This window comes from Nuphar pumila, chromosome 11 (genome assembly GCF_984573655.1).
Source record: "Nuphar pumila chromosome 11, dmNupPumi1.hap1.1, whole genome shotgun sequence".
Classification (NCBI taxonomy): domain Eukaryota; kingdom Viridiplantae; phylum Streptophyta; class Magnoliopsida; order Nymphaeales; family Nymphaeaceae; genus Nuphar; species Nuphar pumila.
Genome location: NC_143259.1, coordinates 74,235,490 through 74,379,668, shown reverse-complemented (window position 1 = coordinate 74,379,668; position 144,179 = coordinate 74,235,490).

Genomic DNA, 144,179 nt, shown 5'->3' with positions numbered 1-144,179 from the left:
TCCATAATTCTAACTTAGCATTAACCCCAGCTCTAGACTCATCAATCAAAACAATATCATCAGCAAACAACATACACCACGGTACATTTTCTTGAATTGATCTCGTAAGCTCATCCATCACTATCGCAAATAGGAAAGGGCTTAAAGCAGATCCTTGATGTAACCCAACCGTTATCGGAAAATTGGTTGTCACCCTTCCACAAGTGCGGACATTGGTTACTACTCCTTCATACATATCTTTAATTATACTAATGTACTTGAGAGAAACACCTTTCTTCATCATTGTCCACCAGAGAACGTCCCTAGGTACTCTATCGTATGCCTTCTCTAAATCAATAAAAACCATATGCAAATCTTTGTTCCTCTCTCTATATCTTTCAATAAGTTGTCTAAGAAGATGTATAGCTTCCATAGTTGATCTTCCAGGCATAAAACCAAATTGATTCTCCGATATCATGACAACCTTCCTCAACCTAGACTCAATCACCCTCTCCCAAAGTTTCATAGTATGACTCATGAGTTTTATACCACGATAGTTTGTGCAATCTTGTATATCACCCTTATTCTTATATAAAGGCACCAAAGTACTCTTCCTCCACTCATTAGGCATCTTATTTGTTCGCCAAATCAAGTTAAAAAGATTTGTCAACCATTCTAAACCTTTCTCTCCCAAGCATTTCCAAGCCTCGATAGGTATACCATCTGGGCCAACTGCCCTTCTTGATTTCATTTTCTTCAAAGCCTCTGCAATTTCTTTCTTTTGAATCTTGCGCATGAAGTCACGATTTATCTCATGAAAAGGAATGGAGAAGTCTCCAAGATCTTGAGCATGACTATCATTAAATAGCTTATCAAAATAATCTTTCCATCTCTCCTTAATCTCCTCATCTTTGACTAAAACCCTTTGCGTTTCATCTTTGATACATCTAACCATACCCAAATCCTTCGATTTCCTATCTCTCATCTTTGCAAGCCTATAAATATCCTTCTCGCCTTCTTTGGTATCCAACTTGTCATAAACCTCCTTATATACCTTAGCCCTTGCGTTTCGAGCAACTTTTTTAGCTTCCTTCTTTGCTATCATATACTTCTCCAAATTCTCATTATCACGACTCTTACTTAGATTTCTATAACACTCTCTTTTAACCTTAATAGCTAATTTGACATCCTCGTTCCACCATGATGTATCCTTACCTAGTGGTGCACCGCCTTTAGACTCACCCAATACCTCCTTAGCTACTTTTCTCATACCACCCGCTATCTTATTCCACATTGATTCTGAATCCTCCTCGAGACACCAATCAACTTCCTTAACTACCTGCTCTACAAACATTCCTTGTTTAGCTCCTTTCAGTGCCCACCACTTAATTCTAGGATCTATCCTATGTCTATCCCTTTTGCGGCATTGTCTAATTCTAAGATCTAAAATTAAGACTCTATGTTGTGTAGCTACACTTTCTCCTGGTATAACCTTACAATCGATGCAACAACCCCTATCTCTCTTTCTAAGTAGGAAAAAATCTATCTGACTCGTATTAACCCCACTTTTAAATGTTACTAGGTGAGACTCCCTCTTCCTAAACCAAGTGTTTGCTAAGATCATATCATAGGACAAACAAAAATCTAAAATCCTTTCTCCACTTTCATTTCTTTCTCCTATACCATAGCCTCCATGGATATTCTCAAATCCATCCCTACTAATGCCTACATGTCCATTAAGGTCACCGCCGATGAAAAGCTTTTCTCCATAAGATGTCTCTTGTACTACTCCATCTAAATCTTCCCAAAATTGATGCTTAATGGAATCATCTAAACCTACTTGAGGTGCATAAACACTAATAATATTAATAATATCCGTACCTAATACTAATTTAATAAGTAAAATTCTATCACCCTTCCTACGGACCTCAACTACATTATCTATAAACTGACGACTCATAACAATCCCTACTCCATTCCTATTCCTATTTATTCCTGTATACCAAATCTTATATCCCCAAGGTTCTATCACTTTAGCTTTCTCACCTACTCATTTGGTCTCTTGAAGACATAAAATATCAATCTTTCTCCTACACATAACATCTACTAACTCTACCAACTTACCAGTTAAAGACCCTATGTTCCAAGTGGCTAACCTAATTTTATGGTCTTGGACTAACTTCTTTACCCCCACCCGTCCAACAAAGTGAGGGAACCCTTGCCTATTTGACACAACACCCGGGCGCCGGTGTGACGCGTCGCTTCTGGGCGACGACCTAGCAACCCTTGCACGACTCATAACAATCCCTACTCCATTCCTATTCCTATTTATTCCTGTATACCAAATCTTATATCCCCAAGGTTCTATCACTTTAGCTTTCTCACCTACCCATTTGGTCTCTTGAAGACATAAAATATCAATCTTTCTCCTACACATAACATCTACTAACTCTACCAACTTACCAGTTAAAGACCCTATGTTCCAAGTGGCTAACCTAATTTTATGGTCTTGGACTAACTTCTTTACCCCCACCCGTCCAACAAAGTGAGGGAACCCTTGCCTATTTGACACCACACCCGGGCGCCGGTGTGACGCGTCGCTTGATAAAATATTAGATGATGGAATTGATCCTAGTCTGATTTTGGGGTCTGTCTCAGTTCAAAAATTGTTGGAAACAGTGTCCTAGATAATTTTATTTTTTTGGGTCTTCGCCCTGTAAGGGCAAAAACACAGTACTAGATTGGTCTAAACTAATTTGAACTGGATTGGATTGAAATGAACTGAATCCAAAGCCAGTTATACTCAAATGAATTAAATTTAGAGCTAAAATACTAGCTCAACCAACTAGGGTTAGCTCAATTTGGACCGAATTGGGCTAAAATGAGCTAAAATGAGATAAAACAAAGGTCTGAGTGTGTAAAAAGTGACTTTAAACTGAAGCTTGACCGTTCAAACTCTTGATGCATTCATGTTAGACTCCTGGGGATAGGATCTACTAAATTTGGTTGACTCGAGGATAGTCTGGCGGAAATTATAGCTAAAAATGAGCTTATTTTGCGATAAATGAACTAATTTTAGCTGAAATGGACTGACACTCCACACCGTGAGCTCAGTGGAGCTAGAAATGACTGACATTCTAACTTTTCTAAACTTAGAATGAGCTTGGTTAAGTTGGACAGATGAAAAGGGTAACATTGACTCAGGGGTAAAATGGTAATTTTATTATCAAAATGGGGGCAAACTGACGTCTATACTGGGGTAAACCTAGGGGTAAAACTCTACACTGCCCTGCAGGGGTTTGGCATATGTGAAAAGAAATGTCCGGAAAGGACTTTAAAAATTTTGGGGTGTTTATAGGTATGTCGATATCTTGATTGGATTCAGATGATCTAGACCTTAGAATTAGGATCTGGATCCTACAACTATTTCAAATTTGTGCCTTTATAGTCAGCTTTTAGGAAGTGTTATTTGCACATTCGTGTTATTACAGCTTTATGATTCTGCATTTCTTATATTTTTCTGTAATTTTAGAACAATTTTTCTCAAAACCCTGGATATTTTCTTTCAAAAATTTCCTCCCTATTTTCAAAATCCAGATGTATATTTTCTTCCTTCTTCAGTTCTTCAAATCAATTTTTCTAAAAACCCTAGAAATCCTTTTCTAAATTCTCTTCTATTTTCTGAAACTCCAGGTGATTTTCTTTCTTTTCTTCCTTTCTTCTGGATCTTGAATTTCCAACCTTATTTTGATCATGTCTGCTATTTTCCTCAAAAAATTATGTATTTTCCTTTTTTTTTTTCTCTTGAATTTTGATCCCTACATTTTCAATCCTACTATCTATTATCAAATCTCTTCACCTTTCTTTCCTCATGTTTTCTAGTAAATCCTCTGATCATTACAGCAGAAAATTGTCAACCTGATTCACGAATATCTCCTTCATCATCATTTTCATCCTCTCTCTTTCTTTCAGAAAATTCTCCCAATCTAAACCATTCCTTTATCCTGCAGAGAAAGCATTGGTATTGCGGCATTGTTCAGACAAGGTCTGGAAAGAAGACAGTTCTACCACAATACAGCAGTGCAGAAGAGATGGATTCCCCCAGATCATCTAGGGGACATGGTCAAAAAGTGGAAGACGATGTTTGTAATATCTGAAAAAATTTCTAAGTCCTTTTCTATAATACTATGAAATTTCTTGAATTTTGTGCAAATATAAAATCCTATTTTTTTTTTAAATGAATGTTTGAGTATATTCGTAAGGTTTAAGGGGTTTAATTATGTTAAAATGTAGTAAATATAAACCCTACACATTTTGGATATTAGAGAAAATCCAGAGTGATGGCCAATTGAAAATGTTTATCTTAAAAAGAAAAAAATTTGATTTTTCTTTAAGAAAATGTATTTGAATGAACAGAATTAACAAAAGTAGATTGTAAAAAAAAAATATACATATTAATATGCTTAATAAGTTGGAATTGGCTTATACTTAATGCCTTTACATTTTCACATGAAATGTGGTTATATAGAAAAAAAATGATCTTAATTGGAATTTAACAACTATTTAATTATAATTTAATATAATAGATTTTTCATAAATTAACCACATTTTATAGTTCAGTAGGAGCCCATAGGTGGGTCATCCCATCCTATCTGGCATCCTACTTCAAGTACTAAATTGAAAATAAAAGTAGAGAGAAATTCAAGCTTATTTAAAACTTGACTAGTCAAAGTGGAGATCAAGGGCTCCAATGACTTCTCTTGTTTTGATCAAGGGCTGGAATTAATTCTAGCCCATGACCTAACTCAAGAGGGGCTATAAAGCCCTCTCCTAGTTCACCCCCCTCCCCCCATTTGGCTGGATCCTTCTCTCTCCCCCCAAAACCCTCTTCTCTTTCCCTTCTCTTTCCCTCTTTCTTTAGTGTTTATTTTTCTTTCTTGAGTGCAAGATCCAGACCTCAAGTGTGTGTTGAGGTTATCTAAGGCCTTCATCTTGCTGGAGGAAGGAGCTGATAGGTCGGATCATGCAAAAAGATCCATTAATTCATCAAAAAATGTGTTCTTTCAACAAAAGGTAGGGTATCTATGCTTTTCTTGCAAGAACGGAGTTCTTGGCATGAATTTTTATGTTTTTTCATGAGTTTAGATCATGATAAGACCCTCCTAACCATGAGTTTGACTCAGATCTAAGAATCTAGGGCAAAAACACATTTTTCCCCAAAGAAAACCAATTTTGAAATCGGGTTTTTCATAAAAACCGGTTTCTCAGAAAATAAATTTGTGAAATTAGTCAATATTTGATCTATGACATGATTTTCTTGCAAATATCAGTTTTGGTTGGTAGAATATATTATTGTAGGCATACTGTTAAAATTTTAGGGTTTTCCATGGTCAAAATTTTGGGATATTATGATTTTAGCAAAATTAGGTTTCTTAGAAAAGAAAACAGTAAATTTATCAAGAAAGTAAATTTCGTGGGTTGATTCATGCAAGATTTAATAATTTCTGATAGATTATGATTTGTTCAACCTTATGTGAATATTATAGATTTTTTTGAATTTTATTTCATGTATATTGCCTATTTTTTTATTATTATTTTGGGATTCAGGTGGCTTGGTTTGGCTCACCCGAATGCAAAATCTTGGAATTCTAGGTTTTCGGCTTCACCTCTGACCAGTAAAATTGTTGTTTCTCCCTTGTCCGGAAGAAGAGTTTTGATGAACGGATTATTGCGTTGGAAAGCTAACAAAATTTTGCATCTAATGTAAAATTTTGAGCTCGGTTCATAGAATAAGCACGTTCCTGTGATAGTCAAAACTAAAGATAATAGGTCTATAGTAAAATGTTCGTAACTTCCTCATGCAGAGAAGTTTTTACAAACGGTTTGCAGCTACGGAAAGCTAACAAAATTTTCTATATACTGTAGAAATTTTAGCTCTGTTCAACAAACCAAAATTTTTTGGTGAGCTCTGTATCAGTCGAGCAGAGTTAAGAATTCGGTAAATTCAGGACCGATCTTTAGATTGCAGTTCAAAAGATGCATAGTTTGCATGTTTTTATGAAAATTTCTTTGTTGAGAATAGCATGTAATATGTGAATAATTATGTAGGTCTGATTTTATGGAAAAGTTATGTTTTAATTCTGAAAATGTATTGGATACAAGTATGCTCATGTTATCGTGATGATATGACTATTTCATTTACGTGGATGTTCATATACATGTTCTTTCTTTATTGCATTGGTCCTGTACATGTGCTATAAGGTATATAAAATGAATAAGATATTCATACTACGCATGTGCTCAAGTTTCTGTTATAAGTTTGATTAAGTAAATTTTTTTTCAATGCTTTATAAGAATGCATCCATGACCATAAAGTGGTTCAAGCTTGATGTTGTATAGAAAGTAAGATTGTAATCAAGTAATCATGGGACTTTAAAACTCAAGATACTTGCTGAGAGAGTAGCAGGTGATACAAAACTTTGTGGGGCAAGTCTGTTAAGGGCACAAAAATTTTCTTCTCCCCTCCCATGGTTTTATGGGGAAACCTCTGCATTAGACTGCAGCGTAGAGGTTTTGGTACTCATGAGAAAAAATTGGTGCATCGGGTTGAAAGGTGTTGGGAACCTCTCTCATATTAACATCCCTTACCCCGTCTTGGTGAATGAACCTGACCAGGCTAAAGTCACCCCTGTATGTAAAACACATCCTTAGTCATGGTCCTGAACTGAGAATGTCTGCCTATGTCGTATCAGCAAGGCTAAAAGGTGATAACTTAAATTATGTGTGCACTAATTAGGCATCGCATGCATCATCTAAGTAAGAAAATATAATTAAAAAAAAGAAAATATGCATGCATTGAAGGGCTTCTGCATATGGTAAGTCATGCATATTAACTGCTCATGCATTTTATATTTCGAATGTATGAATTAATGTCCTTTGTTAAATATGTAAATTCTGAACATGCATGATTAGTTGTATGATTGTTTCAGTTAATTTCAGTGCTAAACCATGAAATCTCTATTGAAATTCTTGCTTTATAATTCTGTCTTACAAGCTTAGCATATTTCACTCTATTGAGGCATGTGTGTTTGACCCTATATGGTTTAATGATTTTTAGGTGAAGAGTAGGTACTTATGTGCGAAGGCGGAAGGTTGCAACGAGGACTGAGCCTACCTTTTCTCTGCTTCATGGATTTTGAACTTTGATTTTATTTTAAGTCAATTAAAGGACAAATGTGATTAATTTTAGATATTGTGGAGCTTTGATTTTATTTCATGCATAGTTAATTAGTTGTTAGATTTTAAATTCCATAATTATATGTTTGCAAGCGTTTATGTGAAGTAGCACACCAAGTTTTATGCCCAATGTGTTTTTCTGTTGTTAATTGCTAAAAGATTTAAATGTATTTAAAAAAAAATCCACCATTTTTTGGGTTATAAAAATTGGGGTTTACAAACATGGTATCAGAGCGTAAGGAAAGTATGGCTCAAAGCTCGTCCAACCGACCACCATCGCTGTAAGTATATTTCAATTTTTATTAGTTTTGATAATTTGTTGTGAAAATTGTATGTCTGTAATTATTTCTTTTGATAAATGTTGCAAGAATTAGAACGTAGATCTTATAGGGTCACATGAATAATAAATTTTGATTTATGCTAAACTTATAAGTAATCTGAATACATGTGTGTGGTTGAAGATGGTCGGACTACAACCCCTAGGTTGGACTGTCTAGAGGTGAAAGTGCAGTAGGATCGAGGCAACGAGCACTAGAGGGGGGGGGTGAATAGTGCTTTTAAATATTGTCTTCAGAATTTTGACGGATTTTGCAATTCGCAAAGTAATCACACAAAGAACACAAGAATTTATCCTGGCTCGGTCTTTTCCGACCTACATCCAGTTCCCAAGCAAAACCAGCTTGAGATTTCTACTATCAACCTTGTGTAACTACAAGATCATACAGACCAAATTTGGTCCCACTTTCAATAACACACCTACTGAAAGCAAACAACTCATTTAAACCAAGGAGTCCTTCCTTTTACAGAAAAATAAAATAAGTAACAACTTACAAAACAACCTATGAGCCCTTTGTATGAATGTAAATGAGATGCAATTGGCTTTTGAGGTTGTTGAAATACTCAACTCATGAATTCACTGTCTCTCAAAGAAATTTGAGTGAAAAACTGAAGTGAAAAATATCAAGTGAGTGAGAGAATGAATATGAGTGAAAAACAAAGAGTAATTCAATGTAATTGTATTCAATTTGATGTTTTTGAATGTAGAATGCACTCATATTTATAGTTGAAAGATTTCATACGTTGAGGGTATGAAAGGGTGCCAAAATAGTCCATTTTGAATGATCAAAATGTTTGAAAAATGAAAAGACACGCCTTTTAAAAGTTTCAGAAAAAATGACAAACTTAGTCGACTGGAACAATAGTTAGTCGATTGATAATTAACTATTAGTAGACTGACAGTTATCGTCGGTCGACTAATGTGTTTATCAAGCCGTTTGAAAATCTGAAGTTTTGAAACTTAGTCGACTAGAGAAAAAATTTGTGGACTGATAATATCATCAGTAGACTGAAAAACCTTTCAGTCGACTGCTGCTAAATTTTTCTGAAAATACATGTTATGTCCGGTCGACTGATAAAATCATTAGTCGACTGCTGCTAAATTTCCAGAAAACAGACATTCTGTCCGGTCGACTGATAAAACCTTCGGTCGACTAATTTGACAAAAATGATATTTTTTTTAGAAAATTTGGCGCGAAAGGATTAGTCGACTGGTGAGTCTATTGGTTGACTAATAAACACGAAAAATTAAATAAAAAGTTTTCTAAAAAGATTTTCATGAAGGGTTCTTTTAGAAAAGTTTTTCTAAAGACTTTTTAGGTGAAATGCAACCGAAATATGCACTCTAAGTAAGGCTCTTACAAGAATCTAAGACTTTTAATGAATTTTACATTTTCACACTAGTCTTCAAAGATTCTTCATCGAATTCTTCAATGCTTGTCATCTTTCTTTATTGCTTTAGCTGAAATGCAATTGATTCACTTGTTCATCATCAAAACCTTGTACTTGAAGTATCATGTACAACTTCATTGTCATAACAATCTCCCCCTTTTTGATGATGAAAAACTAATCAAAGATGGAGCAAGTAGATGCATTAGATGGAGATTTTACTCCCCCTATCAATATGTTGCAAAACATTAAAAGTTAGTACATTCAAAGCACATATATCACATATTGATTGATTTGCATTTCCATCATTACTTCATGCATTCTTAAAACTTTTTCAAGAATGCAATTTTCAATGCTTTCACATGATGCAATTTCCACGTCATGATGTGATATGCAATTTCCATGTTTGTCCTTTGTCTCATGCAAGTTCTATCTTTTTCTCCCCCTTTTGTCATAAGCAAAAAGAGTAAGGGCACACAAAGCATAAGCAAAATGCAAATTCAAGTTCAAAATATTACAACCCATAAATGATCAAAGTTCAGTAAGGACAATAAACAAAGATCAAGAGAAGTTTTGCTTGATCATTTCCTTGAGTTCATCAATATCTTTCTGAATTGAAGAAAGTTGTTGAGTCACATCTTCACGAAAAGTGTGTTGATGCAGCTCCAAAGCTTTTATTCGCTGCAAAACTTCATTGTCTTGACTAGTAGAGAATTTCTTTCGTTTTGCTTGAGATGAAGGTGTCACAGAAGATGGTGAGGGTTCAGAGAGTGATGGTTCAGTTTGATCAAAGTTTAAAGGAGGCAGATATTTGATTTTCATACATTTAAAAATAGTTTGATCAAATAACTCCTTTTGTTCAATATATTTGTCATTGGTTAAGGGTACTTTGAAATATCTGAAAATACGAGTAAGAAGACATCCATATGGAAGAAAAGGTTTTTGTTTCCATAAATTAGTAAAATACATGTTGGCCAAATTTACAGAAATATTTCCAAATAAGACATAAAGAGTTGTAGAGAGATCTGTGGAATAGTAATCAAAAGATCCAGTTTTAGGTAGAACATTGTGGGCAAGAATTCGTCCAGCAATGCGTGCACGAGTTTGAAGATTGGTGTTTTTGAAAAGAGGACAATGAGGTGCACCTGGAAAGAAGAATTTGTTCAAAAATTCTTTCATCATTAAGTTCAATAGTATTGAAAAGAGTGTCTGAAGGTGGTATATCTAGGATTTGTCCAAGCAGTTTAGAATCAAACTCAATTTCAACATCGCGAACAAGAGAGGAAAAAAATCCAGTTTCATGATCAATTTGTAAATTTGTGTAAAACAAGTGGATCAGTAAAGGATAATGAAGGGGGTCTGCACCGGCATCAAAAAGGTGGAAAATGCTTGGGAATAATTCTCTGATTTTGTAACAAGAAAATACGTGAAACAGGACATTTCGACGTGGTAAAATAAGAAGTGCAGAAATCGATCCAAAAGTATCATATAAAAGAGGATTTTTGAGTAGTCTGAGAGAAAATCCATGACGTGCTTGTGGTTTAGTTGGAGGAGAACCTTGTGCGGATGCAGTCTTCTGACGAGGCATGGTTGATAAGGAATGAAACAGATTCACCTGTCAAAGAAGAATCACAGTTGATGTCGACTTCCAATTGATTTAAAAATGACGTCCGGCAGGAGGAAGATATTGTTCGGCGTCATGGCGGAGAACCAATGCAACAGAAACACTTTGTGCGATGCAGACACTATGCCTTCTACGATCAAGGTCGTAGTAGTAGCCAAAACAATCGACAGTAACAACCCACCGAAAGGGATGTCGAGTTTCCACGGATTTTAGGCAAGAGTGAAGAGGTGAGGAGGAGTTCGTCTGCTACAGAAACAGAAGAGGACGCGGTGGATGACGGCAGGTGAGAGGAGGCTTCCACAAGCGGCGTTGGTTGAAGAGGCACCCTGTCACGGCAAGAGGATTCCGGCGAAGAGCGGTTTGTCCGGCACTCCGAGGGATTTTCGGAAGAGAGAGAGAGAGAGAGAGAGAGAGAGAGAGAGAGGTTTCTTTTATGAAAAGGGGAAAACATATACGGGCATGAAAAAAAATAAAACGGTGCATTAAAAAGAAATGGGTGTTAAAAACGAAAAAAAATCCAAGGGGTATCGGGTCCCTTCAATTGAATTTTAAAAAAAATATCAGTCGACTAGAATTTTATCGGTCGAATAATAAGGTGTGATTCCTTCAGTAAAAAAATTTATAAACATCAGTCGACTAGAAGTTTATCGGTCGACTAGAAGTTTATCGGTCGACTAATATGGTGCGATTTTGAGTTTTTGTTCAAAAAATTAGCATTTTATAAATCTAAAAATGAGCAAATGCCTAGTTCTCTCCTAATTCTCATAAAATCTTCATTTTTAAGTGGTTTAGTGAAGATATCAGCATGTTGTTCATTAGTGGATATAAAATTTAACGAAATATCTCCTTTTAACACATGATCTCTTAAGAAATGATGTCTAACTTCAATATGCTTAGTCCTTGAGTGCTGAACACGATTTTTCGAAAGATTTATAGCACTAGTGTTATCACAATAAATAGTTGTTGTGGAGTAATTCAAACCAAAATCTTTTAAGGTCTGTTTCATCCATAGTACTTGTGAACATGCTAAACTAGCGGCTATATATTTTGCTTCAGTTGTTGAGAGTGACATTGAATTTTGCTTTTTACTAAACCAAGAGACTAAGGAATTTCCTAAGAAATGACAAGTTCCGCTAGTACTCTTGCGATCAGATTTACTTCCTGCAAAATCTGCATCACTATATGAAACTAAATCAAAGGAAGATGATTTTGGGTAAAACAAACCAAAATCTGAAGTATCTTTCAAGTAACGAAGAATTTGTTTTACTGCAGTTAAATGAGATTCCTTTGGATTTGCTTGAAATCTAACACACATACAAACACTAAACATTATATCAGGTCGACTAGCAGTTAAGTATAATAGAGATCCGATCATACCTCTGTAGAGCTTAGTATCTACATTTTTACCATTTTCATCTTTATCAAGAGAAGTAGTTATACTCATAGGGTTTCTTCTTGATTTCGATGAGTCCACCCCAAACTTCTTGAGAAGTTCTTTTGTATACTTAGCCTGGTTGATGAAGATTCCTTCTTCAGTTTGCTTTATTTGAAGTCCAATGAAGTAGTTTAATTCGCCATCAAGCTCATTTCAAACTCTTCCTACATAGCTTTAGCAAATTCTTTACAAAGAGAATCATTAGTAGAACCAAATATTATGTCATCAACATAAATTTTCACAACAAGAATATCTGAATTAAGATTTTTAATAAATAAAGTGGAGTCTACCCGACCAATGGAAAAACCAAATTTTTCTAAAAAATTTTGTAGTCTATCATACCACGCTCTTGGTGCTTGTTTAAGTCCGTACAAAGATCTTTTTAATTTGTAGACTTTTTCTGGATATTTCTCATTTTCAAAGTCTGGAGGTTGCTCTACATAAACTTCTTCATTGATGTGCCCATTTAAGAATGCACTCTTAACATCAATTTGATATAACTTAAAATTCATGTAGCTAGCAAAAGCAAGCATCATTCGAATTGACTCCAATCGAGCCACTGGTGCATAGGTTTCATCAAAATCTATGCCTTCTTGATTATAGCGTTGTGCTACTAGTCTTGATTTGTTTTGAATGACTTCGCCATTTTCGTCCAGCTTATTTCGAAAGACCCATCTTGTTCCAATTACTGGATGATCCTTTGGTCTATCAACTAGATCTCATACATCATTCCTAGTAAATTGGTTAAGTTCTTCAGACATGGCTAAAAACCAAAATTCATCATCACAAGCCTCATTGATATTCTTTGGTTTTATTTTAGATATGAAAGCAATATTTGCAATATATTGCAATTGCCTTCTAGTTTCGACACCACTCTTTATTTCTCCAATAACTTGTTCATGTGGATGATTGAGAACTTCTTTTCAAATCGGTTGAAGAGGAACATTTTCTTGAGAAGTACTCTCTATCAAAGGTTCTTCTTGAAGTATTACTTCTTCTCTTTCGCTTGGAGGAATAACCTGCTCACAATTATCATCAAATGCAACATGTAAAGATTCTTCAATGCAAGATGTTCTTTTATTAAAAACACGATAGGCTTTACTTCTAGAAGAATATCCAAGAAATATTGATTCATCTGATTTTGAATCAAAGTTATCAAGATTATCTTTGGTATTTAACAAGAAGCATTTACTACAAAAAATTTTGAAATATGAGATCTTTGGTATACGATTATAATACAATTCAAAACATGTTTTATGTAAAATTGGTCGAATAAGAACACAGTTTAAAACATAACATGCTGTATTTATTGCTTCAGCCCAAAAGTATTTTGGTAAATTTTTATCTTGAAGCATGGTTCTAGCACTTTTTTGCAAAGTTCTATTCTTTCTTTCAACAACTCCATTTTGTGGAGCTGCTCTAGGAAAAGCAAAGTTGTAAGATATACCATGTAAATCACAATACTTTAGAAAAGATTAATTTTCAAATTCACCACCATAATCACTACGAATTTTAATAATAGATGTAGCTTTTTCATTTATAATTCTTCTACAAAGTTTGGAAAATTCAGAAAAAGCATCATTTTTGCTTTTTAGAAAAATTACTCATGTAAATCGAGAATAATCATCTACTATAACAAAAGCATACTTGCTACCATTCAAACTTTAAATTCTAGATGGTCCAAATAGATCTAAATGTAAAAGTTTAAGAGGACGTTTTGTTGAAACTATATCTTTTGCTTTAAAAGAACTCTTGATTTGTTTACCCATTTGGCAAGCATCATATAAGTGATCCTTCTTATATGGTATTCTAGGTAGACCTCTAACAAGATCATTCTTGGATAACTTAGAAATAATTTTAAAGTTAACATGTCTAAGTCTCTTGTGCCATAACCATTGAATTTCATTTGAAACAATAAGACATTTTTCATTAAAAGTGAGTAACTCATCTAGATAAAGTTCATACACATTGTTCCTTCTTTTACCTTTAAAAATGATATTTTTAGATTGAAAATAAGAAATTAAGCATAAATCATGTTCAAAAGAAACAAGAAAACCTTTATCACATAATTGACTAATGGATAATAAATTATGCATTAAACCATCTACTAAAAGAACATTTTCTATCAAGGGAAATTTTGGATTACCAATGTTACCAATACCGATTACTTTTCCTTTGTTATTGTCACCAAAAGTGACGGTTCCTCCATCCTTACTTTAAAGGGTGGAAAATAACTCCGGCCTTCCAGTCATATGTTTGGAACAACCGTTGTCCAATATTCATTTGCTCCTTATTTTGTGTACCTACAACAAAATTAGAAGACAAAGCATTTGAACCTTTTCTATTTTTGGGTCCATGAGAGTTAGTCTTAGGAACCCATATCCATTTGGATTTTGGTTTCCATTGATAAAAGGATTTAGCATTTTTAGAGTAATCATGTCTAGGCTTATAAGCATTATAAGTTCCATGATTAGATGCATTTCTATTATAACTAGAAAATTTAGTTCTTTGAACAAATGGTTGAGAATATTGTCTTTGATTCTTCACCACATAGTTTGGTCTATTTTGAGTATCAAAGAAGCTATATCCCAATCCGGTTTTATTAACTGAGCATCTTTAAGAACCAAGAAGTCTTTCTCTTGTTCATTTGTGAATTTGGTCACTATAGAAAGAAGATCATTTGATTTTTCTTTTAGACTAGTTATTTCTTTCTGTAAGAGATTGGTTCTAATTCTAATTTCTTTTATCTCAAATGCTTGACAAAAGTTTTCCTTCTTGAGATCTTCTATCTCTTGAAGTAACACTTTATTTTGAGAGTCAAGAGTTGAATTTTCTGTTTTTAACTCTTTGTTTTTAGAACTTAGACTCTTAAATTTAGCATATAAATCATTAAATGCTTCTAATAAATCATCATACTCAAATTGACTTACCGAGTCTTCTTGTGCTACAAAGCACATGTTGGCGACTTCTTCATTTGATTCTTCATCAGAAGAGGAGTCACTATCATCCCAACATGCTTGAAATGCCTTTTTCTTCTTAAATTGGTCCTTGGGCTTGATTTTGAGAAGAAGACAATCTTTCTTGATGTGTCCTACCTTTTTGCAGTTAAAGCACTTGACTTCATTAGGATTGCAAGAATCCACTTTCTTTACCTTTCTTTGAAATCTTTTCTTTTTGATGAATCTTTTGAATTGCCTTGTGATGAGAGCAATATCTTCATCTTCATCTTCTTCTGAATTTTCAAAGTCAGAAGTAGCCTTAAAAGCAAGAGATTTCTTCTTAGGTTCTTCTTCTTGTCTGTCTTGAAGTTGAACTTCATATGCCATTAAGTTACCAACCAAATCTGAGTGTTTAAATCATTTCCTTCCAAATAGCTATGGTTTTTCTCTCTTATTCAGGAGTTAAACACCTTAGGATTTTTCTGACTAAATCCACTTGTGAATATTCTTTCCCAAGGGATTTTAGAGTGTTAGTGATATTGGTCATTCTTGTTACTATGTCCGATATAGATTCATTTTGCTTCATTTTAAATAATTCAAATTTATGAACTAAAGAAGCGATTTTAGATTCCTTTACCTTTGACGTACCTTTGTGAGTCACAAGAAGAGTATGTCAGATTTCATTTGCTGTAGAGCATTGAGAGATACGATTGAACTCTACCTTGTCAATGGCACAATACAATGCATTCATAGCTTTGGCATTAAGTGAAGCAGTCTTCTTTTCTTCATCGGTCCATTGACTGAAATCAGTTGATGACATTTGATACTTTTCAAAAACAACTCTCTAAATTTTAAGATCCATGGATTGTAAGAATATTGTCATTCTCACTTTCCAGTATCCATAGTTTGTTCCATCGAAGAGAGGAGGACAAACAGAGGAGCATCCTTCTTTGTGCTGAGATGATGTTGTTGCCATGCTAGATGATGGTCAAATCAAAATAATAGCAAACCTGCTCTGATACCAAATGAAAGTGCAGTAGAATCGAGGCAACGAGCACTAGGGGGGGGTGAATAGTGCTTTTAAATATTGTCTTCAGAATTTTGACGGATTTTGCAATTCGCAAAGCAATCACACAAGGAACACAAGAATTTATCCTGGTCTGGTCTTTCCCGACCTACATCTAATCCCCAAGCAAAACCAGCTTGAGATTTCCACTATCAACCTTATGTAACTACAAGATCATACAGACCAAATCTGATCCCACTTTCAGTAACACACCTACTGAAAGCAAACAACTCCTTTAAACCAAGGAGTCCTTCCTTTTACAGAAAAATAAAATAAGTAACAACTTATAAAACAACCTATGAGCCCTTCTTATGAATGCAAATGAGATGCAATTAGCTTTTGAGGTTGTTGAAATACTCAACTCACGAATTCACTGTCTCTCAAAGAAATTTGAGTGAAAAACTGAAGTGAAAAATATCAAGTGAGTGAGAGAATGAATATGAGTGAAAAGCAAAGAGTAATTCAATGTAATTGTATTCAATTTGATGTTTTTGAATATAGAATGCACTCATATTTATAGTTGAAAGATTGCATACGTTGAGGGTATGAAAGGGTGTCAAAACAGTCCATTTTGAACGATCAAAATGTTTGAAAAATGAAAAGACACTCCTTTTAAAAGTTTCAGGAAAAACGACAAAATTAGTCGACTGGAACAATAGTTAGTCGACTGATAATTAACTATTAGTAGACTGACAGTTATCGTCGGTCGACTAATGTGTTTATCAAGCCGTTTGAAAATCTGAAGTTTTGAAACTTAGTCGACTAGAGAAAAAATTAGTCGACTGATAATATCATCAGTAGACTGAAAAACCTTTCAGTCGACTCCTGCTAAATTTTTCTGAAAATACATGTTTTATCCGGTCGACTGATAAAATCATTAGTCGACTACTGCTAAATTTCCAGAAAACAAACATTTTGTCCGGTCGACTGATAAAACCTTCGGTCGACTAATTGACAAAAATGATATTTTGTTTAGAAAATTTGGCGCGAACGGATTAGTCGACTGGTGAGTCTATTGGTCGACAAATAAACACGAAAAATTAAATAGAGTTTTCTAAAAAGATTTTCATGAAGGGTTCTTTTAGAAAAGTTTTTCTAAAGACTTTTTAGGTGAAATGCAACCGAAATATGCACTCTAAGTAAGGCTCTTACAAGAATCTAAAACTTTTAATGAATTTTACATTTGCACACTAGTCTTCAAAGATTCTTCATCGAATTCTTCAATGCTTGTCATATTTCTTCCTTGCCTTAGCTGAAATGCAGTTGATTCACTTGTTCATCATCAAAACCTTATACTTGAAGTATCATGTATGGCTTCATTGTTGTAACAAGAGGAACTTCATTTTTGAAGCCCTTGCAAATCTGACAGCCTATTGTCAGAACCATGCCTGCAACAAGGGTAATGGCAATGGTGCAGGCCATCAGCATGATGGGCACGTAGCGACACTGGCTGTCGTGACCCATGGAACGTCATACAAGCGCTTCATGAAATTGAACCCTCCTGCTTTCACTAGTAAGGAGGATCTGGATGCGACGGAGGAATAGGTCTGCTCCATAGGCAAGATTTTTGAGATTCTCGAGGTTCTCACTAAGAGGCAAGTTTCTTTTGCCACCTATTGGCTCTAAGGTGATGCCAAGAGCTGGTGGGAGATGACACGTGAGGTACACTACACACCTAATGAGCGACGCATCCTCACATGGGAGGAGTTTACAGCGGTATTCATGGACACCTATTTTTTCCAGTATGCACGCAATCGCAAGATGCAGGAGTTCTGGATCTTCGACATGGGTCTATGAAGGTGGCGGAGTACACTACACGCTTCCAACATTTAGAGAAGTATTGCCCGCATACTTATACCACTGACGAGGCTCAGGCTAAGAAGTACGTGTATGGATTACGTGATGGTCTGAGGATGAGAGTGCTGACCAGCCATTCTCAAAACCTCAACTAGGCCATCGAGATGGCCACAATACTTCAGGATGACTGGGAGTTTTTTAGAAGACTCAACCTAGCCGTTTCGACAAGTCGAAGGGCAGTGGAAATAAGGCCCCTCGACCAGCTGTGGAGAGTAATAAGGCACCACCTGCAAAGAAGGCCAAGGGACAACAGGGTGGCACACAAGCGCCACAGTCTTATGTAGTATGTAAGCACTGCAACAAGAAGCATCCTGGAGTCTGCTACAGAGTCTCTGGTGTGGGAAACAGGGTCACCTCATCAAAGACATGCATATATGTGTACTAAGATTTGCAAAAAAAAGTCATAGTGATTCAATCTTGCATATATGTGTTCTAACATTGTCAAGAAAAACTCATAGTGATTCAATCATGCATATATGTATTCTAAGGTTGTAAAAAAAAAATCATAGTGATTCAATCATGCATATATGTGTTATAAGGTTGTTTAAAAATTTTCAATCATGCATATATATTTTTTAAGGTTGTCAAAAAAAAAATCATAGTGATTCAATCATGCATATATGTGTTGTAAGGCTGTAAAAAAAAATTCAATCATGCATATGTGTGTGCTAAAGCTATAAAAAAAAATTTAGTGATTCAATCTTACATTTATGTCTTCTAAGGCTGTCAAAATTTTTTTATAGTGATTCAATCATGCATATAAGTGTTCTAAGGCTGTCAAAAAAATCTCCTAGTGATTCAATCATGCAGATATGTGTTCTGAGGTTGTCAACATTTTTTTATAGTGATTCAATCATGCATATATGTGTTCAATTGCCGAATTTTTTTTTATAGTCATTCAACCATGCATATATGTGTTCTAACGTTGTCAAAAAAATTTCATAGTGATTCCATCATGCATATATTGTTTTTTTGGCTGTCATACAAATTTTAATCTTTAGTATATGTGTTTTATCGTTGTCAACAAAATTTCATAGTGATTCAATCATGCTTATATGCGTTCTAAAGATGTCATAAAAAATTCAATCATGTATATATGTTTTTTATGGCTATCAAAAAAATTTCAATCATGCATATATGTGTTCTAAGTCTGTCAAAAAAAATTATAGTAACTCAATCCTGTATATATATGTTCTAACGTTGTCAAAAAACTTTTATAGTGATTCAATCATGCTTATATGTATTCTAAGGATAATAAAAAATGTCAAAGTGATTCAATAATGCATACATGTGTTTAAAGGCTGTCAAAAAATTTTTAATCATCCATATACGTGTTCTAATGCTGCGAAAAAAAATTTCATGGTGAATCAATCTTGCATATCTGTGTTCTAAATATATCAAAAAAAATTCACAGTGATTCAATCTTAAATATATGTGTTCTAAGGCTGTCAAAAATTTTTATAGCGATTCAATCTTGCATATTTGGGTTCTAAGGTTGCCAAAAAAAATTCATAGTGATTCAATCATGATAATATGTGTTCGAAGGCTATCAAAAAAATTTCATAGTGATTCAATTACGCATATATGTGTTCTAAGGCTGTCAAAACAAATTCATAGTGATTTAATCATGTAGATATGTGTTTTAATGCTGACAACAAAATTTATAGTGATTTAATCATGCATATATATGTTCTAAGGCCGTCAAAAAAATTTCATAGTGATTCAATCATGAAAATATGTGTTCAAACGTTGTCAAAAAAATCATAGTGATTCAATCATGCATATATGTCTTCTAAGGCGGTCAAAAAAATTTTATAGTGATTCAATCATGCATATATGTGTTCTAAGGCTGTCAACAAAATTTCAATCATGCATATATGTCTTCTAAGGCTATCAAAAAAATTTCATAGTGACTCAATCTTGCATATACGTGTTCCAACGTTGTAAAAAAAAATTGATAGTGATTCAATCATGCATATATGTGTTTTAAGGTTGTCAAAAAAATATTATAGTGATTCAATCATGCATATATGTGTTCTAAGTCTCTTAAAAAAAATTCACAGTGATTCAATCTTGCAGATATGTGTTCTAAGGCTGTCAAAAAAAACTCATAGTGATTCAATCATGCATATATGTATTCTAAGGTTGTAAAAAAAAATTGATAGTGATTCAATCATGCATATATGTGTTTTAAGGTTGTCAAAAAAATATTATAGTGATTCAATCATGCATATATGTGTTCTAAGTCTGTTAAAAAAATTTCACAGTGATTCAATCTTGCAGATATGTGTTCTAAGGCTGTCAAAAAAAAATTCATAGTGATTGAATCATGGATATATGTGTTGTAAGGGAGTCAAAAAAATTTCATAGTGATTCAATCATGCAGATATATGTTCTAAGGTCAAAAAAAAATTATAGAGTTAAAATCATGCATATATGTGTTCTAAGGCTATCAAAAAGTTTTCATAGTGATTCAATCATGCATATATGTGTTCTAAGGCTGTCATAAAAATTTCATAATGACTCAATCATGCATATATGTGATACAACATTGTCAAAAAAAATTTATTGTGATTCAATCATGCATATTAATGTTCTAAGGTTGTCAAAAATTTTTATAGTGATTCAATCATGCATATATGTGATCTAAGGCTCTCAAAAAAATTTGAATCATGCGTATATGCCTTCTAAGGTTATAAAAAAAAATTCATAGTGACTCAATCATGCATACATGTGTTCCAACATTGTCAAAATAATTTCATAGTGATTCAATAATGCATATATGTGTTCGAAGGTTGTCAAATTTTTTTTATAGTGATTCAATCATTGATATATGTGTTCTAAGGCTGTCAAAAAAAATTCATAGTGATTCAATCTTGCATATATGTGTTTTAAGGCTATCGAATGAAAATCATAGTGATTCACTCATGCATATATCTATTCCAGAACTGTCAAAAAAGCTTTATAGTGACTCAATCCTGCATATATGTGTTCTAATGTTGTCAAAAAAAATTCATAGTGATTCAATCATCCATATGTGTGTTCTAAGGCTGTCACAAAAATTTTAATCATGCATATATGTGTTCTAAGGCTGTCAAAAAAAAATCATAGTGACTCAATCATCCATATATGTGTTGTAAGGCTGTCAAAAAAATTTGAATCATGCATATATGTCTTCTAAGGGTGTCAAAAAAAAATTATAGTGACCCAATCATGCATATGTGTTGTAAGGTTGTTAAAAAAATTTCATAGTGATTCAATCATACATATATGTGTTCTAAGGCTGTAAAAAAAAATTCAATCAAGCATATATGTCTTCTAAGGCTGTCAAAAAAAAACTCATAGTGACTCAATCATGCATATATATGTGCCAACGTTGTCAACAAAATTTAATAGTGATTCAATCATGCATATTCGTGTTCTAAAGTTGTCAAAAAAAATTTATAGTGATTCAATCATGCATATATGTGTTCTAAGGATGTCAAAAAAGTTTCATAGTGATTCGATCTTGCATATATGTGTTATAAGGCTGTCAAAAAAAAATTATACTGATTCAATCATGCATATATGTGTTCTACGACGATAAAAAAAATTTATAGTGATTTAATCATGCAGATATGTTTTCTAAGGTTGTAAAAAAAAATCATAGTGATTTAATCTTGCATATATGTGTTTTGAGGCTGGGAAAAAAAATCATAATGATTCAATCATGCATATATGTGTTCCAAGGCTATAAAAAATATTTAATAGTGATTCAATCATGCATATATATGTTCTAAGGTTGTCAAAAAATTTTTATAGTGATTCAATCATGCATATATGTGTTCCAAGGCTGTCAAAAAAATTTGAATCATGCATATATGTCTTCTAAGGCTGTCAAAAGAAATTTATAGTGACTCAATCATGTATATATGTGTTCCAACGTTGTAAACAAAAAATTAATAGTGATTCAATCATGCATATATGTGTTCTAAGGTTGTTAAAAAAATTTCATATTGATTCAATCATGCGTATATATGTTCTAAGGCTGTAAAAAAAAATTCATAGTGATTCAATCTTGCGTATATGTGTTCTAAGGCTGTCAAAAAAAATTCATAGTGATTCAATCATCCATATATCTGTTCTAAGGCTGTCAAAAAAAATTTATAGTGACTCAATCCTGCATATAGGTGTTCTAACGTTGTCAAAAAAATTTGTAGTGATTCAATCATGCATATATGTGTTCTAAGGCTGTAACAAAAATTTCAATGATGAATATATGTGTTCTATGGCTGTCAAAAAAAATTTCATAGTGATTTAATCATGCATATATGTATTGTAAGGCTATAAAAAAAAATTCATAGTAATTCCATCATGTATATATGTATTCTAACGCTGTTAAAAAAATTTTATAGTACTTCAATCATGCATATATGTGTTCTAAGGCTGTGAAAAAAATTTCATAGCAATTCAATATTGCATATATGTGTTCTAAGGCTGTCAAAAAAAATTCATAGTGATTCAATCATGCATATGTGTTCTGAGATTTTAAAAAAAAATCATAGTGATTCAATCATGCATATATGTGTTCTAAGGCGGTCAAAAAAATTTCGGAGTGATTCAATCCTGTAGATATGTGTTCTAAGGTTGTCAAAAAAATTTCATAGTGATTCAACCGTACAAATATGTGTTTTAAGGTTGTCAAAAAGAATTCATAGTGATTCAATCGTGCAAATATGTCATCTAAGTTTGTTCAAAAAATGTTATAGTGATTCAATCATGCATATATGTTTAACATCGGTGATTTTTTCATGTTTTTTTCTGGAATTTTCGGATTTTTTTTACATTTTGTGATAAATTTTAAATTTCAAAATTTTTATCTAGAAATGTACCAAAGATGTTTTTGAGGTTATTTGACAAGTTTTAAAAATGGAATAAAATTTTATTTAGACGTGCTTAACCCTACATGCCTAAAGCGTTGGAAATTTGGATTATAATTCTATAAAATTTGGATGTTCACCTTAGTAGAATTAATAAAAATAAATAAATTAAATATTTAAATCTTTGAAAATAAACTAATGAAATTTATTTTGGTGTGAATTTACTTAAATAACATTCATTGGAATTTATGTGATTTTTGAATTAATTTACAAGGTATTTTAATTTAATTTAGAAAGAATTTAACTTGAATTTCATGGAATGGATTTCAAAATTTAATTAGAGTTTATAAAATGGTAGGAGTCCATAGGTGGGCCCCCATCCTATGTGTCATCCTATTTAAAGTTTTAAAAAGTAAAAAAACAACTTGAAATTCAATGTAAAAACAAAGTTACCAAAACAAGGCTAAAAGGGAAAAAAAGTCAAAGTTACTAAAAAACTTAAAAAGAGCCCCATAGGGGGTGCATGGATTCTTGGAAGACCCTAGAAGGTCCATCAAGGGCTGGACATCCTTTAAGAGATTAGGAAAGTGAGAAAAAAACAAAGAAAGAAAAAAAAATTAAAACAAGCCAAGTCAAGTTGCTTGCTTGGCAAGCAAGTTGAACATTATGGAAAGGGGCCCAACCCATGGGGGTCGACCACCCTTTCTTATATTTCTTAGGTATTAATATAACATATATACTTTGTAATATATGTAAGGTATATCATATAGTACTTAGGCTATGTTGCAAAAAAATAAATAAAGAAATATATCAAAGAAAAAAAAGAAACACATTGGAAAAGGGCAAGTAACATCATATAGATTTGGAAATTTGTGTTGATCTAGATCAATGGCTAGAAATCAATACAGCCCTTGACCCAAAGCCTAGAAACAAATCCTATAAATGTAGAGGAGAGGCTCATGCCCCCCCCACCTTCTATTTTGCCCTTTTGAGTTTTTTTCTCACAAGATCTCTCTCTCTCTCCTCTCAAAACACTCTTTTTCTCTTTTCTCAAACACCATTGGTGTTTCTCCCTTGTTCCAACAAGGGGAAATGATGCACGTGTTTGAGGAAGGACTAAGGAGGTTCTACATCAGGCCGTGGTGCACTTGGAAGTGACGGATCGTGCAAAATGACCCGCTGGTGCACGAAAGAATGAAAAAAATCTGACAAAAGGTAGGAGATCTATACTTTTCTTGTGAAACAAAATTTGTGGCATGAATTCCTTGAGTTTTTCATATCCATAGATCATAAACAAACCCTGACACACGTGGGTTTGGCCTAGGGCTATCAAACCATGGAAAAGGAAGGGTTTTCTAAAGGAAAACCCTCTTTGAAAACACGACTTACTAAAAAATGGGTCTCTTATAAAAGAAATCTAGAATTTTTGAAAATTTATAGAATATGCTATGATTTTTGTGCAAGTATCAATTTAGATTGGTAGTATATGATGTTTAAGACATTTTGTGAAAATTTTACAAATTTCCATTGTTAGAATCATGAGATATCTTAATGTTAGTCAAATTAGGTTTTTCAAAAAAGATTTTGGTAAATTAGATAATATCATGAATTTTGTGTATGAACCCATGTGATTTTATTTTTGTAGTTGGTAGATTATATGCATAAGAGTATTTTGTGATTTTTATAGATTTTTTTGAATTTTATTTGCACATACATTATATAATTTACTTCATTAATTGTGTATTTTCTGAATTTATTTATGAATAATTAATGCATGTAAGAGACGAATCGATTTTTCTGGACAACCGGCTGAAGAAAAATCTGATTTGTCTCAATAAGAATAAATCAGACTTTTATGTGTTGTTCTACTGCTATTTTGAATAAAAATATTGTCAAATATTTATGGATGTATGGATTCGGGTGACCCGGTTTGGGCCCACTCGAATGCCAAAATCCGAAATTTACGGTTTCCAACAAGACGTCTGATTGGTAAAATGCTCATAACTCCCTCATCCAGAAGATTTTTGATGAATGGTTTATTGTGTTGGAAAGCTAACAAAATTTCTTGTCTACTGTAAAATTTAGAGTTTGTCCATATGATGTCTTTTTGAAATCTATTATAGTTTTGAAAAGATTTTTAAATAAAGAACATGTGAAAACCAGACATCAAATAACAAATATCGGTTCTCACTAGTGAATGAGACCGGGTCGAACTCAGGGAACGAGAATACTTCGTATTCAAACAAATAACTAAACTATTCTTTATTGCCGAAATGGAAAAAGTATGCAAAAAAAAAATCTTATTAACTACTTATTACAACAAATGAATACCCTACGCAGAGGGCGTAAAAGACATTATTTATAAACCTAGAATTAAATTCCTAATTCTAAAATAAAAGCAAAAATCTTCTACTCTTGTGCTTCTGTGTCACTCGATCACTTCCGCTCCACTCCTGTGCGATCCTGCACAAGTCAAACGAACATGAGCAACACAAGAGAGAAAAAGTGAAACTATACTAAACAAAATATAGTAATTAAATGCTTAAACAATGAAAGATCATATGAAAAAAATCTAAATGACAAGTTTGAATGAAAATGGTTACTAAGCGCTAAATGACAAATCACTAAGTAAACCTAAACACTAAATGTAATATTAAAACAACTAATCATTCATTTGCAACTAAGTGAATGTAATGACATAGCATTGAGTAAATCTAATTACTTAACTAGGTAAATGAAGTCACGATTATACTAACAATTACTCACTTAACTAATAACTAAGCTAACTATTACACATTACTTAACTACAACTAACAAAATTATTCTACTAATCAGCTAACAAATCACTTAACTAACATCCATTCACCAACAATTAGATGATGCTCAGAAATCTGATAGTAAAGCAATCAATCAAACCGATACAACAAATGGCGATCAGAGAATAGTCCCCTTGCCGGAAATCAATGAAAATACAATGCTCAGAGCTCATTGCTTTTAACAGAAAATTGTAGATCACTGATTCAAAAATCAGTGGCTCTTAACATTCACATCGGATTCAGACATCCGATTGATTTTTTTTTTCAAAAATAATCGCTGAAATTTCAAATAGCAGAAGACATCCACCGAAATTTCAAACAGCAGTCGGAGCTCAAGTACTTGGTGCTAAAAAATCTAAACACTCAGACAAAAATTGCTTATCAAAAACTTCAACCATTCGATCGATATTTGATAGAATCAGATCATCCCTTTAAGAAATTTCAACAACCAGCCATTGGAAAACAGTAATAGCATCGACAGATATCTTAACGATTCTGATCATTGATCGAAAACAGTAAATCGTGAAATGAATTTCATGGTGGATCAAGAATGAAACCACCGGATTCTTCCCAATAAATGTGAAGGGGATTCCGACAGGCTATCTATGGCAGATACAAAGGATTCATGCACGCCAGCCGGATTTGTCTCCAGACCTTCCCTTGCTTCCAGAAATCAATTAATAGGCTTTCAATCTGAGAATCGCTGGAAACAAATGAGAATCTATCCAGATTTTTGATGCTTGATCTAATGAATTTCGAACAGAGCAAAGCATGAATTTAATTGATCAGATTTTTGTTTTCTGATGAGTTAATGAATTGATGCTAATACAGTAAAAAACAACATTCCTAATACAGTAAACATAGTAGGAATAGTAAAAAAATCATCGTAATACAGTAAAAAAGAATTCAAATACAGTAAAAACACTTAAACGATTCAAAGAGTTTGAGAATTTTACAAACTGGAAATTTCTAAATCTATATGTAGTAAATCAACGCTTTTTTTTATTTTTTATAATGGAATATGAATTCTAAAACATGAAAATAAAAATTCAAAGAAGAAGAGAATTAGAAGAAGAGAAAGAAGAGGTTAAAAAGAAGAGTAAGAAGGATCTTACACTTTGCTTGGGTTGAGAAGAGAGATTGGAATCCTCTCTCTTGCTTCAGCCATTGTCGGAATTCTCCACTTGAAAGAGGATGAGAAAAAGAGGGGAAAAGAGGGAGAATGAGAAGAAATGGCAAGAAGAGGAAGGGGAAGAAGAGAAGGCTTGGGCAAGAAAGAGAAGACAAACTTCTCTTCTCCCTACGTAGCCTATTTATAATTTTGAACTTTTGTCCATAAGTCCATCTTCTTTTTAAAATTGCATTTCAAAACCTCTCTTAAAAAGTTATTTACAAAACAACTCAAAATGACTATGTTTTAGAAAATGCAAAACTAAGTCTATTTTAACTCTATTTTTTTTTTCAAAAACTAAACTAATATAATTCTGTCAAAAACTAAAATATGCATTAAAATGTAAAACAAAGCTATTTTTCATGTATTTTCTATTTTTAAATCATTTTAGCTCATTTACTCAGAACTAGCATAAAATTAGGTTTTTAAATCATTTTCTCATGAAATCATGCATATTTTTATATGAAATATCCATAAAATAGATGCATGATCACCATGATCTGAATCTGGTTCGAAAATAGTTGGAATACAATCTGACATACCTTTTTATAAAATGTTTGTAACTTTCTCATACAGAAGAATTTTTATAAACGGTTTATGCCTATGGAAAGCTGACAAAAATTTCTACACTCTATGAAAATCTCAGCTCTATTCATTGACTGAGAAATTTTTTGTGAACTCTGTAACAGTCGGACATAGTTGAGAGTTTTGCAATTTAGAGTTGGTCTAAGGGTCCAACCCCAATATATCCACAGTTATCTATGTTTTATGCAATTTTGCGTATGAATTGAATGTATAATATGTTTGTATATTCATGTCTGATTTATATAGTGAATGGTGTATCATTCTTATGGCATGAAAGTGAAGGCTCATAATTAATCTTGTTACTCAAAGGGAGTCAAGTGTTAATTGATGGACCGAAGGGTCCAATATGCAAAGTGCAGTGTTATGTTTGAAGTATTAATTGTAACTGCAAATTTGAGCATGTTATGATGATATTAATGTTTTAAAAATATGGATGCTCAAGTTTATGTTCTTTATTTCATTAGCCATGTACATTCATATGTATTAATCAAAGCATAAAAATGAATGAAATTTTCATATTCACATATGCTTAAGTTTATGCTAAAAGAATGATTTAAATGAAAGTTTCAGTGCTTTATAAGAATACATCCATTGCCCGTAAAGTGGCAAAGAATTTAGATGTTGCATAAAAAATATAAGTTAAATCAAGTAAATATGTGACATTTAAATTTCAAGATACTCGCTAAGAGAGTGGCAAGTGATACAAAACTTCATGGGAAAAGTAAGTCTCGAGCACGAAAGGTTGCTTCTCTCCTCTCACGATTTTATGGGGAAACCTCTGGAGTAGACTGCAGCGTAGAGGGCAAGATAGTCATGAGGAAAAACTGATGCATCAGGTTGAAAAGTGTTGGAAAATCTCTCTCGTACTAGCGTCCCTCACCCCATCTTGGTGAAAGGGCTTAGCCAGGCTAAAACCACCCCTGTATATAAAACATCACCTGATCAACCATGGTCCTCATCTGGGAGTCATGCACGTGTCGTATCAGCAGGGTTAAGAAGTGCTAACTTAAAGATGTATGTGCATTAGTTAGGCATTGCATGCATCATTTAAGAAAGAAAATATAATTTAAGATAAGAATTTATACATGCATTTAGTTGTTTCTGCATATGGTAAGTTATGCATATTAACTGCTCATGCATTTGAATTTCTCTGAATGAATGAATAGATGCTCAGTTAGTTAATTTAGTAACTGAATTTGCATATCAGTTGTGTAAGTAGTTCATTCAATTTTAAATGTTAAATTATGAAAATCTGGTGAAATTCTTGCTTCGTATTCTATTTTACATGTTTAGAATATTTCACTCTACTGAGACATGTGTGTCTGACCCTATTTGATTTAATGTTTTTTAGGTGATGAGTAGTTGCTTACATGCGAAGGCGAAAGGTTGCGACGGGGATGGAGTCTACATTTTCTTTGTCTTCACAGGATTTTTGGACTCTAATTTCATATTTTAATTAAATTCAATTCAAGGATAATGTAATAAATTTTGGACATGTGTAGACATTTGATTTATTTTATGTATAAACAATTATTTGTTAAAAATTCTATAATGGTATGATTACAAGAGTTCATGTGAAGTAGCACGCCAAGTTTTAGACCTATTGAGTTTTTTCACTGTTATTTGCTAAAGTATTTCAAAAAAAAAAAATCCACCATTTTTTGGGTTATAAAAATTGGGGTGTTACAACCTAGTATCAGAGCATAAGAAAAGAATGGCTTGAAGCTCGTCCAGCCAACCACCATCATTGTGTGTTTCAATTTTTATTAGTTTTGATGATTTGTTATGGAAATTATATGCCCATAATTGTTTCTTCTGATAAATACTACAAGAATCATAACTTAGATCTAATAGGGTCACATGATTAAGAGTCTTCGATTTATGCTAAACTTAGAAGTAATCTAAACCCATATATGTGTTTGTAGATGGATGGCCGACAACCCCCAGGTTGGACTGCCTAGAGGGACTTCATTTTTAAAGCCCTCACGAATCTGACAACGTATTGCCAGAACCATGCCGGCAATGGGGGTAATGGCAATGGTGCAGGCCATCCGCATGATGGGCACGTAGCGACACTTGCTGCCATGATCCATGGAGCATCTTACAATCACTTTATGGAGTTGATCCCTCCTGCTTTTAATGGAAAGGAGGACCCTAATGTTGTGGAGGAGTGGGTCCGCACCATCAGTGAAATCTTTGAGATCCTCAAAGTACCCACTGAGAGGCAGGTCTCATTTCCTGCTTACCGACTCCAGAGCGATGCCAAAAGTTGGTGGGAGACGACTCGCGAGGTGAGATACACCCCTGATAAGCAATGCGCTCTCACCTAGGAGGACTTTTTTACGGTGTTCTTGGACACCTACTTTCTACAACATGCTCATGATCGCAAGAAGCAGGAGTTCCTAGATCTTTGCCAAGGCTCAATGAAGGTGGCATAATACACTACTCAATTCCAACATATAGAGAAGTAGTATTCGTATACGTACACCACTAACGAGGCATGAGCCAAGAAATACATGCACGGACTACATGATGGATTGAGGACACATGTGTTGATCAACCGTCCTCAAAATCTCAATCAGGCCATTGAGATAGCCATGGTACTTCAGGTGAGAACAACTAAAATTTTATCCTTTAGTTCCCAAAGATAAGTCCTATGGGTAGTAATGATGTTTTCTTGACGCAGGATGACTGAGAGTCTTCCAAGAAAACTCTGTCGAGATGCTTTGACAAGTCAAAGGGCAGCGGGAATAAGGCCCCTTGACCTACCGTTGAGACCAGTTGTGCCCCACTTATAAAGAAGGCCAAAGTGCAATAGGGTAGTGCACAACCACCTCATCAGCATGCCAACACTGCAAGAAAAGACACCCTGGAGTTTGCTACAGAGTCTCTGGTGCCTGCATCAGATGTGGAGAGATGGGGCATTTCATCAAGGACTGCCCTAAGAAGCCAACTAAGGAAGGAGCCACTTCTGCACCTCGAGGGCCGTAGCGACCACAATAGTCCCAACAGCAGCCCCAGGCTCAAGGACAGAAGAGAGCCACATGACGTGTCTACGCGACTTCGGCAGAAAAGTTGCAAGAGGACGCCAATGTCATAGAAGTTACAATTCTTATTACAAAGTTCGATGCTAAAGTTCTTTTTGATAATGACGCTACACATTCTTTAGTGTCTGCATGATTTGCAACTCTGCTTGATGTTACACCAATTTCATTGGGTTATGTTCTTGAGGTAATCACACCATCGAGTGGTAGTTCTATCACTCGTACCTACCTACCTAAGGTAGAGGTCATATATTCTGGGCAGAACCTCCCTGCCAACCTTATCCTGTTGGATATGGTGGGTTACGATGTTATACTCGGCATAGATTAGATGTACAAGCACTATGCTTGTATGATTTGTCATGAATGACGCGTCCAATTTATCTGCCCCGATCAACATGTACTGGAGTATAAGGCCTACAAAAAGGAGAGCAAGGGATGACTTTTTTTGGCCACGAAGGTGCACTGATGTGTGGAAAAGGGATGTGAGGCCTTTTTGTCAAGTGTGTCCCTAATTGACCCTAGCACTACCCCAATGGAGGACTTGGATGTAGTTTGGGAATACACAGATGTCTTGCCAGGCATACCGCCTGGCAGAGAGGTGGACTTCGCAATCAAGCTAGTGCTTGGAATGACCCCAATATCCAGAGCACCCTACTGTATGGCCCCAGCAGAGTTGTAAAAATTGAATAAACAACTGCAAGAGTTGATCGACATGGGATTTATATGGCCTAGTGTTTCACCTTGGGGAGCTCCAGTCTTGTTCATCAAGAAGAAAGACAGGTCAATGTGTTTATGCACCAACTACCGTATGCTGAATCAAGTAACGGTCAAGAATAAGTATCCCCTCCCCCGGATCAATGACTTGCTCGATCATCTTCACGAGGCCAAGGTCTTCTCCAAAATAGATCTTCGATCAGGATATCATCAGTTGATGATCAAGGAGTCAGATGTGCAGAAGACAACATTAAGGACAAGGTACTACCATTATGAGTTTTTGGTGATGCCCTTTGGGCTAACCAATGCTCCTACAACATCTATGGATCTAATGAATCAGATCTTTCGACCCTACCTGGACCTCTTTGTGATTATGTTCATAGATGACATTATAATTTACTCTAAGAGTGAGGAAGATCATAAGGAGCATTTTAGGATTGTCCTTGAAGCACTTCAACAACATCAATTGTATGCTGAGTTCTCGAAGTGTGAGTTTTGGCTGAAGCAAGTCATGTTCTTGGGTCACGTGATCTCCGAAGATAGGGTGTCAGTGGACCCTGCTAAGGTGGAAGCGGTCTTAGACTGGAAACAGCCTAAGAGTGTATCAGACATACGTAGTTTTCTCAGTCTGACAGAATACTACCGAAGGTTTATTCAAGATTTCTCAAAGATCGCTTCACCCATGACAAAGCTACTTTGCAAAGGAATCAAGTTTGCCTGGACTCAACAATACGAAGAGAGCTTCCAAGAGCTTAAGAAGAGGCTCACTATATCCCCCGTACTTATATCGCCTTTAGGACAAGGAGGCTTTATGGTTTATAGTGATGCATCCTGTACTGGTTTAGGATGTATGTTGATGCAACATGGAAAAGTGATAGCCTATGCATCATGACAACTGAAAGTGCATGAGCAGAATTACCCCACTCACGATTTGGATCTGACTGTCGTTGTTTTTGCACTTAAAGTGTGGAGGCATTATCTATATGGGGAGAAATTTGAGGTTTTCTTAGATCATAAAAGCCTCAAATACATCTTCTCACAGAAGGATCTGAATATGAGGCAAATGCGGTGGTTAGAACTTCTGAAAGATTATGACTTCTCCATTTCAAACAACCCAGGCAAAGCCAATGTAGTGGTTGACGCTTTGAGTAGAAAGGCTAGAAGCCTTGTGAGTTTTATCGGCAGCGTGTGGAGATTGCTTGATGACCTGATAGCTTGGAGACCATTTGACACAGAATCAGGTCGCATTTAGATCGCTAGCACATCAGTGAGAACAGAGCTCATGGACGAGATCATTGCCCAACAGAAAGATGATCTTGAATTCACGAAGATGATTGCAATGTGCAAGCAAGACCAGTTTGCTTTGCACTTAGAGGAAGATGGAAGCATCTGGTATAGCTAGAGGCTTTGAGTGCCAGCATATCCTCAATTAAGAAAAGAGCTCTTAGATGAAGCGCATCACTGTGATCATTGCAAAAAAAAATCTTTTTAGGGAAAGAGAAAACTCTCGCAAGGTCTCACTTGACCTTTGGGAAAAGATTTTGAAATAACTCGCCTCCATTTTTAGAAAAATTGCGGGAAAATGAGAAGATGAGATTTGCTTGTCGGTGTGAGGTTCAACCATTCCTGGCGCCTTTACAGGGGGTAATCAATCCAAGGATCGAATTTATGCCTTTGTATTGCCTAAATTTATCTAAGAAATTATTATAAATCCTAAATGCACATTAAATTAGGCTTGTGTTATGATTTTGAGTTTGAGAATGTGTATGCTTTTGATAATATTTCAGAAATCTGAATTTTCCAAGTGATTTTGAAACGGATTTGAAAATATCCTTTCAAAAATCACTTGAAAATTTGAAAATAATTTGGAAAAATGATGTAATTCTACCTTAAATGATGAATATGCTATACTTTTTTTAGAAAATTATTTGAATTTTAAGGAAAATTACATATTTTATAGAATTAAAAACAAGATTAATTTCTATATATTCATGTCTAGGACCACAAATATACTTTTGATTAATCTTTGTTTAAAATTCTAATAGAGGAAAAAGAAAAGATTTTGTGCCTTTATAGAATTAAAACAAAATTAATTTTAATATATTCATGACTAGGGCCATAAATACACTTTTGGAATTAATTTTTATTTTAATTCGAGTAAAGGAAGAAAAGTAGAATTATGAAAGAAATGATGATTTTCGAAAATGATCTAAAGTGTAGATCGAATTTTTATTTAATAAAGAATAATAACTCTAAGTATTATTTATATTCCGACTAGGGCCGAAAATACAAACTTCACTTAGCTTTAATTATCCTTTATTAAATGGTGCATGTGTCTTTCATGTTTCCATAGTATTTTTAAAAAAATAACAAAAATAAAATGCAAGAAATTAATTATGGAATTAATCTATATGCTCATTCATTCTAAACTAAGCATAAAAATAAAATTCTCATTAATACAATTATTACAACCTTGAATGAATTACATTAATTAAAAAGAAAGAAAAAAAGAAAATCCTACAAAACTAAGAAAACATGTTAGAAATAAATGTAGGCATTTATGAATTTTCTTCAATTATTGAAAAATTGAAAAAATCTATCACTTAGCCTTTTATGTCCCGAAAAAAAAGGAAAATCCATAAACATATTACAAATTTATGAAATTTTATATGGATGAACTAGACTTAAAATGAAAGAAAACTCTTTTTACGAAATTTGAAAATGAGTTTTCATTAGAGAGAACATTTCTAAACAAGTTGAAATAAAATTTAAGAAATACTTAATGAAGCAAAATGACAGTGTTTTGATTTTTTATTAGAATTAAATAATAAAACTTTATAGAAATGATTGAAAATTTATAGAGACAAACTGGACATGTAAAGTAGAAATTTTAAATTTACATATCTAGAAAATGATCTCCCATTGGGGAGATCCAATTTGATCAAGTTGGCTAAAAAACTGTAAAAGTCTGTGAAAGAAAAATCAACAGGGTTTTGGTTTTTGGTCCAAATGACAGATGAAAAGTTGATGAAAGTTTATGAAAATTTACATGCATAAACTAGACATTCTAAGAAAAAAACTCATATTTATATATTTGGAAAATGATCTCTCATTAGGGAGATATGAATACAACAAGTTGATTTCAAGTCTGAGTAATGCCTGAAATTATAAACTGACAATATCGTGACTTAAAATTCAAACAAAATAGACATTCTTCATAGAAATGGATGAAATTTTATTGAGATGAACTAGACATTCATACAAAGAGGATACATTTTACAGATATTGAAAATGATCTTCCATTAGGGAGATATGACTTTGACAATAAGGGTTAAAAGCCAAACCCTAAAAGTGATATAGTATAATAGGGTTGCGGTTTTTAATTAAAATTGGTTATAAAAATACCATATAAATTGATTAAATTTGGTGTGAACATTTAGACTTAATGCTAAATGTAACGCCCCAACTTTTTATAGTAAAAATTTTGGAGTAAATTTTTTTTTTTTTTTTAAATAGCAGAAGTGCGAAAAACACAAGTCGGGCGTATTACAGGGTAAAACAGAGAAGTACTAAACATACCATTCATTAATTGAAACATTAATGTCATTAATTACATCCCATAACATAAATGTAAATCTACTAATCAGAGTTCAAACAGAAAACACTGAAAAACTGAGATCTCTTGACTACTTCCAAATGCGACGCCACGATGCTCCATTTATGCGTTGCCTGAAAAACATTTAAAGCAGAAGGGTCAGACTCCCCTGTCTGCGTAAGAAGCAATGTATTTATATGTGGTGCTCAGTGTCCTGTGTACAAATATGTGCAACAACTGCAGATATAACTAGCATGGAAGTTTATATCATTCTAAGAAGATAATTATGATTTCTAATTCATGATACAGTGCAAAAGATGACTGAACTAAAGGTATATTTATCTACATTAGTACAAGTTGTAGATTCCACAAATTTCACTAAAGCCAAATCAACAGTATATAATTCGTCAGAGATAAGTTTCCAGTCAACTTAAATTATTTAATGCTTATCTTACTCTTACCCTGTGGGTACGCACAGGCATAGACCTCGTAGCGGACCAAGACCATACGGTGAGACGCCTAGCTCTCACGAAAACACGAACGTCCATGAAGTTCGTACCACCTACCCTCTCCAAGGAAAACCATGGGTCCATTAACATACACCATCTTTCAAGTGTACCCAGAGCCCGAAGAATCTGGTAACATATACCGTCTTTCAGGTATACCCAGAGTCTCGAAGGTTTTATATTTCATTTTACATTTTCTTTATAACCAAGTGCGAGCTATCGCACTACAAGGGGTCCGGTAACATACATCGTCTTTCAGATGTACCCAGAACCCTGGGAAACCAGTAACATATACCGTTTTTAGGTATACCCAGTATCCTGAGAAACCAGTAACATATACCGTCTTTCAGGTATACCCAGAATCCCATAATTATTATATATGTGCATAATTTTCATTCTTGTTTTGTTTGGATCCAGTAACATACATCGTCTTTCAGATGTACCCAGAACCTTGGGAAAACCAGTAACATATATCATCTTTCAGGTATACCCAGAATCCCATATTTAATGTGTATTTATTCTTATATGCAAGTATTTGCACCACAGGGGACTTTCAAAACCCCAATTCATACTCAGGTTGGTCTTAGTATATGCACATTACCCATCGAATGCCTCAAAGGCACCAACCCCAATTTCTCATAATTCTGGTTCAACTTTGTGTTGAGTACTTAAACATTCGGCATTTTCAGTTTTGTTTATGAGCTCGAGTGTACGTTCCGTACCCCCACTGGATATGCCACAACATGGCATTTTCCAACTTTATCATGTGTGTTCTATGTATTGGACATAATCCTAAAGTCCATATGTGAATCACATATTTAGTTTACCATCGAAACTATTTTTTTTTCATAGATATTTCAGTTGCATTTCACCTAAAAAGTCTTTAGAAAACTTTTCTAAAAGAACCCTTCATGAAAATCATTTTAGAAAACTCTTTACTCAAATTTTCATGTTTATTAGTCGACCAATAGGCTCACCGGTCGACCAACCCTTTTGGCTTCAAATCTTCTAAGCAAAACGTTATTATTTTTTTTTTGTAAAATTAGTCGACCGAAGAATTTGTCAGTCGACCGGACAGAATGTCTGTTTTCTGGAAAAGTTTAGCAGCAGTCGACTGAAGGGTTTATCAGTCGACTGATCATAAAATTAGTCGACCGAAAGTTTTATCAGTCGACCGGACAGAATGTCCGTTTTTTTTAAAATTTAGCAGCAGTCGACTAAGGGGTTTATCAGTCGACTAAACAGAATATCAATTTTCTGAAAATTTTAGCATTAGTCGACTGAAGGTTTTATCAGTCGACTGATCAGAATATCTGTTTTCTGGAAAAATTTTAGCATCAGTCGACTGAAGGTTTTATGAATCGACTAATCAGAATGTCTATTTTCTGGAAAAATTTTAGCATCAGTCGACTGAACAGAATGTCTGTTTTCTGGAAATTTCTGCAGCAGTCGACTGAAGGTTTTTATCAGTCGACTGAACATATTATCAGTCGACTAACTATTGTCTCAGTCGACTAATTTTGCCGTTTTTCTGTAACTTTTTAAAAGGGCATATCTTTTTATTTTTCAAACATTTTGATCATTCTAAATAGACTGCTTTGCCACCCCTTTCATCCTTAATGTATGGAATCTTTCAACTATAAATATGAGTGCATTCCACACTCAAAAACATCGAATCCAATCAAATTACCCAATAGGAATGATATATCTTTATTTTACCATGATGTGAAATAGCAATCACGTATACATAACTTCAGACTTGATTAAAACCATTCAATCTACAAAGTAGGAAAGGTGTATTGAACAAGAAAATACAACCAAACAATAATTTCATGAATAATAATCCAAGATACTTAAGGTTCCACGCTATTTGCCTACTTTATTTTTGTTTTGATCTTGAATCCGTCATGGCTAACACCCACACCAAAATATATGCATTTTCCTACACAGATTCGAACTGTAGGTTTTGATGAGTACTACATATTACCAGGCACACACATAGGAATAAAATGCCCTTACAAAGAACACCACAGTGCCCCAACGTTGGCCAAGGGTGAAAACCATTGGCTGAACCACTACATATTAACCTATTGGCCAGTAGGTGTTTCAACTCATGCCACCTGGGTCTCAAGGCCCTAAACATACCTACATATATGTGGTGCATGTCACGTAACCTCTATGTTATTGCAACATAGATGTGCAACAAGGCATCAAGCACTTACATACAAATAACAATGCTCCTTACCTCTTTGGAGTCTCACGACGGCAAGGCTGCAACCCCTTCTCTTCGTTAGAGCGGCACCCCTCATCGATAATGAATATTCACGCGTTCAGCAAGGGAGGTACACACCGTCCACCAATGGAGGTCGACCACCACCGTGAGAGAGAGATAGAAAATCATGTTTCACGATTTCTAAAAGAAAAACTTCTTGATTTGTCTCCTCTTTCTTAGGTGGAGTTTCAAAACTCAACCCTAAAAAAAATCTCCTCCAAATCCCACGATTTTTGTTGGGATAGCATCTCTTCCGATTTTGCCCTTTACTCCATGTGTCATTTTTTTCAACTTTCACTCTCTTTTTTCCTTATTGTGGTACCCCTCATCCCCTGATGCATGGGATTCCCCTCTATTTTTGGTAAGGTGAGAGGAGTTGCTCACGTTTTTGGTGGAGAAAGACCAAAAAGGTAGGGTTTAATTTGAGCCCACGTTTTTACCCTTTTCACCAAGGTAGAAATCATCACTTTCTTGAAAAAAATAATTTATGCACAGGGGGTTTTGAACTTGGGTGGTGGCCCTACAACCCTATGTGTCCTACCATAACTCCACTTCACCACTTATTGTTTACTTTTGCAAAAATATTCTTTTTATGTCATATCGGGACATTTTTCCTTGTTGATGGATTTCTTCCATTTCAAGTGGATTTTTCACCCGTTGGTTTTAAACTTGCAGTTGCTTACTTTAAATGTGCTTCGGATCTCGCGCTATTATCCCGAAACCATCGGGTTTCCTTACTTGGACTCGTAAACCGGGTCGGATCATCGGATCTCGCCAAGATCCATATCCAAAACCACTTGTGAGAGTTTGTTCTCGGTTTCGTTCTAGAAACCACAAGTCATAAAATTTGTACTGTCTAACTTAAAATCTTACTATTTCACATAACTGATCCCTTTTATTCATTTAGAATTTCATAAATTTCATGGGTTTTACACTAAAGACATCTCATTTTACAGATTTAAAAAATCATCTTTGGTTAGGGAGAAATCACTCAAACACGTTGGTCTAATTTTGACTCAAATTCGGGCGAGACCAAATGATAGGGTCTGAATCCCAAATTTTTTGATGGATCAAATCAACTCAGATTGATCATATTTTTGGTGAAGATCTAAATACACATATGCATGAATATGCAGTAAAAAAATCAGATCAAAATAACATCTAATTATATGCAAATGGATGAGATAAAAAATTGATCAGAATTGAAAATATCATCTCAACATAATTGAATGGAATAGAATCTCATAGGTAAATTGATCCAATGATCAAAACGTGAGGTCTATCATTCTAAATCATAGATGATGATGAAAATGATTTAAAAAAAAAATTAAAAGCATCTAAAATGAAATTAAAAGTATTGAGGCATAAATTAAAATTTATTTTGCCCACAGAATGTGGAATTTGATCTATTCAAGATCAAATCCCAATTCTAAATGGCTAGAATGAAAATGCAAAAAGTAATTAGCAAATTAAATTGATCAAAACATAGAAATGAAAATTAACATGGAATTAATCTAAATCTACATAGTTATTATATGATATTGAAAAGAAATTGCAAGAAAGAAGAGAAGAAAGGGGAGCGATTTTGAGAAGAATTAAAAAAAATAAAAAATAAAAAAATAAAAAAAAAATTAGAAAAGAGGAGTGAAAGGGCCTACCTTGGGCTAGAGAGCTTCTTTCTTCTCCAAATATGGTGCCAAATTTAAGGAGAAAGGGAGGAGAATAAAAGAGAAAGAGAAATTTCTTTGATTCTCTCAATTTCTCAAACTTCAACTTATGGAAAAAAGAGACCCCCAAGGGGTCTATTTATAGTTGAGATTGGGGCTAGCTTAAGCAAAAATGAGTGATGTGGGACTAAAAAATCTCCAAAAAGCTGGTACCAAGCCCATGTGGGCATTTTCTTTTTTTTCAAATAGGCAAAATTCTCATTTCATAAAATCTTTGACATATGGCACCCCTCTTGCACATGGGTGCCCATGTGGGTCTTTTCAAAAGTTCTCAAATGGGTAGAAAAGGCATTTTATTGAAATTTTGACACATGGCATCACTTGGCAAGTGATTCCCATGTGTGATTTTTTAAAGTAGAGGGGTTATTAAAGGCACCTTGAAAAATGATTTTGATTTAAAATGCCAAGTGGCACCCCTCTTTTGAAAATGCTTTTTGATTTTTGGTTTCTAAATTTAAGACAAAAGGGAAATGAAATATGAACAATGAAACGAGGATTTTGGAAATAATTGGATTTCAAAAATCCAATCTTGATTTATAAAATCCAAATTGGGCAAAAACTGGATCCAGATTGAATTTTGAGAATTTTTGCAAAAATATTGATTTTGGATTTTGAAATTGGGGATAAAAATTGGATTTTGATTTTGAATTTGAAATCCCGAAATTGATTTTAAATAAAAATTTGATTTTGATACTGGATCTCAATCCATTTTGATATTCCAAAATCCAAATTGAATTTTTAACTAGATCAGTGTATATTTTTAAAAGATTTTTACAAATTGATGGATTTTGATTTTAAAATTCAAGAATTAATTTTGAAATTAGAATAAAAATTGAATTTTGAAAAGGATTTGAATATGAGGTTTTGAAAAAGATTGGATCTGGATCTCGATCAAAATGAGAATCAAACCTTTAATATGGATTTCTAAAGAATTGAAAATGGAAAAAACCTTAAATTCATAATAAAATTGGGATTTTGGATTTGGATGCAGTTCAGATAATGAAATTTGATCTTGATTTGAATTAGAAACCAAGAAGTGAGATTGAATCTCAGATGTTAGTTTAATCAAAGTTCAGAATTTGATTTGATTAAACTTCTGAACGGGTCAGAAAGTGGATCCAGACTAAAATGGATCCGAGATGGTTTAATTGTATCCTAGATATCTGATGAGATATTACAGGTTCAAAGAATGAATTGGACTCTGGATATAGATTTCTGAATGAATCAGATGAAAAATCCAGGTCTGAGAAGAAATTAGACACCAGATCCAGCATTAGATCTAATATCCGAATTGAAATATATCAGATTTCATATATTGATAAGATATTAGATGAAGGAATTAATCCAAGTCCGAATTTGGGGTCTGTCCCCATTCAAAAATTGTTGGACATAGTGTCCTAGATAATTTTTAATTTTTTGGTCTTCACCCTGCAAGGGCAAAAACATGGTACTAGACTAATTTGAACTAGATTGGATTATAATGAACTGAATCTGAAGCCAGTTATACTCAAGTGAACTAAATTTGGAACTAAAACACTAGCTCAACCAGCTGGGGCTAGCTCAATCTGGAGTGAATTGAGCTAAAATGAAGATCTGAGTGTGTAAAAAGTGATTTTCAACTAAAACCGGACCATTCAAACTCTAGACGCACTCATGTTAGACTCTTGATGATAGGATCTACTGGATTTGACTGACTCGGGGATAGTTTGGCTAAAATTCGAGCTAAAAAAAGCTTATTTTGCGAGAAATGAACTAATTTTAGCTAAAATGGACTGACACTGCTCATCGTGAGCTCAGTGGAGCTAGAAATGATTGACATTCTAACTTTTCTGAACTTAGAATGAGCTTGGCTAAGTCTGACAGACGAAAGGCTAAGGGTGACTTAGGGGTAAAATGGCAATTTTATTGACCAAATGAGGTAAAATTGACATCTAAACTGGGCTAAACCTAGGGGTGAGACTCGATACTACCTTGTAGGGGGATGACATCTGTGAAATGAGGGTGTCTGAAATGAGCTTGTAAAATTTGGGGTGTTTACAAATGCCCCTGTTTGCTGCTAAGCCGGTTGAAAGTCGGGCTTAATAGCAAAGAAAAACACACCAAATTTCAAAAAAATGCCCTAGTTTAGGAAGATCTGACTAGATAGGAAAGAATTGATTTTGAATGACCCTTATAAAATGAGGTTTAGGCTTAATACCTTATCTTGAATGACTTTTGAAAAGGTCAAAATTCTCAAGGATGAAGTGATTTTGATAAAAAAGAATGAGGAAATCGTGATGAGACTTTTGGTTGAAGATCCCAAGATTGTGAAAAAGAGAGTTTTGATCATAGAAGTGAGATCTCATGGTTGAAAACAAGATAAGCTTTTTGAAAAAAAAAATCAAGTTTAGCCCTTGACCTGGATGGGATGAAGGATACCTCGTAGAACGAGGTTCAGGTTTGACCCTTACCTGAATGGGGACAAAAAAAAAACCCTCATGAAACGATGCTCATGTATAATCCTTAACCTGAATGGATATGAAAAATACCTCATGAGACGAGGCTCAGGGACAATCCTTAACCTGAATGGATATGAAAAACACCTCATGAGATGAGGCTCAGGGACAATCCTTAAACTGAATGAATATGAAAAATACCTTGTGAGACGAGGCTCAGGGACAATCCTTAACCTGAACGGATGTGAAAAATACCTCATGAGGTGAGGCTCAGAGACAATCCTTAACCTGAATGGATATGAAAAATACGAAATCCTCAATTGCAGAGACCATGATGGGACTTTTAAATCTGAAAAATAACTGCCCATGGCAGATAGTGGGAAAAAATACGACATATCAAACCAGACATTAATTTCTTGCCTTGTGTCGAGATAGTCAAAAAAATATTGCCAATAAGTGGGAAAAAATAGGACATATCGAACCAGACATCAATTTCTTGCCTTGTGTCGAGATAGTCAAAAAAATATTGCCAATAAGATTGTAGTTGATTCAAAATGATTGAAATGTGCATATCTGTGCGAAAGGTATTCCCTCTTTTGACCTAGAGTATTACTTCTAATTGGGATAACTCCGTAGAATCAAGAATCAATATTCAAATTTGTTGTTGTTGAGTTTCTTCAAGGAAGATATATATTTTCTTGATATGAAAAGAGAAGAAATATTCTTTGTTTCATGAAAGCACTTGGATGGAAAGATATTGATAAAAGAATTTTACATAAGAAAAGATGATTTTTGACAATTTGGCAGTATGATATTTGGAATTTCCCATGATGATCTTTTTGCACCTTTTTGAGACATAAAAATTGAGCTCTTTCGAGGTTTGGCGAGAAGTTCATCGCATTATCCTTCATCTCGGAGATGTTTTGATTTTCCCTAGAAGAACTCGTCACATTCTCCTTCAACTCGGATATGATCAAAGTCTTCCTTGTTCCTAGAAATTAGATTGGTGATATTGTCTCTCTGATTGGAATTTTTTTTTATGGTAACATGAATCAAATATCTTTTAGGGTTTGTTGGGAGATTCATCTCATCAACCTTCAACTGACTGGTGATCTAAACTTTCTCTGGAAGGATACGTCACATGCCCCTTCAACTTGGAGATGATCTGAATCTTCTTTGTCCCCAGGGGTCTAACTCATCTATCGATCTTCAACTTGATGGTAGTAGAGAGATCCCTTTTGCAGATAATCAATTATGCTTGCATGACTTGAAGAAATTGAGTGGATTCTTTTAACGCGTGGGATATTTCCATTGCCTTATTACGAGAGGAATCGTCTTTAAGAATGATTAATGGATATGATCAATATCAATTCATTTCTGGCTTTTCAATATCATTGAATTTTCCTTTACTAGCCATATTGAGGATCTTTCTTCATCCTTTTGGTTGAACAATAGAAAAAACTTAAATTTTGTTCTTTCTTTGCATAAGTTTTGCCCTTTAGAGAGAATATTGTAGGTAGTTCGAGGTAATTCTTTTTGTGTAATGAATTTTTTGGAATCAACAGATACTTTTGCTAGCAAACTGGCAATATGTCTTGGAATCCTTTGTAAGTGAGTTACTTGATGTCAGATTGATAAATCTGTGACTAAAGATTGAACCTTGAGAGTTCGACCAGTGTGAAGACTGGATTTTGATTGATCGACTAGCGCGAAAGCAGGATTTTGTTTTGACTGACCACCTCAAAAGCAAGATTTTGTTCTGACTGACCAGCTCAAAAGCAAGATTTTGTTTTGACCGACCAGCTTGAAAGCAGGATTTTGTTTAATCGACCAGCTCAAAAGTAGGATTTTGTTTGATCGACTAGCTCAAAAGCAGGATTTTGATTGACCGACCAACTCAAAAGGAGGATTTGATTGACTGGCTAGCTCAAAAGCAGGATTTGATTGACTGACCAGCTTGAAAGTAGGATTTGATTGATCGACCAGCTCAAAAGCGGGATTTTGATTGACCGACCAGCTCGAAAGCAGGATTTTGATTGATCGACCAGATCAAAAGCAAGATTTTGATTGATTGACCAACTCGAAAGCAAAATTTTGATTGACTAACCAGCTCGAAAGCAGGATTTGATTAACTGACCAGTTCGAAAACAAAATTTTGATTGCTCGACCAGCTCGAAAGCAGGATTTTGATTGACCAACCAACCAACTCAAAAGCAGGATTTTGATTGATCAACCAGCTCGAAAGCAGGATTTGATTGACCGACCAGCTCGAAAGCAGGATTTAATTGACCGACCAGCTCGAAAGCAGGATTTTGATTGCCTGACCAGCTCGAAAGTAGGATTTTGATTGACCTACCAGTCAAAAGCAGGATTTTGATTAACAGACCAACTCGAAAGCAGGATTTTATTATAAAGGTTTTATCCCAAGGTTTGAAAATGATTGAGGCTTGATAAAATTGCAACCTGAAGGTTGGAAAATGATTGAAAATTTATAACCCAAAGGTTGAAAAATGATTGACGTTGATGAAATTATAACTCAGAGGTTTGGAAAATGATTGACATTGAGAAATTATAACCCAAAGGTTGGAAAACGATCGATATTGAGAAATTCTAACCCGAAGGTTGGTAAAATGATCGACATTGAGAAATTATAACCTGAAGGTTGAAAATGATTGAAAATTTGTAACCCAAAGGTTTGGAAAATGATTGAAATTGATAAAATTGGTTGATCTGAAGGTCTGATTGTAAAAACACGACATTATGCATGAAGTTGAATTTGGGAGTTTGGCCTAAAAGCTAGATTTTGAAGAAAGCCTAACTTAAAAGTTTGGATTTTTAAAAGAAAGTCTGAGTCGAAACTCGTTTTTGAGGGAAAGTTTGAGTCAAAATTCGAGAAAGTTCAAGTCAGAACTCATTTTTGAAACAATGTTCGAGTAAGAACTCATTTTTGAAACAATCTTCGAGTCGAAACTCATTTTTTGAAACAATGTCTGAGTCAGAACTCATTTTTGAAACAATGTCCGAGTCAGAACTCATTTTTGAAAGAATTAGACCAACTTGAAAGTTGAATAGCATTTAATCTGAAAATCAAATTTTTGAAAATTCCCAGTGTGAGGATTGGATTTTTAAAAGGGTTTGATTTAAGATCGAAGATTTTGAAAATGACCAGTGTTGGGACTGAGTTTAGAAAATGAATCGATCTATGATAAAAATTTTGAAAATGGCCAGTTTGAGGATTGGGTTTTGACTTGTAAGCTTAATTTGGTGAAATATTGGTTCTTTGAGATTTTTTCGATGATTGTAATGATAATTTTGCAAAAATTCTGGGCTTAGGAAGATTCATAATTTGAATGAATTATTATAGAGAAAAGCGTTATTTCTATGAATGGTCTCAGTATTATCCCTTATCCTGATTGAGAGAAAAGAGATTGATGGAAATTGTTGGAAATTGATGAAGAATTGTTGATGAAAGATTTTAGTTGGATCCTGCCTGCATATGGAATCTTTGAAGTAGAATGAAAATGTTCAGTTTAAAAACCAGTAAAAATTCATTTTGAGAAAAGGATCAACCCAAAGATTGATTTTGAAAGGGACCGGTAAAATATAATTTTTTTGACAGAAAAGATCAACCCAGGGGTTGATTTCGAGAGGATGATCAACACGAGGGTCGATTTTGAAAATTGATCAATACGAGAGTTTGAAAAAAATGATCAACACGAGAGTTGATTTTGAAAAATGATAAACAAAGGGTTGATTTTGATCAACATGAGGGTTGATTTTAAAAAATGATCAACACAAGGGTTAATTTTAGAGAATGATCAACATAAGGGTTGATTTTAAATGACCGGTTCGAAACCAGATTTTGTAAAAGAAGATTAACATGAGGGTTGATTCGAAATGACCGGTTTGAAACCAGTTTTTATAAAAGAAGCTCAATGCGAGGGTTGATTTGAAATGACCGGTTCGAAACCAGTTTATATAAAAGAAGAACATCACGAAGGGTGATTTGACATGATTGGTTTGAAACCAGTTTTTGTAAAAGAAGATCAACATGAGGGTTGATTTTGAATAATGATCAACACGAGGGTTGATTTTGGAGAATGATCAACACAAGGGTTGATTTGAAATGATCGGTTCTAAACCAGTTTTTGTAAAAGAAGATCAACATGAGGGTTTATTTGAAATGATCAATTCAAAACCAGTTTTTGTAAAAGAAGATCAACACGAGGGTTGATCTGAAATGACCGGTTCAAAACCAGTTTTTATAAAAGAAGATCAATACGATGGTTGATTTGAAATGATCGATTTGAAACCAGTTTTGGAAAAAGAAGATCAACACGAGGGTTGATTTGAAATGATCGGTTTGAAACTAGTTTTGGAAAAAAAGAAAATCAACACGAGGGTTGATTTGAAATGACTGGTTCGAAACTAGTTTTGTAAAAGAAGATCAAGACGAGGGTTGATTCGAAATAACCGATTTGAAACCAGTTTTGGAAAAAGAATATCAACATGAGGGTTTATTCGAAATAACCAGTTCGAAACCAGTTTTGGAAAAAGAAGATCAACACGAGGGTTGATTCAAAATGATTTGGTTCAAAACCAGTTTTTGGGAAAAGAGATTCAAACCAGGATTGAAAAAGGATTGGTAAAAAAATGATTTTTGATGAAAAGACTCCACTTGAAGGTTGAATTTTGGAAAGAGAGCAGCAAGAACTTGATCTTGATGAAAAGTCTCAACCCAAACTTTTGAAAAAGATCGTTGCTTTGAAAAGATCTCAGCGATCATTATCGGGATTCCATGAAAATTTTCAAAAATTCATGATTTTGGACAAACCCCTATAGGTAATCCTATCGCTCTCATAAATGATGTCAGGATTGTCCCTTATCCTGAAGGGGAAATGAAAAGGAGATCGATAGAAATTGATGACAAAAGATTTTGATCTTGTCTGCACATAGGTTGCTTAAAGTGAAAATAGAGTTTCATGATAAAAGATACCCCAATATAGCAAAGGAAAGAGATATGAAGAAAATTGATATTTCATTGATGATTAAAATATTTATAAGCGGATGAACAACTAAGTAGAAGAATCTAGGACTACGACGTCCTTACAAGGAAAGAAGACAAAAGAAGAAAGTGAGAAAACATTGGCATTGTTGCTCTTAAGGTGTTGATGAGCGGCCTGGTTTGTCCTCTTCTTCTACGAGGAGGTTTTTGTCAATGTAGTCTTGAACAATATTTTTGAAGACAAAGTAGTGTTCGGTGTCATGACCCATTGTCCGATGAAACTTACAAAATTGATCTTTGAATCTTTCCATGATCACATGAGGATCAACCATCTTCGGAAGCTTAACCATCCCTTTAGCCATCATATATTCAAGAACTTGTTCGAGCGACTATTCTAAGGGAATAAATTTGCGGTCGTACCCCCAACCATCATGCTTTGGTCATCCTTGTGGTTTTAATTCTAGTTGGATATTTGAGAGAGGATTGTCATTTTGTATGTCAATTTTGTCCTTTTGACATGTGTGGTCATCTCTGTCGAGTTTTGGGTTTCTTGAGCTGCCAGTGTGCTTTTTTCTGCCACCCCTTTTGACGTTGCCATTGTTGTTTCCGGTCGTATTTGCAGAGAAGGTGAAGTGTGACTTCTTCTTGGTGTCTGGGTTGCTCTTTAAGAGCGTGAGGCTCTTATACACCCCATTTTTTATCTCCATTTTGAGCCATTCAGCCCGTTCTATCAACTCAACAAAGGATTGCACCCGGGAAGTAGAAATCAGGCCCCTCAGAGGTTGAGAGATTATTCAGTATCACTGACAATGCATGCCCTTCCGATATCGAATCCCTCATTCGATTGCAAGTGGATCTCCACCTGTGAATAAAATCTCTGGCCTTTTCTTTCTCCTTCTGCCTGATGTTGCAGAGATGATTTAGTGTGGGTAGAGGTTCAGTGTTAAAGTGAAATTGCTCGATGAACAAGTTAACAACTTTGTCAAACTCTCACAGCTCTACAGGATTGATATGCTCCGCATACCATTTTGCCACCGTGCCTTTCAGACTGCGCAAAAAGCATATGAATAAGGCCCTATTATTCCTTTTGAACCGACTGCACTCTGTAAAGAACATGGACAAATGGGCTTTTGGATTACCAATTTCATCAAACTTAATGAATTTGCAAGAAGGTCTTCCAGACTGTCATCCCCTTCGAGGCCATCATAGAAATCCTCGCTGTTGTAGATTCTCTTGCCTTTGTCCTGAGCTTGTAAATCTTTGACCATGTGGGTCATTTCCTTGGGCTGTACTTGAATCACATCTTCCATTGGAATATGGAACTTGAGTTTGTTCACTGATTCGGGCTCTTCGATAACTTTCTTAGACTGATGCAGAGGATTTTGGAAAAATGCTGGTTGCGCTTCCTCTGAGTCTTCTTGTGCTGAATTTGTTTTTCTGGAAGCGTTGTCTTCCTAAATTTTCTTTTTGCTAATTCTGACATGCTTCTTTATGGGTTTTCCCCTGGTTCTGCTCTTGGAAGACACCTTCCTTGGACCTGCCTCAGCCTGTTCTGATATCATCTTTGTCATCATCTTCTAAAATAATTTGTACATGGTCGGATCGACATTGTCTTCCACTTTTTGACCATGTCCCCTAGATGATCTGGGAGAATCCATCTCTTCTGCACTGCTGTATTGTGGTGAAACTATCTTCTTTCCAAACCTTGTCTGAACAATGCCGCAATACCAATGCTTTCTCTGCAGGATAAAGGAATGGTTTAGATTGAAAGAATTTTTTGAAAGAAAGAGAGATGATGAAAAGAATGATGAAGGAGATATTCGAGAATCAGGTTGATAATTTCCCGCTGCAATGATCAGGGGATTTACTGGAAAACATGAGAAAAGTAAGGTGAAGAGGTTTGAAAAATGGATAGTATGATTGAAAATGTAGGGATCAAAATTCAGGAGAAAATGAAAAAGAAAAATACATGATTTTTTGAGGAAAATAGCAAGCATGATCAAAACAAGGTTAGAAATTTGAGATCCAGAAGAAAAGAAAGAAAATGACCTGGAGTTTTGAAAAACATAAGAGAATTCAGAAAAAGATTTCCAAGGTTTTTAGAAAAATTGATTTGAAGAACTGAAGAAGGAAGAAAATATACACCTGGATTTTGAAAATAGGGAGGAAATTTTTGAAAGAAAATATCCAGGGTTATGAGAAAAATTGTTATGAAATTGTAGGAAAATACAAGAAATGCAGAATCATAAAGTTGTAATAACACTGATGCACAAAGAACACTTCCTAAAAGATAACTCTAAATGCAGAAATTTGAAATAGTTGTAGGATCCCGATCCTAATTCTAAGGTCTAGATCATCTGAATCCAATCAAGATATGCCGACATACCTATAAACACCCCAAATTTTTCAAAGTTTGTTCTGAACATTTCTTTTCACAGATGTCAAACCCCTGCAGGGCAGTATAGAGTATCACCTCTAGGTTTACCCCAGTCTAGAGGTCAGTTTGCCCTGTTTTGATAATAAAAGTACCATTTTACCCCTAAGTCACCATTACCTTTTTCGTTTGTCCAACTTAACCAAGCTTATTCTAAGTTTAGAAAAGTTAGAATGTCAGTCATTTCTAGCTCTACTAAGCTCACAATGAGCAATGTCGGTCCATTTCAGCTAAAATTAGTTTATTTCTAGCAAAATAAGTTCATTTTCAGCTCGAATTTCAGCAAGACTATCCTCAAGTCAACCAAATTCAGTAGATCTTATCCCTAGGAGTCTAACATGAGTGCATCAAGAGTTTAAACTATCCAGTTCCAATTCAAAGTCACTTTTTACACACTCAGACCTTCGTTTTAACTCATTTCAGCTCATTTTAACTCCATTCAGTCCAAATTGAGCTAACCTTAGTTGGTTGAGCTACTATTTTAGCTCTGAATTTAGTTCACCTGAGTATAATTGTCTTTGGATTCAGTTCATTCCAATCCAATCCAGTTCAAATTAGTTCAGACTAGTCTAGTACTGTGTTTTTGCCCCTGCAGGGCGAAGACTCAAAAAAATAAAATTATCTGGGACACTGTTTCCAACAATTTTTGAACTAGGACAGACCCTAAATTGGGACTCAGATCAATTTCTTCATCCAATATTTTATCAATATCCAAGATCTGCTCCATTTCAATTCGGATATTGGATCCAATGCTGAATCTGGTGTCTAATTTCTTCTCGGACCTAGATTTTTCATCTGATTCATTCAGAAATCTATATCCAAATTCTAATTCATTCTTTGAACCTGGAATATCTCATCAGATATCCAGAATCCAATTAAACCATTTCAGTCTGGATCCATATTCTGATCAATTCAGAAGTTCAGTTCAATCAAATTCTGAACTCAGATTAATCTAACATTTGAGATTTAATTTCACTTTTGGGATTCTTATTCAAATCTAGATCCTGATCCAAAAATACTAATTTTATTATGAATTCGAGGCTTTTTCCATTTTTAAATTCTTTAGAAATCCGTATTTAAGGTTTGATTCCCATTTGGAACCAAATTTTCTTCGGATCGAGATCCATATCCAATCTTTTTCAAAACTTTGGATCCAGATACTTTTCAAAACTCAATTTTTATTCTAATTTCAAAATCAATCTTTGGATTTTCAATTTCAAATCCACCATTTTGCAAAAATCTTTTGAAAAATACCCTGGATCCAGTTTAAAATTCAATTTGGATTTCAAAATGTCAAAATGGATCTAGATCCAATATCAAAATTCAATTTGTATTTAAAATCAATTTGGGGATTTTAAATTCAAAATCAAAATCTAATTTCTATCCCCAAATCCAAAAACAAACATTTGAATTTCAAAATTCCTTTGAAAATACCCTTGATCCAGTTCAAAATTCAGTTTGAACTTCGAAATGTTAAAATGGATCCAGATCCAATTTCAAAATCCAATTTTTATTCAAAAGCAATTTGGGGATTTCAAATTCAAAATCAAAATCCAATTTTTATCCTCCATTTCAAAATAAACTTTGAAATTTCATAAATCAAAAATCAATGTTTTGCAAAAATTCTGAAAATTTCAATCTGGATCCAGTTTTGCCCAATTCAGATTTTATAAATCAAAAATTGAATTTTGAAGTTCAATTATTCCCCAAAATTCCCCTTTTCACTTTCATATTTCATTCCCCTTTTTCTTAATTTTCAAAATCAAAATATAAAAAAATGTTGTTTTTAAAGAGGCGCACCACTTGGCATTTTTGAAATTCAAAATAAAAATCATTTTTTTACAAAACTTAAAACCTTCTTGCCTTTAAAAACCCACATGAGAATCACCCACAAGGTGATGCCATGTGTCAAATTTTTCAAGAAAATTCCATTTTGCCCATCTATAAAATGAAAAAAAGACACACATGGGCACCCCCATGCAGGAGGGTGTCATGTGTCAAAAGATTTCATAAAGGGCTATTTTGCCCATTTACAAAATTGAGAAAAGACCCACATGGGGTTGGCACCAACCCCATGTGAGCCCCCTTTGCCACATGGGCACCCATGTGCAAAGCAAGGGTGCCATGTGTCAAAATGTTTCTAAAAAGGCATTTATGCCCATTTACAAAAAAGAAAAATGCCCACATGGGCTTGGCTTCTCCTTCTTGAGATTATTAGTCCCATATCTAAAGTTTTGCAAAAGCCAACCCCATTCTCAAACTATAAATAGACCCTTGGGGGTCTCTCTTCTCAACAAGTTGGAGTTTGAGAAATTGAGAGAACAAAAAAAAAAGTTCTCTTTCTCTTCCCTTCTCCTCTCTCACCTCCTTTTCTCACTTAGGAGTGGACGAGTTTTCCTAAGAAGAAAACTCTCCTCCTTTGCATTGGTGGCTCAAGCTTGGAGTGGTGGCTGGAGCAAGGAAAAAGAAGCCCAAGGTGGGCCATCTCCTTCCCTTTGTTTTTGAGTTTTTTTTTCTTTCTATTTTCTTTAATTTCTCAAAAATTGCCCCCATTTTCTTCTCTTCTTTCTTGCATTTTCTTTCAATTTTGTGTAATAGCAATGTAGATCTAGTTTAATTCCATGTAAATTTTCATTTCCTATGTTTTTATCCATTCAAATTGCTATTTACATTATGTATTTTTATTTTAGCCATTTAGAATTAGGATTTGATCTTCAATAGATCAAATTCTACATTCTATGGGACAAATATATTTCAATTTATGCCGCAATGTTTTGATTTCATTTTATATAATTTTATTTATGTTTTTATATCATTTTCATTATCATCAATGATTTAGAATAATAGATCTCACGTTTTGATCATTGGATTAATTCAATTTTAAGATTTTATTCCATTCAATTGTGTTGAGATGATATTTTTAATTCATATTCGTTTTTGCCTTCATCATTTCGCATATAATTAAGTCTTATTTTGATCTGATATTTTTACCACATCTTTATTAGTATATTTTTGGGATCCACACCAACAATCAGATCATTCTGAGATGGTTTGCTTTCTCAAAAAAATCGGGATTCGGACCCTACTGTTTGGCCTCATCTAGATTTTCCCTAAAATTAGATCAACTTGTTGGAGTGATTTCTCTCTAACCAGAGATGATCTAGAAGTGCAAAGATATTACCATGGATTTTGTGGTAGGTCTACCAAAGATGCGCCAACAGTACAACACCATATGGGTGATTGTGGATCACCTTACGAAGTTGACACACTTCTTACGGACCAGGGCGAATGAAATATTGGAGAATTTGGCTCATCTGTACATCAACGAGATCATCAGGTTACATGAGGTACCTGTTTCAATCATCTCAGATAGATATCCTAGATTCACATCGAAGTTTTGGGGGTAACTTCAGAAAGCTTTGAGAACAAAGCTTAAGTTTAGTACAACATTCCACCCACAGACTGACGGTCAGTCGAAGTGGACTATCTAGACACCGGAGGATATGCTACAATCTTGTGCGCTAGAGTGGAAAGGTGATTGGAGTAAGCACCTAAAGTTAGCCGAGTTTGCCTATAACAACAATTATCATTCAAGTATCGGCATGGCTCCGTACGAGGCATTGTACGGGCGACCCTGTAGGTCTTTTATTTGTTGAAGTGAGGTTGGTGATTGAGCTATCGAATCACTCGTAGTATTGCAACACTATATGGATTAGGTGCAACTAATTTGCAAGAGACTTCTGACTGCACAGAGCCGTCAGAAGAGCTATGCAGATCTGAAGAGATGAGAGGTTTCATTCAAAGTTGGCAACCATGTATTCGTTAGAGTATCGTCGACAAAGAGCGTATTTCGGTTGGGCAATAAATGGAAATTGAGTCCAAGATATGTAGGACATTTTCTCATCCTCGAGAGGATAGGTGAAGTTGCTTATAGGTTGGCACTTCCGCTTCAGTTCTCGAACATCCATGATGTCTTTTGGTTGATATTTTGAGATGCTCTTTTTTTTTTTTTTTTTAAACACTTATTTGCAATAAAACTTTGGAAAATCGTCAACCAAAAATTTTAAAAACCGACTTTCCACCAAGTGGTAAGTACGGGTCGAATCCACAGGGAACAGGAATTAAACACAATATTTCTATAAAGTTCAATTTATTAATGACAAATGTCAACCTACAATTACAAAGTAATACAACTACAATTAAACACTAAAGAAAAGTAAACAAGCAATCAGTCTTCTGCTCCACGCCTAGGGTTTTTTCGTCTTTTTGCCACTTAGAGAATCTTCTCACTTGGACAATACCCCTGGACACTAAATATGTTTTTCAACCTAAAAATGCAGAAAAATACAAAGTTAGTTTTCTATTCTACTAATGAAAACAATAACTAAAACTATTTCTAATTTTTCGAAAATTGTAAAACAAATACTATTTATCAAGCAAAAATTAAATAAAATACTAAATTAATGCTAACATTAACCAATTTAACTCTACTAATGCTGTATGATGATGATGCAACTCCTAAAATGCAGAAACTACTGAAAACAAATCTAAAATGCCGAAACTAAGAAAATTACGAAACTGCCCCTAACTAGTGTAAAATAGCATTCTGACAGGTTATCGGAAAACCACTGTTTGACAGGGCAAACGAGGTCCGATTTTCCCGAAATTTGTTCTGTTCCGCAACTGACAGATTGAAAAAAACAACAGTTTTTACAGAATTGAAAAACAGTATCTGGAACTCCATATATAAGCGTTTCAAATCTGGGAAAAATCAGGATATCGCCAGTCCTGTAATTTAAAATCCAGAAAAAGCGGTTTTCGCAAAACGCTTAAAAATCAGACCAAATCAACTCCGAATGAGCTGAAATTTGGTCTGCAGTTAAATAACACGTCAATAAAGTGAATAGAAGAAAAAAATTTGGAAAACACAGAATTTTTGCACAGAAAATAATTCTGTTGCAACAGGGCAAAAATCTGGTTTTTATTTGAGTGCACTATTCACTTTATGAACCTATGTAAACACTATCAAATGCAATCTACACCTAATGCAATCTAAATGACACTGTATAACAGTGTATATGCAGATGATAATTATGAATACACTAAATGCACGACGAACAAAACACGACAAGCAATTTATGACTAGAACTACATTAACTAACAATGGAAATGCAACTATGCTAAATAATAAAATACAATCTAACTACTAAGTTAACTAATATCTAACTATCATTCAAACCACAACAAAACACATTTCACACATACTAAACAAATACGCTATACGTATACACACTTCTACACTAAAACTAAATTAGATAAATAAACTAATTAATATAGAAATCAAAAGAAATAATACTAAATGAACTTACTTCACTAAAGAACGAAGGTTAAGGTTAGGGTTCACTCGATTGACTCGACTATGATCGGTTTTGGCTTGAGTAGGTTCGGATTGGGTTTGGATGCACTCGGGTGGGATTAGGTAGGCTCGATTTTGACTAGGTCGAAAGAGATAGGCTCGAGCTAAGGTTGACTCACTAATTGGGTTCAGTTTTGAGTTGCCTTAGTCAACTAGGTTCGGTTGACTTAGGTGGACTCGGTTTGACCTTAGCTAAGGTTGGGTTGGGTTTGGTTAAGGTTGACTCGACCTCGGGTTGGTCTTAACTTTGACTTAGACTAGATTAGGGTTTGACTTAGTCTTGACTAGGGCTAGGTCTAGGTCTTGGACTTAGGCTTATTAAGACTAGGTTGAACTCGGTTTAAGTTTGACTTAGTCAACTAGGTTCGAGTTGACTTAGGCTCAACTAAGTTGGACCCAACTTAGGGTTTGACTAGACTCGAAGGGGCTAGGGGTTGACTCGACTAGGTTTAGGTTTGGGCTCGGCTAGGTTTGGTTTCGGGTTTGACTTGATCAACTAGGTTCGAATAGGATAAGGTAAACTCGGTTGACTAAAACTAAGGTTGACTTGACTAGGCTCAAGTGGGTTGAACTAGGTTCGACTCGATCTAGGGGTTGACTCCACTAAGCTTGACTAAAGTCGACATAGGTGTGGTTTAGGCTTTGACTTAGGCTAGACTAGGTTTTGACTAGACTAAAGTAGTAACCTATTAATTCCTACAATTAATTCAAGGTTAACGATTTTAATGGAGAGGGTTGGAAAAGGAATATAATAATTACCAAATTCCAAACCTTAAAATGATTTGGATTCTCAAAAATCGCCCCATTTAAAGAGGGGGTTACACTCCTTAATTGCTTTTAAAGCTCCTTTTGGAAAATGGAAAGGTCTAATATAGAAATCCACGATTTTTGCTTTTCACGATGGAATTGAATGCCTTTAATTCTTTATGAAAATCGTGGAGCCTAAATTAGAATTTTTATGTAAATTCGAAACACTTTCCAAAATGAAGAGTAACTCCTTCTTTAATGCATATGCTAAATTCAAATCTCCATTAAATGCCTCACACGATTTTTGATGAACCTCCTATTTCCAAAAGATTTCCAAGTTTCAATTACTTTAATTATCTCCCTTCTCAAAAATCGCCAACTTCTAAAAATCCTACTTTCTAAATAAAAGAGTTAAATTTACCTAAGGAATAAAAGGAACTAAATGAAAAAACGATTTCCTAGGAGTTAATGCTACCTAATTCCCAAAACTTAACTTAAATAACCCCTAAAAACGGCTAAGACACTAAGCCCTAATACATTGAACCTAGACAACCTAATTACACCTACCTAACTCCATTAAAACTTACTAAAAAATTCGACCAAGAGCTCAAGGAGAGCTCTAATGTCTGCCGCCCCACCTTGGGGAAGAAGAAGAACCACACGAAAATAAAAAAATCAAATTTGTAAACTAGCAAAAAAAACAATAAACGAAATAACCACTATTTTGATAAAACTAACTTAGAAAATAATTCAAATGACTCCTAATTACACAAAAGCTAACAAGAACAGCACTATGCTGGAATTAAAAACATGAGAGAAAACAAAAACTTGATTTTTGTAATTTTCTACTATAGACTCAAAACACAAAAACGAAAAATGATTAATACAATTAATTAAACCAATCCTAAAACAATGGAATGACAAACACCAATTTGTACTACTGTTAACATACAAAAACACAGCAAACTCCACGGTGTATCCACATCAACACAAACATTTAACCAAGATACAAAGATCGGCTAGAATATCTCTAGCCGATTTTTTTCTTTTTCAAAAAAAAAATAAAATCAAAACGAAACACCAACACAACCCACGACTTAGAATAAACTAAAATGACATTTCCTAATGAGATTTTCAGCAACACAATACAAGACACATGCTGGACAAAACAAAAATATCAAAACAGAAAAATATTTTTGGTAAAAAATCAAGAATCGGCTAGAATAAGTCTAGCCGATTTTTGAATTTTTATTTTCAATTAAAATCAAATGCAACCCACACACAAAACCGACTAAGATGAATCAAAATAAACACTTTCTTTATTGGATTTTCTGTAAAACAACACCAAGAACAATTATGACAAACTTGAAGAATCGGCTAGATGAAGATCTAGCCGATTTTTATAAAAAGGATGAAAAAGCAATAAAAACTCGATTCCAACGAATCAACCAAACACATAAACCTAATCTAACGTGCTGGTCTATGCACGAATGCTACTCTAAGGTTGAAACAAAAAGAAAACTAAGAAACATACAGAAAATAACAAAACACAATCCACACACACAAATCGGTTTTATCTAGAAGAGAAGAAAGAAGAAGACCTACCTTTTGAAAGATCCGACGACCGGGGGGATGAAGAAGAGCGAACCGTGGCTGGAGATGGACTTCCTCTACAGTTCAAGGATGCTGTACTTCACCAAAAATGGCACCTATTGCAGCTGCTACACGTTGGAGATCCACCGATGATGGAATGTGAGCCGATTCGCGATCGGAGGGTGTAGAAAGCCGGATGGAGGTAGGGCCGGCTCACCTTGGTGGTGTGTTGCGCACTCCCGCCCAAGGTTAATGGTTTCCACCTCTGTTACACCTGCAAAAGTACAGAAAAATGGTGAAAAGACAGCAAGGAACAAGAAAGAAATGAAAAGAGACAAAAGAAAGCTCGAAAATATGCTTGAAAATCAAGCATAGGTCGATCTTCAATGGCCAACACGTGGGGGAGATGGAGAGGAAGGAGCTGCTGCTGTAGAGTCACTGTAGGGGGCGTCCAAACACAGCCAAAGATGCCTAGGGCTTCTCTAAAAAGTATATTTATACTTTTTGGAATTTGCAAAAACAATGTTATAAAAAAAATATTTTCTAGGCGCCTCGTTTTGGGGGGTTTTCAGAAAAACTTTTTGAAATGGATCTGGATAGGCGTGTGGGTTGGGTTTTGGACTTTTAAAGAGTTGATCTAAGGTCCAATTAACCTAATTGGGTCGGATATGGATCCGATCCACCTCGAAATCCGTGCCCAAACACTGAAATAGCCATAACTCTCTCATTTTAACTCCGATTTTTCTGAAATTCGAACCATAGCCCCTTACTATCAAAACACATCTAAACATGGGTTTAAAACCTTAAACTTGATACAAAATGCATGAAAAACTTGTTTACATGATGTGCATTTCATGCATCATCATCTTTCACATGTCGATGTTGAGAAAGTATGTGCCAGACCCTGCACGTCATTCAGTACGATGAGATCGAGGTTCAGAGGAATCTCACGTTTGAGGAATGTCTGATAGAGATAATGGATCAACAAGAGCAAGTGCTACGACACAAGACGATCCCGCTTGTGAAAGTACAATAGCAACACCATGGGCTCCAGGAGTGTACTTGGGAGCTTGAGGTGAAAATGAGAGCTAGATATCCACTTTTGTTTGGTAAGTAACCCTAACCAAATTTTGAGGACGATTTTTTTTTAGGCGGGTTGGATGTAACATTGGTGATTTTTCAAGGCTTTTCTAGAATTTTTGGATTTTTTTACATTTTGTGATAAATTTTAAATTTCAAATTTTTTATCTAGAAATATACCAAATATGTTTGTGAGGTTATTTGACAAGTTTTAAAAATGGAATAAAAATTTATTTAGACATGTTTAACCCTACACGCCTAAAGCTTTGGAAATTTGGGTTATAATTCGATAAAATTTGGATATTCACCTTAGTAGAATTAATGCAAATAAATAAATTAAATATTTAAATCTTTAAAAATAAACTAATAAAATCTATTTAGGCATGAATTTACTTAAATAACATTCATTGGAATTTATGTGAATTTCGAATAAATTTACAAGGCATTTTAATTTAATTTAGAAAGAATTTAAGTTGAATTTCATGGAATGGATTTCAAAATTTAATTAGAGTTTATAAAATGGTAGGAGTCCATAGGTGGGCCCCCATCCTATGTGTCATCTTATTTAAAGTTTTAAAAAGTTAAAAAAAAAAACTTGAAATTCAATGTAAAAAGAAAGTTACCAAAACAAGGCTAAAAGGAAAAAAAAGTCAAAGTTACTAAAAAACTTAAAAAGAGCCCCACAGGGGGCATGGATTCATGGAAGACCCTAGAAGGTCCAGCAAGGGTTGGACCTCCTTTAAGAGATTAGGAAAGTGAGAAAAAAGAAAGGAAGAAAAAAAAAATTAAAACAAGACAAGTCAACTTGCTTGCTTGGCTAGCAAGTTGAACATTATGGAAAGGGGGGCAACCCATGGGGTTCGATCACCCTTTCTTATATTTCTTAGGTATTAATATAACATATATACTATGTAATATATGTAATGTATATCATATAGTACTTAGGATATGTTGTAAAAAAATAAATAAAGAAATATATCAAGAAAAAAAAGAAATACATTGGAACAGGTCAAGTAACATCATATAGATTTAGAAATTTGTGTTGATCTAGATCAAGGGCTTGAAATCAATCCAGCCCTTGACCCAAAGCCTAGAAACAAATTCTATAAATGTAGAGGAGGGGCTCACGCTCCCCCCCCCCCCATTTCGCCCTTTTGAGTTTTTTTCTCACAAGCTCTCTCTCTCCTCTCAAAACCCTCTCTTTTCCTCTCTTTTCTCAAACACCATTGGTGTTTCTCCCTTGTTCCAACAAGGGGAAATGATTCATGGGTTTGAGGAAGATCTAAGGAGGTCCTACACCAAGCCGTGTTGCACTTGTAAGTGATGGATCGTGGGAAACGACCCATCGCTGCACAAAAGAACAAAAAAAATCCGTCAAAAGGTAGGTGATCTATACTTTTCTTGTGAAAAGGAATTTGTGGCACAAATTCTATGGGGCTTTTCATATCCATAGACGCTAAACAAATCTTGACACACATGGGTTTGGCCTAGAGCTATCAAACCATGGAAAAAGAAGGGTTTTCTAAAGGAAAACCCTCTTTGAAAACACGACTTACTCAAAAACAGGTCTCTCAGGAAAGAAATCTGTAATTTTTAAAATTTCATAGAATATGCTATGATTTTTGTGCAACTATCAATTTGGATTGGAAGTATATGATGTTTTAGACATTTTGTGTAGATTTTACAAATTTTCATGTTCGAAATCTTGAGATATCTTAATTTTAGTCAAATCGGGTTTTTCAGAAAAGATTTTTTTAAATTGGAGAATATCATGAATTTCATGTATGAACTCATGTGATTTTATTTTTGTAGTTGGTAGAATATATGCATAGGAGTATTTTTTGATTTTTTTAGATTTTTATGAATTTTATTTGCACATAAATTACATGATTTACTTCATTAATTATGTATTTTCTGAATAATTAATGCATGTGAGAGACAAATCGATTTTTCCAGCCAACTGGCTGAAGAAAAATATGATTTGTCTCAATAAGAATACATCATACTTTGATATGTTGTTCTACTACTATTTTGAATCAAAATATTGTCAAATATTTATGGATGTACGGATTTGGGTGACCCGGTTTGGGCCCACCCGAATGCCTAAATCTGGAATTTACGGTTTTCGGCCAGATGTCTGACCGGTAAAATGCTCGTAACTCCCTCGTCCAGAAAAGTTTTGACAAGCGGTTTGTTGCGTTGGAAAGCTAACAAAATTTCCTGTCTACTGTGAAATTTTGAGCTCTATCCATGATATGAATCTGGTTCAGAAATAATTGGAATACAATCTGACATACCTTTCATAAAATGTTTGTAACTTCCTCATACAAAAGAATTTTTATGAGTAGTTTACGCCAATGGAAAGCTAACAAAAATTCCTACATTCTATAAAAATCTCAGTTATGTTCGCTAACTGAATTTTTCTTTGTAAACTCTGTAACAGTCAGACAAAGTTGAGAGTTTTGCAATTTGGAGTTGGTCTAAGGGTCCAACCCCGATATATGCACAGTTATCTATGTTTTATGTAATTTTGTGTATGAATTGAATGTATGATGTATTTGTATATTCATGTCTAATTTATATAGTGAATGATGTATCATTCTTATGACATGAAAGTGAAGGCTCAAAATTAATCTTGTTACTTAAAGGGAGTCAAGTGTTAATTGACAGACCGAAGGGTCCAATATGCAAAGTGCACTGTTATGTTTCAAGTATTAATTATAACTGCAAATTTGAACATGTTATGATGATATTAATGTTTTAATAATATGGATGCTAAAGTTTATGTTCTTTATTTCATTAGCCATGTATATGAATGTGTTAATCAAAGCATAAAAATGAATAAAAAATTTATATTCGCATATGCCCAAGTTTATGTTAAAAGCATGATTTAAATGAAAGTTTCAATGCTTTATAAGAATGCATCCATTGCCCGTAAAGTGGCAAAAAATTTAGATGTTGCATAAAAAAAATATAAGTTAAATCAAGTAAATATGTGACATTTAAATTTCAAGATACTTGTTTGGACAGTGGCAAGTGATACAAAACTTCATGGGACAAGTAAGTCTCGAGCATGGAAGGTTGCTCCTCCCCTCCCATGATTTTATGGGGAACTCTCTGCATTAGACTGCAGCGCAGAGAGCAAGATACTCATGATGAAAAACTGATGCATCAGGTTAAAAGGTGTTGAAAAATCTCTCTCATACTAGCGTCCATTACCCCGTCTTGGTGAAAGGGCTCGGCCAGGCTAAAGCCACCCTGTATTTAAACATCGCCTGAGCCATGGTCCTAATCTTGGAGTCATGCTTGTGTCATATCAACAGGGTTAAGAAGTGATAACTTAAAGATGTATGTGCATTAATTAGGCATTGCATGCATCATTTAAGAAATAAAATATAATTTAAGATAAGAATTTACACATGCATTCCATTGTTTCTGCATATGGTAAATCATGCATATTAACTGCTCATGCATTTGAATTTCTCTGAATGAATTATTAGATGCTCAGTTAGTTAATTTAGTAATTGAATTTGCATGCGAGTTATGTAAGTAGTTCATTCAATTTTAAATGTTAAATTATGAAAATCTGATGAAATTCCTGCTTCGTATTCTATTTTACAAGTTTAGTATATTTCACTCTATTGAGACATGTGTGTCTAACCCTATTTGATTTAATGTTTTTCAAGTGAAGAGTAGTTGCTTACATGCGAAGGCGAAAGGTTGCGACAGGGACCGAGCTAACCTTTTCTTTGTCTTCGCAGGATTTTTGGACTCTAATTTCATATTTTAGTTAAATTTAATTCAAGGATAATGTAATAAAGTTTGGACATGTGTAGACATTTGATTTATTTTATGCATGAACAATTATTTGGTAAAAATTCTACAATGGTATGATTGCAAGAGTTCATGTGAAGTAGCATGCCAAGTTATAGACCCATTGATTTTTTCTGTTGTTATTTGCTAAAGTATTTCAAAAAAAAAAAATCCACCATTTTTCGGGTTATAAAAATTGGGGTGTTACAATATGTGTTCTAATGCTGACAATTTTTTTTTATAGTGAATCAATCATGCATATATGTGTTCTAAGGCTGTCAAAAAAAATTCATAGTGATTCAATCAATCATATATGTGTTCTAAGGCAATCAAAAAAATTTCAATCATGCATATATGTGATCCAAGGCTGTCAAAAAAAAGTTGATAGTGATTCAATAATGCATATATGTGTTCTAAGGCTGTCAAAAAAATTTCAATCATGGATATATGTCTTCTAAGGATGTCAAAAAAATTCATAGTGACTCAATCATGCATATATGTGTTCCAACATTGTCAAAAAAATTTCATAGTGATTCAATCATGCGTATATATGTTCTAAGGTTGTCAAAAAAATATATAGTGATTCAATCATGCATATATGTGTTCTAAGGCTGTCTAAAAAATTTCATAGTGATTCAATCATGCATATATGTGTTCTAAGGCTGTCAAAAAAATATCATAGTATCTGAATCATGCCTATATGTGTTCTAAGGTTGTCAAAAAAATTTCATTGTGATTCAATCATGCATATATGTTCTAAGGTTGTAAAAACAAATTCAATCTTGCATATATATGTTTAAAAACTGTCAAAAAAATTCAAAGTGACTGAATCATGCATATATGTATTCCAACGTTGTAAAACAAAATCATAGTGATTCAATCTTGCATATATGTGTTCTAAGGTTGTCAAAAAAAAATTATAGTGATTCAATCATGCATATGTGTTCTATGGCTATCAAAACAATATTAATAGCGATTCAATCTTGCATATATGTGTTCTAAGGCAGTAAAAAAAAATTTGTGGTGATTCAATCATGCAAATATGTGTTCTAAGGCTGTCAAAACATTTTTATAGTATTTCAATCATGCATATATGTGTCATAATGCTGTCTTAAAAAATTTCATAGTGATTTAATCATGCATATATGTGTTCTAAGGCTGTCAAAAAAAATTCATAGTGATTCAATCATGCATATATGTCTTTTAAGGCTGTCCAAATTTTTTTATAGCAATTCAATCATGCATATTTGTGTTCTAATGCTGACAAATTTTTTTTATAGTGATTCAATCATGCATATAAGTGTTCTATGGCTGCCAAAAAAAATTCATAGTGTTTCAATCATGTATGTATGTGGTCTAAATGTGTCAACAAAATTTCATAGTGACTCGATTCTACATATATGTGTTCTAACGTTGTCAAAAAAATTTCATTGTGATTCAATCATAAATATATGTGTTCAAATGCTGTCAAAAAATTTTCAAAGTGATTCAATCAATCATATATGTGTTCTAAGGGTATCAAAAAATTTCAATCATGCATAAATGTGTTCTAAGGCTATGAAAAAAAATTCAGAGTGATTCAGTCATGCATATATGTGTTCTGAGGCTGTAAAAAAAAAATCAATTACGCATATATGTCTTCTAAGGTTGTCAAAAAAATTTCATAGTGATTCAATCATGAAAATATGTGTTCTAAGGTTGCAAAATTTTTTTATAATGATTCAATCATGCATATATGTGTTCAAATGCTGACAAATTTTTCGGAAAATAAAGAAAATAGAAAGAAAAGAAAAAAAATCAAAAAAAAGGGAGAGAGATTGCCTACCTTGGGCTTCTTTTTCCTTGCTTCAGCCACCTTTTCAAGCTTGAGCTACAAATGCAAAGGAGGAAAGTTTTCTTCTTTGCAAAACTCATCCACTCCTAAGTGAGAAAACTTGAAGAGATAGAAGAAGGGAAGAGAAAGAGAGAACTTTTTTTTTGTTCTCTCAATTTCTCAAACTCCAACTTGTTTAAAAGAGAGACCCCCAAGGGGTCTATTTATAGTTTAAGAATGGGGTTGGCTTTTGCAAAACTTTAGATATGAGATTAAAAATCTCAAGAAGGAGAAGCCAAGCCTATTTGAGCATTTTTGTTTTTGTAAATAGGCATAAATGTCTTTTTAGAAAAATTTTGACACATGGCACCCTTGCTTGCACATGGGGTTGGTGCCAACCCTATCTGGATCTTTTCCCAATTTTGTAAATGGGCAAAATAGCCCTTTATGAAATCTTTTGACACATGACACCCTCTTGCAAGGGTGTGCCCATGTGTGTCTTTTTTTCATTTTATAGATGGGCAAAATGGGATTTTCTTGAAAAATTTGACACATGGCATCACCTTGTGGGTGATGCTCATGTGGGTTTTTAAAGGCAAGAAGGTTTTTAAAGTTTTGCAAAAAAACAATTTTTATTTTGAATTTCAAAAATGCCAAGTGGTGCTCCTCTTAAAAAACAACATTTTTTTATTTTTTATTTTGAAAATTAAGAAAAAGGGGAATGAAATATGAAAGTGAAAAGGGGAATTTTGCGAAATAATTGAACTTCAAAATTCAATTTTTTATTTATAAAATCCGAATAGGGCAAAATCGGATCCAGATTCAAATTTTGAGAATTTTTGTAAAACATTGATTTTTGATTTCTAAAATTTCAAAGTTTATTTTGAAATGGGGGATAAAAATTGGATTTTGATTTTGAATTTGAAACCCCCAAATCGATTTTGAATAAGAATTGGATTTTGAAATAGGATCTGGATCCATTTAACATTTCCAAGTCCAAACTGAATTTTGAACTGGATCCAGAGTATTTTCAAAGGAATTTTGAAATTCAAAGGTTTGTTTTTGGATTTGGGGATAAAAATTGGATTTTAATTTTGAAATCTCCAAATTGATTTTGAATAAAAATTGAATTTTGAAATTGGATCTGGATCCATTTTGATATTTCGAAATCCAAATTGAATTTTAAACTAGATCTAGGGTATTTTTCAAAAGATTTTTGCAAAAATGGTTGATTTGAATTTGAAAATCCCAAGATTGATTTTGAAATTAGAATAAAAATCAAGTTTTGAAAAGGATCTGGATTTGAAGTTTTGAAAAAGATTGGATATGGATCTTGATCTAAAAAAAAATTAGCTCGAAATGGGAATCAAACCTTGAATATGGATTTCTAAAGAATTTGAAAATGGAAAAAGCCCCAAATTCATAATAAAATTGGGATTTTTCGATCTAGATCCAGTTCAAGGAATGAAATTGGATCTAGATTTGAATATGAATCCCAGAAGTGAAATTGAATCTCAAATGTTAGATTAATCTAAATTGACCAGAATATGGATCCACACTGAAATGGATCTGAAATGGTTTAATTGGATTCTAGATATCTGATGAGATATTCCAGGTTCAAAGAATGAATTACACTCTGGATATGGATTTTTGAATGAATCAGATGAAAAATCCTGGTCCAAAAAGAAATTAGACACCAGATCCAGCATTGGATCCAATATCCGAATTGAAATAGAGCGGATCTCGGATATTGAAAAAATATTAGATGAAAGAATTGATTTGAGTCTAAATTTGGGGTCTGTCTCAGTTCAAAAATTGTTGGAAATAGTGTCCTAGATAATTTTATTTTTTTGGGTCTTCGCCCTGCAAGGGCAAAAACACGGTACTAGATTGGTCTAAACTAATTTGAACTGGATTGAATTGGAATGAACTGAATCCAAAGCCAGTTATACTCAGATGAACTAAATTCAGATCTAATATACTAGCTCAACCAACTAGGGTTAGCTCAATTTGGACCGAATTAAGCTAAAATGAGTTAAAACAAAGGTCTGAGTGTGTAAAAAGTGACTTTGAACTGAAGCTTGACCGTTCAAACTCTTGATGCACTCATGTTAGACTCCTGGGGATAGGATCTACTGAATTTGGTTGACTCGAGGATAGTTTGGCTGAAATTTGAGCTAAAAATGAGCTTATTTTGCGAGAAATGAACTAATTTTAGCTGAAATAGACTGACACTATTCATCGTGAGCTCAGTGGAACTAGAAATGACTGACATTCTAACTTTTCTAAACTTAGAATGAGCTTGGTTAAGTTGGATAGATGAAAAGGGTAACAGTGACTCAGGGGTAAAATGGTAATTTTATTATCAAAATGGGGGCAAACTGACCTCTATACTGGGGTAAACCTAGGGGTAAAACTCTACACTGCCCTGCAGGGGTTTGGCATATGTGAAAAGAAATGTCCGGAAAGGACTTTAAAAAATTTGGGGTGTTTATAGGTATGTCGACATATCATGATTGGATTCAGATGATCTAGACCTTAGAATTAGGATCTGGATCCTACAACTATTTCAAATTTGTGCCTTTATAGTCAGCTTTTAGGAAGTGTTATTTACGCATTCGTGTTATTACAACTTTATGATTCTGCATTTCTTTTATTTTTCTATAATTTTAGAACAATTTTTCTCAAAACCCTGGATATTTTCTTTCAAAAATTTCCTCCCTATTTGCAAAATCCAGATGTATATTTTCTTCCTTCTTCAATTCTTTAAATCAATTTTTCTAAAAACTCTAGAAATCCTTTTCTAAATTCTTTTCCATTTTCCGAAACTCCAGGTAATTTTCTTTCTTTTCTTCTTTTCTTCTGGATCTTGAATTTCCAACCTTATTTTGATCATGCCTGCTATTTTCTTCAAAAATTATGTATTTTCCTTTTTCTCTTGAATTTTGATCCCTACATTTTCAATCCTACTATCTATTTTCAAATCTCTTCACCTTATTTTCCTCATGTTTTCTAGTAAATCTCCTGATCATTGCAGCGGAAAATTGTCAACCTGATTCATGAATATCTCCTTCATCATCATTTTCATCATCTCTCTTTCTTTCATAAAATTCTTCCAATCTAAACCATTCCTTTATCCTGCAGAGAAAGCATTGGTATTGCAGCATTGTTCAGACAAGGTCTAGAAAGAAGACAGTTCTACCATAATACAGCAGTGCAAGAGAGATGGATTCCCTAGATCATCTAGGGGACATGGTCAAAAAGTGGAAGACAATATCTGTAATATCCGAAAAAATTTCTAAGTCCTTTTCTATAATACTGTGAAATTTCTTTAATTTTGTGCCAATATAAAATCCTGATTTTTTTTTAAAGTGAATGTTTGAGTATATTCGTAAGGTTTAAATGGTTTAATTATGTTAAAATGTAGTAAATATAAACCCTACACGTTTTGGATATTAGAGAAAATCCAAAGTGATGGCCAATTGAAAATGTTTATCTTAAAAAGAAAAAAAATTGATTTTTCTTTAAGAAAATGTATTTGAATGAACTGAATTAACAAAAGTAGATTGTAAAAAAAAATATACATATTAACATGCTTAATAAGTTGGAATTGCCTTATACTTAATGCCTTTACATTTTCACATGAATTGTGGTTATATAAAAAAAAATGATCTTAATTGGAATTTAACAACTATTTAATTATAATTTAATATAATAGATTTTTCATAAATTAACCACATTTTATAGTTCAGTAGGAGCCCATAGGTGGGTCGTCCCATCCTATGTGGCATCCTACTTCAAGTACTAAATTGAAAATAAAAGTAGAGAGAAATTCAAGCTTATTTAAAACTTGACTAGTCAAAGTGGAGATCAAGGGCTCCAATGACTTCTCTTGTTTTGATCAAGGGCTGAAATTAATTCTAGCCCATGACCTAACTCAAGAGGGGCTATAAAGTCCTCACCTAGTTCACCCCCCCCCCCATTTGGCTGGATCCTTCTCTCTCCCCCCAAAACCCTCTTCTCTTTCTCTCTTTCTTTAGGGTTTCTTTTTCTTTCTTGAGTGCAAGATCCAAACCTCAAGTGTGTGTTGAGGTTATCTAAGGCCATCATCTTGCTGGAGGAAGGAGTTGATCGGTCGGATCGTGCAAAAAGATCCATTAATCCATCAAAAAATGTCTTCTTTCAACAAGAGGTAGGGTATCTATGCTTTTCTTGCAAGAACGGAGTTCTTGGCATGAATTTTTATGTTTTTTCATGAGTTTAGATCATGATCAGACCGTCCTAACCGTGGGTTTGACTCAGATCTAAAGATCCATGGCAAAAACACATTTTTCCCCAAAGAAAACCCTTTTTGAAATCGGGTTTTTCATAAAAACCGGTTTCTCAGAAAATAAATTTGTGAAATTAGTCAATATTTGATCTATGCCATGATTTTCTTGCAAATATCAATTTGGGTTGGTAGAATATGTTATTGTAGGCATACTGTAAAAATTTTAGGGTTTTCCATGGTCAAAATTTTGGGATATTGTGATTTTAGCAAAATTAGGTTTCTTAGAAAAGAAAACGGTAAATTTATCAAGAAAGTAAATTTCGTGGGTTGATTCTTGCAAGATTTAATAATTTCTGATAGATTATGATTTGTTCAACCTTATGAGAATATTATAGATTTTTTTGAATTTTATTTCATGTATATTGCCTATTTTTTTTTTTTTTTTTTGGGATTCAGGTGACTGGGTTTGGCTCACCCGAATGCAAAATCTCGGAATTCTAGGTTTTTGGCTTCACCTTTGACCAGTAAAATTATTGTTTCTCCCTCGTCCGGAAGAGTTTTGATGAACGGATTATTGCGTTGGAAAGCTAACAAAATTTTGCATCTAATGTAAAATTTTGAGCTCGGTTCATGGATTAAGCACGTTCCTATGATAGTCAGAACAAAACATAATAGGTCTTTAGTAAAATGTTTGTAACTTCCTCATACAGAGAAGTTTTTACAAACGGTTTGCGGCTACAGAAAGCTAACAAATTTTTTTATATACTGTAGAAATTTTAGCTCTATTCAACAAATCAAAAATTTTTGGTGAGCTCTGTACCAGTCGGGCAGAGTTAAGAATTCGGTAAATTCAAGATCGATCTTTAGACTGCGGTTCAAAAGATGCATAGTTTGCATGTTTTTATGAAAATTTCTTCAATGAGAATAGCATGCAATATGTGAATAATTATGCTGGTCTGATCTTATGCAAAAGTTATGTTTTAATTCTGAAAATGTATTGGATACAAGTATACTCATGTTATCGTGATGATATGACTATTTCATTTACGTGGATGCTCATATACATGTTCTTTCTTTATTGCATTGGTCCTGTACATGTGCTATAGGGTATGTGAAATGAATAAGATATTCATACTATGCATGTGCTCAAGTTTATGTTATAAGTTTGATTAAGTAAATTTTTTTCCAATGCTTTATAAGAATGCATCCATAACCATAAAGTGGTTCAAGCTTGATGTTGCATAAAAAGTAAGACTGTAATCAAGTAATCATGGGACTTTAAAACTCAAGATACTTGCTGAGAGAGTAGCAGGTGATACAAAACTTTGTGGGGCAAGTCTGTTAAGGGCACAAAAAGTTGATCCTCCCCTCCCATGATTTTATGGGGAAACCTCTGCATTAGAATGAAGCGTAGAGGTTCTGGTACTCATGAGGAAAAACTGGTGCATCGGGTTGAAAGGTGTTGGGAACCTCTCTTGTATTAACGTCCCTTACCACGTCTTGGTGAATGGACCTGACCAGGCTAAAGTCACCCCTGTATGTGAAACATGTCTTGAGCCATGGTCCTGAACTGAGAATGTCTGCCTGTGTTGTATCAGCAAGGCTAAAAAGTAATAACTTAAATTATGTGTGCACTAATTAGGCATCACATGCATCATCTAAGTAAGAAAATATAATTAAAGAAAAGAAAATATGCATGCATTGAAGGGCTTCTGCATATGGGTAAGTCATGCATATTAATTGCTCATGCATTTTATATTTTGAATGTATGAATTAATGTCCTTTGTTAAATATGTAAATTCTGAACATGCATGATTAGTTGTATGATTGTTTCAGTTAATTTCAGTGCTAAACCATGAAATCTCTATTGAAATTCTTGCTTTGTAATTATGTCTTACAAGCTTAGCATATTTCACTCTACTAAGAGATGTGCGTTTGACCCTATATGGTTGAATGATTTTCAGGTGAAGAGTAGGTACTTACGTGCGAAGGCACAAGGTTGCAACGAGGACTGAGCCTACCTTTTCTCTGCTTCATGGATTTTGAACTCTGATTTTATTTTAATTCAATTCAAGGACAAATGTGATTAATTTTGGATATTGTGGAGCTTTGATTTTATTTCATGCATGGTTAATTAGTTGTTAGATTTTAAATTCCATAATTATATGTTTACAAGCGTTCATGTGAAGTAGCACTCCAAGTTTTATGCCCAATGTGTTTTTCTGCTGTTAATTGCTAAAAGATTTAAATGTATTTCAAAAACAAAATCCACTATTTTTCGGGTTATAAAAACCGGGGTGTTACAAACATGGTATCAGAGCGTAAGAAAAGTATAGCTCAAAGCTCGTCCAACCGACCACCATCACTGTAAGTATATTTCAATTTTTATTAGTTTTGATAATTTGTTGTGAAAATTGTATGTCTGTAATTATTTCTTTCGATAAATGTGGCAAGAATTAAAACGTAGATCTGATAGGGTCACATGAATAAGATATTTTGATTTATGCTAAACTTATAAGTAATCTGAATCCATGTGTGTGGTTGTAGATGGCTGGACTACAACCCCTTGCTTGGACTGTCCAGAGGGACTTCATTTTTGAAGCCCTTGCAAATCTGATGGCCTATTGTCAGAATCATGCCAGCAACGAGGGTAATGGCAATGGTGCAGGCCATCAGCATGATGGGCACGTAGCGACACTGGCTGTCGTGACCCATGGAACGTTATACAAGCGCTTTATAGAATTGTGCCCTTCTGCTTTCACTAGTAAGGAGGATCCGGATGCAATGGAGGAATGGGTCTGCGCCATAGGCAAGATTTTTGAGATTCTCGAGGTTCTCGCTGAGAGGCAGGTTTCTTTTGCCACCTACCGGCTCCAGGGTGACGCCAAGAACTGGTGGGAGATGACATGCGAGGTACGCTACACGCCTGATGAGCGACGCATCCTCACATGGGAGGAGTTTACAGCAGTATTCATGGACACCTATTTTTTCCAGTATGCACGCAATTGCAAGATGCAGGAGTTCTGGATCTTCGAAAGGGGTCTATGAAGGTGGCAGAGTGCACTATATGCTTCCAACATTTAGAGAAGTATTGCTCGCATACTTATACCACTGACGAGGCACAGGCTAAGAAGTATGTGCATGGATTACGCGATGGTCTGAGGACGAGAGTGCTGACCAGCCATCCTCAAAACCTCAACCAGGCCAGCGAGATGGCCATGGTACTTCAGGATGACTTGGAGTCTTCTAAGAAGACTCAGCCTAGCCGTTTCGACAAGTCGAAGGGCAGTGGGAATAAGGCCCCTCGACCAGCTGTGGAGAGTAATAAGGCACCACCTGCAAAGAAGGCCAAGGGACAACAGGGTGACACACAAGCGCCACAGTCTTATGTAGTATGTAAGTACTGCAACAAGAAGCATCCTGGAGTCTGCTACAGAGTCTTAGATGCATGTCTCAGATGTGGGAAATAGGGTCACTTCATCAAAGACATGCATATATGTGTGCTAAGATTTGCAAAAAAAAGCCATAGTGATTCAATCTTGAATATATGTGTTCTAACATTGTCAAGAAAAACTCATAGTGATTCAATCATGCATATATGTGTTCTAAGGTTGTCGAAAAAAAATTCATAGTGATTCAATCATGCATATATGTGTTCTAAGGCTGTTTAAAAAATTCAATCATGCATATATGTTTTCTAAGGTTGTCAAAAAAAATTCATAGTGATTATATATGTGTTTTAAGGCTGTAAAAAAGAATTAAATCATGCATATGTGTGTGCTAAAGCTATCAAAAAAAATTTAGTGATTCAATCTTGCATTTATGTCTTCTAAGGTGTCAAAATTTTTTTATAGTGATTCAATCATGCATATATGTGTTCTAAGGCTGTCAAAACAAATTTCTAGTGATTCAATCATGCAGATATGTGTTCTGAGGTTGTCAAAAATTTTTTATAGTGATTCAATCATGCATACATGTGTTCAATTGCCGAAAAAAAAAAATTATAGTCATTCAACCATGCATAAATGTGTTCTAACATTGTCAAAAAAAATTCATAGTGATTTCATTATGCATATATTTGTTCTTTGGCTGTCATAAAAATTTTAATCTTGAGTATATGTGTTCTATCGTTGTCAACAAAATTTCATAGTGATTCAATCATGCTTATATGCGTTCTAAAGATGTCATAAAAATTTCAATCATGTATATATGTTTTTTATGGCTATAAAAAAAAATTCAATAATGCATATATGTGTTCTAAGGCTGCCAAAAAAATTTATCGTAACTCAATCCTGTATATATATGTTCTAATGTTGTAAAAAAACTTTTATAGTGATTCAATCATGCTTATATGTATTCTAAGGATATAAAAAATTTTCATAGTGATTCAATAATGCATATATGTGTTCAAAGGCTGTCAAAAAAAATTTAATCATCCATATATGTGTTCTAATGCTGCCAAAAAAAAATCATGGTGATTCAATCTTGCATATCTGTGTTCTAAAGATATCAAAAAAAATTCATAGTGATTCAATCTTAAATATATGTGTTCTAAGGCTGTCAAAATTTTTTTATAGTGATTCAATCTTGCATATTTGGGTTCTAAGGCTGTCAAATTTTTTTTATAGTGATTCAATCATAAATATATGTGTTCTAAGGCTGTCAAAAAAAATTCATAGTGATTCAATTACGCATATATGTATTCTAAGGCTGTCAAAAAAATTTCATAGTGATTTAATCATATAGATATGTGTTCTAATGCTGACATCAAAATTTATAGTGATTCAATAATGCATATATTTGTTCTAAGGCTGTCGAAAAAATTTCATAGTGATTCAATCATGAAAATATGTGTTTAAAGGTTGTCAAAAAATTTATAGTGATTCAATCATGCATATATGTCTTCTAAGGCGGTCAAAAAAATTTCATAGTGATTCAATCGTGCATATATGTGTTCTAAGGCTGTCAAAAAAATTTCAATCATGCATATATGTCTTCTAAGGCTATAAAAAAAAATTCATAGTGACTCAATCTTGCATATACATGTTCCAACATAGTAAAAAAAATTGATAGTGATTCAATCATGCATATATGTGTTTTAAGGTTGTCAAAAAAATATTATAGTGATTCAATCATGCATATATGTGTTCTAAGTCTGTTAAAAAAATTTCATAGTGATTCAATCTTGCAGATATGTGTTCTAAGGCTGTAAAAAAAAATCATAGTGATTGAATCATTGATATATGTGTTGTAAGGCAGTCAAAAAAATTTCATAGTGATTCAATCATGCAGATATATGTTCTAAGGTTGTGAAAAAAAAATTATAGTGTTTAAATCATGCATATATGTGTTCTAAGGCTATCAAAAAAATTTCATAGTGATTCAATCATGCATATATGTGTTCTAAGGCTATCAAAAAAATTTCATAATGACTCAATCATGCATATATGTGATACAACGTTGTCAAAAAAATTCATTGTGTTTCAATCATGCATATTAATGTTCTAAGGTTGTAAAAAAAATTTATAGTGATTCAATCATACATATATGTGATCTAAGGCTCTAAAAAAATTGAATCATGCATATATGCCTTCTAAGGTTATCAAAAAAAATTTCATAGTGACTCAATCATGCATACATGTGTTCCAACATTGTGAAAATAATTTTATAGTGATTCAATCATGCATATATGTGTTCTAAGGTTGTCAAAAAAATTTATAGTGATTCAATCATTGCTATATGTGTTCTAAGGCTGTCAAAAAAAATTCATAGTGATTCAATCTTGCATATGTGTTCTTAGGCTGTCGAAAAAAAATCATAGTCATTCTCTCATGCATATGTCTATTATAGAACTGTCAAAAAAGCTTTATAGTGACTCAATCGTGCATATATGTGTTCTAACATTGTCAAAAAAATTTCATAGTGATTCAATCATGCATATGCGTGTTCTAAGGCTGTCATAAAATTTTTAATCATGCATATATGTGTTCTAAGGCTGTCAAAAAAAATTCATAGTGATTCAATCATCTATATATGTGTTCTAAGGCTGTCAAAAAAATTTGAATCATGCATATATGTCTTCTAAGGGTGTCAAAAAAAATTCATAGTGACCCAATCATGCATATGTGTTGTAAGGTTGTTAAAAAAATTTCATAATGATTCAATCATACATATATGTGTTCTAAGGCTGTCAAAAAAAACTCAATCAAGCATATATGTCTTTTAAGGCTGTTAAAAAAACTCATAGTGACTCAATCATGCATATATGTTTGCCAACGTTGTCAAAAAAATTTCATGGTGATTCAATCTTGCATATATGTGTTCTAAGGTTTAAAAAAAAATTTATAGTGATTCAATCATGCATGTTCTAAGGATATCAAAAAAATTTCATAGTGATTCGATCTTGCATATATGTGTTATAAGGCTGTCAAAAAAATTTTATAGTGATTCAATCATGCATATATGTGTTCTACGACAATCAAAAAAATTTCATAGTGATTCAATCATGTAGATATGTTTTCTAAGGTTGTCAAAAAAAAATTATAGTGATTAAATCTTGCATATATGTGTTCTGATGCTGTAAAAAAAAACATAATGATTCAATCTTGCATATATGTGTTCCAAGGCTGTCAAAAATATTTAATAGTGATTCAATCATGCATATACATGTTCTAAGGTTGTCAAAAAAATTTCATAGTGATTCAATCATGCATTTATGTGTTCCAAGGCTGTCAAAAAAATTTGAATCATGCATATATGTATTCTAAGGCTATCAAAAAAATTTTATAGTGACTAAATCATGTATATACATGTTCCAACGTTGTCAGCAAAAATTTCATAGTGATTCAATCATGCATATATGTGTTCTAAGGTTGTTAAAAAAAATTCATATTGATTCAATCATACATATATATGTTCTAAGGCTGGTAAAAAAAATTCATAGTGATTCAATCTTGCATATATGTGTTCTAAGGCTGTCAAAAAAATTTCATAGTGATTCAATCATCCATATATTTGTTCTAAGGCTGTCAAAAAAAATTTATAGTGACTCAATCCTGCATATAGGTGTTCTAACGTTGTCAAAAAAAAATTATAGTGATTCAATCATGCATATATGTGTTCTAAGGATGAAACAAAAATTTCAATCATGCATATATTTGTTCTATGGTTGTCAAAAAAAAATTCATAGTGATTCAATCATGCATATATGTATTGTAAGGCTATCAAAAAAATTTCATAGTAATTCAATCATGTATATATGTATTCTAAGGCTGTTAAAAAAGTTTTGTAGCAATTCAATCATGCATATATGTGTTCTAAAGCTGTCAAAAAAATTTCATAGCGATTCAATATTGCATATATGTGTTCTAAGGCTGTCAAAAAAAATTTATAGTGATTCAATCATGCATATGTGTTCTAAGATTTAAAAAAAAAAATCATAGTGATTCAATAATGCATATATGTGTTCTAAGGTGGTAAAAAAAAATTCTGAGTGATCAATCCTGTAGATATGTGTTCTAAGGTTGTCAAAAAAATTTCATAGTGATTCAATCATGCAAATATATGTTTTAAGGCTGTCAAAAAGAATTCATAGTGATTCAATCGTGCAAATATGTCTTCTAAGTTTGTCCAAAAAATGTTATAGTGATTGAATCATGCATATATGTTTAACATCGGTGATTTTTCATGTTTTTTTCTGAAATTTTTGGATTTTTTTTACATTTTGTATTAAATTTTAAATTTCAAAATTTTTAGCTAGAAATGTACCAAAGATGTTTTTGAGGTTATTTGACAAGTTTTAAAAATGGAATAAAATTTTATTTAGACGTGTTTAACCCTACACGCCTAAAGCTTTGCAAATTTGGGTTATAATTCGATAAAATTTGGATGTTCACCTTAGTAAAATTAATAAAAATAAATAAATTAAATGTTTAAATCTTTAAAAATAAACTAATGAAATTTATTTTGGTGTTAATTTACTTAAATAACATTCATTGGAATTTATGTGAATTTTGAATTAATTTACAAGGCATTTTAATTTAATTTAGAAAGAATTTAACTTGAATTTCATGGAATGGATTTCAAAATTTAATTAGAGTTTATAAAATGGTAGGAGTCCATAGCTGGGCCCCCATCCTATGTGTCATTCTATTTAAAATTTTAAAAGGTTAAAAAAAAAACTTGAAATTCAATGTAAAAACAAAGTTACCAAAACAAGGCTAAAAGGAAAAAAAGTCAAAGTTACTAAAAGACTTAAAAAGAGCCCCATAAGGGGGAGGGGATTCTTGGAAGACCCTAGAAGGTCCAGCAAGGGCTGGACCTCCATTAAGAGATTAGGAAAGTGAGAAAAAAACTAAGAAAGAAAATAAATAAATAAAAGAAGCCAAGTCAAGTTGCTTAAAATTTTATTTAGACATGTTTAACCCTACACGCCTAAAGCTTTGGAAATTTGGGTTATAATTCGATAAAATTTGGATGTTCACCTTAGTAGAATTAATAAAAATAAATAAATTAAATGTTTAAATCTTTGAAAATAAACTAATGAAATTTATTTTGGTGTGAATTTACGTAAATAACATTCATTGGAATTTATGTGAATTTTGAATTAATTTACAAGGAATTTTAATTTAATTTAGAAAGTATTTAACTTGAATTTCATGGAATGGATTTCAAAATTTAATTAGAGTTTATAAAATGGTAGGAGTCCATAGGTGGGCCCCCATCCTATGTGTCATCCTATTTAAAGTTTTAAAAAGTTAAAAAAAAAACTTGAAATTCAATGTAAAAACAAAGTTACCAAAACAAGGCTAAAAGGAAAAAAAAGTCAAAGTTACTAAAAAACTTAAAAAGAGCCCCATAGAGGGGGGCATGGATTCTTGGAAGACCCTAGAAGGTCCGGCAAGGGCTGGACCTCCATTAAGAGATTAGGAAAGTGAGAAAAAAACTAAGAAAGAAAAAAGTTTTAAAACAAGCCAAGTCAAGTTGCTTGCTTGGCAAGCAAGTTGAACATTATGGAAAGGGGGCCAACCCATGGGGGTCGACCACCCTTTCTTATATTTCTTAGGTATTAATATAACATATATACTATGTAATATATGTAAGGTATATCATATAGTACTTATACTATTTTGCCCTTTTGAGTTTTTTTCTCACAAGATCTCTCTCTCTCTCTCGCTCTCCTCTCAAAACACTCTTTTTCTCTTTTCTCAAACACTTGGTGTTTCTCCCTTGTTCCAACAAAGGGAAAGGATGCACGTGTTTGAGGAAGGACTAAAGAGGTCCTACACCAGGCCGTGGTGCACTTGGAAGTGACGGATCGTGCGAAATGACCCGCTGGTGCACGAAAGAATGAAAAAAATCTGACAAAAGGTAGGCGATCTATACTTTTCTTGTTAAACGAAATTTGTAGCATGAATTCCATGGGTTTTTAATATCCATAGATCCTAAACAAACCCTGACACACGTGGGTTTGGCCTAGGGCTATCAAACCATGGAAAAAAAGGGTTTTCTAAAGGAAAACCCTCTTTGAAAACACGACTTACTCAAAAATGGGTCTCTCATAAAAGAAATCTATAATTTTAAAAATTTTATAGAATATGCTATGATTTTTGTAAAAGTATCAATTTGGATTGGTAGTATATGATGTTTTAGACATTTTGTGAAAATTTTACAAATTTCCATTGTCAGAATCATGAGATATTATAATGTTAGTCAAATTAGGTTTTTTAAAAAAGATTTTGGTAAATTAGAGAATATCATGAATTTCATGTATGAACCCATGTGATTTTATATGCATATGAGTATTTTGTGATTTTTATGGATTTTCTTGAATTTTATTTGCACATAAAATATTTGATTTACTTCATTAATTGTGTATTTTCTGAATTTATTTATGAATAATTAATGCATGTAAGAGACGAATCGATTTTTCTGGCCAACCGGCTGAAGAAAAATTTGATTTGTCTCAATAAGAATAAATCATACTTTGATGTGTTGTTCTACTACTATTTTGAATAAAAATATTGTTAAATATTTATGGATGTATGGATTCGGGTGACCCGGTTTGGGCCCACTCGAATGCCAAAATCCAAAATTTACGGTTTCTAGCAAGACGTCTGATCGGTAAAATGCTCGTAACTCCCTCATCCAGAAGATTTTTGATGAACGGTTTATTGTGTTGGAAAGCTAACAAAATTTTCTGTCTATTGTAAAATTTAGAGTCTGTCTATGTGATGTCTTTTTGAAATCTATTGTAGTTTTGACAAGATTTTTAAATAAAGAATATGTGAAAACCAGACATCAAATAATAAAAACCAGTTCTCACTAGTGGATGAGACCGGGTCGAACTTAGGGAACGAGAATACTTCGTATTCAAAAAAACAACTAAACTATTCTTTATTGCCGAAATGAAAAAAGTATGCAAAGAAAAGAAATCTAATTAACTACTTATTACAACAAATGAATACCCTACGCAGAGGGCATAAAAGACATTATTTACAAACCCAGAATTAAATTCCTAATTCTAAAATAAAAGCAAAAATCTTCTACTCTTGTGCTTCTGTGTCACTCGATCACTTCCGCTCCACTCCTATGCGATCCTGCACAAGTCAAACGAACACGAGCAGCACAAGAGAGAAAAAGCGAAACTATACTAAACAGAATATACTAATTAAATGCTAAAATAATGAAAGATCATATGAAAGAAATCTAAATGACAAGTGTGAATGAAAATGGTTACTAAGTGCTAAATGACAAATCACTAAGTAAACCTAAACACTAAATGTAATAATAAAACAACTAATCATTCATTTGCAACTAAGTGAATCTAATGACATAGCATTGAGTAAATCTAATTACTTAACTAGGTAAATGAAGTCACGATGATACTAACATTTACTCACTTAACTAATAACTGAGCTAACTATTACACATTACTTAACTACAACTAACAAAATTATTCTACTAATCAGCTAACAAATCACTTAACTAACATCCATTCACCAGCAGTTAGATGATGCTCAGAAATCCGATAGTAAAGCAATCAATCAAACCGATACAACACTCAACAACTAAGCATTTAAACTGGATCCAGCAATCAACAGAGTTTAGAAATAGTAAAAAAAACTCAGAAATTCTATTATTCAGATAGGCTATGTTCAACTTCAAATATTCAAGTTCAGTCGATCAACACACTCACATAGTTGATTGGCCTTCAAATGGCGATCAAAGATGTAAGACCCGCAATTTTTCAGTATCTTTCTGAAGAAATTCACGAGGCATTTTCAAGTAAAAATAACATCTGAACCCGAAATACAAATCAGATCGATTTGTACGAACCAGTTATACTTGAGATATTCGTCGCTTTGCGAATATATGCTCAAACACTCTGGAAGCCATAACCTCTTAAACTAAACAAAAACAAAGGATTTCCTCGAGCCAACTTTCTTAGTTACGTCAATACGAAGAGAATGGCGTACTCAGAATTTTTCGGAAAAAAATCGCCGGAAACCCGAAATTCTTGCGGGACCCACGGAAATATTGGTGGGACCCACAGAAATATTCCTCAGAAAATATCTTGTGGGACCCACAAAATATCCTATGGAAATATCTAGTGGGCCCCACCTCAAAAGGAACCCCCTGGAATTAAAATAAAGCTCAGGGGCAAAAGGGGGATAAAAATTCCCAAGAGGAGGTGGGCTTGGGCTATAAATAGCCCTCCCCACTCTCTCTCTTCTCATAATTTCGACCCCCCCTCTCTCTCTTGCCTCCTCTCTCTCTCCTAAACCTCCCCTAGTGAGCCCAAGTGAGTCTGAGCCCACCTGACCTGGCCTGAACCCACCTGACCTGGTCTGAGCCTGCCTGACCTGGTCCTAGCTCACCTGACCTGGGTCTGAACCCACTTGACCTAGTCCAAACCTAGTTGACTTGACTTGAACCTAGTTGGGTTTAAAGTCAAAGTCAAAGTCCTTTTTGGTCCAGATTCTGGTTTGGATTTCTGAACCCAGACTTAGCCTACTTGAGCTGAGTTCGAACCTGCTGAACCCAGTTGACTTGGATCGAACCCTGTTTGGTTCAAACCACTTAGGTTGAGTAGCTTGACCTGCTCTACCTCTTTCTCAACTAAGTCAGCTTCATCTGACTTAGTCTGACCTCTCGAAGGAAGGCTCGAAGCCAAAGAAGCAACCTGGAGCCGTTTCTTCCACGATTTGAAGTAAGTTCGCTTCGTTGATCCATCTTTCTCAAGTATTTGACTGTTTGTATATAGAATATACTTTCTGAAGTAGTATCTTGCTTTAGTTCTTGATTGAGCCCTTTTTGGACACTTCGGTGTTCACCCGCTCGTCTCATAACTATCGTCGGATATATCTATGTTCAAACACGCAGTATATGCGTTCTTCAAAATGGTATCTCGCTTTAGTTCTTGGTTGAGCCCTTTAGGACACTTCGGTGTTCACCCGCTCGCCTCGTAACTATCGTTGGATGCGGATCTAGGTGTATATCTGCTGATTCTGCCGACGCGTCTTATATCGCACAGGCTATGTAATTTACCTTTGCCGTCGCGTCGTATGATGCCAAGGCTCCCTGCTTTCCGCACTTCCGATTACTGCACTTCCGATTATGCATTTACTTACGCCGTCGCGTCGAACGATGCCAAGGCTCCTGCTTTCTGCAATGTATTTACTTACGCCGTCGCGTCGAACGATGCCAAGGCTTCTGCTTTGTTATATATGTAGAATATTTCGTTCAGTTACACACCCTGAACAATAGTATATGCATTTCTTTACGCCGCCGCTGTATAAAGCACAGGCTTCTGCTTATACTACATATATAGCGCATAAATGAGCGTTCAAATGGAGATCAACTCCAAATCGCCCATGCGATTCCTTGATCGCTCCTCGTTCAAGATTCTGCTTGACAAATGAAGCCCCTATTGGAAAGGCTTCGGTTTTTGGCAAAATGCTCTTTACGTAATGACTAAGTCAATTTCGTATGGCCTGGCTATGGCCAAGGGTTCCTGCAACCTTGATGGATGCAAAGTACGCACAACGGTGCGCATCCATTTCCCGAATTAAGCGTGGCGATTTCCTACCAAAGAGGGGAGATGCCGCTGAAATGAATAAAAGAAACGCACGCTTTCTCCGTAAAAGAGAGGAAGTGCTGCTGAAATTTCTGAAGAAGCTATGAATAGCTCAGAAAGAATGTAGCAGGATACTCTGACATATAGCAGAGTGCTACCCAGTTCATGGTTTGCCCTCTACAACGTAGAAGAGTTCGTCGCACCACTGCCGGTAGAGCAGGGGAGGTGCTGACGAAATGGTCGGCAGAAGAGCTGCCGGAACCAATGGAACGGCATAATGATGTCCGTTGATGGAACGATGCCAGATCGGCTCGTATCCTTGTGCCTGCAAGGGCACCTTGCTCGTAAGGGCCGCTGAGCCGGAGTAGAGGTTGCGCCTTGGCTAGGTTTGGACTCGTTGCGTAAAAATACGCCGAGTAGCCGATCTATTTAGATCGAGTCATATGCATGCTCATTGAGAACGGTTACACAACCAGACTCGTAAGGGCCGAAGAGCCAGAGTGTGTTGTTTCCACCCAAAGAGGTGTGATGCTCGTGGTGGCCGAAGTGCCAAAGAGCGGTGTTCTGCATGCATATGAATAAGACTTAAGGTCGCACATACCCCGCGGTTGAAAATCGTGTTAGGGATACCCCCTCAGTAATGACTGTGTTGGGGAAGACTGAATGGGGTCGGGTACATACTCCCGTAGTGCTGAAAGCACGGGCTGCCTAAATGGCATGCAGATTCTGTCCAAGTAATTGTAAGACTGGCAGACCCCTTCAGGAATTATGCTCACTGTGGAATGACAGTGATGGTACAGCCTTGAGTGACATGTATTTTACTTTGGACCTGATAGAGTCCACGATGGCCTCAGTCACTCATGGGTTTTGGGGTCGTGGTTATCCTTAAGATCTAAGGATTGAACCCAACTACTGCAAGTAGAGGATGCATCCGAATATGGGCCTAGTAGGGTTCTCCCAGTTGAAACACACTGCCCTACTATGGATAGGGTCAACAGGCCTCTGGGGTATCTAAAATACATAGAATAATCAACCCCCAGAACGTCGCGTTGATGCCCGGACAATAGCTCTACCTGCGTACCAAAGGCGGGAGCGGTTAATTATCAAACAATGCATTAGTTCTAGGTACAGCGATGCTTTGAATGTATGAGTGGATGACGTGTTGAGTCAGTCCTGCATAACCTTTGTGAAGGTGTCATGTTCGGTATACTACTGGACCGACTGGGCAAAGACCCGTGTTGTATTCGCACGACTAAGCGAAGCTCGAGGAGTTGTCCTTAGATGCGTGGGATACGGATGTGCCAAGTATGAAGACTTGAGCTAGACATCACTTTGAGACCCAGAAGAGGTCATGGCTAAGTCATGGAGACTTAAGCGGCTATTCAAATCACAGCCCTGAAAAGGCTTGCTCTAAGTCATGAGGACTTGAGCGGATGCTCAACTCATAGCCCTGAGGAGGCTCTTGCGAAATACGCTAAGTCTTGGAGGCTTGAGCGTCGTTATTGCACATTGCGACCCTGAGTGGTCATTATCGTATTTGAGTTGAATGGATGTATGACTGCATGCTTACCAGACCATCAGTGGTTCTGACCCCGTTTAATGGGGATTTCAGGTGTTGGACCTGCGTGGCGATATGCGGAGCAAGGCAGCATCGAGCTCCAGGGTTTCTCTAGACAGAGTTGTACTGCTTCCTTTTATTGAACCTACACTGCTTTTCTAAGCAGTAGTGTTGTAATAAACATGAGTTTTCGATAAAATGGAACACCTTGGTGGTCAATGAATTGCTTGGCCACATACCTGCAACGTGCTCGAAGTTTTCTAAAACCGACGACTCATTATCGTCTTATTCCGCTGCTAAAAGCTTTTCTAAGTTCCGCTGCAAAGATAAAAAAAAAAGAAATCCATGAAAATTTTAACTTAGCTTTGTTTTGGAAATCCGGGGCGTTACAAAAGAACAGTCCCCTTGCCGGAAATCAATGAAAATACAATGCTTAGAGCTCATTGCTTTTAACAAAAAACTCTAGATCACTGATTCAAAAATCAGTGGCTCTTAACATTCACATCAGATTCAGACATCCGATTGATTTTTTTTTTTCAAAAATAATTGCTGGAATTTCAAATAGCAGAAGACATCCACCGGAATTTCAAACAACAGTCGTTGCTTAAGTATTTGGCGCTCAGAAATCTAAACACTCAAACAGAAATTGCTTATCAAAAAATTCAACCATTCGATCGATATTTGATAGAATCAGATCATCCCTTGAAGAAATTTCAACAATCAGTCATTGGAAAACAGTAATAGCATCGACAGAGATCTTCACGATTCTGATCATTGATCGAAAACAGTAAATCGTGAATTGAATTTCACGGTGGATCAATAATGAAACCACTGAATTCTTCCCGATAAATGTGAAGGGGATTCCAGCAGGCTATCTACGACAGATACAAAGGATTCATGCATGCCAGCCGGATTTGTCTCCAGACCTTCCCTTGCTTCCAAAAATCAATTAATAGGCTTTCAAATCGAGAATCACAGGAAACAAATGAGAATCTATCCAGATTTTCGATGCTTGATCTAATGAATTTCGAATAGAGCAAAGCATGAATTGAATTGATTGGATTTTTGTTTTCTGATGAGTTAATGAATTTTTGCTAATACAGTAAAAAACAACATTCTTAATACAGTAAACATAGTAGGAACAGTAAAAAAATCAACGTAATACAGTAAAAAAGAATTCAAATACAGTAAAAACACTTAAACGATTCAAAGAGTTTGAGAATTTTGCAAACTGGAAATTTCTAAATCTATATGCAGTAAATCAACATGTTTTCTTTATAATGGAATATGAATTCTAAAACATGAAAACAAAAATTCAAAGAAGAATAAGAAGAGAATTAGAAGAAGAGAAAGAAGAGGTTAAAAAGAATAGTAAGAAGGATCTTACACTTTGCTTGGGTTGAGAAGAGAGATTGGAATCCTCTCTCTTGCTTCAGCCATTGCCGGAATTCTCCACCGGAAAGAGGATGAGAAAAAGAGGGGAAAAGAGGGAGAAGGAGAAGAAAAGGCAAGAAGAGGTGGAGAGGAAGGGGAAGAAGATAAGGCTTGGGCAAGAAAGAGAAGACAAACTTCTCTTCTCCCTACGTAGCCTATTTATAATTTTGAACTTTTGTCCATAAGTCCATCTTCTTTTTAAAATTGCATTTCAAAACCTCTCTTCAAAAAGTTATTTACAAAACAACTCAAAATGACTATGTTTTAGAAAATACAAAACTAAGTCTATTTTAACTCTAATTTTTTTATTATTTTCAAAAACTAAACTACTACAATTATGTCAAAAACTAAAATATGCATTAAAATGTAAAATAAAGCTATTTTTCATGTATTTTCTATTTTTAAATCATTTTGCTCATTTACTTAGAACTAGCATAAAATTGGGTTTTTAAATCATTTTCTCATGAAATCATGCATATTTTTATATGAAATATCCCTAAAATATATGCATGATCAAATACCCCCATGCTTATGTTTTGCTAGTCCTCGAGAAAACTAGAAAAAAGCAAGAATTCAAACTATCACTAACTTACTTTCATAGGAATCACAGTTGCATTTAGCACATGCAACAAGCCCTTTCAACCCCTGGGTCACCCCAGTGGACGAGTAAGGTCTCGTGAGGGTTTGCAGTGATGCTACCCACAAACATCTCAGTCATGTATGCATAATATTACACATCTTCACAAGTAGTAGGTAATTAAAGACTTTGTTTTTACAAATATTTCCTGTTACGAAAAAAATCAAACATAATTAGAGTCTTTTATATACCACCACATAAAAAGAATTTCTTTCACTTTTCTAAATATCATAATTATTTATGTTTTATTCTTAAAAAATCCAATAAAAATAAGCTATTATTTATTTATCCTCACTCATATGTTTTCTGCACAGATTTTCTCATTCACACTTCTAAGCACTGAACTTTTTCTTTTTAAGCTTTTTTTTTCACACTTTTTCTTTTTGCACATTCATTCTTCTTTTATGGCTTCCGTGTGGTCTGCTTTTATGCCTTGTGCAATGTCAATATCTTCTATACTTTTTTAATGCATACCAAAAGATATCAACTAAGACATAAAAGTGACTTCCTTCATTTACCTTTTCAACGTGAGAATCAAACACTTCAACTTGTGTCTGTTCTCAGCTACTGAGGATCATGAAGTTTTTCACTCTCCTTTTCGAAATGAAACTCAAAAGCTACGACCTGCATCTAAATCTCATCTACTAAGGATTGTGAAATTATCCAAACAACCTAACACATGCTCTTTTTTCATTTTTGAGCTCATTTTTACGCTTTTGTTCATTTGCTTAGTTTTTCAAAAATAAAGCTGTGCATATTCATATTTTTGATTCAAAATAAACTCTAACATGTATCTATCATCATTTCTTCAAAATCCACATAAACAACCATAATTTCTAGATCCATGTCAGAAAAAAATTTCGTGGGGCTTAAAAATCCTCTAAAAACATTAGATTTGAAATAACATTCATATAAGTTCAAACTCTTTCTTTAAAAACCTACTTTTTATGAGAGATATGTAAATATGTGCAAAAACGTCAACAAAAATATCAAGGCGTGCAAACTACACCCTCCCCCATGCTTGAATGACACTGTCCCAGTGGCACTCTCCCATGCTTATATGAAACTAAGTGAATGCACATGAGACTAAATAAATGAGAGAAAAGCATAGAAACAACCTAACATGAAGTATAAATGCACGTTCTATGAATGCAATGAATGCAATGTATACATGTCATGACATGCAAAACTCAAGAATGAAATGAAAAATGAAAAATAAAACCTAATAAAATCTACAAATCCTAAAAGCAAATCTAGTAATATACAAGATATGGGTTGCCTCCCATAAAGCGCTAAGTTTGACGTCCCCAGCCAGACGGATCCCTGGAAAAACCTTCATCGTCCATGAGATCAATGGACATGAAATCTTGCTCAATGAGGCTCTATGAAGAAAAGAGTGTCATCTGTGACACTACGCAGTGTGTTCCCATCCCTTCTACCTCTAGATGTAATATCATGACTCTGTGGACAAGAAGGATGAAGAATAGTCTCATCTGAGAGACTAGTCAGAAAATGAGAGTCTAGGACCGACCAACTATCAATGAATGCAACTTCAGCCAAGTGGTGAATATGATCTGGCTTTACTTGGTCAATCATTTTTTGCATTTGTACATCTTGCTTACTGAAAGCAATTGGTGATCCTAAAGGCTGAGAAAATGGGGCTTTATGAATATGTGAAAAATGTAACAACTGAGGGCCTTGCCCCTTCTGCTGAGGTATATTGGAGATCGACTCGTCAGTGGAAATGATATAGGGCTCATGAGTTGATTCCCGAGTGGGGTGACACGCCTTCCCATACTGAAGGGATGTAACAACTTTGACTTGTGCATGGTGTGAATCAGTGGAATGAAAGTCAAATGAAATAGAATCCTCTCCCTTAGATAAGACAACAGATTGACAATGAAGGTTCCCCTGGCTTTGTCTACTCATTGTTTGAGCTAACTATCCCATTTGAGTCTCTAGCTTGGCTATTGATAGCGTATGGGAGCAAAGAGTGGCCTTGATATCAGAAAAAGCCTTTAACATCTTCTCTTGGAATGATGAACTCGAAGTGGGCTCTTGAGGAGAAGGTAGACTAGACTGGGGATGAACCTGTGAAAAAATGGGATGCGAGTAACCTTGTGAAGGGTTATTGTGTCTATACTGTGTCTGGGAGAGCTGATGGGATGGGGAAATGGAATGGTTTCGCCAACCTGGGTTATATGATGGTGTAAATGAATCAGGCATGAGTCTAGTGAAACCTTGGGCAACATTCACTTGCTCCTGAACGAATTCAGGATATAGCGACGCTACCGGACAATCAGAAACACAGTGTGCAGTGCTAGCACAAAGCTCACACACTCTTCCTACTGGACTTCTCAAAGAGTTTGCTAGAAATTGATCTAACTTCCTATTCAACTGGTCAACCTTGGCAAGCAAATCTAACTCAGACCCAACTTTAGAAATCCCAACTTTCGTAAGACCACTAGACAATTGTGTAATCCTATCGAGCCGTGAAGACAAAGCATGATGCATCATGTTTTCACTCAAGGTCTCAAATAAAGATCAAGCCTCGTCCTCACTCTTGAACATAAAAGTGCCCCCATACGATGAATCAACCATTTGACGGTTCTTCTCAGTAAGACCGTCATAGAAATATTGCACCAGTTGCCAGCGAGGCACCTGGTGGTGGGGACACTTGCGGAGAAGATCCTTCATCCTCTCCTAAGTCTCGTGAAACATTTCCCCCTCTATTTGTGAAAAGTTGGTGATGGCCTTTCGATACTGGTTCATCTTACCAATTGGGAAATATTTTTTTAAAAACTCCTTTTGCATATGTTCCCACGTGGTAATTCGAACTGTATCTAACGCCTTTAGCCAATACTTGGCTTTATCTTTGAGGGAGAACAGAAACAACGTTAACCTTACCGCATCATCTCCAAAGTTGTTAATTCACACAGTCGAGCAAATCTTGAGGAATTCATAGAGATGACGGTAGGGGTCTTTGTTGCTAAGGCCATAAAACGAAGGTAGCATTTGGATAACGCTGGCCTTGATCTTAAAGTGGTTTGCTCCTACATTCTCATGATGTAGGAGGCGGGAGTATAAGTGTTGGGCATGAAGTACTCCCTAAGGGGACGAGTCAACTGTTGTTTCTCAGCCATGGTTGTAGATCTCTGGGCTCTCCTAATAAGGGACTCAGGGTCCTCAATCGACTCTACTAGCTCGGGGTCAAGCAAGCGTCGCCCTTGCATACACCTTGAAGTAGACCGATGCAACACACGTCCTAATGTGAGGTTTTCTACCTGACTAACGCGCTAGCGGCCAAACCACGCAAACCACGCAAACCACAAAGCGAGTAAACTAAAAACAACAAAAACTAAACAAACACCATGCAGTTGCACACAACAGGGATTATGCAAAGAAAATATGAAATCTATGTGTACGGTACCAATTGTACATAGTCACCTCTAAGGGAATCCTAGTAGGTGGGCTGTGCAGAAAAGTAAGCTCGTCTCTACGATATGCACACACGTGGTTCTAATCCTAAATGCACAACAAACACTAAGCAATAAAGTGAATACTAGTATTTCGCCATTCCCCGGCAATGGCGCCAAAAATTTGATGACTTTTTTAAATCTATTATAGTTTTGAAAAGATTTTTAAATGAAGAACATGTGAAAACCAGACATCAAATAATAAAAACCGGTTCTCACTAGTGGATGCGACCGGATCGAACTCAGGGAACGGGAATACTTCGTATTCAAACAAACAACTAAACTATTCTTTATTGCCGAAATGAAAAAAGTACGCAAAGAAAAGAAATCTAATTAACTACTTATTACAACAAATGAATACCCTACACAGAGGGCATAAAAGACATTATTTATAAACCTAGAATTAAATTCCTAATTCTAAAATAAAAGCAAAAATCTTCTACTCTTGTGCTTATGTGTCACTTGATCACTTCCGCTCTACTCCTGTGCGATCCTGCACAAGTCAAACGAACACGAGCAACACAAGAGAGAAAAAGTGAAACTATACCAAACAGAATATACTAATTAAATGCTAAAACAATGAAAGATCATATGAAAGAAATCTAAATGACAAGTTTGAATGAAAATGGTTACTAAGCGCAAAATGACAAATCACTAAGTAAACCTAAACACTAAATGTAATATTAAAACAACTAATCATTCATTTGCAACTAAGTGAATCTAATGACATAGCATTGAGTAAATCTAATTACTTAACTAGGTAAATGAAGTCACGATGATACTAACATTTACTCACTTAACTAATAACTGAGCTAACTATTACACATTACTTAACTACAACTAACAAAATTATTCTACTAATCAGCTAACAAATCACTTAACTAACATCCATTCACCAGCAGTTAGATGATGCTCAGAAATTCGATAGTAAAGCAATCAATCAAACCGATACAACACTCAACAACTAAGCATTTAAACTGGATCCAGCAATCAACAGAGTTTAGAAATAGTAAAAAAAACTCAGAAATTCTATTATTCAGATAGGCTATGTTCAACTTCAGATATTCAAGTTCAGTCGATCAAAACACTCACACCGTTGATTGGCCTTCAAATGGAGATCAGAGAACAGTCCCCTTGCCTAAAATCAATGAAAATATAATGCTTAGAGCTCATTGCTTTTAACAGAAAACCGTAGATCACTTATTCAAAAATCAGTGGCTCTTAACATTCACATCGGATTCAGACATCCGATTGATTTTTTTTTTTAAAAATAATCGCTGAAATTTCAAATAGCAGAAGACATCCATCGGAATTTCAAACAGCTGTCGGAGCTCAAGTACTCGGTGCTCAGAAATCTAAACACTCAGACAGAAATTGCTTATCAAAAACTTCAACCATTCGATCGATATTTGATAGAATCAGATCATCCCTTGAAGAAATTTCAACAATCAGTCATCGAAAAACAGTAATAGTATCGACAAAGATCTTAACGATTCCGATCATTGATCGGAAATAGTAAATCATGAAATGAATTTCACGGTGGATCAAGAATGAAATCATCAGATTCTTCCCAATAAATGTGAATTTATTTCGTTTTAAGCAAGGGATTCTGGCAGGCTATCTACGACAGATACAAAGGATTCATGCATGCCAGCCGGATTTGTCTCCAGACCTTCCCTTGCTTCCAAAAATCAATTAATAGGCTTTCAAATCGAGAATCACAGGAAACAAATGAGAATCTATCCAGATTTTCGATGCTTGATCTAATGAATTTCGAATAGAGCAAAGCATGAATTGAATTGATTGGATTTTTGTTTTCTGATGAGTTAATGAATTGTTGCTAATACAGTAAAAAACAACATTCTTAATACAGTAAACATAGTAGGAACAGTAAAAAAATCAACGTAATACAGTAAAAAAGAATTCAAATACAGTAAAAACACTTAAAGGATTCAAAGAGTTTGAGAATTTTGCAAACTGGAAATTTCTAAATCTATATGCAGTAAATCAACATGTTTTTTTTTATTTTTTATAATGGAATATGAATTCTAAAACATGAAAACAAAAATTCAAAGAAGAAGAAGAAGAGAATTAGAAGAAGAGAAAGAAGAGGTTAAAAAGAAGAGTAAGAAGGATCTTACACTTTGCTTGGGTTGAGAAGAGAGATTGGCATCCTCTATCTTGCTTCAGCCATTGTCGGAATTCTCCACCGGAAAGAGGATGAGAAAAAGAAGGGAAAAGAGGGAGAAGGAGAAGAAAAGGCAAGAAGAGGTGGAGAGGAAGGGGAAGAAGATAAGGCTTGGGCAAGAAAGAGAAGACAAACTTCTCTTCTCCCTACATAGCCTATTTATAATTTTGAACTTTTGTCCATAAGTCCATCTTCTTTTTAAAATTGCATTTCAAAACGTTATTTACAAAACAACTCAAAATGACTATGTTTTAGAAAATACAAAACTAAGTCTATTTTAACTTTAATTTTTTAAATATTTTCAAAAACTAAACTACTACAATTATGTCAAAAACTAAAATATGCATTAAAATGTAAAACAAAGCTATTTTTCATGTATTTTCTATTTTAAAATCATTTTAGCTCATTTACTCATAACTAGCATAAAATTGGGTTTTTAAATCATTTTCTCATGAAATCATGCATATTTTTATATGAAATATCCCTAAAATAGATGCATGATCACCATGATCTGAATTTGGTTCGAAAATAGTTGGAATACAATCTGACATACCTTTTTATAAAATGTTTGTAACTTTCTTATACAGAAGAATTTTTATAAACGGTTTATGCCTATGGAAAGCTGACAAAAATTCCTACATTCTATGAAAATCTCAGCTTTGTTCGTTGACTGAGAAATTTTTTGTGAACTCTGTAACAGTCGGACAGAGTTGAGAGTTTTGCAATTTGGAGTTGGTCTAAGGGTCCAACCCCAATATATGCACAGTTATCTATGTTTTATGCAATTTTGCATATGAATTGAATGTATAATATGTTTGTATATTCATGTCTGATTTATATAGTGAATGATGTATCGTTCTTATGGCATGAAAGTGAAGGCTCATAATTAATCTTGTTACTCAAAGAGAGTCAAGTGTTAATTGTTGGACCGAAGGGTCCAATATGAAAAGTGCAGTGTTATGTTTCAAGTATTAATTGTAACTACAAATTTGAACATGTTATGATGATATTAATGTTTTAAAAATATGAATGCTCAAGTTTATGTTTTTTATTTTATTAGCCATGTACATGCATATGTATTAATCAAAGCATAAAAATGAATGAAATTTTTATATTTGCATATGCTTAAGTTTATGTTAAGAGCATGATTTAAATGAATGTTTCAATGCTTTATAAGAATACATCCATTGCCCGTAAAGTGACAAAGAATTTAGATGTTGTATAAAAAAATACAAGTTAAATCAAGTAAATATGTGATATTTAAATTTCAAGATACTTGCTAAGAGAGTGGCAAGTGATACAAAACTTCATGGGGCAAGTAAGTCGCGAGCATAGAAGGTTGCTCCTCTCCTCCCACGATTTTATGGGGAAACCTCTGGAGTAGACGACAACACATAGGGCAAGATACTCATAAGGAAAAACTGATGCATCAGGTTGAAAAGTGTTGGGAAATCTCTCTCGTACTAGAATCCCTCACCTCATCTTGGTGAAAGGGCTCAGCCAGGCTAAAGCCACCCGTGTATGTAAAACATCACCTTATCAACCATGGTCCTGATCTGGTAGTCATGACCGTGTCATATCAGGAGGGTTAAGAAGTGCTAACTTAAAGATGTATGTGCATTAGTTAGGCATTGCTTGCATCATTTAAGAAAGAAAATATAATTTAAGATAAGAATTTACACATGCATTCGGTTGTTTCTGCATATGGTAAGTTATGCATATTAACTGCTCATGCATTTGAATTTCTCTGAATGAATGAATAGATGCTCAGTTAGTTAATTTAGTAACTGAAGTTGCATATCAGTTGTGTAAGTAGTTCATTCAATTTTAAATGTTAAATTATGAAAATCTGGTGAAATTCTTGCTTCGTATTCTACTTTACATGTTTAGTATATTTCACTCTACTGAGACATGTGTATCTGACCCTATTTGATTTAATGTTTTTCAGGTGATGAGTAGTTGCTTACATGAGAAGGCGGATGGTTGCGACGGGGATCAAGTCTACCTTTTCTTTGTCTTCAAAGGATTTTTGGACTCTAATTTCATATTTCAATTAAATTCAATTCAAGGATAATGTAATAAATTTTGGACATGTGTAGACATTTGATTTATTTTATGTATGAATAATTATTTGTTAAAAATTCTATAATGGTATGATTGCAAGAGTTCATGTGAAGTAGCGTGCCAAGTTTTAGACCTATTGAGTTTTTTCACTGTTATTTGCTAAAGTATTTAAAAAAAAAAATCCACCATTTTTTGGGTTATAAAAATTGGGGTGTTACAACCTAGTATCAGAGAATAAGAAAAGAATGGCTTGAAGCTCGTCCAACCAACCACCATCGCTATATGTTTCAATTTTTATTAGTTTTGATGATTTGTTATGGAAATTATATGCCTATAATTGTTTCTTTTGATAAATACTACAAGAATCAGAACTTAGATCTGATAGGGTCACATGAATAAGAGTCTTTGATTTATGCTAAACTTATAAGTAATCTAAACCCATGTATGTGTTTGTAGATAGCTAGCCGACAGCCCTCAGGTTGGACTGCCCAGAAGAACTTCATTTTTAAATCCCTCGCGAATCTGATAGCCTATTGCCAGAACCATACCGGCAATGGAGGTAATGGCAATGGTGCAAGCCATCTGCATGATGGGCACGTAGCGACACTTGCTGCCACGATCTATAGAGCATCTTACAACCGCTTTATGGAGTTGAGCCCTCCTGCTTTTATTGGAAAGGAGGACCCTAATGTTATGGAGGAGTGGGTCCGCACCATCAGTGAAATCTTCGAGATCCTCGAAGTACCCACTGAGAGGCAGGTCTCCTTTGCTGCTTACTGACTCCAAAGCGATGCCAAAAGTTGGTGGGAGACGACTCGCGAGGTGTGTTACACCCCTGATGAGCGATGTGCCCTCACCTAGGAGGACTTTTCGTCTGTGTTCTTGGACACCTACTTTCTATAGCATGCTCGTGATCGTAAGAAGCAGGAGCTCCTAGATCTTTGCCAAGGCTCGATGAAGGTGGCAAAATACACTAATCAATTCCAACATATAGAGAAGTACTATTCGTATATGTACACCACTAATGAGGCATGAGCCAAGAAGTACATGCACGAACTACACGATGGATTGAGGACACATGTGTTGATCAACAGTCAAAATCTCAATCAGACCATTGAGATAGCCATGGTACTTCATGTGAGAACAACTAAAATTTAATCCTTCAGTTCCCAAAGATAAGTCCTATGGGTAGTAATGATGTTTTCTTGACGCAGGATGACAGAGAGTCTTCCAAGAAAACTCTGTCGAGATGCTTTAAAGTGTCAAAGTGCAAGGGGAATAAGGCCCCTTGACCTGTCATTGAGACCAGTCATGCCCCACTTACGAAGAAGGCTAGAGTGCAACAGGATAGTGCACAACCACCTCATCAGCATGCTTTATGCCAGCACTACAAGAAGAGCCACCCTGGAGTTTGCTATAGAGTCTCTGGTGCCTGCATCAGATGTGGAGAGATTTGGCATTTCATCAAGGACTGCCCTAAGAAGCCAACTCAGGAAGGAGCCACTTCTGCACCTCGAGGGCCGTAGCCACCACAACAGTTCCAACAGCAACTCCAGGCTCAAGGACAGAAGAGAGCCACAGGACGTGTCTACATGACTTCGGCGGAAAAGTTACAAGAGGACGCCAATGTCATAGAAGTTACCATTCTTATTACAAAGTTTGGTGCTAAAGTTCTTTTTGATACTGACGCTACACATTCTTTAGTGTCTGCATGATTTGCAACTCTGATTGATGTTACACCAATTTCATTGGGTTATGTTCTTGAGGTAATCAAACCATTGAGTGATAGTTCTATTGCTCGTACCTACCTACCTAAGGTAGAGGTCATAATTTTTGGGCAGAACCTCCCTGCCGACCTTATCCGTTGGATATGGTGGGTTACGATGTTATACTCGGCATAGATTAGATGTACAAGCATTATGCTTGTATGATTTGTCATGAGTTATGCATCCAATTTACCTGCCCCGATCAGCATGTACTGGAGTACAAGGCCTGCAAAAAGGAGAGCAAGGGACGACTTATTTCGGCCATGAAGTCGCACTGATGTGTGGAAAAGGGATGTGAGGCCTTTTTGTCCAGTGTGTCCCTGATTGACCCTAGCACTACCCCAATGGAGGACTTGGATGTAGTTTCGGAATACACAGATGTCTTGCCAGCCATACCGCCTGGCAGAGAGGTGGACTTCGCAATCAAGCTAGTGCTTGGAATGACCCCAATATCCAGAGCACCCTACTGTATGGCCCCAGCAGAGTTGGAAAAATTGAATAAACAACTGTAAGAGTTGATGGACATGGGCTTTATACGGCCTAGTGTTTCACCTTGGGGAGCTCCAGTCTTGTTCATCAAGAAGAAGGACAGGTCAATGTGTTTATGCATCAACTACCGTATGCTGAATCAAGTAACGGTCAAGAGTAAGTATCCCCTCCCCCGGATCAATGACTTGTTCGATCATCTTCACGAGGCCAAGGTCTTCTCCAAAATAGATCTTCGATCAGGATATCATCAATTGAAGATCAAGGAGTCAGATGTGCAGAAGACAACATTAAGGACAATGTACGACCATTATGAGTTTCTGGTGATGCCCTTTGGGCTAACCAATGCTCCTACAACATTTATAGATCTAATGAATAAGATTTTTTGACCCTACCTGGACCTCTTTGTGATTATGTTCATAGATGACATTATAATTTCCTCTGAGAGTGAGGAAGATCATAAGGAGCATTTGAGGATTGTCCTTGAAGCACTTCGACAACATCAATTGTATGCTGAGTTATCAAAGTGTGAGTTCTGGCTGAAGCAAGTCATGTTCTTGGGTCATGTGATCTCCAAAGATAGTCAGTGGACCCCGCTAAGGTGGAAGTGGTTTTAGACTGGAAACAACCTAAGAGTGTATCAGACATACGTAGTTTTCTCGGTCTGACAGGATACTACTGAAGGTTTATTCAAGATTTCTCGAAGATCGCTTCACCCATGACAAAGCTACTTTGCAAATGAATCAAGTTTGTCTGGACTCAACAATGCGAAGAGCGCTTCCAAGAGCTTAAGAAGAGGCTCACTATATCCCCCATACTCATATCGCCTTTAGGACAAAGAGGCTTTGTGGTATATAGTGATGCATCTGATACTGGTTTAGGATGTGTGTTGATGCAACATGGAAAAGTGATAGCCTACGCATCATGACAAATGAAGGTGCATGAGCAGAATTACCCCACTCACGATTTGGAGCTTACTGTCATTGTTTTTGCACTTAAGGTGTGGAGGCATTATCTATATGGGGAGCAATTTGAGGTTTTCTTAGATCATAAAAGCCTCAAATACATCTTCTCACAGAAGGATCTGAATATGAGGCAGAGGCGGTGGTTAGAACTTCTGAAAGATTATGACTTCTCCATTTCATACAACTCAGGCAAAGCCAATATAGTGGCTGATGCTTTGGGTAGAAAGGCTAGAAGCCTTGTGAGTTTTATCGGCAGCGGGTAGAGATTGCTTGATGATTTGATAGCTTGAAGACCATTTGACACAGAATCAGGTCGCATTCAAATCGCCAGCACAACAGTGAGGACAGAGCTCATGGACGAGATCATTGCCCAACAGAAAGATGATCCTGAATTCACAAAGATGATTGCAATGTGCAAGCAATACCAGTTTGCTTTGCACTTAGAGGAAGATGGAAGCATCTGGTATAGCTAGAGGCTTTGGGTGCCAACATATCCTCAATTGAAGAAAGAGCTCTTAGACGAAGCGCGTCACTTTGATCATTGCAATTTTTTTTTCTTTTTAGGGAAAGAGAAAACTCTCGCAAGGTCTCACTTGACCTTTGGGAAAAGATTTTGAAATAACTCGCCTTCATTTTTAAAAAAATTGTGGGAAAATGAGGAGATGAGATTTGCTCGTCGGTATGAGGTTCAACCATTCCTGACGCCTTTACAGGGGGTAATCAAACCAAGGATTGAATTTATGCCTTTGTATTGCCTCAATTTATCTAAGAAATTATTATAAATCCTAAATGCACATTGAATTAGGCTTGTGTTATGATTTTGAGTTTGAGAATGTGTATGCTTTTGAAAATATTTCAGAAATCTGAATTTTCCAAGTGATTTTGAAACGGATTTGAAAATATCCTTTCAAAAATGACTTTAAAGTTCAGAAATCGATTTTGGGATTGAGGAATTTGAATTAAAGTTTTTAAAATTGAAGATTTTGAAATTGAATTCAAAGTTAAGTTTTGAAATTTAAAATTTGAATTTATTTGAAATAGAAAATCAAAATTAGAGTTTGATTTTCGAATTGAATTCAGAAATCAAACTTGGAATTTTTTGAAATTGAAAAATCAGAATTGGGTTTGAAATTGAAATTAGACTTTGATATGAAAACTTGAAGAATTTGAAATCTGAAATTGAAAATATAATTGAATTTGAAATTTGAACTAAAGAAATTGAGTTTGAAATTTTGAAAATGAAAATTGGAATTTGGATTTGGAAATTCACAAGGAAATTCAAAATTTGATTTTGGAATTAAAATTGAGAATTGAAATAAAATTCAGAATTAAGAATTGAATTTTTAAAATAGAAAATTTGAAATGAAAATAGAATTCCAAATTTGGAATTTGAAAGGAATAAAGAATTGAATTTAATATTTGAAATTGAAATAAAATTCAAAGTTAAAATTCGAAAGTGGACAGTTGAAAACAGAAATTGAAAATTGGAATTTTGAAAGAAAATAGAAAATTGAATTTTTTGTTTGAATTTAAAATAAAATATAAAGTTGAAATTTGAAATTCAAAAAAAGGGAAAGTTTAAAAATTGATATTTTAAAGTTGAAATGAAAATCAAAATTTGAAATTGGAATAGGAAATTGAAATTTGATATTTGGAATTGAAATGAAATTGAGAATACTTGGAATTTGAGAAATGATTTCAAAAGAATACTTTGAATTTATAAATGAATTTGGATTTCAAAAATAAGATTGGAAAATAACTTTGAATTTAAGAAATAAAATTGAAAATGACTTCAAATTTTGAAATAGAAATTTGTTTTGAAAATCATTTAAAAAATCACTTGAAAATTTGAAAATAATTTGGAAAAATGATGTAATTCTGCCTTAAATGATGAATATGCTATACTTTTTTTAGAAAATTATTTTAATTTTAAGGAAAATTTCATATTTTATAGAATTAAAAACAAGATTAATTTCTATATATTCATGTCTAGGGCCACAAATATACTTTTGAGTAATCTTTGTTTAAAATTCTAATAAAGGAAAAAGAAAAGATTTTGTGCCTTTATAGAATTAAAACAAAATTAATTTTAATATATTCATGACTAGGGCCATAAATACATTTGAAATTAATTTTTATTTTAATTTGAGTAAAGGAAGAAAAGTAGAATTATGAAAGAAATGATGATTTTCGAAAATGATCTAAAGTGTAGATCGAATTTTTATTTAATAAAGAATAATAACTCTAAGTATTATTTATATTCCGACTAGGGACAAAAATACAAACTTTACTTAGCTTTAATTATCCTTTATTAAATGGTGCACGTGTCTTTCATGTTTTCCATAGTATTTTTAAAAAAATAACGAAAATAAAATGCAAGAAATTAATTATGGAATTAATCTATATGCTCATTCATTCTAAACTAAGCATAAAAATAAAATTTTCATTAATACAATTATTACAACCTTGAATGAATTACATTAATTGAAAAGAAAGAAAAAAAGATAATCCTACAAAACAGAGCAAACATGTTAGAAATAAATATAGGCATTTATGAATTTTCTTCAATTATTGAAAAATTGAAAAATTCTATAACTTAGCCTTTTTATGCCTCGAAAAATCAAGGAAAAATCCATAAATATGTTAGAAATTTATGAAATTTTATATGAATGAACTAGACTTGAAATGAAAGAAATTTTTTTTTACGGAATTTGAAAATGAGTTTTCATTAGAGAGAACACATCTAAACAAGTTAAAATAAAATTTAAGAAATACTTAATGAAGCAAAATGACAGTGTTCTGATTTTTTATTAGAATTAGATATTAAAACTTTATAGAAATGATTGAAATTTATAGCCTGGACATGTAAAGTAGAAATTTTTAATTTACATATCTAGAAAATGATCTCCCATTGCGGAGATCCAATTTGATCAAGTTGGCTAAAAATCTGTAAAAGTCTGTGAAAAAAAAATCAACAAGGTTCTGGTTTTTTGTCCAAATGACAGATGAAAAGTTGATGAAAGTTTATGAAAATTTACTTGCATAAATTAGACATTGTAAGGAGAAAACTCATATTGACATATTTGGAAAATAATCTCCCATTAGTGAGATATGAATATAACAAGTCGATTTCAAGTTTGAGTAATGCTTGAAATTACAAACAGACAATATCGTGACTTAAAATTCAAACGAAATAAAAATGCTCCATAGAAATAGATGAAATTTTATTGAGATAAACTAGACATTCATACAAAGAGGATACGTTTTACATATATTGAAAATGATCTTCCATTAGAGAGATATGACTTTGACAATAAGGGATAAAAATCAAACCCTAAAAGTGATATAGTATAATAGGGTTGTGGTTTTTAATAAAAATTGGGTATGAAAACACCATATAAATTGATTAAATTTGGTGTGAACAAACTAGACTTAATGCTGGAGACATCTCATTTTACAAATTTAAAAAATCATCTCTGGTTAGGGAGCAATCACTCAAACACGTTGGTCTAATTTCGACTCAAATTCGGGCGAGACCAAATGATAGGGTCTGAATCCCAATTTTTTTGACGAATCAAATCAACTCAAATTGATCTGATTTTTAGTGGAGATCCAAAAAAACATATGCATGAATATGGAGTAAAAAATCCATATCAAAATAACATCTAATTATATGCAAATGGATGAGATAAAAAATGGACTAGAATTGAAAATATCATCTCAACATAATTGAATGGAATAGAATCTCATAGGTAAATTGATCCAATGATCAAAATGTGAGGTCTATCATTCTAAATCATAGATGATGATGAAAATGATTTAAAAATAGAAATAAAAGCATCTAAAATGAAATTCAAAGCATTGGGGCATAAATTAAAATTTGTTTTGCCCATAGAATGTGGAATTTGATCTATTGAAGATCAAATCTCAATTCTAAATGGCTAGAATGAAAATAAAAAAAGTAAATAGCAAATTAAATTGATCAAAACATAGAAGGAAAATTAACATGGAATTAATCTAAATCTACATAGCTATTATATGATATTGAAAAGAAATTGCAAGAAAGAAGAAAAGAAAGGGGGGCGATTTTTAGAAGAATTAAAAAAAAAAAAAAAAAAATAGAAAAGAGGAGAGAAAGGGCCTACCTTGAGCTGGAGAGCTTCTTTCTTCTCCAAATATGGTGCCAACTTTAAGGAGAAAGGGAGGAGAAGAGAAGAGAAAGAGAAAATTCTTTGATTCTCTCAATTTCTTAAACTTCAACTTATGGAAAAAAGAGACCCTCAAGGGGTCTATTTATAGTTGAGATTGGGGCTAGCTTAAGCAAAAATGAGTGATGTGGGACTAAAAAATCTCCAAAAAGCTGGTGCCAAGCCCATGTGGGCATTTTCTTTTTTTTCAAATGGGCAAAATTCTCATTTCATAGAATCTTTGACATATGGTACCCCTCTTTCACATGGGTGCCCATGTGGGTCTTTTCAAAAGTTCTCAAATGGTTAGAGAAGGCATTTTATTGAAATTTTGACACATGGCATCCCTTGGCAAGTGATGCCCATGTGTTATTTTTTAAAGTAGAGGGGTTTTTAAAGGCACCTTGAAAAATGATTTTGATTTAAAATGCCAAGTGGCGCCCCTCTTTTGAAAATGCTTTTTGATTTTTGGTTTCTAAATTTAAGACAAAAAGGAAATGAAATATGAACAATGAAAAGAGGATTTTGGAAATAATTGGATTTCAAAAATCCAATCTTGATTTATAAAATCTAAATTGGGCAAAAACTGGATCCAGATTGAATTTTGAGAATTTTTGCAAAAATATTGATTTTGGATTTTGAAATTCAAAGATTATTTTGAAATTGGGGATAAAAATTGGATTTTGATTTTAAATTTGAAATCCCCAAATTGATTTTAAATAAAAATAGGATTTTGATACTTGATCTGAATCCATTTTGATTTTCCAAAATCCAAATTGAATTTTTAACTAGATCCAGTGTATATTTTTAAAAGATTTTTGCAAAATGATGGATTTTGATTTTGAAATTCAAGAATTAATTTTAAAATTAGAATAAAAATTGAATTTTGAAAAGGATCTGAATCCAAGGTTTTGAAAAAGATTGGATCTGGATCTCGATTAAAATGGGAATCGAACCTTGAATATGGATTTCTAAAGAATTGAAAATGGAAAAAGCCTTAAATTCATAATAAAATTGGGATTTTGGATTTGGATGCAGTTCAGATAATGAAATTGGATCTTGATTTGAATCAGAAACCAAGAAGTGAAATTGAATCTCAGATGTTAGATTAATCTAAGTTCAAAATTTGATTTGATTAAACTTCTGAACGGATCAGAAAGTGGATCCAGACTAAAATGGATCCGAGATGGTTTAATTGGATCCTAGATATCTGATGAGATATTACTGATTCAAAGAATGAATTGGACTCTGGATATAGATTTTTGAATGAATCAGATGAAAAATCCAGGTCTGAGAAGAAATTAGACACCAGATCCAGCATTAGATCTAATATCTGAATTGAAATAGATCAGATCTCATATATTGATAAGATATTAGATGAAGGAATTAATCCAAGTCTGAATTTGGGGTCTGTCCCCATTCAAAAATTGTTGGACATAGTATCCTAGATAATTTTTATTTTTTTGGTCTTCGCCCTGCAGGGGCAAAAACACGGTACTAGACTAATTTGAACTAGATTGGATTATAATGAACCGAATCTGAAGCCAGTTATACTCAGGTGAACTAAATTTGGAACTAAAACACTAGCTCAACCAGCTGAGCCTAGCTCAATTTGGACTGAATTGAGCTAAAATGAAGATTCGAGTGTGTAAAAAGTGATTTTGAACTAAAACCAGACCATTCAAACTCTAGATGCACTCAGGTTAGACTCTTGAAGATAGGATCTACTGGATTTGACTGACTCGGGGATAGTTTGGCTAAAATTCGAGCTAAAAAAAGCTTATTTTGCGAGAAATGAACTAATTTTAGCTAAAATGGACTGACACTGCTCATCGTGAGCTCAATAGATCTAGAAATGATTGACATTCTAACTTTTCTGAACTTAGAATGAGCTTGGCTAAGTCTGACAAACAAAAGGCTAAGGGTGACTTAGGGGTAAAATGGCAATTTTATTGACCAAATGAGGTAAAATTGACCTCTAAACTAGGATAAACCTAGAGGTGAGACTCGATACTGCCCTGTAGGGGGCTGGCATCTGTGAAATGAGGGTGTCTGAAATGAGCTTGGAAAATTTGGGGTGTTTATAGATGCCCCTCTTTGCTGCTAAGCCGGTTGAAAGTCGGGCTTAATAGAAAAGAAAAACACACCAAATTTCAAAAAAATGCCCCAGTTTAGGAAGATCTGACTGGGTATGAAAGAATTGATTTTGAATGGCCCTTATAAAATGAGGTTTAGGCTTAATACCTTATTTTGAATGACTTTTGAAAAGGTCAAAATTCTCAAGGATGAAGTGATTTTGATAAAAAAGAATAAGGAAATCGTGATGAGACTTTTGGTTGAAGATCCCAAGATTATGAAAAAGAGAGTTTTGATCATAGGAGTGAGATCTCATGGTTGAAAACAAGATAAGATTTTTGAAAAAAAAAATCAAGTTTAGCCCTTGACCTGGATGGGATGAAGGATACCTCGTAGAACGAGGTTTAGGTTTGACCCTTACCTGAATGGAGACAAAAAAAAATACCTCATGAAACAACGCTCAGGTATAATCCTTAACCTGAATGGATATGAAAAATACCTCGTGAGACGAGGCTCAGGGACAATCCTTAACCTGAATGGATATGAAAAACACCTCATGAGACAAGGCTCATGGACAATCCTTAAGCTGAATGGATATGAAAAATACCTTGTGAGACGAGGCTCAGGGACAATCCTTAACTTGAACGGATGTGAAAAATACCTCATGAGGTGAGGCTCAGGGACAATCCTTAACCTGAATGGATATGAAAAATACAAAATCCTTAATTGAAGAGACCATGATGGGACTTTTGAATCTGAAAATTAACTTCCCATGGCAGGACAGTGGGAAAAAATAAGACAGACAAGACATCAATTTCTTGCCTTGTGTTGAGATAGTCAAAAAAATATTGCCAATAAGTGGGAAAAAATAGGACATATCGAACCAGACATCAATTTCTTGCCTTGTGTCGAGATAGTAAAAAAGATATTGCCAATAAGATTGTAGTTGATTCAAAATGATTGAAATGTGTACATCTGTGCGAAAGGTATTCCCTCTTTTGACCTAGAGTATTACCTCTAATTGGGCTAACTCCGTAGAATCAAGAATCAATATTCAAATTTGTTGTTGTTGAGCTTCTTCAAGGAAGATATCTATTTTCTTGATATGAAAAGAGAAAAAATATTCTTAGTTTCATGAAAGCACTTGGATGGAAAGATATTGATAAAAGAATTTTACATAAGAAAAGATGATTTTTGACAATTTGGCAGTTTGATATTTGGAATATCCCATGATGATCTTTTTGCACCTTTTTTAGACTAAAAATTGAGCTCTTTCGAGGTATGGCGAGAAGTTCATCGCATCATCCTTCATCTTGGAGATGTTCTGATTTTCCCTAGAAGAACTCGTCACATTCTCCTTCAACTCAGATATGATCAAAGTCTTCCTTGTTCCTAGGAATTAGATTGGTGATATTGTCTCTCTTATTGGAATTTTTTTTTATGGTAACATGAATCAAATATCTTTTAGGGTTTATTGAGAGGTTCATCTCATCAACCTTCAACTCGGTGGTGATCTGAACTTTCCCTGGAAGGATATGTCACATGCCCCTTCAACTTGGAGATGATCTGAATCTTCTTTGTCCCCAGGGGTCTAATTCATCTATCGATCTTCAACTTGATGATAGTAGAGAGATCCCTTTTGCAGATAATCAATTATGCTTGTATGACTTGAAGAAATTGAGTGGATTCTTTTAACGCGTGGGATATTTTCACTGCCTTATTGCGAGAGGAATCGTCTTTAAGAATGATTAATGGATATGATCAATATCAATTCATTTCTGGCTTTTCAATATCATTGAATTTTCCTCTACCAGCCATATCGAGGATCTTTCTTCATCCTTTTGGTTGAACAATAGAAAAAACTTGAATTTTGTTCTTTTTTTACAGAAGTTTTGCCCTTTTAGAGAGAATATTGTAGGTAGTTTGAGGTAATTCTTTTGTGTAATGATTTTTTTGGAATCAACAGATACTTTTTCTAGCAAACTGGCAATATGTCTTGGAATCCTTTGTAAGTGAGTTACTTGATGTCAGATTGATAAATCTGTGACTAAAGATTGAACCTTGAGAGTTCAACCAGTGTGAAGGCTGGAAATTGATTGATCGACTAGCGCGAAAGCAGGATTTTGTTTTGACCGACCAACTCGAAAGCAGGATTTTGTTTTGACTGACCACCTCAAAAGCAAGATTTTGTTTTGACTGACTAGCTCAAAAGCAAGATTTTGTTCTGACCGACCAACTTGAAAGCTGGATTTTGTTTAATCGACCAACTCAAAAGTAGGATTTTGTTTGATCGACTAGCTCAAAAGCAGAATTTTGATTGACTGACCAACTCAAAAGGAGGATTTGATTGACTGGCTAGCTCAAAAGCAGGATTTGATTGGCTGACCAGCTTGAAAGTAGCATTTGATTGATCGACCAGCTCAAAAGCTGGATTTTAATTGACCGACCAACTCGAAAGCAGGATTTTGATTGATCGACCAACTCAAAAGCAAGATTTTGATTGATCGACCAGCTCGAAAGCAAGATTTTGATTGACTAACCAGCTCGAAATCAGGATTTGATTAACTGACCAGCTCGAAAACAAGAATTTTGATTGCTCGACCAGCTCGAAAGCAGGATTTTGATTGATCGACCGACCAACTCAAAAGCAGGATTTTGATTGACCGACCTGCTCGAAAGCAGGATTTGATTGACCGACCAGCTCGAAAGCAAGATTTTGATTGCCCGACCAGCTCGAAAGTAAGATTTTGATTGACCTACCAGTCAAAAGCAGGATTTTGATTGACCGGCCAACTCGAAAGCAGGAGTTTTATTATAAAGGTTTTATCCCAAGGTTTGAAAATGATTGAGGCTTGATAAAATTGCAACCTAAAGGTTGAAAAATGATTGAAAATTTATAACCCAAAGGTTGAAAAATGATTGACGTTGATGAAATTGAAACTCGAAAGTTTGGAAAATGATTGACATTGAGAAATTATAACCCAAAGGTTGGGAAACGATCGATATTGAGAAATTCTAACCCGAAGGTTGGTAAAATGACCGATATTGAGAAATTCTAACCTGAAGGTTGAAAAATGATTGAAAAATTGTAACCCAAAGGTTTGAAAAATGATTGAAATTGATAAAATTGGTTGACCTGAAGGTCTGATTGTAAAAACATGGCATTACACATGAAGTTGAATTTGGGAGTTTGGCTTGAAAGCTAGATTTTGAAGAAAGCCTAACTCAAAAGTTTGGATTTTTAAAAGAAAGTCCAAGTCGGAACTCATTTTTGAGGGAAAGTTTGAATCAAAATTTGAGAAAGTTCGAGTTGAAACTCATTTTTGAAACAATGTCTGAGTCGAAACTTGTTTTTGAAACAATGTTCGAGTCAGAACTCATTTTTTAAACAATCTTCGAGTCGAAACTCATTTTTTGAAACAATATCCGAGTCGGAACTCATTTTTGAAAGAATTAGACCAACTTGGAAGTTGAATAGCATTTAATCTGAAAATCAAATTTTGAAAATTGCCAGTGCGAGGATTGGATTTTTAGAAGGGTTTGATTTAAGATTGAAGATTTTGAAAATGACCAGTGTTGGGACTGAGTTTAGAAAATGATTCGATCTATGATAAAAAAAATTGAAAATGGCCAGTTTGAGGACTGGGTTTTGACTTGTAAGCTGAATTTGGCGAAATATTGGTTCTTTGAGATTTTTTCGATGATTGTAATGATAATTTTGCAAAAATTCTCAGCTTATCAAGATTCATAATTTGAATGAACTTGGATATGATCCAAATTTGGCATGGACACCAAGACTAACCCTAAAAATAGAATGAAGCTCAAAAATCTATTTTTTTGTTATTTTTTTAATGTAAAAAATAACTAAAAATCCTAAAAATCAAGATTTTGCCTAAAATGCTAATTCTAAATTGGATTTTGGATACTAAACTTCCATAAAAATTTCCCAAATTTTATGGGGTGACAGAAGACAGTTAGGAAAAGATTTTGGCTCTTTACAGATTCTGATTTTGACCTATGGTTGGAGCTTGACAACTCCAGCAAGTCTAATCAGAATCCGACGACTCTAGGATTTAGGGCAGACAGATAGGTTTCTGGAAACATTATGAGAAAAATAGAAGATAGATGAAAAAATGGATGAAATTCTGGAAAAATGTCTATGACAAATAGAGGAAGATTTCCTCTTTTTACAGTATTGGGATTCGGGTTATGGTTTGGGAGAAAGTAGAGGATTATTGGAGACCTGAATCTCTAAAATTCTCAGACATGGAAATCTGACAGACAAGGAAATTAATTCTGGGAAACATACTTAGGTTATTCTACAAATCCCTAAATTTTGGGAAACGACAGAGGGAAAGGCTAGAAACAACTTTTATGTTGGAAGTTTTGGCATCTAGCCTATGGGTTGAACGAACACAGTAGGTTAGGGTCGGTCTAGGCCCTGACAAGGAAAAAGTGAGATTTTCCCAGGGGTCTGGGAAAATCGATTTTTAGTAGGGATCAAAGCTACTTGGAAAAATCTAGGAAAATACTAGAAAATAGTAGACTCTAACAGGTACTCACTGTAGTTTTTGAAGGAAATTCGAATCGTCCATCTAGGAGATCTCAGAGGTTCTTGTCTGCTAAAACAAAATTTAAAATTTATGGAAATGTGAAATCCCAGTTTGGGATCTGATTTGTTTGAGAGGGTTCCGAAACCCAAATTGAATCAAATTGTTGGCAGAAAAATAAAGACACGCAACTAAAGATATCACAATTTTTTTTGGATTTTTAAACGAAGACATGTTCATAAAATGATGACTGGACTTTGCCTAAAACTGAGATTTTATAAATTCTAGATTAAATAACAATGAATCATATATAAGATGAATGAAATTAAGAAAAATGAACTAATCTAAATGCCTTTTCTAATATAATATGACATGAAATATAAACTAACAGAAAATTTAATGGAGGCATAATCCATATTTTTTTTATGTTGGCTTGTAGAATAAAAGATCTGATCTATCGATTAGATGAATCTTTCATTTTCTTGATCCATGTACCTAACACATGTGGGTTTAGGATGAAAGGTGTTTAGTAATGAAAATGCATACCTTAAAATTCTTAAGATCAAAAGGGAACACCATGTCTCATAAAAAGACCTTAGGTCCCATGTGATAACCCATCCAAATTCCACCGTTTTGATCCCTTTTATAAAAAAAAACTATCATGGTCTGAATGCTATCAGACCATATGATGTTTACATCAAATTATAGCAATAGGTAAAGTCATCTTCACCCAACAGAGAGATCAAGTAGAATAATAAAGCAAAGGAGATGGCATACCTTGGGTCGGTTGGGAATGGAGTGAAGAAGGTAGCTTGGGCGTCGACTACTTGGAGATAACTGGACCGAATCCAAAATGAATTGTGGCCTTTGAACCGGCTGAAGGAGGAAGGTGGTGCTGGTTTCAATGGAGGTCTTGATGGAGTGTAGCAGGGAGGAAGCAAAAGGCTGGCGTGAGAAGGGGATGCAAAGGGGGATCCAAAGAGAAGGGAGAGGGAGCTGAGGGAGTTTCCAAGGGGGCTGAGAGAGGTTGCAAGGGGATGGGCGTGAGATCTTTGATTACTTGGGGAAATAGAAAGAAAAGAGAGGTCTTAAAGTTGCTGGAACAAAGAAAGGGGAAAGAAAGAAAGGCGGGAAAGAAAGAAGGAAAGAAAGGAAAGAGAAGAAAGGAAAGAAGAAGGAAAAGGGAAAAGGAAAGAAGGAGGAGAGAAAGGAGGAAGAAGAGAAGGGAGAGGGGGATCTGGTCGACCAAGGGGAGAAGGAAGGAAAGAAAAAGAAAAGGAACAAGGAAAAAAGAAAAAGAAAGGAAGAAAGGAAAGAAAGAAAGAAAGAAAAGGAAGAAAGAAGGAAAAGAAGAAAGAAGAAAGGAAAGAAAAGAAAGAAAAGGAAAGGAGAGAAAGAGAGAGAGGCTGGTCGACCCCTCTTGTGGGTCCCATCTCTTCTCAAAAAAATAAAAAAATAAAAAAAAAAGAAAATAAAAGAAAACAAGAAAAGATACATTATTTATTTATTTATTTAAATAAAAATGCAGTTGTACATGAAGGAACCATCTCAGAGTGGGCTCACTTTCTGAATTTGAAATTCATTTTGAGGATCATAAGAGTAGAATAGTCTTTTAGAAAAATTTTAGACGAAACGAGCTATTTTTGGCAGTTTTTGAAATGAGCTCAGAATTTGAAGTTCAATACCCCGTTGCGAAACAAATCTAGTTTAAAATTTAAAAATTTGAGTTTGAAAGAAATCCAAATTGTTTTTCCTCGAAAAAATATTTCCAAATTTAGAATCTCAAGGGTAAAAATGTCAATTTTGGAAACCCAGGGTTTGAAATTGATTTCTGAAAGCTTTTAAAACTCAATCTGGATTAAAATTTATAAAACTGGAGTTTTGGATCTCGAAAATTGAAATGAAATGTGATAAAATGTTATGAAATGCTGAGAAATGATATGAAATGATGAGAAATGGTATAAAATGCCATGCAAAATGCTAACCCTGAATGAAAAAATTTGGATATTAAACCCAATTGACACTTGTATCAGTTCAAAAAGTGTTAAAATTGATAAAATTTGCCAAATGGTTCAAGAAATGGTTTTCGATCTTTACCGAGCCGGAGTGACACTAAGAATTGGAGTGTGAGATGGATTGAACTTAAATAAGCTGGATTGAGCTAGGTTCTAGGGTTTCAGAACTCAACTAAACCGACAAGACACTCACTCAACTGACCTTTCCGAGTAAATTTTCAAGAAAAGATGCCATTTTTAGAGAAATTGTACGAAATGGTCATTGGAGTGAAGTGAATTACGAACACGAGTTAGGTTTGAGCTGAAACAAAGGTCAGTAATACTGACATGAACTAAAATCAAAGCTCGAACACTAGCTCAACTGACTGAACTTAGCTTAATTTCAATTAAATGAGCTGAAATGGGCTAAAATAGGCTCCTAGACACTTGGAAGTGGATTTGAACTGAAACTAGAGCACTTGAACTCCTGGTGAGCTCAAGCTAAACTCTGGAGAATAGGACTGACTGGGAATGACTAACTTGGAGACAATTGGTTTGGATTTGAGTGAGAAATGAGCTCATTTCTGAAGAAAATATCCCATTTTGGAAGGAATGGTCAGAAATGAAAATGATTGGTTCATTGTGAGCTTGGGTGAGCTAGAAATGACTGACATTCTAACTGTTCTGAACTGACCAATGAGTTTGGTTGACTCCGACTGACTGGGGTCTAGGATGACCTAGGAGTAAAATGGTAATTTTCCTAATGAAAGTGGGTAAAATGGTAGTTTTCTGACACAAACTCGGGGTTTGACTCCTACATTGACCTACCAGGGTTGGCACTGCAGAAGAGGTGTGTTTGAAAATGAATAAGGAAAATTTAGGGTGTTTACAGATGCCCCTCTTTGCTACTAAGCCGGCTTGAAGACGACCTTAGTGGCAAAGAAAAACACACCAAATTTGGGCTATAAAAATGCCCCAGTTAGAAGGATCTGATTGGATATGAAGAAAGTAGCCCTCATGAAAATGGTAGATATGGAATGAAGAATGAAGAAGAAAAATTTACTTTAAAGAAGTAAGATTCAGGTTTTGCCCTTAACCTGGATGGGACGAGAAAATACCTCATGTAAAAATGAGGCTCAGGTTTGACCCTTAACCTGACCGGGAGATGAAATATCTCACCAAAATGAGGCTCAGGTTTAACCCTTAACCTGACCGGGAATGAAATACCTCATCAAAATAAGGCTCAGGTTTAACCCTTAACCTGACCGGGAAATAAAAATGATGTGATTCTCGAAAGAAGAACCCATGATGGAACCTTCGGATTTCCGCACAATGAATCTGATAAGGGTTTTGCAAAAGAATGAAATTGGGGTCCCTAAAACTTGAAAAGGGGTTTGATTTTGGGCACCTCATTGCTAAGACTAAATAACTTTTGAAATTGATGACCTTTTGCGAGAAAATGATTTGTGGCTTAACCTCAAGCCGAAATTAGACTGTCTATGATGAGACAGTGGGGACACAGAGAAGTGTGCGGATCTGAGAGCTCAGGCGCTCAGATTATACCAAAGAAAGGAAGGAATCTTGAAAACTTCCGTTATCAAGTCCTAAAAGGGATAAAAAATGTTGTCAGCATGCACCAAAGCGAACAACAAGCTCTCACTTTACGCCAGGATAGCTAGAAAATATTGTCAAAATGTTGAAAATTATTGTTGATTCAAAATTATCCACATTGATGCGAAAATATTCCCTCTTTTCTACCTGAAGTATTACCTTCAACTGGGCTTGACTTCGTAGAATCAAGATTTGAATTCAAATTGCTTGCAAATGACTTTCTTCCAAGGAAGCTATCAATTTCCTTGATATGAGCAAAAAAGTGAGTATTCTTGATATTGTGAAAGCAATTGGTGAAAGAATATTGATAATAGAATTACACAAAATTTTAAAGAGGATTCTTGGCAAATTTGGCAGTTTGATATCCTGGGATTCTTTTCTTCTTTTTTTTTTGGCAGAATTAGAGATCTCTTCGGTTTTTGGGGATTACATCATCATTCATTTTGGAGATGTCCTGACTTTTCTCTTTTTTTTTTCTTTGAAAGGGTACGTCACAAACTCCTTCATCTCAGAGATGTTCTGATTCTTCTTTTCCTCAAAGATTATCTTGACAGTATTGGCTCTTTGGTTGAAAATCTCTTGACAGTAAGGGATAATCCTGAGACCATTTTTCTATGAATGGTCTCAGGATTATCCCTTATCCTGAATGAGAGAAAAGAGTTTGATGGAAATTGTTGGAAATTGATGAAGAATTGTTAATGAAAGATTTTAGTTGGATCCTGCCCGCATATGGAATCTTTGAAGTAGAATGAAAATGTTCAGTTTAAAAACCAATAAAAATTCATTTTGAAAAAAGCATCAACCCAATGATTGATTTTGAAAGGGATCGGCAAAATATAATTTTTTTGACAGAAAAGATCAACCCAGGGGTTGATTTCGAGAGGATGATCAACACGAGGGTCGATTTTGAAAATTGATCAATACGAGAGTTTGAAAAAAATGATCAACACGAGAGTTGATTTTGAAAAATGATCAACAGAAGGTTGATTTTGATCAACAAGAAGGTTGATTTTAAAAAATGATCAACACGAGGGTTGATTTGAAATGACCGGTTCGAAAACAAATTTTGTAAAAGAAGATTAACACGAGGGTTGATTTGAAATGACCGGTTTGAAACCAGTTTTTATAAAAGAAGATCAATGAGAGGGTTGATTTGAAATGACCGGTTCGAAACCAGTTTTGGAAAAATAAGATCAGCACGAGGGTTGATTTGAAATGACCGGTTTGAAACCAGTTTTTATAAAAGAAGAACATCACGGGGGGTGATTTGAAATGATTGGCTTGAAACCATTTTTTGTAAAAGAAGATCAACACGAGGGTTGATTTTGAAAAATGATCAACACGAGGGTTGATTTTGGAGAATGATCAACACAAGGGTTGATTTGAAATGATCGGTTCAAAACCAGTTTTTGTAAAAGAAGATCAACATGAGGGTTGATTTGAAATGACCAATTCAAAACCAATTTTTGTAAAAGAAGATCAACACGAAGGTTGATCTGAAATGACCGGTTCAAAACCAGTTTTTATAAAAGAAGATCAATACGATGGTTGATTTGAAATGACCAATTTGAAATCAGTTTTGAAAAAAGAAGATCAACACAAGGGTTGAATTGAAATAATTGGTTCGAAACTAGTTTTGGAAAAAAAAAGATCAACACGAGGGTTGATTTGAAATGACTGGTTCAAAACCAGTTTTGTAAAAGAAGATCAACACAAGGGTTGATTCGAAATAACCGATTTGAAACCAGTTTTGGAAAAAGAAGATCAACATGAGGGTTTATTCGAAATAACCAGTTCGAAACCAGTTTTGGAAAAAGAAGATCAACATAAGGGTTGATTCAAAGTGATCTGGTTCAAAACCAGATTTTGGGAAAAGAGATTCAAACCCAGGATTGAAAAAGGATTGGTAAAAAATTGATTTTTGACAAAAAGACTCAACTTGAAGGTTGAATTTTGGAAAGAGATCAGCAAGAACTTGATCTTGATGAAAAGTCTCAACCCAAACTTTTGAAAAAAGACCGTTGCTTTGAAAAGATCTCAGCGATCATGATGGGGATTCCATGAATTTTTTTAAAAATTCACGATTTTGGACAAACCCCTATAGGTAATTCTATCGCTCTCATGAATGATGTCAGGATTGTCCCTTATCCTGAAGGGAAAATGAAAAGGAGAATGATAGAAATTGATGACAAAAGATTTTGATCTTGTCTGCACACTGGTTGTTTAAAGTGAAAATAGAGTTTCATGATAAAAGATACCTCAATATAGCAAAGGAAAGAGATACGAAGAAAATTGATATTTCATTGATGATTAAAATATTTACAAGAGGATGAACAACTAAGTAGAAGAATCTAGGACTACGATGTCCTTACAAGGAAAGAAGACAAAAGAAGAAAGCGAGAAAAAATTGGCATTGTTGCTCTTAAGGTGTTGATGAGCGGGCTGGTTTGTCCTCTTCTTCTACGAGGAGGTTTTTGTCAATGCAGTCTTGAACAATATTTTTGAAGACAAAGCAGTGTTCGGTGTCATGACCCATTGTCCGATGAAACTTACAAAATTGATCTTTGAATCTTTCCATGATCACATGAGGATCAACCATCTTCGGAAGCTTAACCATCCCTTTAGCCATCATATATTCAAGAAGTTGTTCGAGCAACTGTTCTAAGGGAGTAAATTCGCGGTCGTACCCCCAACCATCATGCTTTGGTCTTGTGGTTTTAATTCTAGTTGGATATTTGAGAGAGGATTGTCATTTTGTATGTCAATTTTGTCCTTTTGACATGTGTGGTCATCTCTGTCGGGTTTTGGGTTTCTTGAGTTGCCAGTGTGCTTTTTTCTGCCACCCCTTTTGACGTTGCCATTGTTGTTTCCGGTGGTATTTGCAGAGAAGGTGAAGTGTGACTTCTTCTTAGTATCTGGGCTGCTCTTTGAGAGCGTGAGGCTCTCATACACACCATTTTCTATCTCCATTGCGAGTCATTCAGCCCGTTCTATCAACTCAACAAAGGATCGCGCCCGGAAAATAGAAATCAGGCCCCTCAGAGGTTGAGAGAAATTATTCAGGATCATTGACAATGTGTGCCCTTCCGATATCGAATCCCTCATTTGATTGCAAGTGGATCTCCACCTGTGAATAAAATCTTTGGCCTTTTCATTTTCCTTCTGCCTGATGTTGCAGAGATGATTTAGTGTGGGTAGAGCTTCAGTGTTAAAGAGAAATCGCTCGATGAACAAGTTAACAACTTTGTCAAACTCTCACAGCTCTACAGGATTGATATGCTTCGCATACCATTTTGCCACCGTGCCTTTCAGACTGCGCAGAAAGCATATGAATAAGGCCTTATTATTCCTTTTAAACCGACTGCACTCTGTAAAGAACATGGCCAAATGGGCTTTTGGATTACCAATTCCATCAAACTTAATGAATTTGTGAGGAGGTCTTCCAGACTGTCATCCCCTTCGAGTCTATCATAGAAATCCTCGTTGTTGTAGACTCTCTTGCCTTTGCCATGAGCTTATAAATCTTTAACCATGTGGGTCATTTCCTTGAGCTGTACTTGAATCACATCTTCCATTGGAATATGGAACTTGGGTTTGTTCACTGATTCAGGCTCTTTGATAACTTTCTTAGACTGATGCAGAGGATTTTTGAAAAATGTAGGCTGCTCTTCTTCTGAGTCTTCTTGTGCTGAATTTGTTTTTCTGAAAGCGCTGTCTTCCTAAATTTTCTTTCTGCTAATTCTGACATGCTTCTTTATGGGCTTTCCCCTGGTTCTGCTCTTGGAAGACACCTTCCTTGGACCTACCCCAGCCTGTTCTGATATCATCTTTGTCATCATCTTCTGAAATAATTTGTACATGGCCGGATCGACATTGTCTTCCACTTTTTGACCATGTCCCCTAGATGATCTGGGGGAATCCATCTCTTCTGCATTGTTGTATTATGGTGGAACTATCTTCTTTTTAGACCTTGTCTGAACAATGCCGTAATACCAATGCTTTCTCTGCAGGATAAAGGAATGGTTTAGATTGAAAGAATTTTCTGAAAGAAAGAGAGATGATGAAAAGGATGATGAAGGAGATATTCGAGAATCAGGTTGATAATTTCCCACTGCAATGATCAGGGGATTTACTGAAAAACATGAGGAAAGTAAGGTGAAGAGATTTGAAAAATGGATAGTAGGATTGAAAATGTAGGGATCAAAATTCAGGAGAAAAGGAAAAAGAAAAATACATGATTTTTTGGGGAAAATAGCAGGCATGATCAAAACAAGGTTAGAAATTCGAGATCCAAAAGAAAAGAAAGAAAATCACCTGGAGTTTTGAAAAACATAAGAGAATTTAGAAAAAGATTTCCAAGGTTTTTAGAAAAATTGATTTGAAGAACTGAAGGAAGAAAATATAGACCTGGATTTTGAAAATATGGAGGAAATTTTTGAAAGAAAATATCCAGGGTTTTGAGAAAAATTGTTATGAAATTATAGGAAAATACAAGAAATGCAGAATCATAAAGCTGTAATAACACGGACGCACAAACAACACTTCCTAAAAGCTAACTCTAAATGCGCAAATTTGAAATAGTTGTAGGATCCTGATCCTAATTCTAAGGTCCAGATCATCTGAATCCAATCAAGATATGCTGACATACCTATAAACACCTCAAATTTTTCAAAGTTCGTTCCAGACATTTCTTTTCACAGATGTCAAAGCCCTATAGGGCAGTATAGAGTATCACCTCTAGGTTTACCCCAGTCTAGAGGTCAGTTTGCCCTATTTTGATAATAAAATTACCATTTTACCCCTAAGTCATTGTTACCCTTTTCGTTTGTCTAACTTAACCAAGCTCAATCTAAGTTTAGAAAAGTTAGAATGTCAGTCATTTCTAGCTCCACTGAGCTCACAATGAGCAGTGTCGGTCCATTTCAGCTAAAATTAGTTCATTTCTAGCAAAATAAGCTCATTTTCAGCTCAAATTTCAGTCAGACTATTCTCGAGTAAACCAAATTCAGTAGATCTTATCTCTAGGAGTCTAACATGAGTGCATCAAGAGTTTGAACGGTCCAGTTCCAGTTCAAAGTCACTTTTTATACACTCGAACCTTTGTTTTAACTCATTTTAGCTCAATTCAGTCTAAATTGAGCAAACCCTAGCTGGTTGAGCTACTATTTTAGCTCTGAATTTAGTTCATCTGAGTATAATTGTCTTTGGATTCAGTTCATTCCAATCCAATCCAGTTAAAATTAGTTCAGACCAGTCTAGTACTGTGTTTTTGCCCCTGCAGGGCAAAGACCCTAAAAAGTAAAATTATCTGGGACACTATTTCCAAAAAAAATTGAACTGGGACAAACCCCAAATTGAGACTCAGGTCAATTTTTTCACCCAATATTTTATCAATATCCAAGATCTGCTCTATTTCAATTCAAATATTGGATCCAATGCTGAATCTGGTGTCTAATTTCTTCTTGGACCTAGATTTTTCATCTGATTCATTCAGAAATCTATATCCAAAGTCTAATTCATTCTTTGAACCTGAAATATCTCATCAGATATCCAGAATCCAATTAAACCATTTCAGTCTGGATCCATATTCTGACCAATTCAGAAGTTCAGTTCAATCAAATTCTGAACTCAGATTCATCTAACATTTGAGATTCAATTTCACTTCTGGGATTCTTATTCAAATCTAGATCCAATTTCATTCTCTGAACTAGATCTAGATCCAAAAATCCTAATTTTATTATGAATTCGGGGCTTTTTCCATTTTTAAATTCTTTAGAAATCCATATTTAAGGTTTGATTCCCATTTCGAACAAAATTTTCTTTGGATCGAGATCCATATCCAATCTTTTTCAAAACTTTGGATCCAGATCCTTTTCAAAACTCAATTTTTATTCTAATTTCAAAATCAATCTTTGGATTTTCAAATTCAAATCCACCATTTTGTAAAAATCTTTTAAAAAATACCCTGGATTCAGTTTAAAATTCAATTTGGATTTCAAAATGTCAAAATGGATCTAGATCCAATTTCAAAATTCAATTTGTATTTAAAATCAATTTGGGGATTTCAAATTCAAAATCAAAATCTAATTTTTATCCCCAAATCCAAAAACAAACCTTTGAATTTCAAAATTCTTTTGAAAATACCCTGGATCCAGTTCAAAATTCAGTTTGAACTTCGAAATGTTAAAATGGATCCAAATCCAATTTCAAAATCCAATTTTTATTCAAAATCAATTTGGGGATTTCAAATTCAAAATCAAAATCCAATTTTTATCCTCCATTTCAAAATAAACTTTGAAATTTCAGAAATAAAAAATCAATGTTTTGCAAAAATTCTGAAAATTTCAATCTGGATCCGATTTTGCCGAATTCAGATTTTATAAATCAAAAATTTATTTTTGAAGTTCAATTATTCCCCAAAATTCCCCTTTTCACTTTCATATTTCATTCCCCTTTTTCTTAATTTTCAAAATCAAAAATAAAAAAATATTGTTTTTAAAGAGGGGCACCACTTGGCATTTTTGAAATTCAAAATAAAAATCAATTTTTTGCAAAACTTAAAACCTTCTTACCTTTAAAACCCCACATGAGCATCACCCACAAGGTGATGCCATGTGTCAAATTTTTCAAGAAAATCCCATTTTGCCTATCTATAAAATGAAAAAAGACACACATGGGCACCCCCTTGCAAGAGGGTGTAATGTGTCAAAAGATTTCATAAAGGGCTATTTTGCCCATTTACAAAATTGAGAAAAGACCCACATGGGGTTGGCACCAACCCCATGTGATCCCCCTTTGCCACATGGGCACCCATGTGTAAGCAAGGGTGCCATGTGTCAAAATGTTTCTAAAAAGGAATTTATGCCCATTTACAAAAAAAAAATGCCCACATGGGCTTGGCTTCTCATTCTTGAGAGTTTTAGTCCCATATCTAAATTTTTGCAAAAGCCAACCCCATTCTCAAACTATAAATAGACCCCTTTGGGGTCTCTCTTCTCAACAAGTTGGAGTTTGAGAAATTAAGAGAACAAAAAAAAAAGTTCTCTTTCTCTTCCCTTCTCCTCTCTCTCTTCCCTTTCTCACTTAGGAGTGGACGAGTTTTCCTAAGAAAAAGACTCTCCTCCTTTGCATTGGTGGCTCAAGCTTGGAGTGGTGGCTGGAGCAAGGAAAAAGAAGCCCAAGGTGGGCCCTCCCTCCCTTTCTTTTTTATTTTTTTTATTTTCTTTCTATTTTCTTTAATTTCTCAAAAATTGTCCTCCTTTTCTTCTCTTCTTTATTGCATTTTCTTTCAATTTTTTGTAATAGCAATGTAGATCTAGTTTAATTTCATGTAAATTTTTATTTCCTATGTTTTTATCCATTCAAATTGCTATTTACATTATGTATTTTTGTTTTAGCCATTTAGAATTAGGATTTGATCTTCAATAGATCAAATTCTACATTCTATGAGCCAAATCAATTTCAATTTCTACTCTAATGCTTTGATTTCATTTTATATACTTTTATTTATGTTTTTGTATCATTTTCATTATCATTAATGATCTAGAATGATAGATCTCACATTTTGATCATTCGATTAATTCAATTTTGAGATTCTATTCTATTCAATTGTGTTGAGATGATATTTTTAATTCATGTTCGTTTTTGCCTTCATCATTTCACATATAATTAGGTCTTATTTTGATCTGATATTTTTACCACATTTTTATTATTATATTTTCTGGATCCACAACAACAATCAGATCATTCTGAGATGGTTTGCTTTCTCAAAAAAATAGTGATTAGAAACCTATTGTTTGGCCTCATCCGGATTTTTCTTAAAATTAGATCAACTTGTTGGAGTGATTTCTCTATAACCAAAGATGATCTTTCAAATCTGTAAAAAGGAAAATCTCCAAAATTGAATCTAGTTTCTTCATGTAAATTTGTATTAATTTCTATGGTGTTTTGATATCTGATTTTGTCCAAAAACAACAACCCTAGTATACTATGTCACTTTTAGGGTTTGGTTTTTAACCCATTTTGTTAGAGTCATATCTCCCTAATAAGGGATCATTTTGGAAATATGTAAAATAGATATCTTAATCTATATGTCTAGTTTCATAGTATAAATGTTCATGCATTCTATGGAATATTTATATTTCTTTTGCATTTTAAATCAGAACTTTGTCTGTTTGCAATTTCAGGCATTATTCTGACTTAAAACCAACTTGTTACATTCATATCTCTCTAATGAAAGATCAATTTTTAGATATGTAAAAAGCAGTTTTTTTCTTAGAATGTCTAGTTTATGCATTTCAATTTTTAAAAATTTTCATTAGGTTGTCATTTTTCATTTGGATAAAAAATCATAAACCTATTAATTTTTCTTTTACAGGCTTTTACAGATTTTTGACCAACTTGATCAGATGGGATTTCCCCAATGGAAGATTTTTTTTTAGATATGTAAATTGGAAATGTTTCATGGTTAAACCAATCAACTTATACCACAAATTTGGGAGAAATTGAATAAGTTTAGCCTCTGAAACTTAAAAATTACAGAAACTTATCTGTCAAAGCTCAATTTCTTAATTTTAAAATTTATTTATCAATGTTTTTATCATATCTCGAGTTTTAAAAATGCTTTTAGAGATTTGTAAATAGGAGATGCTTTCTTGAAGAGTTAGAAATTCATGGAATTAATTTTCAACTCAATCAGAGTTGTTTTATGCTTTCATTCATTCGAAATACTATGACAGGGTTGATTTACATATCTCAATTTTGAAATATCTTGTTTTACTTGGATAAAAAAACCCAAATTCGGGTTTTTCTCTAAATATTTTCTGTATTTTTCGATTCTAAGATACATTTAAGGTTATTAGTAACCTTCAAATCAAATTTTATCAAATTTTAATATGTTTATAGATTTTTCTTTCATTTTTGGGGGCATAAAAAGGCTAAATTATGGATTTTTCTCAATTTTTTTAATAATTGAGAAAAATCCATAAATGCCTACATTTATTTCTAACATGTTTGCTCATTTTGCAGGATTTTCCTTTCTTTATTTTCAATTGATGTAAATTCATTTAAGTGTTGTAATAATACATTAATAAGAATTTTATTTTATGCTTAGTTTAGAATGAATGAGCATATTAGTTTAATTTTCCTTCATTTTAATTTGTTGTATTTTTTTTCTTAATTTTCTTAAAAATACCATGGAAACATAAATGGCACATGAACCATTTAATAAAGGATAAATAATACTAAGTAAAGTTCATATTCACGGCCATAATCAGAATATGAATAATACTTAGAATTATTATTCTTTATTAAAATACAAAAATCGACTTATACTCTTAAGTCTTTTTCAAAAATCATCATATTTCATGAAAAATACATTTTTCACTTTATTAGAGTCTAAAAATAAATATTAAATTAAAGTATATTCATGGCCATAGTCATAAATATATAGAAATTTAATTTTATTTTAATTTTATAAAGGCAAAAAAAATTATTTCGTTCTTTATTAGAATTTAAATAAAGATTAAATTAGAAAATGTTTGTGACCATAGTCATGAATATATTAAAATGTAATCTTATTTTAATTCTATTAAAGAATGAAATTTGCTTTTTTTAAACTCAATTTCAAACTAATTCTTTTAATGCATTCGTCATTTAAGATAGAATTGCATTATTTTTAAATCATTTCAAGTTATTTTCAAATTTCCAAGTAATTTTTGAAATAATTTTCAAAAATAATTTCCATTTCTAAGTTCAAAAATCATTTTTCAATTTCCATTCACAAATTCAAACTTATTTTCCAAATCCCTTTTTAATTTCATTCACTTTTAATCCTATTTCAAATATCTATTTTCAAATTCCAATTTTTTATTTTATTCTCCCTTTCCATTTTCAAAATTCTAATTTTAATTTCACTTTTTCACTTCAATTCCAAATATTAACTTCAATTTCCAATTCAAATTTCAAAAATTGAATTTTGTTTCAAAAATCAATTTTAACATTCCATTTTTGAATCTCCAATTTCAAATTTTGAATTTTGTTTCAATTTCAAGTATCAAATTCAATTTTATATTTCTTTTAAATTCCAAATTTTGAATTTCATTTTCATTTCAAATTCGAATATCAACTTCAAATTTTCCATTTTCAATTTTCAACTCTTAAATTCATTTCAATTCTCAATTTTTATTTCAAATTAAATTCTGAATTTCATTTTGAATTTCCAATTCCAATTCCAATTCTAATCATTATTTTCAATTTTAAAATTCCAAATTTCAACTCTAAATTCTAAATTCAAATTTTAATTCCAAGGTTCAATTCCAAATTCTAATCTTGATTTTCAAAGTTCAATTTCAAATTTCCAATTTTAAATCTAACTTCTGATTTTCAATTTCAATTTTAAATTCAATTTCTAAGTTCAATTCTCAATTCAAAAATCCAATTCCAAATTCAATTTTCAATCAATTCAGACTTCAAATTTCTTAACTTAGAATTCAATTTCAAAATCTTCAAAATTCAAACTTTCAAACTCATTTCAATTTTCAAATCTAAATTGATTTTTGAACTTCAAAGTCATCTCTTAAAGGATACTCTTAAATCCATTTCAAAATCAATTGGAAGATTCAGATTTCTGAAAATTTATCAAAAGCATACACATTCTCAAACTTAAAATCATAGCACAAGCCTGATTCAATATGCATTTAGGACTTAGAATAATTTTTTAGACAAATTTAAGCAAGTCAAAGGCATAAATTTGATTCTTGGTTCGATTACCCCTGGTAAAAGCGTCAAGAATGGTTGAACCTTGTACCGACGAGCGAATCCCGTCTCCCAATTTTCCCACAAATTTTTCAAAAATGGAGGCGAGTTATTTTAAAATGTCTTTACAAAAGGTCAAGTGAGACCTTGCGAGAGTTTTTCTTTTTTTTCCTAAAAAGGAAGAAAGAAATTTTTTTGCAACGATCACAATACCCAAGCCGAAGCTCAAAGTATGTTGCATGGAAATATCTTCGGATCTAAGGTAACGTTTTTCAACATCCTTGAGCGCCTGCCGATATACTTTGGACTAGGGCCCTTAGTACGTGGCAGGGGGTTATTAGCCCAAATAAGTGACCCAGTTGTGAGGCTTTTCTCAAACTATGGTTCATGGAGAAAGCCCAGCAACGTGAAGACCGGGACAATATTGGTAGGGGGTGTATTTAAAAACATGATCAACATGCAAGAAATCAAATGTCTCTAATGCAAAGTCTTAGAGAGATAGAATTTTAAAAATCATAGAGGCACATATTTTCATACATTGTTTGCATTCAATCCCTAGATTAAGGAGGGTTATATTAGACCTAACTCAAAATGAACATGAATAAAATCTCCTCAATTTGGTCATACCAAACCATACTTAAGCCTATATGCATTATGTTAGCTGGGTCAGAGTCTAGGCTCCTAAGTTTTGTATGAAAATAGATCTGACATTGTAAAGAATAATAACTTAGACAAATTTAATCAAAGCAAATGCATAAATTCGACCAGACGAAAATGAGTTCCATCATGGTTGCCAAAATTGTGATCATTGCAAAAAAAATCCTTTTATTTTTAGGGAAAGAGAAAACTCTCGCAAGGTCTCACTTGACCTTTGGGAAAAGATTTTAAATTAACTCACCTCCATTTTTAGAAAAATTGCAGGAAAATGAAGAGACGAGATTCGCTCGTTGGTACAAGGTTCAACCGTTCTTAGAGCCATTACCGAGGGTAATCGAACTAAGGATCGAGTTTATGCCTTTGTATTGCCTAAATTTATCAAAGAAATTATTCTAAATCCTAAATGAACATTAAATGAGGCTTGTGTTATGATTTTGAGTTTGAGAATGTGTATGCTTTTGAAAATATTTCAGAAATCTAAATTTTCCAAGTGATTTTGAAACGGATTTGAAAATATCCTTTCAAAAATGATTTTGAAGTTCAAAAACTGATTTTGGGATTGAGGAATTTGAATTAAAGGCTTTAAAATTGAAGATTTTGAAATTGAATTCAAAGTTAAGTTTTGAAATTTAAAATTTGAAATATGAATTGATTTAAAATAGAAAATCAAAATTAGAGTTTGATTTTCAAATTAAGAATTGAATTCAGAAATCAAACTTGGAATTGTATTTAGAACTTTTTGTAATTAAAAAATCAGAATTGGGTTTAAAATTAAAATTGGACTTTGATTTGAAAACTTGAAGAATTTGAAATTTGAAATTGAAAATAAAATTGAATTTGAAATTTGAACTAAAGAAATTGAGTTTGAAATTTTGGAAATGAAAATTGGAATTGGAAATCCAAAAGAAAATTTAAAATTTAAAATTTAAAATTTAAAATTTGAAATTTGAATTTTGAAATTTGAAATTTGAAATTTGAAATTTGAAATTTGAAATTTGAAATTTGAAATTTGAAATTTGAAATTTGAAATTTGAAATTTGAAATTTGAAATTTGAAATTTGAAATTTGAAATTTGAAATTTGAAATTTGAAATTTGAAATTTGAAATTTGAAATTTGAAATTTGATTTTGGAATTAAAATTGAGAATTGAAATGAAATTCAGAATTCAGAATTGAATTTTTAAAATGGAAACTTTGAATTTAAATTTAAATTTAAAATGAAAATAGAATTCCAAATTTGGAATTTGAAAGGAATAAAGAATTGAATTTAATATTTGAAAGTGAAATGAAATTCAAAGTTAAAATTTGAAATTCGAAAGTGGAGAGTTGAAAACAAAAATAAAAAATTGGAATTTTGAAAGAAAATAGAAAATTGAATTTGGTGTTTAAATTGAAAATGAAATAAAAAGTTGAAATTCAAAAAAAGGGAAAGTTTGAAATTGATATTTTAAAGTTGAAATGAAAATCAAAATTTGAAATTGGAATAGGAAATTGAAATTTGATATTTAGAATTGAAATAAAATTGAAATATACTTTTTTGGAATTTTTTTTTGAAAAGTAAATTGAAAATACTTGGAATTTGATAAATGATTTCAAAAGAATACTTTGAATTTATAAATCATTTTGAATTTCGAAAATGAGATTAGAAAATAACTTTGAATTTGAGAAATAAAATTGAAAATGATTTCAAATCTTGAAATGGAAATTTGTTTTGAAAATCATTTCAAAAATCACTTGAAAATTTGAAAATAACTTGGAATAATTTGAAAAAATGATGAATATGCTATCCTTTTTTTGAAAAATTATTTGAATTTTAAGAAAAGTTTCATATTTTATAGAATTAAAAATAAGATTAATTTTCATATATTCATGTCTAGGGCTACAAATGTACTTTAGATTAATCTTTGTTTAAAATTCTAATAAAGGAAAAAGAAAAGATTTTGTGCCTTTATAGAAATAAAAAAAAATTAATTTTAATATATTCATGACTAGGGATACAAATACATTTAGAATTAAATTTTATTTTAATTCATGTAAAGGAAGAAAAGGGGAATTATGAAAGAAATGATTATTTTAAAAAATGATCTAAAGTGTAGATCAAATTTTTATTTAATAAAGAATAATAACTCTAAGTATTATTCATATTTCGACTACGGCCAAAAATACAAACTTTACTTAGCTTTAATTATCCTTTATTAAATGGTGCACATGTCATTCATGTTTTTCATAGTGTTTTAAAAAAAATAAGGAAAATAAAATACAAGAAATATATTATGAAATTAATCTATATGCTCATTTATTATAAACTAAGCATAAAAATAAAATTCTCATTAATACAATTATTACAACCTTGAATCAATTACATTAATTGAAAAGAAAGAAAAAAATAAAATCTTGCAAAAATAAGCAAACATGTTAGAAATAAATGTAGGCATTTATTGATTTTCTTCAATTATTGAAAAATTTAAAAAATCCATAACTTAGCCTTTTTATGCACTAAAAAATAAAGGGAAAATCCATGAACATGTTAGAAATTTATGAAAATTTATATGGATTAACTAGAATTAAAATAAAAGAAAACCCTTTTTACAAATTTTGAAAATGCGTTTCATTAGAGAGAACATATCTAAACAAGTTGAAATAAAATTTAAGAAATACTTAATGAAGCAAAATGACAATGTATTGATTTTTTATCAGAATTAGATATTAAAACTTTATAGAAATGACTGAAAATTTATGGAGACAAACTCGACATATAAAGTAGAAATATTCAATTTACATATCTAAAAAATGATGTCTCATTGGGGAGATCCAATCTGATCAAGTTGGCTAAAAAATTGTAAAAGTCTGTGTAAGAAAAATCAATAGGGTTTTGGTTTTTGGTTCGAATGACAGATGAAAAGTTGATGAAAGTTTATGGAAATTTACTTGCATAAAGTAGACAATCTAAGAAGAAAACTCATATTTACATATTTGGAAAATGATCTCCCATTAGGGAGATATGAATACAACAAGTCGATTTTAAGTCTGAGTAATGCCTAAAATTACAAATAGATAATATCTTGACTTAAAATTCAAACAAAAAAGGAATTCTCTAAAGAAATAGATGAAATTTTATTGAGATGAACTAGACATGCATACAAAGAGCATCTATTTTATAGATATAAAAAATGATCTTCCATTAGGGAGATATGACTTGACAATATGGGTTAAAAACCAAACCTTAAAAGTGATACAGTATAATAGGGTTGCAGTTTTTAATAAAAATTAGGTATGAAAACACCATATAAATTGATTAAATTTGATGTGAACAAACTAGACTTAATGCTAGAGACATCTCATTTTACAGATTTGAAAAATCATCTATGGTTAGGGAGCAATCACTCAAACAAGTTGGTCTAATGTCGGGTCAAATTCGGGCAAGACCAAAAGACAGGGTCCGAATACAAATTTTTTTGAGGAATCAAATCAACTCAGATTGATCTAATTTTTAGTGGAGATCCCAAACACATATGCATAAAAATGCAGTAAAAAAATCAGATCAAAATGGCATCTAATTATATGTGAATGGATGACATAAAAAATGGACCAGAATTAAAAATATCATCTCAACATAATTGAATTGAATAAAATCTCATAAGTGAATTGATTTAATGATCAAAACGTGAGATCTATCATTCTAGATCATAGATGATGATGAAAATGATGTAAAAACAGAAATTAGAGCATCTAAAATAAAATTAAAAGCATTGAGGCATAAATTGAATTTAATTTTTTCCATAAAATGTAAAATTTGATCTATTGAAGATCAAATCCCAATTCTAAATGGCTAGAATGAAAATGCACAAAGTAAAAAGCAAATTGAATAGATCAAAACATAAAAATGGAAATTAACATAGAATTAAGCTAAATCTACATAGCTATTATATGATATTGAAAAGAAATTGCAAGAAAGAAGAGAAGAAAGGGGGAGGCGATTTTGAGAAGAATTAAAAAAAAGAATGAAAAAAAGAGAATGAAAAATTAGAAAATAGGAGACATAGGGCCTACCTTGGGCTGGAGAGCTTCTTTCTTCTCCAAAGATGGTGTCAACTTCAAGGAGAAAGGGAGGAGAGAGAGAGAGGAGAAGAGAAAGTGAGAATTCTTTGATTCTCTCAATTTCTCAAACTTCAACTTACGAAAAAGAGAGACCCCCAAGGGGTCTATTTATAGTTGAGATTGAGGGTAGCTTAAGCAAAAATGAGTAATGTAGCACTAAAAAATCTCCAAAAAGGTAGTGCCAAGTCCATGTGGGCATTTTTTTTTTCAAATGGGCGAAATTGTCATTTCATAAAATCTTTAACACATGGCACCCCTCTTGCATATGGGTGCCCATATGGGTCTTTTCAAAAGTTCTCAAATGGGTAGAGAAGGCATTTTATTGAAATTTTGACACATGACATCACTTGGCAAGTGATGCCCATGTGTGATTTTTAAAAGTAGAGGGGTTTTTAAAGGCACCATGAAATATGATTTTGATTTAAAATGCCAAGTGGCACACCTCTTTTGAAAATGCTTTTTGCTTTTTGATTTTTGAATTTAAGACAAAAGGGAAACAAAATATGAATAATGAAAAGATAATTTTGGAAATAATTGGATTTAAAAAATCCAATCTTGATTTATAAAATCCAAATTGGGCAAAAACCAGATCTAGATTGAATTTTGAGAATTTTTGCAAAAATATTGATTTTGAATTTTGAAATTCAAACATTATTTTGAAATTGGGGATAAAAATTAGATTTTGATTTTGAATTTGAAATTCCCAAATTGATTTTAAATAAAAACTGTATTTTGATACTGGATCTAGATCTATTTTGATATTCTAAAATCCAAACTGAATTTTGAACTAGATTGAGTGTATATTTTCAAAAGATTTTTGCAAAATGATGGATTTTGATTTTGGAATAAAAATCAAATTTTGAAAAGGATCAGAATCCGAGGTTTTGAAAAAGATTGGATCTAGATCTCGATTTGAAGGAAATTGGTTTAAAATAGGAATCAAACCTTGAATATGGATTTCTGAAGAATTGAAAATGAAAAAAGCCCCAAATTCATAATAAAATTGGGATTTTGGATTTGGATCCAGTTCAGCTAATGAAATTGCTTAGAATTTGATTTGATTAAACTTCTGAATGGATGTGAAGGTGGATCTAGACTGAAATGGATCCAAGATAGTTTAATTGGATCCTGGATATCTGATGAGATATTCCAGGTTCAAAGAATGAATTGGACTCTAGATATAGATTTCTGAATAAATCAGATGAAAAATCTAGGTCCGGGAAGAAATTAGACACCAGATCCAACATTGGATCCAATATTCGAATTAAAATAGATCGAATCTCGGATATTAATAAGATATTAGATGAAGGAATTGATCTGAGTCTGAATTTGGGGTCTATCCTTGTTTAAAAATTATTGGAAATAGTGTCCCAGATAATTTTTATCTTTTTGGTCTTCGCCCTGCTGGGGCAGAAACACGGTACTAGACTAGTCTGAACTAATTTGAATTGGACTGGATTATAATAAACTGAATCTGAAGCCTGTTATACTCAGGTGAACTAAATTTGGAACTAAAACATTAGCTAAACCAACTTGGGCTAGCTTAATTTGGACTGAATTGAACTCAAATGAGCTAAAACGAAGGTTTGAGTAAGCAAAAAGTGATTTTAAACTGGAACTGGACCATTCAAACTCTAGATGCACTCATGTTAGACTCCTGGGGAAAGGATTTAGTCTATTTGCCTGACTCAAGGATAGTTTGGCAAAAATGCGAGCTAAAAATGAACTTATTTCGTGAGAAATGAACTAATTTTAGCTGAAATGGACTGACACTGCTCATCATGAGATCAGTGGAGCTAGAAATGACTGACATTCTAACTTTTCTGAACTTAGAATGAGCTTGGCTAAGTCTGACAGACGAAAGGCTAAGGGTGACTTAGATGTAAAATGGTAAATTTATTGACCGAACGAGGTAAAACTGACCTCTAGACTGGGGTAAACCTAGGGGTGAGACTCAATACTGCTCTGCAGGGGGGCTGACATCTGTAAAATGAGGGTGTCTGGAATGAGCTTGTAAAATTTGGGGTGTTTACAATCACACCAGGTTCATTATACATCCAGGGAGCACCAAGATGTATAAAGACCTGGAGAGGAATTATTGGTGGTCCGACATGAAGAAGGACATCGCTGAGTATGTTTTGAGATGCTTGATTTGCCAGCCGGTCAAGATAGAGCATTAGAGACCTGATGGCATGATGCAGATGATTGAAATTTCACAGTGAAAGTGGAAAGATATTACCATGGATTTTGTGGTAGGTCTACTCAAGACGCGCCAATAGTACAACACCATATGGGTGATTGTAGATCGCCTTACGAAGTTGACACACTTCTTACTGACCAGGGTGAATCAAACATTAGAGAATTTGGCCGATTTGTACATCAACAAGATCATCAGGTTACATGAGGTACCTGTTTCAATCATCTCAGATAGAGATCCTAGATTCACATCGAAGTTTTGGGGGTAACTTCAGAAAGCTTTGGGAACAAAGCTTAAGTTTAGTACAACGTTCCACCCACAGACTGATAGACAGTCGAAGTAGACTATCTAGACACCGGAGGATATGCTACAGTCTTGTGTGCTAGAGTGAAAAGGTGACTGGAGTAAGCACCTAAAGTTAGCCGAGTTTGCCTATAACAACAATTATCATTCAAGTATCGCCATGGCTCCGTACAAGGCATTGTACGGGCGACCCTGTAGGTCTTTTATTTGTTGAAGTGAGGTTGGTGATTGAGCTATCAAATCACTTGTACTATTGCAGCACTATATGGATTAGGTGCAGCTTATTTGCAAGAGACTTCTGACTGCACAGAGCCGTCAGAAGAGCTATGCAGATCCGAAGAGATGAGAGGTTTCATTCGAAGTTGGCGACCATGTATTTGTGAGAGTATCACCAACAAAAAGCGTATTTCGGTTCGGCAAGAAATGGAAATTGAGTCCAAGATATGTAGGACCTTTTCTTATCCTCGAGAGGATAGGTGAAGTTGCTTATAGGTTGGCACTTCCGCTTCAGTTCTTAAACATCCACGATGTCTTTCAGATGTTGATATTGAGAAAGTATGTGCCAGACCCTGCACGTCATTCAGTACGACAAGATCAAGGTTCAGAGGAATCTCACGTTTGAGGAACGTCTGATAGAGATAATGGATCGACGAGAGCAAGTGCTACGACACAAGATGATCCCACTTGTGAAAGTACAATGGCAACACCATGGGCTCCAGGAGTGTAGTTGGGAGCTCGAGGCGAATATGAGAGCTAGATATCCACTTTTGTTTGGTAAGTAACCCTAACCAAATTTTGAGGATGATTTTTTTTAGGCGGGTTGGATGTAACATTGATGATTTTTCAAGGCTTTTCTAGATTTTTTGGATTTTTTTACATTTTGTGATAAATTTTAAATTTCAAAATTTTTATCTAAAAATATACCAAATATGTTTGTGAGGTTATTTGACAAGTTTTAAAAATGGAATAAAAATTTATTTAGACATGTTTAACCCTACACGCCTAAAGCTTTGTTAATTTGGGTTATAATTCAATAAAATTTGGATATTCACCTTAGTAGAATTAATGCAAATAAATAAATTAAACGTTTAAATCTTTGAAAATAAACTAATAAAATCTATTTAGGCATGAATTTACTTAAATAACATTCATTGGAATTTATGTGAATTTTGAATAAATTTACAAAGCATTTTAATTTAATTTAGAAAGAATTTAACTTGAATTTCATGGAATGGATTTCAAAATTTAATTAGAGTTTATAAAATGGTAGGAGTCCATAGGTGGGCCCCCATCCTATGTGTTATCCTATTTAAAGTTTTTAAAAGTTAAAAACAAAAAAATAACAACTTGAAATTCAATATAAAAACAAAGTTACCAAAACAAGGCTAAAAGGGGGAAAAAGTCAAAGTTACTAAAAAACTTAAAAAGAGCCCCATAGGGGGAATGGATTCTTGGAAGACCCTAGAAGGTTCAGCAAGGGTTGGACCTCCTTTAAGAGGTCAGGAAAGTGAGAAAAAAACAAAGGAAGAAAGAAAAAATTAAAACAAGCCAAGTCAACTTGCTTGCTTGGCAAGCAAGTTGAACATTATGGAAAGGGGGCCAACCCATAGGGTTCGATCATCCTTTCTTATATTTCTTAGGTATTAATATAACATATATACTATGTAATATATGTAAGGTATATCATATAGTACTTAGTGATGATGCATTAAATATATGTAATCTTAGTACATTTTCACTGCATAAATAAATCATTTATAAGTTTAAAACCCACACTTAGATGCATATTGATGTCATGGAGCTACGGTTCAAATTTCGTCCGAATCGGACTTAAAACGAAGAAGTTATTGCATTTACAGTGTAGCGGGTCAAACTTCGGGGTAAATTTGGATATTTCATATCCAAATCACACATCTGGGCCCTGGATCAATGCCAAAAATACTAGATCCAACCCATTCTAGCTTATTCAGGTTTTTATAAAACTATTTTTCTGAAAACCCCTTCTCAAAAGAGGCGCCTAGATAAAAGTTTCATTTTAATCTCTTTTCTGGAAATTCCAGAAAAGAGCCTCTCTTGTTTAAATAGTAAATGACGCCCAAATGGAATGCGTCTTTGCCTAGGGTTTTGCATCCCTAGAGGCCCGATTCTAAGTCCTCCATCTTCATCCCCAGCCGTCCCTTGCATCCACTTTCTTCATCTTCCATGGTCGGCCATGGAATCCATGCATATCCATTGAAGACGCTGGCCTCTCCTCTTCCATTCTCTTCTCCCAAACCTTCCCTTCTTCTCACCTTGCTGAAACTAATGGCTCATGTGTTGTATGCAGGTGGTAGCAACCAAGGAAGCATTCCAGCCATGGCAAGGGTGTCGTCTGCCCTTCCATGGCTAGCCGCCCCTTTCCCCGATGGCTCTCTTTACCACCAACCATCACGCCATCTTCGAAATGCCTCCCGTTGCCATCTCCAGCTTGCTGCACAAAATAGAATTAGACAGCACCACCGAGGGACCTATTGGCGTAGATTCGAAGCAAAGATCGCTCACCCACTACCCCTCCACTCGTCGGATCGCCCTTGAGGTATGATCTTCCTTTTTCCCATTTTTTTAGTTAAAACCCAAATCGTGCATGTGGTGTTGTGTGTTTTATTTTTTTTATTTGCTGTGAGCTGTGCGTTTTTACTATTTCAAACCTTAGTGTAGGTGTGTGTGTGCCGAAACCAGCACATTAGGAACCGTGTAGCATTTCATTTTTAGGCGTTTTTAGATTTGGCATATTCCAATGTCCCTTTTCAGTTTTGCTTTCTGATTGTCGTCCAGCCATTGCATATATCGTTGTACATAGTAGGTTGAGTATACGTTGTGAGGTATGATTGTGCCTTTTAATTCGTCTTTTGATTTATTGGATCTTTGGGAATATCAAGTTCTTTCGATTTGTCTAAAATAGTTAGTGTAATGCTAGTCGGCTGTAGCATGTTATGTTAGACCATTAGTTTGATAATTTAGTTAAGTTAGTTGATTGGCTGTGTAGATTTAGGTAGTTTTAATATTGTAATATATTTAGTTGATGATGAATTTCTGTTTTGGTTTTGAGATAGCCGATTGTAGTGAATGTATATAATGCATTTTCTGTTTTTGTTCCATTACAGCATGTTAGTAATAGTGGTTTTTGTGGTTATTAATGTAAGAGTCCATTCCTAGTCATGCATTAGTGTAGCCAATTTCATGTGTTTTGCTGAAATAGTTTTCTATATATTAGTGTAGTTCAATGGTTTAGATTAATTAAAATTCCATTCCATCATAGTTTAATTTACTTGAATAGGCTTTTGTTTGTCTCTGTGTTTGAGTTGATAGAGAAAGTGTTCTTCATAAAATTGTAGAAATCGTTTAGATATCCATGGTTGTGAAGTGAGTTTAGGAATGTGTGATTTAGAGTCCAGGTTAATTGTAATTCGTTAGTAAAGTTTATGTTTAATTAATTAAATTAGATGTGTGTGTCATAGTTAAATTAGTTTGTGTAATTCGTGTTTTGCATGTCATTCATACCCCTTACATTATTCGTGTAGCTGTTGATGTAATTAGGTTAGGGATAAATTAGATTAGTTAATTAAATAGTCTTGTATTTGAGATAAAGGGCAATTGGGTCATTATGGTTGGAAAACAAGTTTTGGTAAGGGTGATACCTCATCCAAATTCGTGGACTTAAGTAAGACTAGCTTTAAATCTTTTATCCAGCCAAGTTAGAAGAGATCTATCTTTTCAAATTTGGAAACCGTCTTTGATTTTCAAATCACTTTCTAAAAATGTGGGACATAGTTTTGGGAAAGAGTTGAAATTCTATCTTTTCTTTTAAAGACAACTTGAAACCGTGTGGGGCCATTAGCTGGACGGTTTTTGCAATTGTAGCTTTCCAATTGAGCTATTAAGGTAAGAAGGGATGAGTGTGGTCATTTCTAAATTCGTTGTCTAGCATTTATAACCCTTTACCAAATGCATATCATGACCTAGTATAAATAGACTATTAATGATTTTAGTATTTAATGACTTAGAATTAGGTTTTCAAAATTGTGGTTACTAAATTAGTTAAGTATGTTATGTTTTCATTAATGTTAGTTTATATTCTAGTTAGTTGTCTAAATCAGATAGATTAAGTTTTAGTTTAATTTCTTCAATATCGATTTTAGTGAATAGTCTTGATTTATTAGGTTTTTATTTTAATTAATTCACAACTTTAGTCATTATTTTCTAGGTAGATTTTAGTCCATCTAGGGTGGCGTGGACCTAATTCAAAGTCACATTCTAACCGTCTCCCTAGCTAACTATCGTTAGTTAAACACCCTAGCTACATTAACATTAGATTGTTGTTCGTGTTTCAAGTAGGTTTTAGAGTTAATCATTGAGTATTTAGGTAATTAGTTAGTTTATATTAAGAAGAGTACATTAGGATTAATTAGATTCATTCATGTAGATATTCTAAGTAGAAGTACATATTAGTTTATGATAGATTAAGTTTAATGTTTTATTTAGATTAGATTTAACATTCCTTGTTTAGTTTATTTAGATGTTTATGTAAATAATCTAATTGTTGTATTTTCTGTAGTTTAATAGTAGATTAGAAGTGTTAGCATTGTTTTTTCCATGTAAATTGATGTTATAGTGTCCTTAGTGGATTTATACAAATGAATAGTGCACTGAATTAAAAACTAGATTTTTATCGTATTTTGCACTCATCATTTCATGTGTAAAATTTTGGAGTTTTCTCAGAAATTTTCTTCTATTCTCGTCATCTTTGTATTCACTATCATCAGACCAAAAATCAGCTCATTTTGAGTTGATTTGGTCTGATTTTTAAGAATTTTTCAAAATCAGCTTTTTCAGGTTTTTCAGTTTCGGGACATGTGATTTCCAGAATTTCCAAGAATTTGAAACGCTTATATCTGGAGCTTTAGAATGAATTTTTCAAATCCGTAAAAAGTGACAGATTCTTGGATCTGTTGGAAACAAAACAGAAGAATTTTTGTGAAATTTGGACTTCGTTTGCCCCTTTAAATCATTTGTTTGCCAAAAGCTGTCAGAATCCATTTTTGCACTATTTAGGGATAAAACAGTCATTTAGCTAGTTGTTTGATTTTATATAGTTTTTAGTATTTTCTAGCAGGTAGTTAATGAATTAACTGTATTTACACTAATTAGGATTGATTTGTTTAGTTAGTTTAGTTAGAAATTGGAGTTTTAGTTTTCTTTATTTGCTTAGTTATAGTTTAATTTATTAATTAGTTCAGAAATAATTAGAGTGTAATTTATATTTAATTGTTGATTGTTACTGACTTTTTATTTTCATTGTTGCAGGTTGATAAGTTAGAAACATGTCTACATATGTATTTACAATGCGAAGAGCAGATACACGTGTGGTGAAAAGACAGAATTACCCCTGGCAATCTGGAGAAGACTTAGCTACCTGCTTTTGTTCATTTTCATTTTTAGATTGTTATTTCGTTAGAATTGTAATATTAACATAGCTGTAAACATGTGTGATAATAATAAATTGATGTTTTGGATTTAATTCAGAATGTATCTCGTTCCCTATGGATTCGACCCGTACTCACCACATCCGTGGAAAGTCAGTTTTTATTATCTTTGGTTGACGATTTTCCAAATGATTTTATTGAAAATAATGTTTCAAAAATATCGCTTGCAAAAAAACTCCAACCAAAATTTGGCGCCATTGTCGGGGAACGACGATTATATTATGTTATTTTTGAGATTTCGATTTATTAATATGTGTTTAGTTAGTTGTTTTATTTGTTTTAGTTAGTAGGATAAAAACATAATTAGAAAATATAGGATTCACTGAATTTCAGACTTCACAGAGCAATTAGACAGGTGAGTCTTAGAGAACATAGTGGTGATTTTCTGTATTTATTGATTTTGTGATTTACATTAGAATTGTCTTTTATTTCAAAGATTAATTATATTGTTTTAACATAGCGTAAGATAGAGTATTTGCTAAACTTGCTGATTTAGATGTAGATTGGTTTTTATAGAATAATTCTGAGATAGTTTAGTTGCTTTATGTGTTAGTGTTTTTATTTTATTAACTGTTATTTAGAGTGTATCATATGTATAATAGAAATAAAATAGTTATTTGTTTATGTGTTTTGTTCTAACTTTTATTTTGGATTTCATTGTTGTCATGCATGAACACCTTTCCATCTGATGCCTCAATGCATGAGTCCAAGTTACTAGCATAGAGCACGCCTTCGGGAGCAGACCATTGACCAGATCAGCAGAAAACTAAGCATTCGTACATGCATAGTGGTGGTGCAAAGTCCAGTCAATCGCCAGCTACAGAGGTCCGACACATATCAGGTTGTATCTATCCTTTCTCCCATATTTATTTTATTGTTCTGTAGTGTGCATCTATATTGCATGTTTGCATATTTTGTATGCCACTAGGGACAGTATCATTCAAGCATGGAGGGATGGTTTAGATGCACACTATTTTTTTTTTTTTATGTCTGGTAGTTAAAAACTCATAAAAGCAGGTCTTTAAGAACAAGTTTGTAGCATATATGAATGTTTTTGCATAATCTGGCAATTTAGAAGTTTTTAAGCCCCATGTAAATTTTTTTTCCTGATCTGATCCAAAAAGAGTAGTTATTCATGAGAAAATTCAAAGAAAAGATAGTATTTGAATGTTAGAAAGTTTTGAATCACTTTAGTATAAGTATGCACAGTATGTTTTGTGGAAAAACTAAGCAATTGAAAGATGTTTAGAAATATGAGCTTAAAAAAAAAGAGCTACGTTAATTTTTTGATGTCTTCGCGAGTCCTAGTAGTGGAGCTTAGACACAAGTTGAAGTGTTTGAAGTCTCTTGACGAAAAGGATAACGAAAAAGATCATCTTCTTGTCTAGTCGATATCTGTGGCCTATGTGGTTCGAGTAAGTAGAGTCTGAAGGGTGTTTTACACCTGGTGCCCTAAAGCAATCTGGTTTGGGAGCCACCAATTTAAAAGCTTGTTACATGAACTTTATAGAAAGCCTAAGAGATAGAGACATTGCACATGATGAGAAGAAGACTATACGTAAACTATTAAAATAGAAGGTCTAATGACTCGAGCAATTAAGTCCAAGGGATACTATGTATCTGGTGCCTTAAGGTCGTCTGGCCTGGGTGTCACTGACCCAAAGCTCGCTACATGGGTCACGAAACTGAATATTTGAAATAGTGCTCAAGATAGAAGAATGCTCAAGTGAGAAGAATGGAAAAAGGGTGAAAAGATTGAAAATCAAAAGAAAAAGAATAAGCTTAATGAGAAAAATTCATTGCTTAGAAATACTTATTAAATGCTGTGTGAAAAATATACAGGTGAGGATAAATGAATAATAACATGATAATACTTGACTTTCTGAGAAAATTCATAGATAATTACAGATTTAGAAAAGTGAAAGAAAAAGGTTTTTATTGTGGTGGCATAAAAATTCTAAATCTGTTATGAGAATATAGATTACATGAAATATTCGCTTACATTGAGTTCTTAATTGCCTAGTATTTCTGAAAAATGATTTTTGCATGACATTGATGTTTGTGGGTAGCATCTCTGCAAACCCTCACGAGACCTTACTCGTCCACTAGGGTAACTTAGGGGTTTAAAGGGCTTGTTGCATGTGCTAAATGCAACCGTGATTCCTACGAAAATGACTTAGTTATTTAATAAGAGCTTGCGTGTTAATTGGGTAGTCCATATCTTCAACGCGAGGGTAGAGTGTATTGCTAGGGACTAGCAATTATTCTAGCATGGGGGTATTTGATGATGCATTAAATACACATAATCTTAGTACATTTTCACTACATAAATGCATCATTTATAAGTTTAGAACCCACACTTAGATGCATATTCATGTCATGGAGCTACGGTTCGAATTTCGTCCGAATCGGACTTAAAACGAAGAAGTTATTGCATTTACAGTGTAGCGGGTCAAACTTCATGGTAAATTTGGATATTTCAGATCCAAATCGCACATCTGGGCTTTGGATCAATGCCAAAAATCCCAGATCCAACCCATTCCAGCTTATTCATGTTTTTATAAAACTATTTTGCTGAAAACCCCTTCTCAAAAGAGGCGCCTAGATAAAGGTTTCATTTTAATCTCTTTTCTAGAAATTCTAGGAAAGAGCCTCTCTTGTTTAAATAGTAAATGACGCCCAAATGGAATGCGTCTTTGCCTAGGGTTTTGCGCCCCTAGAGGCCCGATTCTAAGTCCACCATCTTCGTCCCCAGCCGTCCCTTGCATCCACTTTCTTCATCCTCCATGGTCGGCCATGGAATCCATGCACATCCATTAAAGACGTCGGCCTCTCCTCTTCCATTCTCTTTTCCCAAACCTTCCCTTCTTCTCACCTTGCTGAAACTAATGGCTCATGTGTTGTATGCAGGTGGTAGCAGCCAAGGAAGCATTTCAGCCATGGCAACGGCGTCGTCTGCCCTTCCATGGCTAGCAGCCCCGTTCCCCGATGGCTCTCTTTACCACCAACCATCACGCCATCTTCGGAATGCCTCCCGTTGCCATCTTCAGCTTGCTGCACAAAGTAGAATTACACAGCATCACCAAGGGACCTCTTGGCGTAGATTCGAAGCAAAGATCACTCACCCACTACCCCTCCACTCGTCGGATCACCCTTGAGGTATGATCTTCCTTTTTCCCATTCTTTTAGTTAAAACCCAAATCGTGCGTGTGGTGTTGTGTGTTTTATTTTTTTTATTTGTTGTGAGCTGTGCGTTTTTACTATTTCAAACCTTAGTGTAGGTGTGTGTGTGCCGAAACCGGCACACTAGGAACTGTGTAGCATTTCATTTTTAGGCGTTTTTAGATTTGGCATATTCCAATGTCCCTTTTCTGTTTTGCTTTCTGATTGTCGTCCAGCCATTGCATATATCGTTGTACATAGTAGGTTGAGTATACGTTGTGAGGTATGATTGTGCCTTTTAATTCGTCTTTTGATTTATTGGATCTTTGTGAATATCAAGTTCTTTCGATTTGTCTAAAATAGTTAGTGTAATGCTAGTCGGCTGTAGCATGCTATGTTAGACCATTAGTTTGATAATTTAGTTAAGTTAATTGCTTGGCTGTGTAGATTTAGGTAGTTTTAATATTGTAATATATTTAGTTGTTGATGAATTTCTGTTTTGGTTTTGAGATAGCCGATTGTCGTGAATGTATATAATGCATTTTCTGTTTTTGTTCCATTACAGCATGTTAGTAATAGTGGTTTTTGTGGTTATTAATCTAAAAGTCCATTCCTAGTCGTGCATTAGTGTAGCCAATTTCATGTGTTTTGCTGAAATAGTTTTCTATATATTAGTGTAGTTCAATGGTTTAGATTAATTAGAATTCCATTCCATCATAGTTTACTTTACTTGAATAGGCTTCTGTTTGTCTCTGTGTTTGAGTTGATAGAGAAAGTGTTCTTCATAAAATTGTAGAAATCGTTTAGATATCCATGGTTGTGAAGTGAGTTTTGGAATGTGTGATTTAGAGTTCAGGTTAATTGTAATTCGTTAGTAAAGTTTATGTTTAATTAATTAAATTAGATGTGTGTGTCATAGATAAATTAGTTTGTGTAATTCGTGTTTTGCATGTCATTCATACCCCTTACATTATTCGTGTAGCTGTTGATGTAATTAGGTTAGGGATATATTAGATTAGTTAATTAAATAGTCTTGTATTTGAGATAAAGGGCAATTGGGTCATTCTGGCTGGAAAACGATTTTTGGTAAGGGTGATACCTCATCCAAATTCGTGGACTTAAGTAAGGCAAGCTTTAAATCTTTTATCCAGCCAAGTTAGAAGAGATCTATCTTTTCAAATTTGGAAACCCACTTTGATTTTCAAATCACTTTCTAAAAATGTGGGACACGATTTTGGGAAAGAGTTGAAATTCTATCCTTTCTTTTAAAGACAACTCGAAACCGTGTGGAGCCATTAGCTGGACGGTTTTTGCAATTGTAGCTTTCCAATTGAGCTATTAAGGTAAGAAGGGATGAGTGTGGTCATTTCTAAATTCGCTGTCTAGCGTTTATAACCCTTTACCAAATGCATATCATGACCTAGTATAAATAGACTATTAATGATTTTAATATTTAATGACTTAGAATTAGGTTTTCAAAATCGTGGTTACTAAATTAGTTAAGTATGTTATGTTTTCATTAATGTTAGTTTATATTCTAGTTAGTTGTCTAAATTAGATAGATTAAGTTTTAGTTTAATTTTTTCAATATCGATTTTAGTGAATAGTCTTGATTTATTAGGTTTTTATTTTAATTAATTCGCAATTTTAGTCTTTATTTCCTAGGTAGATTTTAGTCCATCTAGGGTGGCGTGGACCTAATTCAAAGTCACATTCTAAACCATCTCCCTAGCTAACTCTTGTTAGTTAATCACCCTAGCTACATTAACATTAGATTGTTGTTCGTGTTTCAAGTAGGTTTTAGAGTTAATCATTGAGTATTTAGGTAATTAGTTAGTTTATATTAAGAAGAGTACATTAGGATTAATTAGATTCATTCATGTAGATATTCTAAGTAGAAGTACATATGAGTTTATGATAGATTAAGTTTAGTGTTTTATTTAGATTAGATTTAACATTCCTTGTTCAGTTTATTTAGATGTTTATGTAAATAATCTAACTGTTGTATTTTTTGTAGTTTAACAGTAGATTAGCAGTGTTAGGATTGTTTTTTTCCATGTAATTTGATGTTATAGTGTCCTTAGCGGATTCGTACAAATTAATAGTGCACTTTATTAAAAACCAGATTTTTACTGTATTTTGCACTCGTCATTTCATGTGTAAAATTTTAAATTTTTCTCAGATTTTTTCCTTTATTCTCTTCATCTATGTGTTCACTATCAGCAAACCAAAAATCAGCTCGTTTCGAGTTGATTTGGTCTGATTTTTAAGCATTTTCCAAAATCAGCTTTTTCGGGTTTTTCAGTTTCGGGACATGTGATTTCCAGAATTTCCATGAATTTGAAACGCTTATATCTAAAGCTTCAGAACGAATTTTTCAAATCCGTAAAAACTGACAGATTCTTGGATCTGTTGGAAACAGAACAGAAGAAATTTTGTGAAATTTGGACTTCGTTTGTTCCTTCAAATCATCTGTTTGCAAAAAGCTGTTAGAATCTATTTTTGCACTAATTAGGGATAAAACAATCATTTAGCTAGTTGTTTGATTTTATATAGTTTTTAGTATTTTCTAGCAGGTAGTTAATGAATTAACTGTAGTTAGACTAATTAGGATTGATTTGTTTAGTTATTTTAGTTAGAAATTGGAGTTTTAGTTTTCCTTATTTGCTTAGTTATAGTTTAATTTATTAATTAGTTCAGAAATAATTAGAGTGTAATTTCTATTTAATTGTTGATTGTTACTGACTTTTTATTTTCATTGTTGTAGGTTGATAAGTTAGAAACAGGTCTACAGATGTATTTACAATGCGAAGAGCAGATGCATGTGTGGTGAAAAGACAGAATTACTCCTGGCGATCTAGAGAAAACTTAGCTACCTGCTTTTGTTCATTTTCATTTTTAGATTGTTATTTCGTTAGAATTGTAATATTAACATAGCTGTAAACATGTGTGATATTAATAAATTGATGTTTTGGATTTAATTCAGAATGTATCCCATTCCTTGTGGATTCGACCCGTACTCAGCACATCCATGGAAAGTTGGTTTTTATTATCTTTGGTTGACGATTTTTCAAATGATTTTATTGAAAATAATGTTTTAAAAATATAACTTGCAAAAAAAATCCAACCAAATTTTGGTGTCGTTGCCAGGGAACGACGATTATATTCTGTTATTTCTGAGATTTCAATTTATTAATATGTGTTTAGTTAGTTGTTTTATTTGTTTTAGTTAGTAGGATTTAACATATTTAGAAAATATAGGATTCACATGCTGTTTTTCCTAGGATTCACTGAATTTCAGACTTCAGGGAGCAATTAGACAGGTGAGTCTTAGAGAACATAGTGGTGATTTCCTGTATTTATTGATTTTGTGATTTAGATTAGAATTGTCTTTTATTTCAGGGATTAATTAGATTGTTTTAACATAGCGTAAGATAGAGTATTTGCTAAACTTGCTGATTTAGATGTAGATTGGTTTTTATAGAATAATTCTGACATAGTTTAGTTGCTTTATGTGTTAGTGTTTTTATTTTATTAACTGTTATTTAGAGTGTATCATATGTATAATAGAAATAAAATAGTTATTTGTTTATGTGTTCTGTTCTGACTTTTGTTTTGGATTTCATTGTTGTCATGCATGAACACCATTCCATCTGATGCCTCAATGCAAGAGTCCAAGTTACCAGCATAGAGAATGCCTTCGGGAGCAGACCATTGACCAGATCAACAGAAAACTAAGCATTCGTACATGCATAGTGGTGGTGCAAAGTCCAGTCAATCGCCAGCTTCAGAGGTCCGACACATATCAGGTTGTATCTATCCTTTCTCCCGTATTTATTTTATTGTTCTATAGTGTGCATCTGCATTGCATGTTTGCATATTTTGTATGCCACTAGGGACAGTGTCATTCAACCATGGGGGGATGGTTTAGATGCACACTAAATTTTTTTTTTATGTCTGGTAGTTAAAAGCACATAAAAGCAGGTCTTTAAGAACACGTTTGTGGCATATATGATAGTTTTTGCATAATCTAACAATTTAGAAGTTTTTAAGCCCCATGTAAATTTTTTTTTTCTGATCTGATCCAAAAAGAGCAGTTATTTATGAGAAAATTCAAAGAAAAGATAGTATTTGAATGTTAGAAAGTATGCACAGTATGTTTTGTGGAAAAACTAAGCAATTGAAAGATGTTTAGAAATATGAGCTTAAAAGAAAAGAGCTACGTTTAGTCATTGATGTCTTCGCAAGTCCTAGTAGTGGAGCTCAGACACAAGTTGAAGTTTTTGAAGTCTCTTGACGAAAAGGATAACGAAGGAGCTCATCTTCTTGTCTAGTCGATATCTGTGGCCTATGTGGTTCGAGTAAGTAGAGTCTGAAAGGTGTTTTACACATGGTGCCCTAAAGCCATCTGGTTTGGGAGCCACCGATTCAAAAGCTTGTTACATGAACTTCATAGAAAGCCTAAGAGATAGAGACATTGCACATGATGAGAAGAAGACTATGCGTAAACTATTAAAATAGAAGGTCTAATGACTCGAGCAATTAAGTCTGAGGGATACTTTGTATCTGGTGCCTTAAGGTCGTCTGGCCTGGGAGTCACTGGCCCAAAGCTCGCTACACGGGTCACGAAACTGGATATTTGAAATAGTGCTCAAGATAGAAGAATGCTAAAGTGAGAAGAATGGAAAAAGGGTGAAAAGATTGAAAATCAAAAGAAAAAGAATGAGCTTAATGAAAAAAATTCATTGCTTAGGAATAATTATAAAATATTGTGCAGAAAATATACAGGTGAGGATAAATGAATAATAACATGATAATACTTGACTTTCTGAGAAAATTCATAGATAATTACAGATTTAGAAAAGTGAAAGAAAAAGGTTTTTACTGTGTTGGCATAAAAATTCTAAATCTGTTATGAAAATGTAGATTACATGAAATATTTGCTTACATTGAGTTCTTAATTGCCTAGTATTTCTGAAAAATGATTTTTGCATGACATTGATGTTTGTGGGTATCATCTCTGCAAACCCTCACGAGACCTTACTCGTCCACTGGAGTAACCAAGGGGTTTAAAGGGCTTGTTGCATGTACTAAATGCAACCGTGAATCCTACAAAAATGAGTTAGTTATTTAATAATACCTTGTGTGTTAATTGGGTAGTCCATATCTTCATCGCGAGGGTAGAGTGTATTGCTAGGGACTAGCAATTATTCTAACAAGGGGGTATTTGATGATGCATTAAATACACATAATATTAGTATATTTTTACTGCATAAATGCATTTTTTATAAGTTTAAAACTCACACTTAGATGCATATTGATGTCATGGAGCTACGGTTCGAATTTCGTCCGAATCGGACTTAAAACAAAGAAGTTATTGCATTTACAGTGTAGCAGGTCAAACTTCATGGTAAATTTGGATATTTCAGATCCAAATCGCACATCTGGGCCATGGATCAATGCCAAAAATCCTAGATCTAACCCATTCCAGCTTATTCATGTTTTTGTAAAACTATTTTGCTGAAAACCCCTTCTCAAAAGAGGTGCCTAGATAAAAGTTTCATTTTAATGTCTTTTCTAGAAATTCTAGGAAAGCGCCTCTCTTGTTTAAATAGTAAATGACGCCCAAATGGAATGTGTCTGTGCATAGGGTTTTGCACCCATAGAGGCCCGATTCTAAGTCCTCCATCTTCGTCCCTTGCATCCACTTTCTTCATCGTCCATGGTCGGCCATGGAATCCATGCACATTTATTGAAGACGCCGGCCTCTCCTCTTCCATTCTCTTCTCCGAAACCTTCCCTTCTTCTCACCTTGCTGAAACTAATGGCTCATGTGTTGTATGCAGGTGGTAGCAACCAAGGAAGCATTCCAGCCATGGCAAGGGTGCCGTCTGCCCTTCCATGGCTAGCTGCCCATTTCCCAGCCGACTCTCTTTACCACCAACCATCACGCCATCTTCGGAATGCCTCCCGTTGCCATCTCCAGCTTGCTGCACAAAATAGAATTAGACAGCACCACCGAGGGACCTCTTGGCGTAGATTCGAAGCAAAGATCGCTCACCCACTACCCCTCCACTCGTCGGATCGCCCTTGAGGTATGATCTTCCTTTTTCCCATTCTTTTAGTTAAAACCCAAATTGTGCGTTTGGTGTTGTGTGTTTTATTTTTTTTATTTGCTGTGAGCTGTGCATTTTTACTATTTCAAACCTTAGTGTAGGTGTGTGTGTGTGCCGAAACCAGCACATTAGGAATCGTGTAGCATTTCATTTTTAGGCGTTTTTAGATTTGGCATATTCCAATGTCCCTTTTCAGTTTTGCTTTCTGATTGTCATCCAGCCATTGCATATATCGTTGTACATAGTAGGTTGAGTATACGTTGTAAGGTCTAATTCTGCCTTTTAATTCATCTTTTGATTTATTGGATCTTTGTGAATATCGAGTTCTTTCGATTTGTCTAAAATAGTTAGTGTAATGCTAGTCGGCTGTAGCATGTTATGTTAGACCATTAGTTTGATAATTTAGTTAAGTTAGTTGATTGGCTGTGTAGATTTAGGTAGTTTTAATATTGTAATATATTTAGTTGTTGATGAATTTCTGTTTTGGTTTTGAGATTGCCGATTGTAGTGAATGTATATAATGCATTTTCTGTTTTTGTTCCATTGCAGCATGTTAGTAATTGTGGTTTTTGTGGTTATTAATCTAAAAGTCCATTCCTAGTCGTGCATTAGTGTAGACAATTTCATGTGTTTTGCTGAAATAGTTTTCTATATATTAGTGTAGTTCAATGGTTTAGATTAATTAGAATTCCATTCCATCATAGTTTAATTTACTTGAATAGGCTTTTGTTTGTCTCTGTGTTTGAGTTGATAGAGAAAGTGTTCTTTATAAAATTGTAGAAATCGTTTAGATATCCATGGTTGTGAAGTGAGTTTAGGAATGTGTGATTTAGAGTCCATGTTAATTGTAATTCGTTAGTAAAGTTTATGTTTAATTCATTAAATTAGATGTGTGTGTGTCATAGTTAAATTAGTTTGTGTAATTCGTGTTTTGCATGTCATTCATACCCCTTACATTATTCGTGTAGCTGTTGATGTAATTAGGTTAGGGATAAATTAGATTAGTTAATTAAATAGTCTTGTATTTGAGATAAAGGGCAATTGGGTCATTGTGGTTGGAAAACGATTTTTGGTAAGGGTGATACCTCATCCAAATTCGTGGACTTAAGTAAGGCAAGCTTTGAATCTTTTATCCAGCCAAGTTAGAAGAGATCTATTTTTTCAAATTTGGAAACCCACTTTGATTTTCAAATCACTTTCTAAAAATGTGGGACACGGTTTTGAGAAAGAGTTGAAATTCTATCTTTTCTTTTAAAGACAACTTAAAACCGTGTGGAACCATTAGCTGGACAGTTTTTGCAATTGTAGCTTTCCAATTGAGCTATTAAGGTAAGAAGGGATGAGTGTGGTCATTTCAAAATTCGCTGTTTAGCATTTATAACCCTTTACCAAATGCATATCATGACCTAGTATAAATAGACTATTAATGATTTTAGTATTTATTGACTTAGAATTAGGTTTTCAAAATCGTGGTTACTAAATTAGTTAAGTATGTTATGTTTTCATTAATGTTAGTTTATATTCTAGTTAGTTGTCTAAATTAG